The 144,179-nt window shown below is 42.0% G+C and overlaps 4 protein-coding genes and 2 long non-coding RNA genes across 8 annotated transcripts in view; 3 read left to right on the top strand and 3 right to left on the bottom strand.

Annotated features, from left to right (window-relative positions):
• LOC106583869 (dual specificity protein phosphatase 3) overlaps positions 1-1,269 on the bottom strand; it is a 6,050-nt gene extending 4,781 nt beyond the window's left edge. The window contains exon 1 of the mRNA XM_014168486.3: positions 1,148-1,269. Coding sequence (XP_014023961.1) covers positions 1,148-1,269 — 122 coding nt within the window. The remainder of the gene's footprint in view (positions 1-1,147) is intronic.
• A 1,302-nt stretch (positions 1,270-2,571) lies between these two features.
• LOC106583868 (prolactin-2-like) lies at positions 2,572-4,720 on the bottom strand. Its single transcript, XM_082967836.1, has 4 exons — positions 4,681-4,720; positions 4,476-4,588; positions 3,291-3,398; positions 2,572-2,758 (listed from the first exon to the last, which is right to left on the bottom strand). Exons 1-4 carry the CDS (start codon positions 4,718-4,720, stop codon positions 2,600-2,602), a joined length of 420 nt encoding a protein of 139 aa, XP_082823962.1. The 3' UTR covers positions 2,572-2,599.
• A 21,256-nt stretch (positions 4,721-25,976) lies between these two features.
• On the top strand, positions 25,977-33,060 carry LOC106583878 (uncharacterized). The gene is made up of 3 exons (XR_001323639.3): positions 25,977-26,145; positions 32,377-32,478; positions 32,759-33,060. It is a non-coding gene; the product is annotated as an uncharacterized LOC106583878 (long non-coding RNA).
• Positions 33,061-39,800: 6,740 nt separating this feature from the next.
• On the top strand, positions 39,801-65,975 carry LOC106583876 (serine/threonine-protein kinase BRSK2). 2 transcript variants are annotated; one of them, XM_014168497.3, is made up of 19 exons: positions 39,801-41,233; positions 42,551-42,645; positions 43,222-43,307; positions 46,349-46,489; positions 48,208-48,324; positions 48,433-48,466; positions 48,604-48,672; positions 48,754-48,900; positions 49,187-49,218; positions 49,684-49,848; positions 50,517-50,614; positions 50,937-51,090; positions 55,185-55,245; positions 56,230-56,512; positions 58,912-58,960; positions 59,201-59,324; positions 59,589-59,799; positions 61,390-61,479; positions 61,567-65,975. In XM_014168497.3, the coding sequence occupies exons 1-19, from the start codon at positions 41,146-41,148 to the stop codon at positions 61,773-61,775; spliced, it is 2,253 nt and encodes a 750-aa protein (XP_014023972.1). In that variant the 5' UTR covers positions 39,801-41,145; the 3' UTR covers positions 61,776-65,975. The 2 variants fall into 2 exon arrangements, with proteins under 2 accessions (XP_014023972.1, XP_014023971.1); XM_014168496.3 differs by having other exon boundaries at positions 50,928-51,090.
• A 324-nt stretch (positions 65,976-66,299) lies between these two features.
• Positions 66,300-107,631, top strand: LOC106583874 (carnitine O-palmitoyltransferase 1, liver isoform). Of its 2 annotated transcripts, none has more exons than XM_082967859.1 (5): positions 66,300-66,452; positions 70,895-71,081; positions 105,304-105,417; positions 106,262-106,354; positions 106,698-107,631. In XM_082967859.1, exons 3-5 carry the CDS (start codon positions 105,370-105,372, stop codon positions 106,806-106,808), a joined length of 252 nt encoding a protein of 83 aa, XP_082823985.1. In that variant the 5' UTR covers positions 66,300-66,452; positions 70,895-71,081; positions 105,304-105,369; the 3' UTR covers positions 106,809-107,631. The 2 variants fall into 2 exon arrangements, with proteins under 2 accessions (XP_082823985.1, XP_045561842.2); XM_045705886.2 differs by lacking the exons at positions 66,300-66,452; positions 70,895-71,081 and adding exons at positions 94,570-94,797; positions 96,379-96,537.
• On the bottom strand, positions 87,545-118,886 carry LOC106583873 (uncharacterized). Its single transcript, XR_014382272.1, has 7 exons — positions 118,801-118,886; positions 118,450-118,503; positions 117,933-118,032; positions 93,782-93,927; positions 93,460-93,589; positions 93,130-93,342; positions 87,545-93,030 (listed from the first exon to the last, which is right to left on the bottom strand). It is a non-coding gene; the product is annotated as an uncharacterized LOC106583873 (long non-coding RNA).
• Positions 118,887-144,179: the final 25,293 nt, after the last annotated feature.

Raw genomic sequence — 144,179 nt, 5'->3', positions numbered from 1 at the left:
CCGACCATCACCCCTGGTGAGACAAAACTGCGACTCGTCAGTGAAGAGCACTTTTTTCCAGTACTGTCTGGTCCAGTGACGGTGGGTTTGCGCCCATAGGCGACATTGTTGCCGGTAATAACGTTTCAATCGGGGACATCACTCGCTTTGAGACCTTGAAGTAGTTGTTCCCCTTGCTCTGCAAGGGCCGCGGCTTTTGTGGAGCGATGGGTATCGATGCTTCGAGGGTGGCTGTTGTCTGTGTGCAGAGGGTCCCTGGTTCGAGCCCAGGTAGGGGCGAGGAGAGGGACGGAAGCTATACTGTTACATAATCAGTTTTGTTTCAGTATGGCTTTTGTCAATAAATGTTTAATTTAAAAATCAGGATGATAAAAGCAAACAAATAAAATGAAAACAAGTTATTTTCACAACATAGGCTGCTGTAGTCCTATTGGCTATCAGATGTAACTACACTGAGTGTACAAAACATTAGGAACACCTTTCTAATATTGAGTTGCTCCACCTTTTGCCCTCAGAACAGCCTCAATTCGTTGGGGCAAAGGTGTCGAAAGTGTTCCACAGGGATGCTGACCCATGTTTACTCCAATGCTTCCCACTGTGGTGTCAAGTTGGCTATTCAGTATGTCATTTGGGTGTGTCATTTGGGTGGTGGACCATTCTTGATACACACGGTAAACTGTCAAGCGTGAAAAACCCAGCAGCATTGCAGTTCTTGACACACAAACCGGTGCGCCTGGCACCTACTACCATAACCCGTTCAAAGGTACTTCAATCCTTTGTCTTGCCCATTCACCCTCTGAATGGCACACATACACAATCAATGTCTCAATTGTCTCAAGGCTTAAAAATCATTATTTGGGGATTTAACAAGTGACATCAATAAGGGATCATAGACTGACCAGGTTAATCCAGGTGAAGGCTATGTCATGGAAAGAGCAGGTGTTCCTAATGTTTTGTACAATCAGTGTATATGACTCAGTGGATGCACTTAGGCTATACTCCGTTTTAATATCATAATACTGCTACCTCATATTTAGCTTCAGATAAGTGTTGCCAAGACCAAAGTTGATCGAATAGCCTTATACCTGTCTATAAAGTTTAGAATGAACATTTCATTGACACATTAACTCAAGCAAATGAAACTCACGCATTTCCAACATATATCCTGGGGAACACTTCGTCGACATGGTGTGTTGGCATGCTGTAGTAACCGTCACCGTTGGCACACAGATCATTGAGCTGCTGCACTGACACTTCATAGTCTGACATGTCAACTCACGCTGACACGGTAGGCTGCTTGGTTGCGCTCTGATTTTGCTTCATCCCCTTCTTGACTAGAGCAGAGCTGTTAAATATGTCGAGCAGGTGTCAGTTTACAGAGCGACCAGGAGAGGAGTCAGGTTTTCACCCGGCTGTTGCATTGCTCTCTCATGGAAAGAGCCTCTGAGGGTCTATGTGTTTTGAAAGCCTGCTTGCGCACGGCCCTCTCTCTCTCTATATATATATATATATATATATATATATATATATATATATATATAGTACCTACAATATGTTACCATACAGTAATAACAACGTAATTGAGTACACACACAGTGCCTGCAGAAGGTTTGAACCCGGTTTCACATTTTAAAGTGATCTACAGTTCTGGTTGGACTGCAAGAATTCATGTTTTATAATGCAATAAAGATTTTATTTGGTATTTAGTGAAACAGTACATTGTGTATAGTATAAAGGAAGTTCTATAAGTGACTTGAGAAATCGTGTTCTAATGTGCAAATGTTATCATGATGGTCATTGGTCAACTATCAACATAGCCCTCTGTATCTATTAAGAATGACTTGGAGGGATGCTTTGTGTTATCTATATAAATCATTGAAGATGATTATTCAATGATTATAAGTGCCAATATTAGGTTGAATATTGTTGATGAAATACATTACAGAACATAAACCTCTTGAGTGTATATTACACTGGTAAAATGTGGGTCAGATGACAGGTGTTGAATATAATGTATAGTCTATGAATAGTCTAAAGGTAATGTAGATGACAGAGAGCATTAGTCATGATGTCACAAAATCAAACTTAACAAACCAATCCCCTGAATTCTCCTCCAAACGGCTACCCCATTTTGGCTCTGTCTGTATCAGTTTGAAAATAGAACAATCCCGAACCAAAATGGCTGATATTTTCTCCTAACATGTTTCTGGTCGCATTTTGGTAGCCCGGCATCTAAGGACCTTGAGGAAACTGTCGATTTTGCGGGAGTCCCTGCGGAAGCAGGACATAAGGAAGTGGAAGTTGATGAGGCGGGAGGTCTTGTCATTGCTGAGGTCTCCACCCTTGAAGGGGATTGAAGAAATGTACTGGGAGGAGGGGCCCATATATATATATATATATATATATAGATAGATAGATAGATAGATAGATAGATAGATTTTTTTTTAAAGCAGAAGAGAGTGCAAAAAGGTTGTCACCTTGCACACAGTGTTCAATTGCTGAACTAAAACCACTAGTACATGTACAGTTTGGAATGATTCACATGAAAACACACATACAGATAAACAGCATCAGTCACCCACCTTGTTGACCAGCATGTCTAGTCCGTCTCCCAGGCTCTTGGAGTAGTCCTGCTGATCTTACTGCTGATGTCACCATTGGAGGGGTGTGACAGAGTGGGCGCCTCAGAGGAGAGCAGCAGCAGGTGATCATTCCAGGCCAGCAGGAGGGAGCGAGCCAGGGAGATCAGCTCATTCTCCTGAGGAACACAATGGATAACGTCATGAAGGAAAGGTTGATCGATCCTGCACACTGTAGAATGCTCCTGCAGTTTTACTGAGTGCAATGCTCCAACCCAAAGGTCCAAATCAGGCGTGACAAAAGGGGAGTAGGGATTGGGGGTTTTGTCATCGAAGGCCTTGTGCAGGTTGTTAAATGCACTGCTTTTTTTAGAACGGGGAAAATACTAACATATATATACCACAGGGAGGAGACAAACCCAGAGAGAGAGGAGAGGAAGGGTACATCTGAGTTAGGGGGCTTCCTCTCCTTGTCTTCTTTCCTTCATCTCCAAGACTCCACTAATCTAAGACTGCTGGATGCATATTGCTCACAGCTCTCCAATCCTCTCAGATCTGTGCCTAAGGGCTAGAGGTTGTTGCAGGACAGGGCTGTAGATTTGATCAATGAAGTGCTCACGCAGGTAGACTGGGAAAAGAGAGAAGGGGGAGAGTTTATAACTAATAGTGAGATGAAAGAGATGAGTGAGGAGAGCACAGAGCTTTACTGACCGATACTCTGAGCGCTTGCTCTTTGTCCTTGGGTGTCTGGAGTGAGGAGGTGTGACACATAGACGGACGTGGCATCATCACTCGTCCCATTGGTGGGAAGTGAGAGTCCTGAGAGAGAGAGGTGGAACAGCACAAAAGTGGTTAAAATAAGGTTAACTCAAGTTGAACATACTCTGACACATAATACTCTGAACATATTCATTTAACAAACAATACATACATCTTGAACACAAACAGACCAGGTATACACACAGATACACATACGCACACAGACCCACGTGGTTGTCCTATGGTTATTAACCTTCCTACAACTTTCTGGGAATGGTGCAGGATAGTTGTTTGGCTTTGGAACATTCTCAGCACATTTATGGAACAGAATGTTTCCTAAAAGTTCCAACATGGTTACATTTAATAAAATGTTTTGTAATGTTCTATCATTCTTCAACCGGTTTGGCATTGAGAATATTCTCAAATAGTTCAGAGAATGTTAATTTCAGTTCTTCAGTATAACGTTTCCTACAGGTTTCCTCATGGTTCTATTTAAAATCATGTTCAGGTGGGTTGGCTGCATGCACTAATTGGCCACACCGGATCTTAATGAGTGCTTGTTTCCTTTAGAAATGGACTCCGTTTGAATAGAAAAAATGAACAGCTTTGTATGTGTAAAAAAAACAAAAAACATGGCATATTAGCTCCATCCTGGTGGCGCAGTGGACTAATTCCATGGATAGAGGACGGAAGGTTATAGGTTTGAACCGCACTGATACCATGTCAAATAAATAAATAAAAAATGTTGCATGATGAATGCCAAAGGAAATGCATTTCCATCTGTGCTTAGAGTTCAATAAAGTTTACCCAAAATAATCTGAAAGTGTTATTGAAATATTCAGTGAAAGTTAAGGAAGTTATTCAAAAACCTCCAAATAACATATCATTTCCGTTCTTAGAGCTTTAATAAAACCTCAGAGGAAAACGTTCAATAAACCAGAGTAAAATATTCTAAAGATAAACATTCCCAGAACAGGCAACATTTTCACTTCTGTTCTCAGAACGTTTAAAAAAACGCTCAGTTTTACCAGTCAGGACACACATGGCTTCGTTCCCACAAACAATGTGAAACCAAAAACATACATTCCCACAACTTCCAAGCAACCAAATGTGCTAGCTGGGATGGTTGTTACTGACCAGGTCCTTGTTGAGGGAAGTGCTGAGTGAGTGAAGCTTGTCTGATCGCTGGGAAGCTCTCTCCATTAGGTCACTAAGGCCAATGGCATGACAGGACACAACTAGACACAGAACTAGAGGTGAGAGAGAGAGAGGTTTGGCTTTAGTCAACTTGCCTCCATCAAAAACTCTCACACATGGACTAAACACACACGTTTCATCTCACCTGCTAAGTGGAGTTTGGTACCCTGGGATCGGTGAGCCATCTTTCTTTCTTTTCTCTTCTCTCCTTATCTTCTTGTCCTTCCTCTCCTGCTTTTTGGCTGTCGTTCCTTCTCGTCCCCCTTATATAGTGCCCTTGTCTTTTTCATTTGTGAATACATAAGTCTGGTGACTTGTGACTTGTTCAGAACTAGTTTTCTCCTGATCACTAATGAGAAACATTTGGGATGTCTGTCCCTTAGGTATGTACTCATCAATACCCATGGTATTTCTTAAGGTGAGATAGTGAGGTGGACAAAAGCTGTCGGAAAAAAGAGAGGGGCGCTGGGGGGTGGTTGAATGGCAATTAGATTCCATTAATATGATTTTTGAATGAAATCATTTATTCGTCCTACAAGGTGGGATCTACAGTACACTATGGAAGTTTAGTTACTAATTGTTTCTGTCAAAAATTCTGTACAGCCTCTTTAACTGTCATGTGTTATTCCCAGATTTGAGCGAACACCATGTCTTGTCTTTTTCCTGTTGTTAGATGTTTATTTGATAGTGTTGTTAGTGTGCTGTTGGCTCTTTCTTCCTTTTAGTTTGGCCACTGTGACCAATGTTCACAGCATTTGCTAAATGACCATCTTTCTTATCATACCATTATTACACTGTACCATTCTCTCTCACTTAATCCACTTTCAATGGGCTTCTCGAGTGGCGTAGTGGTCTAAAGCGCAGTGCTTGAGGCGTCACTACAGACCCGGGTTTGATCCCAAGCTGTGTCACAACCGGCCGTGACCGGGAGTCCTACTGTATAGGGTGGCGCACAATTGGCCCGGGTTAGGGGAGGGTTTACTTGGCTCATTGCGCTCTAGCGACATCTTGGGGAGGGGCGGGCTCCTGCAGGCTGACTTTGAACGGTGTTCCTCTGACACATTAGTGCAGCTGGCTTCCGGGTTAAGCGGACGGGTGTTAAGGAGCGTGGTTTAGCGGGTCATGTTTCGAAGGACACATGACTCGACCTTTGCCTCTCCCGAGCCCGTTGGGGAGTTGCAGTAATGAGACAAGATCGTAATTGGATCGCAATTGGATATAACGAAATTGGGGAGAAAAAGGGGGTAAAATACAAACCAAAAAATTATAATAAAAAAAATACAAAATTAAACACTTTCAATGAGCCTTGGGTAGGCCACACTGCCACCCAGTTGGTATTCCACACAAGTCATCTTTCCACATGGCCTGGACTGAGGAATGGAAAGAAAAACTTCCCACAACTTCCAAGGATCCAAATGTGCTAGCTGGGACTGTAACTGAAACCATACACCACCTATCACCATCTATGTGTACCAGTGCAGAATCCTAACTGGAGGACCTTGCGTGTGTCTAGAATCTTCATCCCAATCACTCATTGACATCAATACATTATCTTCATACATCATCTACATGTGGCCTGAGCTGGTCTAGCGATTCGGGCTGCTGCCTTCAACGCACACATATACTGTGTTGTGTGGGTTCGAATCCGACCTACTGGCACAAATTCTATTTCTTTTTTTCTCTTTCCCTGAAAAAAATATGTCAAAAGAAGTCAGAATGCGGCCACATGCATTGGGCTTGAGTTATTCAGGACTGTTATACCTTGTTGAGCCAACAGAGGCTGCTCTTCTCTCCAGATAGAGAGCGAACCAGGCTAGAATTTAAATGTTTGATATTAGGCCTACAATTCACCTAAGGGCTCCTGTATCCTCAAGAAATGGTCTCTTGTCTCCCTGGGTAACCATAGCACTGCCTTTATTGGGGAATAAATGAGAACTCCTAGAAAGCCGGCAAGCCAGAGTGTTGCTCCTTATGAATCTGTAGCAGTGTGTGTGCATGTGTGTGTGTGTGTTTGAATGAGTGTTTTGTGTGTGTGTGTGTGTGTGTGTGTGTGTGTGTGTGTGTGTGTGTGTGTGTGTGTGTGTGTGTGTGTGTGTGTGTGTGTGTGTGTGTGTGTGTGTGTGCGTGCGCAGGTGTCTATATGGTGTGCGTGGAGTTTAGACTATTCAGTGTATCATTTACATGTTGGTCACACACACACACACGCACACATGAAACACTCCTCCTATCCCCCCTCGTATTACCTATACATCTGACTTTAAATGTAAGTTCCTTCCCTTTAGAGGTGCCACTGGAGTCTAGCAACTCCCACTGGCTCTCTCTCCTTACCAACCCTTTCTTTACCAACCCCTACTTGAACACAGAACTACTCCCAAACGTTTCTCTCTCTGTCTTTCTCTTTCTTATCACTCTTAACAAACCTTTCCTTACCAACTGCTGTAACACAAAATACAAAACCTCCAAATCTCTCTCTCTCTCTTTCTATCTCTCTTGTCTTTTTCTCTCCAAATGTTCCACTGCTTACTGCTACAAAAACAAGAATTGTAGTGGCTATATTTGTGCTGTGCTGGCTTGATGTGATTTGCAGTAGAGGAATGGGGATGTGGCTATGGATGATAGACTCAGGTACAGTAGATGTGATCTCTGTAGGAGCCTGAGGAATAGTTGGTCTGCCTGATCTTTTGCAAACCAGTGATGAAACCTCAAATATGACAAAAACAAAAGGAGAAGAGGGAGTGAAGAGACAACAAAGAGAGAGAGTGAGGGGTAGAGAGAGAAAGAACAATGAGGCAACAAAAAATTCTGGCCCTTTTAGACAACTTCCTGGACAAAACATTTCACTGTAATAACTTGGCAGTAGAAAACCAAAATAGTATATTTGACCTCTCAGCTTCCCTATCAAATAAAAAAAATTCAAGCAGAAAACCTAAGAAAATTAACAACAATGACAAATGGTTTGATGAAGAATGTAAAAACCTAAGAAAGAAATTGAGAAACCTATCCAACCAAAGACATAGAGACCCAGAAAACCTGAGCATACGCCTTCACTATGGTCAATCACTAAAACAATACAGAAATACACTACGGACAAAGAATGAACAGGAAGTCAGAAATCAGCTCAATGTAATTAAAGAATTCATAGACTCTAACCACTTTTGGGAAAATTGGAAAACACTAAACAAACAACAACACGAAGAGTTATCTATCCAAAATGGAGATGTATGGATAAACCACTTCTCTAATCTTTTTGGCCCTATAACAAAGAACAGACAGCAAAAACATATACATGATCAAATACAAATCTTAGAATCAACTATTAAAGACTACCAGAAGCCACTGGATTCTCCAAGTACATTGAATGAACTACAGCACAAAATACAAACTCTCCAACCCAAAAAGGCCTGTGGTGTTGATGGTATCCTAAATGAAATGATACAATTATACAGACCAAAAATTCCAATAGGCTATACTTAAATTCTTTAACATCATCCTTAGCTCTGGCATCTTTCCCAATATTTGGAACCAAGGACTGATCAACCCAATCCACAAAAGTGGAGACAAATTTGACCCCAATAACTACCGTGGGATATGTGTCAACAGCAACCTTGGGAAAATCCTCTGCATTATCATTAACAACAGACACGTACATTTCCCTGTTTAGGTTTTCAGTGAAACAATGTACTGAGCCAATGTCAAATTGGCTTATTACAAAATTACCGTACAACAGACCACGTATTCATCCTGCACAACCTAATTGACAAAGAAACAGACCAAAACAAAGGCAAAGTCTTCTCATGCTTTGTTGACTTCAAAAAAGCTTTTGACTCAATTTGGCATTAGGGTCTGCTATACAAATTGATGGAAAAACATACAACATTGTCAAATCCATGTACACAAACAACAAGTGTGTGGTTAAAATTGGCAAAAAACACATATTTATTTCCACAGGGCTGTTGGGTGAGACTTGGAAACAGCTTAAGCCCCACCCTCTTCAACATATATATCAACAAATTGGCGAGAGCACTAGAACAGCACCCGGTCTCACCCTACTAGAATCTGAAGTCAAATGTCTACTGTTTGCTGATGATCTGGTGCTTCTGTCCCCAACCAAGGAGAGACTACAGCAGCATCTAGATCTTTTGCACAGATTCTGTCTCTCCCTCCTTTTCTTTCTCAAAGACTTGTCTATAGTATGCTTTTTTTCTTCTCCCTTGCTATTCACTCATTTCCCCCAACTCTCTCTTACCTAAAATGGTTGGCAGAGCCTCTATCAATTCAATTTCAATTTATGGGCTTTATTGGCAAGGAAAATGTATGTTTACATTGCCAAAGCAATGCCAAAGCAATGTAAACATCTCCCTCCTCTGCTCTCTCCCACTCTTTCTAAAAGGGGTTGGTGTAACCTCTCTCTCTCTCCAGTGAAAGGGGTTGGCTCTGCTAAGTTTGTGTAAAGGCAATTCCACTACCTCCTTTATGGCACTCTACACGTTCTGTAGTGCGCGTGCGCGTGCGCACACACACACACACACACACACACACACACACACACACACACACACACACACACACACACACACACACACACACACACACACACACACACACACACACACACACACACACACAAACAGAGAGAGACTCAAACGCAACACACACCCCTCTGTCCATCACATTCACTATAACTTTAGGAAACCTTTGAACGTTTTTGGAGGCCTCAGCATAGTGATTCCTCTACACACTCACTTGGATATAATACTTTATATTTGGAATAAAGCTGTTCTGGGGTCAGTTTTAGCACAATGGATACTTTTATTGTGTGCCACAATGATCTCTTTGTCTCTGGCCTATATCATGCTTTTGCTATGTTGCTCATTGTGGCATGCAGAAGGCTTTTGATGTATAGATGAAGTTCATTATAGGGAAACATGAGATAGAATAGTTATAGCCTGATGCAAAAGAAAAGATGCCCTGGGCATACACTTTAACAGCCATGTGCTAACTCTACCAAGTTTTTGTATATTGATTCAAACATAGGCTATGTACATGTAACGCTCATGTCAAGAGGGTCTGGCACGAATACTGCTGCTATGTGTAGTGTAAGCCTAATGCTTTTTGTACATTTGTGTTCCAGTTATGAATTGAACAGAAGTCCCAGTTCATTCCGGTGAAATCCAGTCCCACTGCAGGACAGCGTAATTGGGTGGCATTTAATGGTAATTTAATTAGAACTAGAGTTAAGCCTCTCGTGGTGTTTTCTCATGAATGTGAATCTATAGGAGCTATTAATGGACATCTGATGCTTCTCTAGGGGAGACAGAGGGAAGGGGGTTGGGTGAAGGGGGCATTGGCAAAGATGGTATAAGAACACTGGTGGGCTATCTCACAAAGGTTGTAAGGTTTTCTCTTCAGTATCCCACTTTTTTGCATGTATGCATCATCACTTATTGGGAGTTTGGACTTAAATGTCCATGCTTTCTTGAAAAGTACGAAACATGGTATAGTAGTAGGCCTATGGCTGTAGGCCATGTCCAAAAGACTACGTTTACCAGACTCGAGTCATAGACCCCTTGTAATACGGTTGGGAAATGTTTGGGTTTTGAGCTGCTTTACTGAAATATGCACAAGTAGGCCCTAAAGATTTATTCGGCATTCCTCTTTTTTGAGTCGCGAATGTTTCGCATTTCTGACTATATTCGGTTTAAAAAATGCTGTTAAATGGGCTGTTGCAAAAATAGTTACCTGTGCTGCACGTGGGCCTATTCATTTATCCATATTCCACATTCCTGTGATTAGTCTTTTGTTTGATGTGACCAGTCGCAATGACAGCTGGCAAAATGCCAATGCTTGACAGTAAATGTATTAAATATGCGTTTCGAATTGAGTAGTAGCCTACATGGAGCCAATGCAATTAGCCTGTGTATTGTTAAAACGATTGTGGTTTTGGCTAAGCAGAATGTGCACGCACATCCCGTGTAAAAATGGTCTTTCTAGCTGTATTTCCTCCTTAGTGTAACATTTAAGTAGCGTGTTTGAATTATTTGCCTTCGAGCCACAGTTTTATTAAACAAAGTCTACTACCGAGTTTGAACACAAATGGAATTTCCATCACCCCCCCACATATGTAGTCTACTTTGATATAGGCTACTCATCTGGATTTATTGCGCAACCTTGGCCAGGCTCGAGTAGTATTAAATAAGTGTTCGTAACCGTTTATGGTTAGGGAGATAATGGCTTGGTTACTTTACTGTACTATAAAAAAAATATTGTTACTGAACGTTTGTTATTAAACTATGGCAATGACTTCTGCCGGTAGCCTTTGAAGGTAATGACTTTTGTATGTCCACAGAGGTAAGTTGGTTTTATATTCACACATTCGGACATTCAACAGACATTCAACAGACATTCGCCAAAAGCCATTTAAAAATGTAAAAATCAATAACTAATTCACTGTTTCTCACAGAATCATCAAACTAGATATGATTTATTCTATAAATGTCTAGCATACTTTTACAACCTTTGTTTTGAGTATAAATTCCAGTTTTGACTTGATAGAAATACATACAATCAATAAAATGCCATTTAAAGCGGTATAAATCAATAACCAATTCACCGTTTGTCACAGAAACATCAAACTAGGTATGATCTATTCTATAAATGTCTAGCATACTTTTACAAGCCTGTTTTGAGGACAAATTCCAGTTTTGATTTTATAGAAATACATCAAATCTATAAAATGAGATTTAAAGCAAAACACCAGTCTCAACGTCAACAGTGAAGAGGCGACTCCGGGATGCTGGCCTTCTAGGCAGAGTTGCAAAGAAAAAGCCATATCTCAGACTGGCCAATAAAAAGAAAAGATTAAGATGGGCCAAAGAACACGGACACTGGACAGAGGAACTCTGCCTAGAAGGCCAGCATCCCGGAGTCGCCTCTTCACTGTTGACGTTGAGACTGGTGTTTGCGGTAACTATTTAATGAAGCTGCCAGTTGTGGACATGTGAGGCGTCTGTTTCTCAAACTAGACACTCTAATGTACTTGTCCTCTTGCTCAGTTGTGCACCAGGGCCGTGTCCAGCTACTATTGTCATTTACAACATTAACAATGTCTACAATGTGTTTCGGATCAAATTGATGTTATTTTAAAGGACAAAAATTTGCTTTTCTTCAAAGACAAGGACATTTCTAAGTGACCCCAAACTTTTGAACGATAGTGTACGAATATACTGCTCAAAAAAATAAAGGGAACACTTAAACAACACAATGTAACTCCAAGTCAATCACACTTCTGTGAAATCAAACTGTCCACTTAGGAAGCAACACTGATTGACAATAAACTTCACATGCTGTTGTGCAAATGGAATAGACAACAGGTGGAAATTATAGGCAATTAGCAAGACACCCCCAATAAAGGAGTGGTTCTGCAGGTGGTGACCACAGACCACTTCTCAGTTCCTATGCTTCCTGGCTGATGTTTAGGTCACTTTTGAATGCTGGCGGTGCTTTCACGCTAGTGGTTGCATGAGACGGAGTCTACAACCCACACAAGTGGCTCAGGTAGTGCAGCTCATCCAGGATGGCACATCAATGCGAGCTGTGGCAAGAAGGTTTGCTGTGTCTGTCAGCGTAGTGTCCAGAGCATGGAGGCGCTACCAGGAGACAGGCCAGTACACCAGGAGACGTGGAGGAAGCCGTAGGAGGGCAACAACCCAGCAGCAGGACCGCTACTTCCGCCTTTGTGCAAGGAGGAGCAGGAGGAGCACTGCCAGAGCCCTGCAAAATGACCTCCAGCAGGCCACAAATGTGCATGTGTCTGCTCAAATGGTCAGAAACAGACTCCATGAGGGTGGTATGAGGGCCCGACGTCCACAGGTGGGGGTTGTGCTTACAGCCCAACACCATGCAGGACGTTTGGCATTTGCCAGAGAACACCAAGATTGGCAAATTCACCACTGGCGCCCTGTGCTATGAAAGCAGGTTCACACTGAGCACATGTGACAGACGTGACAGAGTCTGGAGACGCCGTGGAGAATGTTTTGCTGCCTGCAACATCCTCCAGCATGACCGGTTTGGCGGTGGGTCAGTCATGGTGTGGGGTGGCATTTCTTTGGGGGGCCGCACAGCCCTCCATGTGCTCGCCAGAGGTAGCCTGACTGCCATTAGGTACCGAGATGAGATCCTCAGACCCCTTGTGAGACCATATGCTGGTGCGGTTGGCCCTGGGTTCCTCCTAATGCAAGACAATGCTAGACCTCATGTGGCTGGAGTGTGTCAGCAGTTCCTGCAAGAGGAAGGCATTGATGCTATGGACTGCCCCGCCCGTTCCCCAGACCTGAATCCAATTGAGCACATCTGGGACATCATGTCTCGCTCCATCCACCAACGCCACGTTGCACCACAGACTGTCCAGGAGTTGGCGGATGCTTTAGTCCAGGTCTGGGAGGAGATCCCTCAGGTGACCATCCGCCACCTCATCAGGAGCATGCCCAGGCGTTGTAGGGAGGTCATACAGGCACGTGGAGGCCTCGAGTTTTGACTTGTTTTAAGGACATTACATCAAAGTTGGATTAGCCTGTAGTGTGGTTTTCCACTTTTATTTTGAGTGTGACTCCAAATCCAGACCTCCATGGGTTGATAAATTGGATTTGCATTGATTATTTTTGTGTGATTTTGTTGTCAGCACATTCAACTATGTAAAGAAAAAAGTATTTAATAAGATTATTTCATTCATTCAGATCTGGGATGTGTTGTTTAAGTGTTCCCTTTATTTTTTTGAGCAGTATATATATAGCATGGGTATTGAAAGATACCAGAGGGTAGATAACAAAAAAGCACTAATATAAGAAGTAGACGGTACATGTTTGGTTTTTGGGCTAAATGTATACATTATGATTTGCCTCTGAACTGTATGTGAACCCCTTTGCAATCTACTGGCACTGACCATTAAAAACTAGGACTTCAACCAGGCTGTCCCTATGCAATTTGCTCTCTTTCTTTCTTAAACTGCTAGCACAAAGCCTACGTGAAAATGTGTTTTTTCACAAAAGATAATGAAAAAAATAATATCACCTGGCTCAAATCAGCTATACATAATTTAGCAGGGAGGTGTGCAACTACCACACATTATACACACATTTTTACCACCAACTCTATATATCCAAGTGAGCCTATGAGGACCTTGGGGGATCAGATTTACCATTACACCCATTGATCAAACGTATAACAGACAGACACTGCTCAAAAGGAGTTGTTTGTAATATCTACACTCAGTTGCCACTTTATTAGGTTCACCACCCTATTCACGAAAATAAATTGCTCCTACATACACCAAGTCCAGTGGTCTTGGCTTGCTAGACACTAAAGTATGCAGAGAAGTATTCAGGTATTCTGTTACTGTTTGTTTGAACTTTAGAATGTGCAAAATGACAGCACAGTCTGTGATGGTCTTTCATAACTCAGAAAAGTTCCAAAACTGTTTTTTTACTAATTCCAACACTCAGCTGGTACTTACTGTAATAAACTCCAACTGGACTTAAACATTTGAACAGTCTATCTCCTTTCCCAGTTTCATCAACTGTTTTGAATTCACGCTGTTCCAGATGCAAAGGGGGTTGTACCTAATAAAGTGACCACTGTATCTATAGACTTTCCTGAATGTGTTCTGGGAATACCCGGTGTATTAATAAACATTTGGCTGTAAGTGTTGAACAGTTGAATCTATTACCTCAGGAAGAAAGCCTGAAAAAGGAAATACTGATACTGGAAAATACGTTTTGGGAGGTTTAATGTACTTTGATGTAAACTCATCAAAAAAAGAAAGAACCCAGGGCCAACCGCACCAGCATATGGTCTCACAAGGGGTCTGAGGATCTCATCTCGGTACCTAATGGCAGTCAGGCTACCTCTGGCGAGCACATGGAGGGCTGTGCGGCCCCCCAAAGAAATGCCACCCCACACCATGACTGACCCACCGCCAAACCGGTCAGGCTGGAGGATGTTGCAGGCAGCAGAACTTTCTCCACGGCGTCTCCAGACTCTGTCACGTCTGTCACATGTGCTCAGTGTGAACCTGCTTTCATCTGTGAAGAGCACATGTCTTTCAAAGATAATTCGTAAAAATCCAATGTGTACTTTGCATCATCCAGAGAAAACTGAAGCTCATCTGACCAACTGGGTTTGTCTTTGTGTCATATAACAGTAGGCTATGAAAACTTATGTAGCTTCATCCTTCAAGACATTTAGAAATATGAAACTTTGTCTTGAAACGTTTTTATCAGGGTTGTCCTTGTGTTATTGCTAGGGTTGAACATTTTGGGGAATATTCAGAGGTGGAAACTTTCCGTGGGAATTATTGGGAATATATGGGAATTAACAGGAATATATGGAAATTAATGGAAATAAATGCAAATTAATATTAATACCATTTAAATGTAGATGTTTTTTGCATTGGATATATTTACCATAGCATATGGAGACAGAAACATAAACCTTTTACCTTATCATAAGTAGACAAATTGCAAATTATAAAATCCTTCCAATAGAAAGAAAAACATTTTTTCTTACGAATTGAACTTTAATTCAATTAGTTGACTGTTCACATGGGATGATTTCACTGAACAACAAAAGAAAGGGAATATTGAATGATCCCCAATGATCCATCGCATCTCCCAAAAACGTTTTCAACATACATCTGTAAAATTATAGACTAGAAACTAAAGCTTTGGTTGTCTTCCTCTCAGGCTTCCATGTCTTCTCCCTGTACCTCCTCAATGTACACCTCTGGAGCATCTGATTCTGAGGCCTCATCTTCACTGTCACTTTCCAACCTTGTTGAGGATGGCTTGTTGTCAGGCTCAAAAAGCCTCAAATTGACCTGGATGGCCACCAATAATTCAACCCTTGTATTGGTCAACCTGTTGCGTGCTTTGGTGTGTGTTCCCAGACAAAGACCAGTTGCACTCTGAGGTGGCTGATGTTGGTGGGATTTGGAGGATGATGGAGGCAACAGGGGAAAGAGCCTCAGATCCACAAAGTCCCTTCCACCAGGTGGCTGATGAGATATGTTGGCACGACTGCCATATTGCATCTCCATCCCAAAGCCCTTGCTTGGAAGTGTACTTCGCCAGACTGCCAAGAACCTTGCCCTCATCCAGGCCAAGGTGGCGAGACATGGTAGTGATAACACTATAGGCCTTGTTGATCTCTGCACCAGACAGGATGCTCTTGCCAACATACTTGGTGTCCAACATGTATACTGCGGCATGTATGGGCTACAGGCAGAAGTCTTCACGCTTTTTGATGTATTTCAGAACTGCAGTTTCCTCTGATTGGAGCAACAGTGAAGTGGGCAGGGCAGTACAGATTTCTTCTCTTACATCTGTAAGCAGAGTCTGAACACCAGACAGGATGCCATTGTCTCCCTCAATCCGTGCAATGGCTACTGCTATAGGTTTCAGGAGTTTCAGGCTGCTTACCACTCTCTCCCAAAATACATCATCCAGGAGGATCCTCTTGATGGGGCTGTCCATATAAGCAGACTGATATGGCCATTTCTTGGAGAGACTCCTTCCCCTCCAGGAGACTGTCAAACATGATGACAACACCACCACCACGGGTGTTGCTGGGCGTCTTCAATGTGGTGCTCTTATTCTTCTCACTTTGCTTGGTGAGGTAGATTGCTGCTATTACTTGATTACCCTTCACATACCTAACCATTTCCTTGGCTCTCTTGTAGAGTGTTTCCATTGTTTTCAGTGTCATGATGTCCTTGAGAAACAGATTCAATGCATGAGCAGCACAGCCAATGGGTATGATTTGAGGCTAGGATTCCTCCACTTTTGACCAAGCAGCCTTCAGGTTTGCAGCATTGTCTGTCACCAGTGCAAATACCTTCTATGGTCCAAGGTCATTGATGACTACCTTCAGCTCATCTGCAATGTAGAGACCGGTGTGTCTGTCCCTGATGTCTGTGCTCTTGTAGAATACTGGTCGAGAGGTGGAGATGATGTACTTAATTATTCCTTGCCCACGAACATTCGACCACCCATCAGAGATGATTGCAATACAGTCTGCTTGGCCTTCACTTGAACTCTGTTGAACTCTGCATCCAACAAATGAGTAGATAAAGCATGTCTGGTTGGAGGGGTCTACGCTGGGCGAAAAACATTCAGAAATCTCTTCCAATACACATTGCCTGTGAGCATCAGAGGTGAACTAGTTGCATACACAGCTCGAGCAAGACATTCATCAGCATTTCTCTGACTACGTTCCTCCGTTGAGTAAAAAAAAAACTGATTCCAGGAGGACCATGAACTGTTGCTATCGATAAGGTGTCTGATTCATAATTTTCACCTTGAATAGAAGTAGATGGACTTTTGTCAGAGGTTGCTTGTTGTGAGCGCTGAGGGAACTTTATGCACTTGGCCAGATGATTCTGCATCTTTGTTGCATTCTTCACATATGATTTGGCACAGTATTTGCAAATGTACACAGCTTTTCTTTCTACATAGCTGCAGTGAAATGTCTCCACACATCAGATAGTGCCTGTGGCACTTTCCTGTAAAGATTCGAAAAAATTATTAAAAATACAAAATACAATTCAATATACAGATAAATAGTTAAGCAGATAGATTAAACAACTCGTTTGTAAGATAAATGTTTTGAAATGAAATATGTACGGAAACAGGTGAATTAACCCTTCTCAGTTAACAGGCTCAAGCAAGCTAACCCCCACATTGGAACAAAAACCAACTAGCAGAAATTGATGGCAAGTTAGAAATGATTTAAACACACTTTGGTGTAGGCTACTATTTACTAGTTAACAAAAAATCATGTATGTCATATAAAATATATTCACCCCACCCAGTATTGTAATCAAAACTCACCAGAAAGCATGTAGTCCTTAGCTCAAACAGTGTAGTTGTGTGGGCCCAATAGCATCTCATTAGTGTGCAAGATTTTGAGAATCAGCTGTAATTGTGATGGAAGAATGTACTGTGCATGCAGAGGATTGCAATTCCATTGAATTGGGGATAGTTTGGGGTGGCAGGGTAGCCTAGTGGTTAGAGCGTTGGGCTAGTAACCGAAAGGTTGCAAGTTCAAATCCCCGAGCTGACAAGGTACAAATCTGTCGTTCTGCCCTTGTTCCTAGGCCGTCATTGAAAATTAGAATTTGTTCATAACTGACTTGCCTAGTTAAATAAAGGTAAAATAAAAATAGTTTAACCAAAATATGCCCCAAGACCTCGAATTGCCTTATGTGTATCCCACAAAAAAAAGCAAACTTTTTAAAAATGAATTTAAGCTAAATTTCACAAATTCCGGGCTTAACTTCCCATGGAAATTTTCCGGAATAATTCCAGCCCTTCGCAACCCTAGTTATTGCTCTAATGTTCTAAAATCATTTGTCTATTTTATTATTCTACTATGAGATACTAGAGATACTAGAGATACTAGATACATACTATGACAGCAATTCACTGTAATAGGTACACACGTTATATCTGGCACAAGTGACAATAAAACTGATTTGGATTTCAAAGACTGCCATTATTGTAATGTTAGATATTACAACATTGATGTGTGATGCCTTTTATATCAATGCATATGTTTTTTTGCAAATGTATGCCTTTATTACAATATGATTTATATTGCCTGAATACTCAACGATGATTAACACCAGAGTTATGTGTGCTTCAATTTAGCAATTGAACAACAATCCCAATTCAATTTAAAAATGTTTCTAATTGCAAAAGCATGCAACAGAATTTGGGTTTTCCAGGGGCCTGTTGCACAAAAGTAGAATTAAGACATCCGGGATAAATGACTCAGCTGAGCTCAATGAAGCCAAAACATGTGCGTCCAGGCTTAATTGGTTGCACAAAGACCAAGCCAGGATGAGCAGACACGGATTCATTAAGCCAGGTGAAACCAATCCTGGATAGGTGCGCGCTCACGGCTCACTCAAATAGACCCCGCCACAGATCACAGATTAACTGATTTACCATGGCAACTAGAGCCGCGTACTTTTCCCCGTCGGAAGCACAAATCCTCATGGAGGCATACGAGGAGGTAAAATATATAATTAAGAAGAAAGGCAACACCGCCACAGTGATAAAGCAAAGAGAAAAAGCGTGGCAAAGTATTGCAGACCGCCTGAATGCGTAAGTAGTGCACAATTACACAGTCACCGCTCCGCTGAAACATCACAATTACAATTCAAATATTTAATTCACATCTCCAAAAATGCAGTTGTACTGTAATTATGAAACGGTTAAATTTTTAATTGAAATGCACTGCAGATATGAGTGAAATTGTGTAAAGTAACTCCATCACACTGTATAAAGCTATGATAGATTTTTTGATATTTTTACTGAAAACAAGACAAAAATACCAAGTAATTTTTTGCAGTGTGACTCCATTAAATGTGTGTGTGTGTGTGTGTGTAGATTAAACATGAACGGGCCAAAACGGACATGGCAGCAGGTCAAAATCAAATACAAGAACATTCTGCAGAATGGTATGGTCCCTGACTAATATTTAACAAAGCACAAGCATATATTGTACCCAGAAGGTGCCTGCTCACACATTGTCTGTACTGTTTTAGCAGTGAAAAAGAATACCCACAGACAAGGCACGGGTGGTGGGTCACCAAAGGCTGACCTTACCCCAGCAGAGGACATGGCCTTGGAGCTAAGTAAAGGCAGGCCCGTCTTAGAGGGGATCCCTGGGGGGAAAGAGACGAGCATAGGTTCCTCCCAAGATGCCACCCGCTTCATTCAAGGTATGTCCTTCCATCTCTACATGGGATACAACCACATTCATATTGAATCAATTTGGACTGTCTGACTTTGGTTTACCTATTGCCTTGCAGTGTCTGGCAGCACTGTGTTCCTGTTAGAGCCACCAGCACAAGCACCAGACGATGCTGATCCAGTGAGTACTCCATCAAAGGCATACTGTAGGCCTGGCATGTCTTGTCTACTAGCTTCAATATGAATCCGATTAAATGTGATAGGGTGAAGGCCCCAGTGCAGCAGCAACAGCACATGATGGAGACGATGATGAGGAGGAGACCATCTCTCTGGATTCCAGAAGGCATGAGGTATCATGTTAAGACTGTGAAAGTACTATTTACTCTACAATGGTGAGGAGTCCTCATCAAAATCAAAAAATCTAATTTCTTTTACAGGACCCAGATGCTATACAGTGGGAAAACCAGCCTGGCAACATAGTGCGTATTAATAAAAGGACACCACATCCTGCCAAATTCCAGCTGCGCTAATTGTATTGTGTTCACAGAGCTCACAAGCTATCAGAAAGTTGTATGGCAACCACCTCCGGCGCCAAATAGAACTGGCAGACATAGACATTCAGTACAAGAAGAAAAAGATGGAAAATCTTGCACTGGAGTCCGAAATAAAAAAGAGGACAATTAGGAAACTGGACCTTGAAATAAAAAAACTTGAGAGGGAGGTGAGATATGCCTTCAATGTACACTGTATGCTAACTGTAACACAAATGTATTAATCATTATTTTTCTTTCCTCCCCCAGCTCCAAGAAGATGACACAGCTCAAAATAAAAATTAGGTATATTCTCGTAAAGTCAAGTGAGCCATGACATATGAGCTCTTATTGTGAGCACACAGGACGGTGGCATCTTTCTAAGGTTTTTTTTATTTTCCCAGCAATCAGTACAACCAAGTCATCGTTATAAGGCATCGCCCTCTTTTGCCCACCCCCCCAGCACCAGGTGTGGCCACTAGCCTATATGAAGGCCCAAAATTGTGTGTTCCTTTCTGCTCTGACAATGGCATGCCCATTCGTGCGAGATGTGGTGGATGAAGAAGCACTTGTGCTGAGGAGAGCCTTCAGGCGAGAAAGGGTCTTCAGGGACCGGTTGGACCCACTGGCCTTCCCTGATGACCATCTATATGAAAGATACAGGTTTTCTGCAGATGGCATCAGGTATCTATGCAGACTACTGGGTCCCAGGATTAAGCACCGCACTGCACGGAGCCATGCACTGAGTGTGGAGCAAATGGTTTGTGTGGCCTTGCGCTTTTTTTCTAGTGGAGCCTTCCTGTACTCAGTGGGGGATGCAGAACAGCTGAACAAGGCCACAATTTGCCGCACAATAAGGAGTGTGTGTCTGGCTATCAAAGCATTAGCAGATGTCTTCATCTCCTTCCCTGGCCACAGAAGACTCTGTGACATCAAAGAGGAGTTCTATAGGATTGCAGGTAAGAGGATCTACAAATTACAGGACAACTGTTAACACATAGTAGGATACTCATTACTTTGTGTGACAGGTTTCCCCAATGTCATTGGTGCAGTGGACTGCACACACATAAGGATAAAAGCCCCCTCAGGTGCCCATGAGGCCGATTTTGTGAATAGGAAATCCTTTCACAGCATTAATGTTCAGGTGAACATAACTTTTTGATATTGTCCATTGACGAACACTCTGCATTGCCAGTGATGTGCATTGATTGGTGTAATATTCCTCATCTTATGATTTCAGATGGTCTGCAATGCTGACTGTGTGATCAGCAATGTTGTGGCAAAATGGCCTGGCTCAGTCCATGACTCCAGAATCTTTCGGGCCTCTGAAATCTATCAGTGCCTATCACAAGGTAAGCCACACAACCCCTATTTATAACCATCATGGCTGTGTCAAGAATATCACTGTGTTTATGAGGTAGTAATGATGAGATTTTGTGTTGACAGGTGAATTCTCTGGTGTGCTGCTGGGAGACAGGGGGTATGGCTGCCAGCCTTTTCTCCTGACACCTTTCACAGACCCCCAGGAAGCACAGCAGGCCTACAACCATGCCCATGCCAGGACCAGGGCCAGAGTTGAAATGACCTTTGGCCTCCTGAAGGCACGCTTTCACTGCCTTCACAAATTAAGGGTCAGCCCTGTTAGGGCATGTGATATTACTGTGGCTTGTGCTGTCCTCCACAATGTGGCCTGCCTGAGGAAGGAGAGGGCCCCCAGAGTGCCACCAGCCATGGACTGGGACAATCCGGCAATCTTCCCTGATGACGACAGTGGTCGGCTGCTGAGGGACCAATATGTGTTGAATTATTTTAGTTAGTATGTGTGCTTTCAATTTTGGTTAAATATGTCCTGCGGTGGCAGAGGAATTGGGTTTTTTTGGGGTTCGTTTTTTTACGAATTTGGCCTCTTATGATGTTTGTGCGGTATACTGTGTGTAATACAAGGCTGCAGGGAGGCTACTGCATCCGTTCATTTGTCTGTTCAGTTGATGTGTATGGATTTGTCCTGCATTTATTTTAGTGTGCAGACATGCAGGGTGTGTTATATACAGACCTTTGAATGTGTATGTATCATTTTGTATAATATGCTTGGATTCTGTGCTTTCCATCTTGTAGTCACTGTGACTTCAGTTTCGAAAGGAGCTGATGGTTTACCTGCTTTGTTTTGTCCTTATTCAATAAAGGAACATAATGTTACACATTGTGTTTTTATATTCATATGGAATGTGTATTTGTTTATATGACAGAGTACTAGGGCCACACTGAAGAAAAAGGATAAAGTCATAAATTTATGAGGCTGGTTCTTTCTGCAGAAAAGCTACATATTGTTTTTACAGTTTTGATACTTATGACAATGTGATACTTAATATTCTGGCACATCAGCATGTCTTTGTTTATGAAACCATACTGAAGTACAATTTCACGAAATGCCCCACATCTGTCATTTTAACAACTGTCCTCCTTTAAAACAACCGGTTACAATATTATTACTTGTGTTTTTTTCCCCTCTGTGGCCCTAATATTCTATCATTTTATATATAGCCTTATAGTCTATGGGAAACTGTAAATTATCTAATGATAGCAACATAATCTAAAAATTATTTTTTATCCAAAATCATTGAAATTAATGATCACAAACGTTTAAATAATGACAGTGGGTCTAGTTATGTGATAACAATGTATAGTGAGCAGTGAAATAACTATTGGTTTCCATTTGTGGTGACTGCTGACTGACATTAGGGATGAGATTAAATAGATCCTGGAATTTAGCCTGGTCTGGAGCAGGCTAGCTCCACAGAATAAATCTCCATGGTAATTTATACCATAACATATCCTCCTGCCCCCTATCCATCTTTAGTGCAACCGGATTACGGATCAATTGAGCCAGGATCACCAAGATATCCTGGCTTAATCCCTTATCCTAGTTTTGTGCAACAGGCCCCAGAACTGTAATTTACATGTAAATAAACATAACCCTGTTTTATGTTTTTAATACTGAAGATAGAATGCTCTGTGTGCCAGAGATGGTACCATTCAGCTTGTCTGGGGATGACAAAGAAGGACTTCAACAAAGCCAAAATAGAAAATGATTGTGTTACGGATACAGGTATCCTGTGTATGTATCCGGTGTGTGCTTCTTTTCTCTCCTTCTCCTCCTCACAGGTGACAATCATCACTCCCCAATCAGTCATCAATCAGTCCCCAATCAGAAGACACCTGTTCCTTTTCCCTCAACCTATCACAGCCCCTTTCCCTTGGTTTAAAAACCCAGTCAGTTGTTTTCTCCCCAGATCAATCTTTGTGTTCATTCTCTCAATCTCTCTCTCTCTCTCTCTCTCTCTCTCTCTCTCTCTCTCTCTCTCTCTCTCTCTCTCTCTCTCTCTCCTCTCTCTCTCTCTCTCTCTCTCTCTCTCTCTCTCTCTCTCTCTCTCTCTCTCTCTCTCTCTCTCCTCTCTCTCTCTCTCTCTCTCTCTCTCTCTCTCTCTCTCTCTCTCGGTGGCACCATCTCTGTATTGATCTCTTTTGTTTTTGCAACTACATGTCATATTTGTCCAGTAATCCTGTGAGTATTGTTTTGTTGTTTGATGGTTTGTTTGTTTGGTGGGAAAAGGGGGTACCAAGACAAGTCGCCAATGGGCATACATTACCCGTAGGAATACTGTGTTTAAGTACCCTAGTTAGAACTGGGCGGACCACCCTCTGTATTTTTGGTTAGTTAGTTAGCTAGCTGTTGTGGAAATAGGCTAGTCTAGCTTAGGGGTGTTTTTGGCTTATTGTTTCTTTGCTTGGGTCCAGCTCAGCCCCTTTTCTCACACCCCTTTACCGTGTGTTTTAAAATAAACCTTTTGAGTTTGATGGTAGATTTCAGTTGTCTGTGGTTTTTGGTTCTCACTGTTCTTTATCACTTATAATTTGCATGATTTATGTTACGGGTCTCGTGTCCATTCCCCCCCCCCCCCCCCCCCCCCCCTAGACTGCTGGGCCAAAGGGATTCGTAACAGATTGGAAGGGGCCTCTTAGCTGTTAAATTAGAAACGTAGAAATAAATGACTGTGCCTTGTAACCACTTTAAAATGTGGAACTGTTGCACAAAAAATGCAAACATTGATTTGGCGTACAATTTAATATTGTAAACATTGTACAACTTCATAAAGAAGAAATTGCACTTGAAACTAACATTTCTTTAAAGTTATTGCAAATAAATGCATATTTTCTCTTTCTGAGACAATCACTGAATTAGATTTCAAATGCAATATTTGAGATTTTATATATTTCTATCAACTGGAATTTCTACTCAAAGCAAAGGTTGTAAAAGTATTCTAGACATTTATAGAATAAATCATACCCGGTTTGATGTTTCTGTGGCAAACTGTATTAGTTATAGATTTACACTGCTTTAAATGGCATTTTATAGATTTGATGTATTTCTATAAAATCGACACTGAAATTTTTCCTCAAAACAATTGTGGTAAAAGTATGCTAGGCATTTTATAGAATAAATCATACCTAGTTTGATGTTTATTTGACAAACAGCGAATTAGTTATTGATTTATACCGCTTTAAATGGCATTTTATAGATTTTATGTATTTCTATCAAGTCAAAACTGGAATTTCTAGTCAACAAAGGTTGTAAAAGTATGCTAGACATTTATAGATAAATCATATCTAGTTTGATGATTCTGTGACAAATGGTTAATTAGTTATTGATTTTGGGGAATGTCTGAATGTCCGACTGTGAATATAAAACCAACTTCGCCTTGGTTGTATGTCCATGCCCTTGAGAATCCTATATTTCTGTTCATGCAAGGGTGCTTAAGGGACCTCACTGACTCCTGCCTTTGCCGAGTAAATGGGCGTGTTCGAGAGGATCGCTTTTGTCTGGTCTGGGACCATAGTTGGTCACTGCCTTTAAGTGCGTTGCATTATGGGGTTAAAATATTTCCGATTTGCGCCTACATGTGGACTGAATAAAATACATAAATCATGTGATCAAAGGTCATGAAGATTTAAGTGCATGTTTTTGCAGTTGCTCTTGCAATCTTCATCCTGCAGCCATCGACTGCATTGTGGGATGCTCTATTTTCAACCAATCATTAGGATGTTTGTTTGACCAATGCAAATGTGACCAAAGACATGACTGAAACAGGAGCCAACTTCATGTAGGCTATACAGTTGATAGCCTATATACAAATTGTGATATTTTAGGCTTTCTGTCTGTCATTGATTGTACAAGGACCACGCATATGAGTTTAGTTTGAGTGTGTGTGATATGTGGGTTGGAGCCATGTTAATTTTGACATTATAAAGAAAAACTTATAAACAATGGCAAAACTGGCATGTTGATCTGAGCCTTGCTGTTCGAAAACCACATTGGTGTCTGACTTTCGGATGCACCTCCCCCGACTTCACTCCTCGACTTTCGTCTACGGTAGGTTGCTTTCGCCTTACCAGTCAAACACTCCCATTATGTTCCATAGACTAAACACGCTTCTGGTGTTTAACACCTGTATGGCCTACTGAATAGTAGTTAAAATATACTTGTTTTGTAATAATTGCTTTAAGTTTATCTATTGGCTAGTTGTAGGACTCGTGCTTTGCTTTCCAACTGATGCATGCGTATTCCGTCATTATTTGGGGCAATTAATAATGACGGCAATTAATAATGACAGTGGATGCGTGCGTCATTTCTTGAACAGGCCGGTAGGTGGCACTCGTCCATAGGGGTGCGGGGATCCTTTTGCTTTGCTGGCTTGACAATTGTTATTTTTTTTGTTTTTTTTTCAGCGCTCAGTGCTCCATCTTCATGTGTGCGCACGGGCCCCGACACGTGCACATCTATAGCGAAGTGAGTGTAAAAATTAGTTTTGCATAGTTGCTTGTATAGACGGTTGTTGGTATGGGTTGACACATTCAGTTGGTGAATGAGTTGTAGGCCTACATGAACATTAAGGGTATCCATCTGGCTTTTCATGGTATTTGAAGTGTAATTTTTTGTCTTCTCCACTCTACTTCATCTTTCCACTTGATTTATTTTCCCACTGAACTTTGTCTGGGTCACTGAGCTGACCCTTATTTTCACATGTGTTCTGCCCTGTCACATTTTCTCCCCTCCCTCCCCTCATGTGTGTTCACTTGCCCCTCCCACTAACACGCTCCTCTGCACTCTTCTCACGCTCTTCCTCTCTCTGGCACACGCAACCCATAGGCGTACAGAGGAGAAACTGACACACACAGCAACTCTACAGACATGTCGGACTCTGAGACCGCCGTTCCTACTGAGGCCCCCGTCCCTGCCACATGTGCAAGCATCAAGGCAGACCTGGACAAATGGTGAGTGTCTGTACGGACGGATGTGGTTTTCTCTGTTTTTGTCCGCCATTGCCACCGGGACCAACGTCTCCAGGATGCCCATCCATGGCTTCCAACTCATTGGATGGACATGGCAAAGCCGCAGTGCTTCTAGTGCTTTTCACTTGGAAGTTCCCAGTGTCTCCAAGTGGATTTCAGTGTTGTGTTTTAATTGAAGCGACTACCCTCCCCCCGTCGCTTGGAGGAAGGCTATAACAGTGCATGATGAGTTGATGTTGTTTGGAATCCTTGGGTTGCGCCATGATAAAATGGTGGAGCAGTTGAGTAGGGCAGTGTATGATGATACAATAATCCAAATTCCAATTTTCTAAATGTAACTGAATATAAACTGTCTTGGCAGGTTGTGGGGGGTTACTATTGTAGTGTATTGGGGGTACGCACGTAGGGGTCTTCGGGTCAAAGCACGGCAGTCTCTCGCACACGCCTGATCGAAGGCAGGGAATTTGCCTACATCATGTTCTCTCCTACTTGCTCCTCACCCCCCCACAACCACCCACCCCTGTCCCCACTCAGCTTTTCTGGCCTTGCTGTGTCGACAGCGCTGAGTGAGCGTTAGCCAGCGCTAAGTCGCTAACTCACTGCTTCATTGTCCTGATCTATGTGCACCTTTCCCCCCCCTCTGTCCTCCCTCTGCAAAATTAGTGCAGAGTGAGATTGTTGTGGGTTTTATCTCTAGAAATGCGTAGAAACAGGAAACCAGGATGGTTGTGTGTGTGTGAGGGCTCAATGACAGTCAAAGCCCGGTTCAATGGCTGATGTAACGCGTCTACTTGAGCCGTAGACAGAGTTGAAAACCGCCTATCTTCATTGACATTTCACCAAAACCTAGATGCATGTTGACCCTTGGTGCTGTATTTTGATGTGTTGTTGCAGGGTTTGGAGCTAGGCTAGGGCCTGGAGTGTCCCAGGCTGTATAGGTCAGATAAGTCCAGACGGGTGTGAGGGATGAGATAAGGATGCCGGGTTTAGGGGGTGGTAGGTTGCAGGGCATGCTAGGGATGGGCTAGGTTGGCTGCTGGTTGTAAAGTTTTTAGTAAAATTCAGGGTGCCTATAGCGGTCTTGAGCCATGGTGAATTGAATGTCATCGAATTGTTGTATGCCACCTTTTAATGAATGGACTGTAGTGTTGATACTCGTTGTAGGCCTCTTATAGTTCACTTTGCATTAGATGCCCTTTACCTCAGTATTTATACTTTTAGAATTTGTCAATGTTGCATTAGAAACTAGATGAAGGCTTTCTCAACATTTGGGTCAAGCACAATTGTTTTGTACAATGTACAGCTCTTTGGTCTATGCCACAGTAAATAACATCTACTTTGAGGTTTAGTCAAGGGCCTTGTGCTGTTATGGTGAAACTTTTCAGGACACTTTTAACCTTACAGTCAAGGGTTGTACCGTTAACCCTCAGGCCAGGGTTCTACTGTTAACCTCATGGTTCTTGGGGTTTGTCATTGATGGGCCCAAATGATACTGTATCCTGTAACATGGTCCACGTGACGGCAGTGGACTTGCTGAAGGCAGCGTAGCTAGCTGTACCAGAGGGCTGACTGAGTAATGTATACCAGGACGATGTATTTATAGCTCCACTCTTGAATCCTAAATAGTCATGCATGGGTTGGTGTGTAAACGTCCAGGATACCATGTCCTGTCCCATGGCTATAGTTCATGATCATGTTTTTGACTTGCCGTTGAACCTGAAAAGGTATATATTTTTAAACGGCCTTACACGATGCACAGCTGACTGCACTGCGGCCATCTTGGCTGGCTTGGCCTGCCCTAACATGTCACCTAGAAATACATGGATTAGTTGGAGTCACCACCTTGACGCCTTCAAACGCAAACACATTTCATATTGTTAATTACACCTGTCTTATCCTCGGATATCCACAAGTACACATGCCTTAGGGTCTAGGGGTCATTTTGGTAATGGGCCAAACAACTCCTCTGGAAAGTACTTTGAGCTTGTGGACCTGGCCTAAACATTCTAGAACATGCGTTGACTGACATTTGAACCTGTGACAAGGTGTTTGTGTGTGCTTTGTAGGTGCCTTACAGATGCCCCTGTTATCTGCAGTGCGTAGCGTATCCCCTAGTCAGGACATTGAGACGAATAGATTATACATGCCAATGTATGACTTGGATACCTAACTGCCGCTTTAAATATTATTATTATTAACCATGTTACAGATGTCTACTACCTGTGGGTCCTGCTGTGTACTTTGAAATTTGGTTCTGTAGTAACTTTGGTAGTCTAACTTGTAAGCCAACACCCTAGCCTTCCACACAGGCCCTGGCCCCTGGCTTGTATGTAGACGTGTGTGCTTGCTCTGCTTGACTGACAATGTGGTTAACTTGGATGGAATGCAGTGTTACTGCAATTTGAGACCCCTTAGCTACAACAGGGCTCCAACTGGAAACCAACCAAGTCATTCGCAGTAATTTTCTTTATTTTTATCATAGCTTTGATCTTCTCCTCCTGCTCCATAGATAATTATTCTGTCACAAATTACACACTATTCCCTATTTGGTGCACTTCTTTTGACCAGAGCCCAGTGAGCACACAATATAGGGAATCAGGGTGCCATTTGAGACTCAGACAATGTTTGTATTGGTCCTAGAACGATATCCCTATCATTGTAGGCCTGCCCTTAGTTCCCTCTATAGTTCACTCGCAGGTGTCCCAATGCCATTGAACTCTTCAGCGTAGTGACTTTAGGTCGCTCTTAGTTCCCTACTCAGACAGGCCCAGTAACCAACTTCAAAGCTGTTCACAAGCTAGATGATATTGGCTCCGTGTCCTTACTCTCTTTTCTTTAGTATACTGGTCTGGATGGTTCCCCCCTCTTTGGTGCCCTTTTCTAAGGATCCCTTATTTTCCATTAGGACAGCCTAGTTATACACATTCTATACAGTTTGCACTCACTATTGAAGCTCAATTCAGATTATACTGTTGACCATATTATATTTAATACTCCAAACCAATGCTTTCTTTTAGTCTGAGTTTTGCAAACTTTATTGATAGTCAGAATTGAGCAGGAGTTCCTTTTAAGGCACTGACAAGGGAAAGATTTGGTGAAGTGGTAAAAGCGGATGCTGTTTGATTGTGAGGCGCTATATAAATTTGACAGTCATAAGATGGGGACTTCAAATAGGCCTATGGCATGTCAAGGGAACTGAAGCCTACTGTTCAGATGGGTTAAATGGAAACTGAAATCTGGACTATAACCTCTCTCATAGCCTTAATATTAACTCATGCAGAATTAAGCATTTCTTGCAGTAAAATGATACACCAAATGTAGTCAACATTTTGACTCGGGTACAGGAGTGGAGAAATATGGTTTATTTATTTTAGCATCTTGAGAGAATGTGTTAGATACCGTCTGTAGAGATGCTGTCTTTATCAGCATCATAAAAGCTGATTTAGTACTTCAAACACAAAATATGCATCCAAGCCAAACTGAAATCTTATCAGAAACATGTTGGGTTGTTTTCACATCTTTCTACACTGAACAAAAATACAAACACAACATGTAAATTGTTGGTGTTGGTACCAAGAAGCTGATTTAAACAGCATGATCAGGTGCAGGTGCACCATGCGCTGGGGACAATAAAAGGCCACTCTAAAATGTGCAGTTTTGTCACACAATGACAGATGTCTCAAGTTTTGAGGGAGCGTGCAATTGGTATACTGACTGCAGAAATGTCCACCAATGTCCTACCATAATCCCCCTTCAACTACGTTTTTGTGAATTTGGCAGTACGTCCACCACAGCGAGTGGTTTGCTGATGTCAACATTGTGAACAGAGTGCCCCATGGTGGCGGTGGGGTTATGGTATGGGCAGGCATAAGCTGCAGACAACTAACACAATTTGCATTTTATCGATTGGCAATTTGAATGCACAAAAATACCACAATGAGATCCTGAGGCCTGTTGTGAGGCCCATTTAAAAAATAAATAAATTGGTATCTGTAACCAACAGATGCATATCTGTATTCCCAGTCATGTGAAATCCATAAATTAGGGCCTAATGGATTTCAATTGACTGATTTCCTCATATGAACTGTAATTCTGTAAAATCTTTGAAGTTGTTGCGTTTATATTTTGGTTCAGTATATTTCCTTGAAACCAATCAAACTGTGGTTATGGCATGTTCTTCCCACTCCCTAAACGTATTTGCTCTGCAAAAGATGCAGAGATTACAGAACTTTACCAATGTCAACTAGAGTGAAGCATTCATTTTATTGATTTATGACATTCTGGTGAGCAAGGATTTATTTAGTCTTCTAGGGCAGCATATAATGACAGAAGAGAAGCTGCATGTATCTAATTACAGGCAAGTTGACTAACAAATAGCCTACCAAAATGTTGGAAATTATAAGCAGAAACGTATCTAAATCGGGCAAAAACAAATGTTCACTTTATCACATAGTTGGGCGGTTACAGGTGGGTTATTAGCAATTGTGGTTAAACAAACCACTGACCTGTGCACAACTAGTGGCCGGCCGACAGCCCTAAATAATTCACATCTTAATTTCCTGATTGTAAAGGCAGTGTTTCCACCAGTCCAACCACCCAATCGGTCATCCTCCTCCCATACAAACCCAACACTTGCCACCCTACCCTCTTTCATTTGCTCTGTGATGTGCCCTAAAGTGGTCGTGGCCCATTGCCATGCCAACATGGTGGTGGTGCTGTAACGTGACTGATGCCCCCCACCCCCTGGGTGATGTCACCAGTTCGCTGCCCCTGCAACCTCTGACATCCAGAGGTAACACTCTGCAGCAGATTGCAGCAGATTACTCTTGTATGTTGATCACTCAATCCTAATATGTTAACTTGACACTAATATTTCTTATGTACAGTATATTCAAACCCCCAAAGTTCTCCCCTTGGTTCATTCACAAAGGATTCCCCCGTTTGTGTGGAGCTGAAGATGGAGAGACAGGGGAGTTCTGTTCTGTTCTGTTCAGGCAGCATTACATAACGAAGCCTAATTGGTTTGGTTGGTTGACGAGGCCCCGGGCTACAGTTGTGGGGCACCCAGACCCAGTGTCGCTCTTATAGTGGCAGAATGAATGTGTTTCTATCCATCCCTCTTTCCCTTCCCTCCCTCCATTACAGTTCAATGTAATTTGATTATTAAAATGGCTGTCTGTTTTGGGTTTATCTCCCCTGCTTCTCATAGTAGGTTTGGTCCAGTCTTTAAGCACTTTCTCTCAGTGGTAAAGCAGGGGATGTTTATGGTGGATGGATTATCTGGCCACACAGCCTCAGGGCCAGGTCCTCTGTGCTGCTTTTGGGCATCTCTGCTGCCTCGCATCACTGCCCCACCACCCTCTCCATGCCTCTTCCTACCATACACACGTACACTCTTATGCGTTTCAGTGACTCACTCGACACACACTACACAAATGACCCTTCTTCAAACCTGTAGCAATCGGCTGCATAAACCTTTTTAATCTGCAGAGACCAGCTGTGAGTTACATCATAGAGATCAGCCCAGCGACAAGGGGATGTGGGGGGAAGAGGCGCGGAACCAATGGGAGAATGGTGAGGTAGTGTGGAGTTGCAGACAGTCATGTCAGTCAAGCCATCCCCTCCTGCCGTCTCTGACCATCACCCTCCTACCCGGCCTTTTCGTCATCTGTTTTGCGTTGTCATGCAATCGCTCTCCCTGATGCCCACCTTCCCTCACAGATGGGTTTATCCCCATCCCTCTCTCCCCGCCGTCCTCTCTTCCCTCGCTCCCTTTCGCCGTATCACCCTAATGCGTTGTGTCAGTGTCTGCCCGCTGTTTGGTGCCGAGTTCCTGAAATAATCTCCCTCAACACTCTCCCTGTCCTCTCTAGTGACCAGTCTGCCAACACTTTCTACCTATGTAACCAGTTCACTCCTTTAGTGAGGGCAGTGTCTGTCTGTAGGACCAGTCTGACTTGGTTCAATCTGAGGAATGCCAACATTGTTTAGAAAAGCTCATACTAAGACAGGGTAAGCCTAGGACACTTCCAGGCTGACAGCTTGACACCAAAACATCTTTAGTTGAGTTGACCAGGATCATTTGGTGCTGAGCTCGATGGCCAACCTATCTAAAGGCTTCAAAGATCACTATTTGCTCCATGACTGTCAAACTGTTGGAGAGGATCCAAGGTCCCTCCCTCAGAGGTCCTAACCATGTTGTTCTCTCTACAGTGTGAAGGAGGGGGGTGACTGTAAGGATCTGATGGAGGCATTTGCAGCCTGTCTGAAGAGTGCAGCGGAGGCGCCGTGAGGAGAGCTAGACTCACACAAAATGTAAGTTCACATGCAGGGGCGATGTGTTCTGATAAGGCTCCTAACTACTAAAGCCAACATTTCTTTGTCCAGTAATGGACTCTCTGTAATGCCAAAGGAAATGCTTAGCTGACTATTGGGGCTCAATCATGGAATGTGAATTGAATAGCCTGCAGGATCTGGCTTATGGTGTAAACAACCCAATGTTGTGCCAGTCTATCCACTCTAGCCAGGGAGGCAGATGTTAAGCCAATACGACCGAAACTAATTCTGCACACTTTCTCTTGTTCACTCTCTCCAGGTCCAATGCACAGGGTCCTCCATGTTTCCCAGCATTCCCTTCTGCACATCAAGCACTGGGCTGAATGATACTGGTGGTGTTCAGCGCCTGGCAGAAACCATCCACCTCTTTACCTCCCTCCCCAACCCACCTTGAAGCTTAAATGGTGTCTTCTGATTTATACCCCTGCGCTGCTCCCACCGTGGCTGAGTACATCCAATTGGTAGACAATTCTGGAGAGCCTATGGGTTTTATGCAAATTGTCCACTTGAGATGCATACATTTAAATGGAATAATAAAGTCTAAAAGAAATTGGTATAACATTTTGCCTCTTGCTTTGCTTCTCTTTTTGAATGTGATGTGAAATGTCATTCTTGGCTCTTTGAACAGTTTTGTAACCTTAATAGACGGGTTGGTTGTTTAGCAACAAAACCAACGCGTGCGAAACTATGGGGCAAAACAGACTGGGTTGGCATAGAATGTTCACAACATGTAAACACTTTCATCTCATGTTTATTGAAAACATAAATGTGCACTTGTATCAAATATATTGTTACAATTGTTGGTTAGCTAGCAAGCAAATTCTTGCAATATTAGCATAGATGTGAAATCAGTTAACTCCTCAAAACAAGACCATGGTATCAAGAACTAGCTGAAACGAGCCCCTGACGATTCTCCACATGGAAGCTTATTGTCATAGTTATTGGCTATCTGACCATCCAGTGTCACAACCCACAGACTTCTGCCCCATTGAAGCGTGCTCATTGTTTTCCTGACGTTGTCAGCTAGCCCATCTCTACAGTTTCATATTCTGAATTGGGTTATGGCTTTGGGTTTTTACATCTGTGATACTTTAATGACCTGTTGCAGACCAGGACCCCTATTTTTAAAGCTCAGGAGTGCTGATCTAGGATTAGTTTAGCGTTTTAGAGCCTAATGAATGAGATTGGGGGGACATGATGCTACATCAGAACTCCTACTCTGAGGTGCTTTATGAATACGGGCTCAGACCATCAAAAGCTGGTGAATGTGTCTAATTTTATGATGTCTTTGCACTTTTTAAGATTCAACTCATTAATCCAAAAGCGTTTGAACCTGGGACTATTCTGTCTCTTTGTAATAGGTTTAAAGGACCAGGAGATGGGATATAAACCCTTAATTTGACTAATGCAGTTAACCCTTAATCTGTAAAATGCAACTGATACACTTAATTCTGACTGATTCCATGAACGCAGTCTGAATTAGGCACTGGACACAGCCTGCATCCCCATTTTCCACCCTTCTACCAAACTGTACCCTTGCTCTTTCTCATATGGATTGAACAATGGTGTAAACTGACTCCAGCTAATGCTTACACCAATCATATGCTTTTAAAAACATGATGGGAAAAGTGCAAGTACACTTCTGGAAAAGGGTGTAGAACTAAGTGGGGTTCAGGGAGGTATGACACACCCACTTTCTACGGTGTGAGTAGACTCCAAGGCCAATCAGGATGCCTGAGTACATGAAAGTTTCAATCTACCTCCTGGGGCTCTGGAATCAGACAGCTGACGGGAGAGAGAGAGATGGGACTGCATGCAAGGACAATGTGTGCATGTAAGGAGGTTATGTGTGTGAAGGGGGCTGGGCAGTGGGACATAGCAAATCAAAGTTTATTTGTCACATACGCCGAATACAACAGGTTGTAGACCTTACAGTGAAATGCTTACTTACAGGCTCTAACCAACAGTGCAATTGTTAAGTAAAAAAAAAAAGGTATTAGGTGAACAATAGATAAGTAAAGAAATAAAAACAGTAAAAAAAGTCAGTGAAAAATAACAGTAGCGAGGCTATATACAGGCACCGGTTAGTCGGGCTGATTGAGGTAGTATGTACATGTAGGTATGGTTAAGGTGACTATGCATATATGATAAACAGAGAGTAGCAGTAGCGTAAAACATAACAGAACTAGGAGTGGCACATAAGTGGACGCCAGCCCATGAAGTCTTACGCTTCAAACACACCAACAGCGTCATTGCATTTTGATACACCAGAATTACATTCATTTCCAATGAAACACTGCGTTTGCCTTGTAGCATTGCGTTGCAGAGGCAGTTGCAGTGTGTTCGGTGTGGTGCATACATTGGATTTATCAAACGTATGCATCAAACTGTATGGGTCGACGGCTTGACAGAAATGGTAGCAGATGTTGAATGTTGAACTTTTGTTGCATACATATCCAGATGATGCTGAGTATTATTGTGCGCAAGGACGCTGTCGGTGTGTTCGAAACGTTAGCCTACCTCTTGTAGTTGATTTGATATTTGTAAATGTGAGTTAAATGCTTTGTGAACTGAGTGTGTGAGAGAGGAGATACACTAACTATGCATTATGGTCAGTATGCGTGTGTGAACTGTGAATGAGAGAGCAAATGGCGAGAGGAGATCCCACGGGGGGCCAGCACAGGAAAAAAAAATGTATGAAATGTATGCATTCACTACTGTAAGTCGCTCTGGATAAGAGCGTCTGCTAAATGACTAAAATGTAAATGTAAATGTAAAATGAGATATGGCAATATAGGTGGTGGTACTGTACATGCATGTGGGAGATAGAGGGTGTGTGTGCATGTGTGTACGTGTGTGTGCGTAACAACTGTGGCCTGCTCTCACTGTGTTCCCAGGAATGTTCCATGTGAAAGAACATACCTTTATCCCATCCTCCCCACCCTTCTCCTGACACACAAACCACTCACCAGAGGGGTATCCTACAAAGCAGGTTTAAGGAGTTAGCGAGGCAACATTGGTCAACTTGGGATAACCGGTCATACAAAAGTGGCTCACCTTTTAAGCACATCAAAGTTAGCATTAATGATTGTCACGCCCTGACCGTGGCGAGCCCTCGGGGTTCTCTGTGGTGTAATAGGTCAGAGTGTGACTAGGGGGGTTTCTAGATAGTATATTTCTATGTTGGTGTATGTGTATGGTTCCCAATTGGAGGCAGCTGATAATCATTGCCTCTAATTGGGGATCATACTTAGTGTGCTCCTTTTCCCACCTGCGATGTGGGATATTGTTTTGTATGTGTGCTTATGTGCGTGACGTATTTCACATTGTTATATCTTTGTTGTTTTGAGAAGTTTCACTATTATTAAAATGTGGAACTCTACTCACGCTGCGCCTTGGTCCAATTATTTATATGACGATCGTGACAATGATAAGTAATAAAATAAAGATGGCACTAATAAAAGCATATTTCTCACCATAGCTTGCTGAATTTGCTAGAAAACTTTTCTTTCATTTTAATTAAGGCACAAATTAAAATGTGGCACTGACTCGCCTATGAATTGATGTTTTAGCATTGTCTCAATGAAGAGTTCGGCGCGCAATATACACCGTCGTAGTACAGATGAAGCCTGAACTGGAATGTGAAGCTAACTGAAGCTGGTTAGCTTTAGAAAACCCTGAGTAGATCTAGCTTGCTTCGTATACCCCGCAGGACAGTGCTCATTCCAGACATATTTACTCTAACTTCACTGTACCCCTGGTTGGACCCCTGGATCTTCAGTGGGACTCCTACGCCTGAGTTGAATTTTGCTGAGGGAGGAGATATTTCGGTTCATCCCAGAGTTATGTGTCAGGGGGATAAGGACGAGGGGCGGGACGTTACTGTGAGGCATATGGAAAGGGGGTGTTGAGAAGGGGTGGGGTAGTCTTTGTGGAGGGTTGGATGGGGGTACATACCGTTTTAAACTGCCCGCTGGTAAACTTTCACACGGGACTTTAAAAAGGATAGAGGATGGTATTAGGGTAAATAGTAGTACACCAGACTAGTACACCTGCTTGACTTGACTAGGGATAAAGACGAGGAGCGCCCACGTTACTGGGAGGCATATGGAAAGGGAGTGGTGAGAAGGGGAGGGGGTAGTGTACTAAATGTGGAGGGGCGGGGGTACATACAATTTAAACCCCCACTGGTCTATTAGGGCACATAGGGTATTAGGGTACATAGTAGTACAACATAGTACTATACCTGTTTGACCTGACTGGTGAAGAGTCTAAACTCTATCTGTTGTTGAGAAGGATTACTAGTAAAGACACTAACAGGATTGACTTTACTGTCTGTGGGTACACACGGGATAAAAAGACTTCAATCAATTACCCCAGTGGTCACCAACCTTTTCTGAGTAAAGATTACTTTCGCAGTCAAAAAGCAAGCCAAGCTCTACCACTCAGATTTTTTTTTAAAACATGTCTTACATTTTTTTAAACATTATCCTAATAAAAACAGTTCTGTAGGAATGAGGTTTGTGCAGTAGACCTATTACATTAACACAGCATACTGGCTATATATACCAGCGATATTGTTCTTCTCAGACCATATTATATTTCAAACACAAGCTTTGATAATAAAATATATAATTTGGTGAAGCTAGCACTTGCGAGGCACAGCTGAGCATAAATTGAAATAATTGCTTTTTTATTTTACTGGACTGATGTACCTTGCATCATGGTCATGGTGCTTTCAAGACAACTGGGAACTCTGTAGAAAAACGAGGTCAAATCATGACATCAGTGATATTCAGGTCGGAAAGTCAGAGCTCTAGAAAAGATGCCTGAGTTTCCGACTTGAATTTCCGAGTTGAATGACCATTCAAAACTATTTCTTCCCAGTCTGATCTGTTTTTTTCCCCGAGTTCCCAGGTGTCTTGAACGCACTTAAGTCGGATGTATGAGATTTACGAGTTCCCAGTTTTGAACACGACATTAGTTTCAGTGGAGGTAGGGTCTCTGCTCTCTCCTACCTTTCCTCCGGTGAGACTGACCATAGAGAGGGTACACCATCTTCACCTGATGGCGAAACTTGAGCCGCACCTCATCTGCCTCAAGCACAAATTCATGTTGTTCCTATGACCAGAGAAAGTTAAATATTCCTCGATATTAAAATAGACGCAACGAGCTGCTAATAATAATAAAAATGCAAGGCTATCAATACACTTGGCTACTCATTCATTGCAACTGCAGTGCGAGTGGACGTAGGGAGAAGCCGTTTTATATTTTGTAATAGTGTTGAATAAAAACAGTGTTGACAGTGCTGAATCAAAAGTTGCTCATAAAAACAGCAGCTATTTGCTGTATTCTTTGACAGTCTCTCTCTGGTCATGGTTTTAAAAGTCATGAAATCTCAAATTGGCTAATATCAAACTTTGCCGGGTCTTCGAAGCTGTTGGCACGGTGATTTGAGCTATCCGATTGGCCAGCATAGTAGGCACACTCGGTCGCAGATCTCCACAGATCTCCTGGTCCGCTGGAGTTTGTGTTTTCAGACAAATTAAATGGTTCCAAAAGATACACTTTGTCTACCTGGTGAGCAGGGATCACGATCAACCGGTTGGTAACCATGAATTACACCTTCATGTCATCTGCCTGTTCATATAGTCTGACCCCTGGTGGTTATGAAGAGAACTGCAGTAAAAAACATGTTTGCGCCTACTGCCCAGACACTCAAATGTATACAGGCCCTAGTCTAGGAAGGCATTTTAAGAAGTCAGTCCGCGTCTTTCTTTTTCCCAACGCAGTTAAGCCAAAACCACGTCCCGTTATTCAGAGGGGCGTTCTACAACGCTTTGAGTGCTCTCCAAGTCTCCAAATCCGGAAGTGAATATCACGTAGCACGAAATTTCAGTCACTGATTAATAACATTTGCCCTTGTTTTTTAAGATTGAAAAATATAATAACATAACGTCGTGGACCGAGCTAGCCATTAATGTGCCTTAACGCTCAAAGACAGATTCAATGGCTGTAGCATAGCGTATTTGACTGAATGATTAGCTAATAAATATTTGAGAAATTATTAATAATAAGCATATGCTTTTACCTGATAATTGACTACTAATGATAATATAACAACTTCAAATACCGAGCTAATAATGATAAGTAGCCTAGGTTAACTTAGCTCACCTTCAATTTGAGGGAATTCAGCAGAGTTCTCTGAGACAATTTTACAACTCACTGAAACTCTGAAAATAAATACATGGGCAAATGTTACCAAACATGATAATAATAGGCCTGCATTACGGTAGGCAGCTAATTGTTAAATTACACTTTCCATCCTTACTTTGGAAGGTCACTGTCTCTGTGCTGATCGCCAGTGAGTGAGACAACGCTAGCTAGCCAATGGGAGCGTAGTAGAGCGCCCCTCTCTGAATAACGGGGTGTGGTTTTGGCTTAACTGCCTCGGGAAAAAGGAAGACGCAGGCAGTCCATGTAATGTATTTCACGCAAAGTACCATTATATTCACACACTGTAAACGATACACTGAATAAGCTTAGTGTCGAAAATAAGCCCATATATGGACTGGGCATCTGGATGACGCAAGACACTGTAATAATAAATCCATCATATCAAATAATAATAATTGTCCCAATAAATCAATCAAAAATAATCTAATTAAATCATGCAATTAAATTCATGTTGTATGTTACTTTCTGCCAAGTCAGGACCATGAACAAGTACTGCCGCCCTTTGTACAAGTGCGGAACTGCATGATGGTGTGACAACATGCTAGGCCTATTATTAATGGATACTGGTATCCATCCATTCGCTACGACTGTTGTTGCATCTAATGAGAGAAACTAGACACGTCATAGAAATGACGTGAGATTAATAATATCTGTCTGATTTTACCAATCAATAGGCTAGCTCAAGGGAAACATACTTTTAGTTAAACACTTGTAAAGGCGTGTATTATATGTTGTGTTGCCTGGGATGAAATAAGAAAGACGTGGAAATGGATCAAAGATGGACGTACAAATACTATTAAAAGGAAGTAAATTAATCGGTTTGTTATTCTATACTATACTATTCTATTCTACAAGAACATTCAACATCAAGTGTATCTTCTTTTCTTTATACCATTAGATGATGGAAAGGGCATTTTCATGCGTTTACCCCTCAGCCCTTCAAAAGTTGGTATGTTTGAAAAGAGAAGTAGGTGAGCGGATAGGAGGCGACGGAGAGAATATTTTAAGGAGAGGCAGACAGGGAAAGGATGGGGTGGAGGAGAGAGCGGGGGGCGGAACCCGGATGCTGATGCTGCCGTATCGGATGAGGAGAGGAAGAGGGGAGAGAGAAAAAATAAAACGGGTTTGCGGCCAGAAGGGAGGCTATCCCGTGACGGATTGTGGATGCAAAGAACTTCGACAGACAAGCAGATATTTTTCGAATTGCTTCTGAAGCTACATCTTTCTGCACAAGGACGCAGGTGAAGGATGAATCTTGAAACCAGCGGCGGCAGGAGCGCGAGCGGGGATGCTGTGATATGTCCATAGACGGCGAGGGAGGGAGAGAGCAAGGGGAAGGAGAGGGAGGGAGGAGAGTACTATACCAGCTAAAGATTGTTATTTTTTGTAGAACCACGATTTATTACAGCCATCCAATCGAGCATTTTACATAATAGAGAAAACGATTATTTCTCGAAAGAAAAATATTATTTTGATCTGAACAGAAACGCAAGGTGAAATTGTTGACAGACGTTGACTGGAGAATACAGAATGAAGGAAGTGTAGCCTAGACCGAACGGGTGCGGATAGCAGGGTGGCTGTTTTGACGTTCTGTTCACCTCTATTTCCTGATACCAGGCCCTGGGATAATCCGAAGAGTGCACCGGATATTGGGAAAACCATCCCTCTGAGGCTATAACGGAATATTACTATTCATATAGCCTAAAGGACGGAGCAGAGATAGTCTACATACCAAAATGGGACAACAAGAGGTGGAGGGAGACTAAAATATGTTACGATAATACGATTCTTTACAAATGCCATTAGTATGTTATTATAAGGATCACTGATGACAGTAACGGATGTAGGCTATGAGGTGCAGAATTGTGTGCAATCTAGCCGTTACATGGAGCCTATCTGATTCAATCATTTTTGATAGGCTATTCCAGCTCCTTACATCTATCTGCCTGTACTAATATTAACAATAGGACACATTTATTCGTATATTGTTAATAATAATTGTAATTCATAATAACTGCCATCATTTTGGACTTCTCAAATATGCACCTGTCAAATTCTCCCTACGAATTTCTCTCTTCCACTTTCTAACATCCCATTATTTCATTCCTGCTTAGTTAATTCACGGTCGTTGATAATAAACTGGAGTTTACCGAATTTATATAACGGTAACCGCATAGAAAAAGGCAAGTGCATGGGAGTAGCCTAGCCGAGACGATAGGCCACGAAATAGTCATCACGACTACAACCGCTCTCTCCATTCCTCCCTGTGACAATATCGCTAGGCGTCTGTAATGCTATTACCGTGGAGCCGTTCAACCCCGAGGACCGATAGCTATAAATTCCTATTGAAAACAACAGTGATTTGATCTCCTTATCATCATATAATTTCGCCTTAAACGCACGGACATCATGACAAGCAAGGAGCTGTCCGTAAGCCAGTCGGCCCAATACGTCGGGCCTTACCGGTTGGAGAAAACCCTTGGGAAGGGGCAGACAGGTAAGCATACTTGCACCGCTCCCTTTAAACGCATCATCACGCGAAAAAGCTGCTAATATTAGTGCATGGTAGATGAAAATAGTCATATCTATAACTATTTATGTATATTAGGCCGAGAAATACAATTGGTCATCTGAAGAGTCCACTCTTTGTGCACCTGGACATTAGGTCCTCAGTATTGATATTTGTGTGTATTTGATTGTATGTCCCAGTAGTGGTAGCAACTGACATGAATGGGCCAATATGTCCAATATTATTGATATTGACAAATATCTGTGATCAGTAATGTGAAGCATGCTGTCACAGGTTTTACATGTGTATAATTTTGCATGTAATATTATTGTGGGAGTAGTTGTATGTATGTGTCTGCTTGTTTGTGTATGTGTGTATGTCCTTTATGAATGAATGAATCCATGTGTTCTGAGGTGTGGATCTCATTGACAATACAGTACAGTTGTGGACACAGTCAGGCAGATCTTGTTATCTTTCATCTCCTGGTGCTCTGAAGTCTAACTAACTCCAACATAAAGGGTGGTTTCCCGGTCCAGATTAAGGCTAGTCCAGGGCTTCATTCTCTATTGAAAGGGCTTTTTATTCCAGGATTAGGTTTAATTTGTGTCTGGGAAACCGGACCTTTATATTGGAGTTAAATGACCCTCCACCATAGTAAAGTAGGCTACTAGACTGTGGCGACTGGACTAGCAGATTGAACTGATCTATTAAGGGCCGATGTACCAGTCCCAGATTGTCTATTCTCTATTCCTGCACTAAACAATACTTTCTCCATTGAGCATGCTTTTTAATCTAGGAGTAGACTTAATCCTGGTCTGGGAGTCTGGCCCTCGGTAGACTTTTTTAGACCTGTGTAATGTGACCAGCTTACTTGAATTTAAATCGATAGAGAAGACTGAAATTGCTTGGTTTATTATAGAGGTTTTGGTGAGTAAGTGGTAGACTTGTCGTATCAGATGTCAGTGCTGGAAACAGGCTGGTGTAGCCTTAGTGGATTGAACTGGTTGAACTGTAAACAGATTGATGTAGACTGCAGTCGCTGAATTAGGCTATTAGGTTCTGCATAGTCAAGTCAATATGGTATGGGTGAGGTCATGCTCCACCTGTGTCTCCTGTATGGTCTGGTTCTGGTTCACTTGTTATGAATGAGAATTGAGCTGTGTTGAAAATAAAGGTAACTAAAACAAACAAGACAAACTCAAAGCTTTTCTTTCTTTCTGCTCTATTTCGCTCTCTCTATCTCGGTCTTTGTCTCTCTCTATTTCTCTCACTCTCCCCCCATCTCCTCCACCCTCTCTCTCCTAGGTTTGGTGAAGCTGGGAGTCCACTGTATTACGGGACAGAAGGTGGCCATAAAGATTGTGAACCGAGAGAAGCTGTCTGAGTCTGTCCTTATGAAGGTATGAACCCAGAGAAGCTGCCTGCGTCCCAAATGGCACCCTATTCCCTACATCATATGTTACTTCTGACCAGAGCATGGGCGCTTGTCAAAAGTAGTGCACTTTATAGGGAGTAAGGTGCCAATTGGGACTCAGACGCTCTCTGAGTCTGTCCTTCTGAAGGTCCAGTAGCCTACAGAGAGAGCCATGAGCCTGCTAATATGCATTTGTAGAAGCACATTATATAGACAGCCAGCGTGCTGTCGTTAATAATTAAGGTATTGATATACAATATATCATCAGCTTTTACTTCCTCTTTGGTTCTTCTTTGTATTCTACTTTTGGGTTATTTGAGGTGTATAGGCTGTGCACCGTGTGTATACAAACTCTCTCTCACATTTGCTCACTGACACACTCTCGCTCGCTCTCTCTCTCCCTCACTCTCCCTCTCTCTATCTCTTGCTCTCTCACTCTCTCTTCCCCTCTTGCTCCTGCTATCTTTATCTCCTCGCTCTCTCTCTCTACCTCCTCTCTGTTCATACCTCCTCTCTCTCTCTCCCTCTCTCTCTATCTCTTGCTCTCTTTCTCTATCGCCAGGTGGAGAGGGAGATAGCTATTCTAAAACTAATAGAGCACCCTCATGTGCTGAAGCTGCATGATGTTTATGAGAATAACAAATACCTGTAAGTATATTATCCTCTTTTCTCACTCACACTCTTTCTCCCTCTCTTTCTGCCTGTCTCTTGTACTGTACTAAAACTCAATAATATACTGTGTGTATGTCTGTGTGTGTATGTGCGTAAGTGCGTGCTTGCATGTACAGTTGAAGTCGGAAGTTTACATACACTTAGGTTGAAGTCATTAAAACTCGTTTTTCAACCACTCCACAAATTTCTTGTTAACAAACTATAGTTTTGGCAAGTCGGTTAGGACATCTACTTTGTGCATGACACAAGTAATTTTACCAACAATTGTTTACAGACAGATTATTTCACTTATAATTCACTGTATCACAATTCCAGTGGTCAGAAGTTTACAGACACTAAGTTGACTGTGCCTTTAAACAGCTTGGAAAATTCCAGAAAAATATGTCATGGCTTTAGAAGCTTCTGATAGGCTAATTGACATCATTTGAGTCAATTGGAGGTGTACCTGTGGATATATTTCAAGGCCTACCTTCAAACTCAGTGCCTCTGCCTCTTTGCTTGACATCATGGGAAAATCAAAAGAAATCAGCCAAGACGTCAGAAAAAAAATTATAGACCTCCACAAGTCTGGTTCATCCTTGGGAGCAATTTCCAAACGCCTGAAGGTACCACGTTCATCTGTACAAACAATAGTACGCAAGTATAAACACCATGGGACCAAGCAGCCGTCATACTGCTCAGGAAGGAGACGCGTTCGGTCTCCTAGAGATTAACGTACTTTGGTGTGAAAAGTGCAAATCAATCCCAGAACAACAGCAAAGGACCTTGTGAAGATGCTGGAGGAAACGGGTACAAAGGTATCTACATACACAGTAAAACAAGTCCTATATCGACATAACCTCAAAGGCTGCTCAGCAAGAAAGAAGCCACTGCTCCAAAACCGCCATAAAAAAGCCAGACTACGGTTTGCAACTGCACATGGGGACAAAGACTGTACTTTTTGGAGAAATGTCCTCTGGTTTGATGAAACAAAAAAAGAACTGTTTGGCCATAATGACCATCGTTATGTTTGGAGGAAAAAGGGGGAGGCTTGCAAGCCAAAGAACACCATCCCAACCGTGAAGCACAGGGGGTGGCAGCATCATGTTGTGGGGGTGCTTTGCTGCAGGAGGGACTGGTGCATTTCACAAACTAGATGGCATCATGTGGAAGGAAAATGATGTGGATATATTGAAGCAACACCTCAAGGCATCAGTCAGGAAGTTAAAGCTTGGTCGCAAATGGGTCTTCCAAATGGACAATGACCCCTAGCATACTTCCAAAGTTGTAGCAAAATGGCTTAAGGTCAACAAAGTCAAGGTATTGGAGTGACCATCACAAAGCCATGACCTCAATCCTATAGAACATTTGTGGGCAGAACTGAAAAGGCATGTGCGAGCAAGGAGGCCTACAAACCTGACTCAGTTACACCAGCTCGGTCAGGAGGAATGAGCCAAAATTCCCCCAACTTATTGTGAGAAGCTTGTGGAGGCTACCCGAACCATTTGACCCTTCTTATGGCTTGGGGACAGTATTTCGACGTCTGGATGAGAAGCGTGCCCAAAGTAAACTGTCTGTTACTCAGGCCCAGAAGCTAGGATATGCATATAAAGTTTCCAAAACTGTTAAAATAATGTCTGAGTATAACAGAACTGATATGGCAGGCGAAAACCTGAGGAAAATATATCCAGGAAGTGGGATTTTTTTTTATGTGGGTATTTTCAATTGAATGCCTATCGAGTATCTAATGGGTTAGGACCCAGATTGTTGACATCTAGTGGAAGCCATAGGAACTGCAGTCTTTAAACATTGTTTCAGGTTTGTTTTCTGAAAAATGAAGAAGAATAAGACCTTTCTCTCAGTGGACTGTAGAATCATGCAGTGCTGGTTTACCTTCGTTGTTTTTCCTTTCTATTGAATACGCTATTGTCCGGAGGAAATATTATAGATTATTTTGACAATTGACAACCTGAGGATTAATTATAAACATCGTTTGACATGTTTCGACGAACTTTACCGGTACTATTAGGATGTATTCATCTGCATGTTTTGACCGCCTTTGAGCCAGTGGATTACTGAACAAAACCCGCCATCAAAACAGAATTTTTAGGATATAAAGAGGGACTTTATCGAACAAAACAAACATTTATTGTGTAGCTGGGACTCTTGTGACTGCAACCAGATGAAGATCTTCAAAGGTAAGTGATTCATTTTATTGCTATTTCTGACTTTCGTGACTCCTACTTGGTTGGAAAATGTTTCTATGCTTTTGTAAGCGGGGCGCTGTCCTCAGATAATCGCATGGTATGCTTTCGCCGTAAAGCCTTTTTGAAATTTGAACAAAGTGGCTGGATTAACAAGAAGTTAACCTTTAACCCGATGTATAACACTTGTATTTTTATGAATGTTTATTATGACTATTTCTGTATTTTGAATTTGGCGCTCTGCAATTTCACCAGGTGTTGTCGAGGTGGGTCGCTAGCGGAACGCCTGCGCTAGAAATGTTAAACAATTTAAAGGCAATGCTACCAAATACTAATTGAGTGTATGTAAACTTCTGACCCACTGGGAATGTAATAAAAGAAATACAAGCTGAAATAAATAATTCTCTCTACTATTATTCTGACATTTCACATTCTTAAAATAAAGTGGTGATCCTAACGGACCTAAGACAGGGCATTTTTTACTAGGATTAAATGTCAGGAATTGTGAAAAACTGAGTTTAAATGTATTTGGCTAAGGTGTATGTAAACATCCGACTTCAACTGTATGTGTGTGTGCGCATGAATGTGTGTGAGTGATAATTGGTGCTGTACTGAAAGTGTGAGCATATGAACAGGCCTATACAGGCCTATGTTCAAGCATGTACACATCAGAATGTGAGAGTGCATGAGTGTGCATGAGTGTATGTATGAGCATGTACAGTGGGTATATAGTTTGTTATTATTATATGCTTGAACATACAGCATTTGATCCCTCCCACTTCCTTCAATCACCCCACCCTTTTTCTATCCTCCCTCCCTATCCCCCTCTCCCAGGTATCTGGTGTTGGAGCATGTCTCAGGAGGAGAGTTATTTGACTACCTGGTGAAGAAGGGCAGACTGACACCTAAAGAGGCCAGGAAGTTCTTCAGACAGATCATCTCAGCGCTGGACTTCTGCCACAGCCACTCTATATGGTTAGACACTACAGCAATATACTGTATTCAGCAATATATCCACAGCCACTCTATATGGTCAGACACTACAGCAATATACTGTATACAGCAATATATACACAGCCACTCTATATGGTCAGACACTACAGCAATATACTGTATACAGCAATATATAAAGTCACTCTATATGGTCAGACACTACAGCAATATACTGTATACAGCAATATATACACAATCACTCGATGGTCAGACACTACAGCAATATATACACAGCCACTCGATGGTCAGACACTACAGCAATATACTGTATACAGCAATCTATACACAGCCACTCTATATGGTCACACACTACAACAATACACTGTATACAGCAATATATACACAGCCACTCTATATGGTCACACACTACAGCAATATACTGTATACAGCAATATATACACAGCCACTCGATGGTCAGACACTACAGCAATATATACATAGTGACGTTATATGGTCAGTACAAACAACAACAAAAAAATGCATGAAATGTATGCATTCACTACTGTAAGTCGCTCTGGATAAGAGCGTTTGCTAAATGACTAAAATGTAAATGTAAATGTCAGACACTACAGCAATATACTGTATACAGCAATATATACACAGCCACTCTATATGGTCAGAAACTACAGTATATACTGTATACAGCAATATATACACAGCCACTCAATGGTCAGACACTACAGCAATGCAGTATATACAGCAATATACTGTATATAGCAATTAACAAACATTAGGAACAACTTCCTAATATTGAGTTGCACCTCCCTCAGAACAGCCTCAATTCGTAGGGGCATGGACTCTGCAAGGTGTCGAAAGCGTTCAACAGGGATGCTGGCCCATGTTGACTCCAATGCTTCCCACAGTTGCGTCAAGTTGGCTGGATGTCCTTTGGGTGGTGAACCATTCATGATTCACAGGGGGAACTGTTGAGCGTGAAAACCCCAGAAAGGCTTTCCAGGTCTTGAAACACTCAAACCAGGGCGCTTGGCACCTACTACCATACCCCATTCAAAATCGCTTAAATCTTTTGTCTTGCCCATTCACCCTCTGAATGGCACACCTACACAGTCCATGTCTCAGTTGTCTTAATACTTAAAAATCCTTCTTTAACCTGTCTCCCCATCTACACTGATTTAAAGTGGGTTTAACAAGTGAGATCAATAAGGGATCATAGCTTTCACCTGGATTCAACTGATAAGTCAGTGTATACACAGCCACTCTATATGGTCAGAGCTATATATATATATATATATATATATATGTATATATGTATATGTATATGTATATGTATATGTATGCAAATATATATATATATATATGCAAGTATATATATATATATATATATATGCAAGTATAAACACCATGGGACCAAGCAGCCGTCATACTGCTCAGGAAGGAGACGCATTCGGTCTCCTAGAGATGAATGTACTTTGGTGTGAAAAGTGCAAATCAATCCCAGAACAACAGCAAAGGACCTTGTGAAGATGCTGGAGGAAACAGGTACAAAAGTATCTGTATCCACAGTAAAACGAGTCCCATATCGACATTTGGCTAAGGTGTATGTAAACCTCCGACTTCAACTGTATACACAGCCACAATTTTAAATCAATCCATTTAAAACTAGAGAGATTGAGAGGTAAAAAAATAAGTGAAAGAAGAGAACAGACCTGTTTCTCTAACGTGTGTGTGTGTGTGTGTAGTCATAGAGACCTGAAGCCTGAGAACCTGCTCCTGGATGAGAAGAACAACATCCGCATCGCTGACTTTGGCATGGCCTCCCTACAGGTGGGGGACAGCCTGCTAGAGACCAGCTGTGGGTGAGTACTGTGTGGGCGTGCATGGAGAGGCGGGTGTCCTTAGTGATGTACAGTATGAATGTTTATGAATGTTAAGAACTTTATTTTCTTTCTTCTGAATGATTACAGATCTCCTCACTATGCATGTCCAGAAGTTATCAGGGTAAGTTCCCTTTCTCTCTGTATGTCTGTGGTTGTCAAGGTGCATGCACCTACAATATGTGTGTGTATATACTGTATGATTGAACAGTGAATATATTTTATTCTAAGTGAGTGTAGTGCCGTCTTCTTGTATTGCAGGGGGAGAAGTATGATGGTCGCAGGGCAGATGTATGGAGCTGTGGCGTTATCCTCTTTGCACTGCTGGTGGTAAGAGCCTCTTCCTCTCTCTCTCTCTTCTTCCCCTCTGTCTCTGCTCTGTAACTCCCCTCTCTCCTCTCCTGTGTGTAGGGAGCTCTACCCTTTGACCATGACAACCTGCGCCAGCTCCTTGAGAAGGTGAAGAGTGGGGTGTTCCACATGCCCCACTTCATCCCCCCAGACTGCCAGGCCCTGCTCAAAGGAATGATTGAGGTCAACCCTGACAAGAGACTCACGGTATGGGGGAGGAGAGGGGGATAGAGGGGGAGGATGGTGGAAGGGAGAGAGGAGAGGGAAGGGGATTATGGAGAGAGGGAGAATGATGATGGGGCGAAGGAGAGCCAGGCCCTGTTCAAAGGCATGATCGAGGTCAACCCTGACAGGAGACTCACGGTACAGGGGAGGAGAGGAGAGGGGGGGAAAAAAGGGTGGGGGAGAGAGATTCACGGTACTGATTAGATGTAGGAGTACTCTGTTCTGTTTAGGTAACTAACTAACTGACTGTGTCTGTGTTCTCTTACAGCTAGAAGCAATACAAAAACACTCCTGGTATCTGTAAGTACACTCATCCCATTCTACTCTATTTTCTCTACTTTCTCACCCACAGCTGGTTTTCTCTGCCACTAGGCAGGTAGCCTAGTGGTTAGCGCGTTGGGCCAGTAACCGCAAGGTTGCTAGATCAAATCCCTGAGCTGACAAGGTAAAAATCGGTTGTTCTGCCCCTGAACAAGGTGGATAACCCACTGTTCCTAGGCCGTCATTGTAAATACGAATTTGTTCTTAACTGACTTGCCTAGTTAAATAAAGGTTCAATTTAAAAAACGTATCATTTGTCTTCTCTCTGAATAGAAGAATAAAAGAAACAGTCAGTTGAGTTGCTTGTGTATGTGACCTTGTTCACGGAACTCTTCACTCATCTATACTCTTTCCCCTCCATTTGTCTTTCTATCTCGATCTCTGTCTCTCTCTTTTCACACTCACACGATCTCTTTCCCCCTTTCCATATTTCTCCCTTGTCAGTGGTGGTCGTAACGAGCCGTGTCCTGAGCAGCCTCCTCCCAGGCGTGTGTGTGTGAAGAGGATTGTGTCGCTGACAGAGCTGGACCCCGATGTACTGGACAGCATGCACTCTCTGGGCTGCTTCAGAGACCGGGGAAAACTGACTCAGGACCTGCAGTGTGAGGAGTGAGTACTGTCTGGGATGCTTTTAGACTGGGGAAAGCTGACCCGGGACCTGCGCTGAGTGTCCCTTGATGTGGCCCCTGTAGTGTCACCATTCACTGGTTGCTGTGGAAACGAACTCTTGATCTCTGTGTCTCTGGCACCTCTTTATTAGAAGTAGGAATAGGATAATTATTTTCTGTCTGCCTCTCTCGCTTTCTCTCTTTCTCTTGCTCTCTACTAGTGTTTTCCTGCCTCTCTATCCTAGTATTTTTCTCTGTCTCTCTCTGGAGAAGTAAAGGTAATCTGACCTATGGAAATAGGACTTTGTGGAGTATTTGGACAGGGTCCTTCCTCTTTCTGATCTCTCTCTCGACTGACTGACTGACTAATCTAATCTGCTTTTTTGGCACGTCAAATGTTACATCACTCTGGCAAAGCATAAACATGACCAAAGATATAAACAATGGCTCTTTCTCCTTCTACTGTTGTCCCTCCAACTCTCACATTCGAATTATGCTCTAGTTCTGAGTGAACTATTCAGGCTGTAACTATACTAAAACTGTTTCGTTATTGTTAATAAAACAATTATATTCTGGTCGGATATTAACCCCAGATATCACAACACTCTTTTTCAATCCCTGAATGTCTCTTACGATCTCTCGCTCTCTCTCTCTCTCTCGTTTTCCAAGAGACAACCAGGAGAAGATGATCTACTACCTCCTCTTGGACAGGAAAGAGCGTTACCCCAGCTGTGAGGACGAAGACCTACCGCCCAGGAACGATATAGGTTAGAAAGAAAACCTTTAGACAACATTAGAAAACCTTTAGACAACATATATTAGAAAGAAACAACATACTGATAGGTATCTGTGAAGCTAGCGACAATAAGCAACATCTGGCGATTCTGTTTCAAAATAAAAGAGCTACAATGAAACTTTTCAAAATAATTGTCCTGTGACAAAACAGTTTTTTTGGAAACATGTCCAACATGTCAGCATGTCAAAACCTCCCGACAAAGCACCAGTGCTTTAAATAACATACGTTAGAGGTGCTTTAACCTTTCTGTGTACCTCTGAGACCTGGATTCTAACCTTTCTAAGGTCTCCCAGCAGATCCCCCTAGGAAACGGGTGGACTCTCCCATGCTGACCCGTCATGGCCGGTGCCGGCCGGAGAGGAAGAGTCTGGAGGTGCTGAGTGTGACGGAGCAGGGCTCCCCCACACCCACGCGCAGGGCGCTAGACACTTCCACACACAGCCAGAGGTTAGACATAGATACACTACTGGTCAAAGTTTTAGAACACCTACTCATTCAAGGGTTTTTCTTTATTTTTTACTATTTTCTGTTGTAGAATAATAGTGAAGACATCAAAACTATTCTTCAAATAGCCACCCTTTGCCTTGATGACAGCTTTGCACATTCTTGGCATTCTCTCAACCAACTTCATGAGGAATGCATTTCAATTAAAAGGTGTGCCTTTATTAAAAGTTCATTTGTGGAATTTCTTTCCTTAATACATTTGAGCCAATCAGTTGTGTTGTGACAAGGTGTGTGGGGGGGGGGGGGGGGGGGTAAACAGAAGAGAGCCCTATTTGGTAAAATACCAAGTCCATATTATGGAAAGAACAGCTCAAATAAGCAAAGAGAAACGACAGTACATCATTACTTTAAGACATGAAGGTCAGTCGATACGGAAATTTCCAAGATCTTTCAACCTTTCTTCAAGTGAAGTCGCAAAAACCATCAAGCGCTATGACGAAACTGGCTTCCATGAGGACCGCCACAGGAATGTAAGACCCAGAGTTACCTCTGCTGCAGGGGATAAATTCATGGGTTACCTGCCTCAGAAACTGCAGCCCAAATAAATGCCTCAGAGTTCAAGTAACAGACACATCGCAACATCAACTGTTCAGAGGAGACTGTGTGAATCAAGCCTTCATGGTCAAATTGCTGCAAAGAAATCACTACTAAAGGACACCATTAAGAAGAGACTTGATGGGCCAAGAAACGCGAGCAATGGACATTAGCAACGGACCGGTGAAAATTTGTCCTTTAGTCTGGAGTCCAAATTGGAGATTTTTGGTTCCAACCGCTGTGTCTTTGTGAGATGAGGTGTGGGTGACCGGATGATCTCCGCATGTGTATTTCACACCGTAAGCATGGAGGAGGTGTTATGGTGTGGAGGTGCTTTGCCGGAAACACTGTCTGTGATTTAATTTTGAATTCAAAGCACACTTAACCAGCATGGCTACCTCAGCATTCTGCAGCGATACGCCATCCCATCTGGTTTGTGCTTAGTGGGAGTATCATTTGTTTTTCAACAGGACAATGACCCAACACAGTGTAGGAAAAGCAGCCAACAAGTGCTCAGCATAGGTGGGAACTCCTTCAAAACTGCATGAAGCTGGTTGAGAGCATGCCAAGAGTGTGCAAAGCTGTCAAAGGCAAAGGGTGGCTATTTGAAGAACCTCACATACTCACCATATATACAGTGTTGTGAAAAAACATTTGCCCCCTTCCTGATTTCTATATTTTTTTGCACATTTGTCGCACTTAAATGTTTCAGATCAAACAAATGTTAATATTACACAAAGATAACTGCATTTTGTGTTTGCTTGGGTTAAGTGATATCTTTTTTCCTTTAATAAAATTATCCGAACCTTCATGGCCCTATGTGACAAAGTAATTGCCCCCCCTTGTTAAATCACAAATTTACTGTGGTTAATCACATTTCTTGGAAAGCTGAGTTCAATTTCACTAGCCACACCCAGGCCTGATTACTACCAGACCTGTTGAATCAAGAAATCACTTCAATAGAACCTGTCTGACAAAGTGAAGTAGGCCAAAAGATCTCAAAAAGCAGGACATGCTGCGATCCAAAGAAATTCAGGAACAGATGAGAAACAAAGTAATTGACATCTATCAGTCTGGAAAGGGTTACAAAGCCATTTCTAAAGCTTTGGGACTCCAGGGAACCACGGTGAGAGCCATTATCCACAAATGGAGAAAATGGTGAACCTTCCCAGGAGTGGCCGGCCTGACAAAATTACCCCAAGAGCGCAGCGATGCCTCATCCAAGAGGTCACTTAAGAATCCACAACATCTAAAGAACTGCAGGCCTCACTTGCCTCAGTTAAGGTCAGTGTTCATGATTCAACCATAAGAAAGAGACTGGGCAAAAATGGCATCCATGGCAGAGTTCCAAGGCGAAAACCACTGCTGACCAAAAAGAACAAAGGCTCGTCTCACTTTTGGCAAAAAACATCTTGATGATCCCCAAGACTTTTGGAAAAATATTCTGTGGACTGACGAGACAAATGTTGAACTTTTTGGAAGGTGTGCGTTCGTTACATCTGGCGTAAAAGTAACACAGCATTTCAGAAAAAGAACATCATACCAACAGTCAAATGTGGTGGTGGTAGTGTGAATGTCTGGGGCTGCTTCAGGACCTGGATGACTTTCTTTGATAGAACCATGAATTCTGCTCTCTACCAAAAAATCCTGAATGAGAATGTCCGGCCATCAGTTCGTGACCTTAAGCTGAAGTGCACTTGGGTTCTGCAGCAGGACAATGATCCAAAACACACCAGCAAATCCACCTCTGAATGGCTTTAAAAAAAACAAAATGACGGTTTTGGAGTGGCCTAGTCAATGTCTGGACTTGAATCCGATTGAGATGCTGTGGCGTGACCTTAAAGGCGGTTCATGCTCAAACCCTCCAATGTGGCTGAATGAAAACAATTCTGCAAAGAAGAGTGGGCCAAAATTCCTCCACAGCGATGTGAAAGGCTCATTGCCAGTTATCGCAAACGCTTGATTGCAGTTGTTGCTGCTGAGGGTGGCACAACCAGTTATTAGGTTTTGGGGGCAATTACTTTTTCACATAGGGCCATGAAGGTTCGGATAGCGTTTTCCCTTAATAAATAAAATCATCACTTAACTGCATTTTCTGTTTACTTGGGTTATCTTTGTGTAATATTTAAACTTGTTTGATCTGAAACATTTAAGTGTGACAAATGTGCAAAGAAATCAGGAAGGGGGCAAATACTTTTTCACAGCTGTGTGTGTGTGTGTGTGTGTGTGTGTATATGCTTTGTGTTGTACTAGTGTAGTCAGGGGAAAAACATCATTTCACATGTGGAAAATCACATCCTTTCATATGTGAAAGTTCCACATGTTTTGCACCTGCAAAATTCTATTTCACATGTGAAACCATGTGGTTTTGGAACACTTCACGTGGTGATATCTCACGAAGTTTCACATGTGGATTTTCATGTGATCATATAACCTTTCACATGATGACCTGCAAACAAAGTTAATAGGATGTCACAAAATTGCTGCAGTGGTTTCCACACTTGATTACATTGTGTATGGTTATTTATAGAGTAATTATTTTTCAACAGGTCCTCAACTGGGATTTGTACTCCCGTGGGTCACAGTATTACAATCTTCCTGTTACACCACCATGTCTGTGTCAATGACTGATTTCACATGTATTCCTACACTTTGGACTTAAAAGTAAATCTCAGCTTTGCATAATACAGTCAAGAAAAACGATTATATTCAGGAGTAACATTAAAACAGAATAATATACCCACCAACATTAGACAACTATACAGACCCTCAAATTGCTGAAAAAAGTAAATTATATCAATGATGAGAGAATAATCAACTGATAACTAAAATAGCAGTGCAGATGACACTCGTTTTCTATGTGCAGAAATGTATTATAGGTAATGAATGTGTATGTGACTTCTTAGACTGTGGTGCAGCAGCAAGATCAGTGTAATCAAGAGGTTGTGAGTTCAAATCCAATCTGGGGTCATATTGAAAAGTCAGTACTAAGTGAATATGTCAAATGTAAGCATATTGTCATTGAAAGATTTGTACACCTTTTTTTTTATTACACATTTTAGCTCAACAGCGTACCACTTACCTTAAAACCCCCATACCATTTATTTACTTCCCTTTAAAAAAAAATGTGAAGCTGACATTTTTACATGGATAAAATAAGAGGCACATTAGGTCAGTTCTTCACATGTATTCAATATAGAGTTCACATGCTAACACCACCCTTTCACATGTGAGAAGAGTAAAATGTTTGCACTTTCATATGTAAACAGTGTTCACTTCTGAAAATCAAACTCTCATATGTGGAATTGCATTTTCACATGTGAAAATCGAATTTGCACTTTCACATGTGGAAAACTTTGAAATGTTGTGACGTGTAGTTTCATTTTATCACGTTGCCACATGTTATCACATTAACTTCACATAAGATCACGTGAAATTCATGTGGCTTTCCATAAGGGAGACTATGCTATGTGTTGTCTGATACTAGGATTTTTGTCCTTCAGGTCTCGTTCAGTCAGTGGCGCTTCAACAGGGCTCTCATCAAGTCCTCTCAGCAGTCCCAGGGTAAGTCACGCTTGGCCAACTCTTATCTTACCATGCTTGACCAACTCTTTTACAAATGGACACACTTACACTACCTGATTATTATTGAGGTGGTTCTACTGAAGAATTTATAAAATACCATACCTGTAATATCAGTATATTTTTGTACAGACTACCTTTTGTTCATGGTGAAATATGCTACTGCACATCTACACTACTGTGATTTGATTGTGTTTCTCTGTACTGAAGTGTAACTGTTCTTCTGAGACTGTCCGTCACCCTCATAATGTCCCATTCTGAGCCATTACCCATAACATAGACACTCACACACACCAATAGTAAGGGCCTAGAGGAACACTAGAGACACACACACACACACACACACATACACATTCCAAATAGAGGCACACAAGAGAAGAGGCACACACCGATAAGATCATATATTAGCCCTCAAATTGAAAGGGTCTCTGCACCTTTATTCAAAATGGACGCTAATAAATTTACATAATAAGATGAATAACAGAATATTCATTTGATAAATCCCTACAATTAGAAATGTAAGTACAATCAGAAGTCTTTAGTATATTCATAAATCATAACTCATGACCATTGCTCTCTTCATCTTTCCTTCTCTCCTTCCTTCCTCTCCATCCCTCTGTCCTTTCTCTTCCCACGCATCAGAGCCCAGTTTTCACTTTCAGCCAATCAGAAGTCACCTCCGCCTCCACCACCCACTCCAAAGACCCCAAACCAGGAAGTGCCACCACTCCCCGGCCGTCACAACGGACGACCGTGCCTGACCCCAAAACCCAGACTCTGCCCTCCAAAGGGCTCCCCGATCGCACTCACCTCCAGTCCATGAAGTCACTACCTCTCCAAGCTCCCCCCTCTCCGTCCCCCTCACCCATCCTCTCCCCCATCCCTCACTTCTTCTTTTTCCCCGCCCCCTCCGTCTTTAAGTCGGTCACTAAGAACGTCTATCCTAACTCTGCCCCTGTGCCACAGGTCACCCCTCAGGGGTCTCCACTCCCCACCCCCCTGGGCACCCCCGTCCACCACCCCCAGCACCCCCCGCCCACCCCTCCCTCGTCGTCGTCATCGTCCTCCTCCTCGCGGGCGGAGGGAGGCGGTGTGGGTGGAGGCGGATCCCTCTCCCTAACCCCACCCTCCAGCCCTGGAGGCAGCGGGGGGCTGGCCGCCAGTAGCTCCGCCCACTGGAGGACACGCCTCAACTCCTTTAAGAACAACCTGCTGGGATCGCCACGCTTCCACCGACGCAAACTGCAGGGTGAGAGAGAGGGGGGGGAAGTGTGTGCAAGCTGTAGTATGAGAGTGGGACGGATTATTGGCAAACGGCAGGGGGAGAGGGGTCAATTCTATTTCAATTCAGGAATTTGGCAATTCAATGTATTTCATTTCATTTGTAGTCAAAACAGATTTGGGCCAAACCTTGCTGTTTGGATATCTAAAGTAAATGATATGATATAAACAATTATATGCATTGTGATTCATATTTTCAATTAGTTAGTGCAGTATACCTAACAATACACACAAATCCCAAAAATAAAATCAGACATTTAGAACGAGCAATGAATATAAATATTTAAGTATATAATGGTGTTCTTCGAGCTCTGTCCAATTAATTGTTGATCATTGCTAGACAACCATTTTCAAGTCTTGCCATAGATTTTCAAGCAGATTTAAGTCAAAACTGTAACTCGCCCACTCAAGTACATTCACTGTCTTTTTGGTAAGCAACTCCAGTTTAGATTTGGCCTTGGGTTTTATGTTATTGTCCTTCTGAAAGGTGAATTCATCTCCCAGTGTCTGGTGGAAAGCAGACTGAACTAGGTTTTCACCTGTGCTTAGCGCCATTCCGTTTCTTTTTTTTATCCTGAAACTCTCCAGTCCTTAACGATTACAAGCATACCCATAACATGATGCAGCCACCACTATGCTTGAAAAAAATAGCGTGATACTCAGTAATGTGTTATATTGTATTTGCCCCAAACACTTTTTGTAGTATTACAAAAAGTTCCTTGTTGCAAATGTTTTGAAATATTTTTTTTAATTCTGTACAGGCTTCAATTAGGTTAGTATTGTGTAGTAACTACAACGTTGTTCATCCATCTCCAGTTTTCTCCTATCACAGCCATTAAACTGTAACTGTTTTAAAGTCACCATTGGCCTCATGGTGAAATCCCCTAAGCGATTTCCTTCATATCCGGCAATTGAGTAAGGAAGGATGCCTGTATCTTTGTAGTCAATCGGTGTATTGATACACCATCCAAAGTGTAATAACTTCACCATGCTCAAAGGGATATTCAATGTCTGCTTTTTTTTTAACCCATCTACCAATAGGTGCCCTTCTTTGCAAGGCTTTGGAAAACATCCCTGGTCTTTGTGGTTAAATCTGTGTTTGAAATTCACTGCTCGACTGAAGGACCTTACAATTATCTGTATGTGTAGGGTACAGAGATGAGGTAGTCATTCAAAAATCATGTTAAACACTATTGTTGCACACAGTGAGTCCATGCAACTTATGTGAGTTAAGCACATTTTTACTCCTGAACTTATTTATAACAGGTATGAAGGTGAGACCCAGATGCAGACAACGTCGAATTAACAATGGTTTAATAATCCAACAGGGGCAGGCAATAGACAGGTCAAGGCTGGCAGGGGTCAGTAAACCAGAGGTGGGGCAACGGTACCGGACGGCAGACAGGCTCAGGGTAGGCAGATCCAGAGGTGGGGCAAAGGTGCAGGCAGGCTCAGGGGCAGGCAAAGTGGTCAGGCAGGCGGGCTCAGAGTCAGGACAGGCAAGGGTCAAAACCAGGATGGTGAGAAAGAGAGACTGGGAAAAACAGGAGCTGAGAACAAACGCACTGGTTGACTTGACAAACAAGATGAACTGGCAACAGACAAACACAGGTATAAATACACAGTGGATTATGGGGAAGATGGGTGACACCTGGAGGGGGGTGGAGACAATCACAAAGACAGGTGAAACATCAGTGTGTGTGTGACAATTTAGGCTTGCCAAAACAAAGGGGTTGATTACAAGAGTCAAGACATTTCAGCTTTTAATTTTGTATTCATTTGTAAAAATGTCTAAACATAATTTCACTTTGACACTACGGGGTATTGTGTGTAGGCCAGTAAAGAAAATAGATATTTAATCCATTTTAAATTTTTTATTTTATTTTTTTATTTTTTTATTTCACCTTTATTTAACCAGGTAGGCAAGTTGAGAACAAGTTCTCATTTACAATTGCGACCTGGCCATTCAATTCAAGCTATAATACAACAAAATGTGGAAAAAGTCAAGGGGTGTGAATACTTTCTGAAAGCACTGTATATAGGATGAGCCATGACAGTAAATACACATGAATTGGGTAAAACAGTATGTAAACATTATTACCTGTATGTGCATATTCTGTTCTCAAAGTAGCCACAGTCTCTTCTACCATTGCAGAAGGACCGTAGTGTACTATACGGTGCTCAAATTAATTAGACAGATGGTAATTAAATCAATGAAACTGAACCTCATCAAGTGGTGTCATTAAGTTCTACTTCCCCCTCTCTTTCTCCTTATTTTTCTATCTTTCCCTCCATATATAACTCCCCCATCTCTCTCTTCTTTCTTTCTCTCTCTCTCTCCATCTCTCTCCTTTTGCTCTCCTGTAGTTCCAACACCGGAGGACATGTCCAGTCTAACTCCAGAATCAAGCCCAGAGTAAGTAGATAATCATAGACAGACTGTGTATCTATATCCATCAGAATGACTGTCCTGCCTGTCATGTAAAATGCTATCTGCTAGCCTGTAGCACGTTTCTATGCTGCATGTTAGGTAACACTTTAAATCAACTTCCTTGAATAAGCCATTATAAATGCTTATAAAAGCACCTCTCTTTAACATTTGAAATGTAGATTCTTAAAAAAATATTAATATATGACTGTTGCTTCTGACTGACAGGCTGGCCAAGAAGTCGTGGTTTGGGAACTTCATCAGCCTGGAAAAGGAGGAACAGATATTTGTTGTCATTAGAGACAAACCGCTTAGTTCCATCAAAGCTGATATTGTCCATGCCTTCTTGTCTGTGAGTAATCTCTGTCTATCCTCTATCATCACTCATTCTTCCCCTCTATCTCTCTCTGACAACTCTCTCCTCTTCTCTGTACCTTCCCCTACTCTCCTCTCCTCTGTACCTTCCCCTACTCTGTTTCAGTGAAAGGCCTGTACAGCCATGATACAAAGATACACAACCACATTCATAAAACATGGACACATAAACATAGATGGAAAGCTTGTAAAGCTGTTTCCAGCTCTGTTTCCAATGCTGTGTTACATTACATTTGTCCAGATCCCGTCCCTGAGTCACAGCGTCGTCTCCCAGACCAGCTTCAGAGCAGAGTATAAGTCCTCTGGTGGCCCCTCCGTCTTCCAGAAGCCTGTTAAGTTCCAGGTGGACATTGCCTTCTCTGAGGGAGAGAGGGACAGAGAAAGGGAACGAGCCGAGAGGGAAGGAAAGAGGGAAAATGGCATCTACAGTGTGACTTTCACCCTCATATCAGGTAGTGCATCCTATAATATATCCCCAACATATACCACAACTGTCAAGACAGTTAACTTCTATGGGCTACGTGGGACGCTAGCGTCCCACCTGCGGGACACACAGCCAGTGAAATATCAGGGCGGCAAATTCAAAAACAACAATGTCATAATTCAACTTTCTCAAACATACAACTATTTTACACCATTTTAAAGATACACTTCTCCTTGATGTAACCACATTGTCCGATTTCAAAAAGGCTTTACAGCGAAAGCAAAACATTAGATTATGTTAGGAGAGTACATAGACAAAAATAATCACACAGCCATTTTCCAAGCAAGGACATGTGTCAATAAAACCCAAAACACAGCTAAATGAAGCACTATCCTTTGACGATCTTCATCAGATGACACTCCTAGGACATTATGTTACACAATACATCTATGTTTTGTTCGATAAAGTTCATATTTATATCCAAAAACAGCATTTTACATTGGCGCGTGATGTTCAGAAAATGTATTCCCACCAAAACCTCCGGTGAATGTGCACATCAATTTACAAAAATACTCATCATAAACGTTGACAAAATATATAACAATTATTTAAAGAATTATAGATAGACTACTCCTGGATGCAACCGCTGTGTCAAATTTTATATTAGCTTTACAGAGAAAGCACATTTTTCAATATTCTGAGTACATAGCTCAGCCATCACAGCGAGCTATACAGACACCTGCCAAGTTCGGGGCAACCTAAACTCAGAATTAGTATTAGAAATATTGTCTTACCTTTGCTGATCTTTGTCAGAATGCACTCCGAGGACTGCTACTTCCACAAGAAATGTTGTTTTTTGTTCGAAATAATTCATATTTATGTCCAAATACCTCTGTTTTGTTCGTATGTTCAGGTCACTATCCAAAGGCATACCGCGCGGTACCAGAGACGAAAAGTCAAAATGTTCCATTAGCGTACTTAGAAGCATGTCAAACGCTGTTTAAAATAAATCTTTATGGTATTTTTAACTTACAATTGCGATAATATTCCAACCGGACAATAGCATATTCATTCAAGAAGAAAAAGAAGGAACGGCGTGCTCGCGTGACTGCGCATATCCAATCCCTTTGTCACCAGGCAGTCCACTCAGTAACTGAGCTCCTATTATCTGCCCAGTGACAGGAGAATGCTCAAACCACTTTCTGAAGGCTGTTGACAGCCAATGGAAGCCTTAGGAAGTGCAACGTCACCCCACAGACACTGTAGTTTCGATTAGAGAATCAAAAGAACTACAATTCTCAGACTTTCCACTTCCTGCTTGGATTTTTCTCAGGTTTTTGCCTGCCATATGAGTTCTGTTATACTCACAGACACCATTCAAACAGTTTTCGAAACTTCAGAGTATTTTCTATCCAAATCTACCAATAATATGCATATTCTAGTTTCTGGGCCAGAGTAGTAACCTGTTTAAATTGGGTACGTTTTTCATCCGGCTGTGAAAATACTGCCCCCTACACCCCAACAGGTTAACAGAACTCACTATACATGTAGGTAATTAATCTAAAATATTGATGCGGGGCAGTGTATACCTTGACTGAGTGTTTGTCTTTCTCCTTAGGTCCAAGTCGCAGGTTCAAGAGAGTGGTGGAAACGATTCAAGCCCAGCTACTTAGTACTCATGATCAGCCATCTGTGCAGGCACTGGCTGGTGGGTCCCCACACACACACACACACACACAATATTTATATCTCTGTCTTCATCAAACTCATGTCTTTTTTATATTTTTTTCCCCAGATGAGAAGAATGGGCAGCTGACCTCGCGTCCGCCCAGCACCCCGACCCGGCAAAACTCCCGACGTTCGGAAGGAGGTGGGGACCGGGGCGAGAGGTGTGAGCGTGGTGACGCAGGGATAGGGGGCAGTGGGAGCGTGCTTCAGAGGAGGGGCTCGGGCAAAGACAAGACCAGACTCCTTTCCTCCAACGGGACACAGTCCCAGCCCTGAGGGAACATTCTGGAAACAGACATCAACAGGATAGGACAGATGGAGAGAGATGACCTAGAGAACAACACAGACAAACCCCCTCAGACTACCACCATCACCACTACCACCGTCACATCTACCAAACCACCTGACCCAGCAATCATCACAAACCACTGCTTCAACCTGAAATGGGCCCAACAAGATAGTTGGCCACCAAGATAGAAAAGAGAGGATGAGAGGAAAATGCAGTGTCACTTAGATTTGCTTCAGAACAGAAGCCAAGATCAGAAAAATGTCTAATTGTACGTTTGAAGTACAACACATCATGTAACTGTCAACAACAATATGTAGCCAGTAAAATAAGCGGGCAGACTTATGGGGAATGGTTAAAGGCAAAAACATTTTTTTTTAAGTTATCCGGTCTACAACCAATAAGATGAAAACCTTTGTGGAAATTCCGAAATAATATCAACAATTATAAGTGTTTCCCAGTTGATGTGGCTCCACTTAAGTTTAACCTAACATCGCTTTTTGGGTCAGTGAGAGTGAAATATTACGGGTCAAGTCAATTCAGTGGATATCAAGGAAACAAACAGGTTGGGTCCTTTCACTGGATTCTCATTAACGATAAGTTACGAGAACAGAAACATGGTAGAATTTAAGATAATGATGAGGAAGACTGCATCAAAATCAGAATGAAGTATCCAAATGCATCTTTGCATCCAAGTAGCTCCAAAGATGTCAATACAGCTATTTGAACAAAATAAAGACAAATATCTGTTTTCTCTAACTAAGCACCACAATTGTATGATTCCTAAAATGCAATTGAAACAAACTTATGAAAACCATCTTGCCTTTAAATGAGGATTAAGCAACAGATATCTCTACAGATATCACCCAAGTTGAAGAAAAATAACAGACAAGGCATGGAAGAAAGTCTCAACGCCCCCACTACAACTGACATCTGGAATATGTAGAGATTTCAAACAGATAATGGAACGATATAACTAGAATCATTAGAGTAATTCTGATACTATGAATGGAACCCTCAGCAGATCCTCTGAATGATGAGCTCAGTTCACTTCAGTCCAATGGAAGATGAAGAAGATGTAGTTCACAGGAAGTTATCTTCATCAGTTGTTTATTCCAGGAGGACTGAACCAAGCACTCCACATCCATTATTGTTTTCTACAGAAAACAACCAACCCTCCCTCCCTTACATTCCCAATATAGCCGACATGGGGCACTGAATGATGCGGCTTTTGAAAAGGCCCTATACACCTAAACTGACTTGTTCTGTTAATTAAGAGAGCAGAGGGAGGTGAGGAGGTGGAAAAGCTAATTTCAAGAAACAACAAAAGAGACTTTAACTTAAGGATGACAGAGAGAAAAACATTGTAACCGCTGCACACTCATTCCCAGGAGAGGAAAGGAACAGACCATACAAAAATAATGAAATCCATTTAGTTTTTTGTTTCCTTTCTCCTTTTGTTTGTGATTTGAGCACAAATGAGTTTGATGTTTGCCGCCAACAAAATGGAGATAACGCAAACCAAGTGAATGTCAAAAACAAACACTATTGTGACAGTATTTATTTATTTTATTTATGTCATAGATTTATTTTATATTTATTTATGTATTTATTTGTTGATTTATATATTGCAAAGAGGAAATGTAGTGGAAAGGGAAGATACTGACAAAAATAGAGGGGAAAGTTCTGTTGGAATATTGGCACAGCATTGAAACTGACAAAATGGCTGCTGTAGTTGAAACCAGATTGAACCCTCTTTTCCAGAGCGAGACAGAAAACAACCTCTTGTCCATTCATTCTTCAATGTTTTAGAAACCAATGCTGCAAAAATCCTTCCAGCTCCTTTTGATGTCTTTTTTGTTGATGTCTTTGTTTGGTATAATGAAGATTTCCCATTTAAAGCAACAAAACAAATTTTAAGAAATGAACCAAGGATAGATTTGATGCTTTGGGAATTTCTGGGATGGCAAAAAATATTAATCTTCCATGAAGTAAATAAAAGATTATCTCATAGACACTTGAAAAAGCAGAGGAGAGCAGGAAAGGGTGGGGGTAGTCCTTCTCTGTCATATTCTGCTAGAATGTTGTTACTTAAGTGTACAAAGATATGGACACACCACATGAAAACACTGACTGAGGGCCCAACACCACGTGCAGAACACAAGCAGTATTCACATACACATGAACCCTCCTGTTCTTTCAGAGAAAAAAAAAACTGTTATAAACTGGACCTTAAAATTGGAATGCACTGTCCTAAAAGACACAAAACAAATAAAGTGGTTCCCTCTACCATCCCTTGGCCACTGCCTTGCCCCCCCCCCCCCCAACCCCTTCATTACGTCCCCCCTCATACTCCTATCCCCTTGCACAGAGCACCAAAAGAAAACACAGGTTTCGTTCTAGTCGCTCCCCTAGTCCCTCGCTAGTCCCTCGTAAGTCGACACCTTGTTTCATGCCACTGCCATTAAGCCCCTATTATCAGTCTCACCCTACCTCACCATTCCTTGGCTGTGACCACAGCACAGTAACTAAGACTCACCGCTGCACGTTATACCACGTCCCCATCAGCCATCATCACACTTCATATCAGTTGGAGTCAACACACGGCTACTGTAGCACACAACTGCTTGTACAGCAAACAGGGCGATTCTGTAGCCAGGAGACTTAGAACAGTAGGTTATTGTAACTCTTTATTTATCATACTGTCTATAACGGCTGTACTGTACACTTAATCGGTGTGAATCGGCCATTTACCATGAAATATGAAAAGAGTGGGTGGCAGTCTTCCTCGATTTCCTTACCTGGGGCTCATCTCGCTCCCCTTCCACACAGCAAAGAACATGATTATAGCTTGTTGACTTTAGTAGCTCACCTCTCATTGTAGCTCACACCCTTCACTCAAGGCCTTTTGGCAGGAATCATGTACCCATTTTCCTACTATCGTGTCGAACCGTACTGTGCTGTCTTGGATATTTTCCTTTCACATTGTCCTTTCCAGCATGGTTCCAGGAACTATTGTGAAGGTGTAACCAGGCTAGCCGAGCTAGTCGGCAATGAAATGCTGCATGATACTACTGGAAAGCAATGTGGCCCTGTAGGTGATGACAGTGAATGTTTTTTTACTGCATTAATATAGATGGCTTATGAATCCAGCACCGTCCTGCACAGAATAGTAGTAGTAAGAGTTTGCATAGCCAGGAATTAGTTTGAGCGCCTTAAGATGATGCGTACGGAGGGAGGTACTTGTCTGTTATATTTGCTCGACCTGTCAGTGTGTGTGTCCGGTGTCTGTGTGAGATTGTATGTGCACGACCTCTCAGAGCCCTCATCCTCCCCCCCGCCACATTCTAGGTCAGAGGTCAGGGTCATTTGAATGGGAGATAGATGTGAAACAAGACCCACGACCCCACAGTCTTTCATTTTCCATTACCTTGTGCTAAAAAACAGAGACAGTTAGTGGGAGACCGTGTTACCCTTACCTTTTGTATAGGTGGGGTAGGCCTCTCCCTGCCCAGCTCTGTTGCTTCACGTTTCAAAGAGTTTGGCTTCTATTGGTTTCAATTGGCGTTGTTGAGGCCAGAGGGCCTGGACGTTGCTGTTACTGAGAGCTTTGACGCCCCGCCTTTCCTCGCCTGAAAACAAAAACTAGGGGAAATACTGGCTGGAGACACAACTAGAGCGAAACCCTTAGACATTCTGTGTAAATAACCGTTCAAACCCCATTGTGGGTGAATCTTACAGCGAAAAGGCCGCTTCTCTCCAACCACCCCAACTCCCTCCTTGCACCCTTCCTACACCCTCATCTCTTCTTAAACCCCCCCACCCTCTCATCCAGATGAAAATACCTCAACCCAACCCCATCCTTATATAATCACACCCCTCCCCATGTCTCTGTCCATTGTATACAGTAAGTATGAAACCATATCTTGATTCTTTATTCACACTGTACTCACAATATGATTATTGTCATCATTATTGATCATTCCAAGATTGTAAAACTGTAATCCCCCCCCTTCATACACAGTAGATCAAAACAATTCTTAAATATTTAAAACAGTAATGTGGGGGGATGATTATACAACATGAGGAGGATGATTATATAAGAAATGTCTGTATTATATTTAAAAAAAAATGAAAGTGCACTATTATGATTATTATTGCCTGTGATAAATAAAGATCAATAAACTACATCAGAAGTTAAGAAACTGTGCCTCAATTCCTACTGTTCTATTAATTAGGATTACTGACCATAAATTGTGCTCAACATCAGCTGCATTTTGTTATGGTTGAACAGAATAATTATCTTTATCAAAAATAGTATTTCAAAATATACATACATCGCCAAATGTAAACTACACCGTGTAGCAAAACGACAGCTCCCGGGTCTGTTTTTTGGATGTGTAAATTGATTGATAATTTACTGTATTGACTCCATTAATAAATGCGCTCGCAAAGGGTGTTTACCGCGTGCCATGTGACAAAAAAAGAGGCGGGGTTGTGCGCGTTAAGTCTGCCATGTATGTTGCTCTCTGTTGACGCTGCCCACCTACACCAGTCTGTTTTCACTGGAAGTGAGAGGAGTGGTTGAAGGGAAAAAAAGAGATTCGGTGTTTGAATAACTTCTTATTTGGTGTGCTTTTACGACAAGACATTTCAGGATTAAACAGGTATTTCTATCAAATTTGTTGCTACTCGTTGTGGTTTTCCTTGGGCGTGGTTTTCAGTGCGCTTGGATACATGTTTTCCCATACACACATTTCATTGCTGCACCAGCAGTTGTGCTTTTGTGTGTAGCGAGCGATGAATGTGCGATATTGAATGAACCCACCATTCGTTCTAGGGACGTGGAACCAGGGTTGGGGAGTACCGGATTACTTGTAATCCGTAAAAAAAAAAAAACGGTAACTGTAATCCGTTAAATTACCAGCAAAAATATTGTAATCAGATTACAGATACTTTTGAAAAACTAGATGATTACTTTTAATTTCAGAAAGGATGTTTGCGAAACACTTCTGTTTTCTTAATGCCATTCAATTCAGCATTGAAAAAAGGCGCAAATGTAAATTTGTTCCACCTGGGCGAGTCTGGCCACAAATCAGAGACCACTATGAAACACACCAAATGTGTTTGATGGATCGTGGGAAAAGAGCAGGAATAGGCTTTTGTAGGTTACAGTCGATGTAAATCACAATGCTGCTGTCTCATTTAGTTATTTGCGCTTTACAGATTGTGATTATTGTGGATGGCTGTTCACACATCTAAATGTGTATTTGAATCAAATAATCGATGACGTCATTATGGGAAACAATTGTCAATCATAAAGGGTTCGTCCAAAATGGCACCCTATTCGCTAAATAGTCTGCTACTTTTGACCAGAGTAGGGAATAGGGTGCCATTTGGGACTCGTACTGTTACTGTATGTATCACATTCATATTGGGCGTCCATCCTGGATGAGTCAGTGGGGTAAAGGTCACAGAGAATATAGGCCATTGGAGAGGGTTATGTAAAAGAGAGAGCTCCCCATTCCAGGTGTGGTTACTTCTAGCCTGTGGCTAGTCAAACCAGATTCTGTCTAACTGTCATTTACAGCACTGTGTCAGTTTGTAGATGTGGGTGGGTGTTGTCAGAGAGGAGGAAAATCTCTGTCTCCCTCCAGCAGGTGGCGTTTTTTCATTGTTTCGCCCACCAAGTAAGGAATTTTTTTATGGAGGTCAATAAGAGTGTCGAATTTGGTCAACGAAAAAATCGTTGGCATATTTGCTACGTGCGGTTTATTAGATCTAATATGAGTTTTGGAATGATTAAGTTGTTACGAGTGTACTGATATAAGTAGGACATGTGACATCCCGGCAACTTTGAGAAAAAAATCACTTTATTCTGTATCTCGATGGCTATGCATGAGGCTAGTAGCATAACATCTCTCTCCATTGAATACAGGCGCTTGTCATCAACAACCCTCATTGAATATTCAAAAAAGGATTGCAATAATTAGATGTATCCACCAATCAAAAGAAAGGATAGACGGGAGTTAGAAAGCCCAGTGTGCCGCTTTGTGGATAACGACTCCCATTGTTCGGGTGGAGAGACATGTATCTTGTCAGTATATCCATAATCTTTGGTGTTGTTGACATCTGTGGCATGAATGCTACAGTGTCTTAACAAACTTGAGCACTGAGTTATGAGTTAGATAATAATAACAACAAATATATAAGAAGTCACGAAGAGGAAGAGAAGACGAGAAGGGTCTAAACATTTAAGGAAGAGCAAGCAAAATGGAAGTAGAGAACGAGAGGGGGAATGGAGAGATGGAAAAGAGAAATGGAGTGTGTTGGTTGAGAATGCATGGAGGGAAGGGAACTGAACTGAGGGAGAGGAAAGAGTGAGGCTAAAGGTGAGATGAAGTGAAAGAGGAGAGGAGGAACAGCAGTTAAAGGAATATAATAGAAAGAAGATGATAGAGTAGATGCTGGGGGGAAAAAAGGAATAAAGACGAGTTCGCATATAAGGACAATTCATAAAACTGTGTGTGTGTTAGATAAAACAACTAAAGCACAATCAGTTACTTCTCGGGTCAAACCCTGCTATACCTGGCCACTACTGCTCTCATTACACAAACACAACCATTATCCTAGGATAAAGTTCAATTATACTGTATGTAGTTAATGGGCTGTGTATACCAACAGAGATTTTCCGGGCTTTGATTGTAGTAAGTAGGAAAAATAATCATGAGTAGGACTCTCTCTCAAACACACTTAAATACAACACACACACACATGAAACGACTCTGTTCATGTAACAATTATTGGTACACCGTGGTACTCCTGTCTGTTTCTGTAGAACTTTACACATGGAGTAAAAACTCACATTCTTTCTTAATGATGTTGGTGTGGTTACCAGCACACCCTTCCTCTCGCCATTGTCTTTGTATCTCTAGTCAGTCTTCAGCTCGTCGTGGTGACTGCTAATAGGGTTCAGCTGTTGAGCAAGAAACAGTTACAACCACATGGTTGAATTAGTCTGATCATGGGATGTTTTATCCTGTTATTTCCCATGGGATCACTTTCACACTGCTGTTAAGTATTCTACAGTGTTCATTATCACTATACACACTGTTCTGCAGTGAGTGGGTTGCAGAAGGCAAACCTGTTCCCATATGTTCAGTAACAAAGGAGGATTCTTGTCAGTAGAGGTCGACCGATTAATCGGAATGGCCGATTAATTAGGGCTGATTTCAAGTTTACGTAACAATCAGAAATCGGTATTTTTGGACGCCGATTTTTATTTTTATTTACATTTTTTAATTTCTATTTTAATTTTGTAAAAAAAAATTGTATTATTATTTATTATTATTATTATTATTATTTATTATTATATAATTTTTTATACCTTTATTTAACTAGGCAAGTCAGTTAAGAACACATTCTTATTTTCAATGACGGCCTAGGAACGGTGGGTTAACTGCCTTGTTCAGGGGCAGAACGACAGATTTTTACCTTGTCAGCTCAGGGATTCAATCTTGCAACCTTATGGTTAACTAGTCCAACGCTCTAACCACCTGCTTTACATTGCACTCCACGAGGTTACGCGAATGCAGTAAGAAGCTAAGTAGCTAGCATTAAGCTAGCTAGCATTAAACCTATCTTGTAAAAAACAATAAATCAATCATAATCACTAGTTGATGGTTGATGATATTACTAGTTTATCTAGCCTGTCCTGCGTTGCATATAATCGCTTAGGTACACGTTGCTCCAACCATAAACATCAATGCCTTTCTTAAAATCAATACACAAGTATATATTTTTAAACCTGCATATTTAGCTAAAAGAAATCCAGGTTAGCAGGCAATATTAACCAGGTGAAATTGTGTCATTTTGCGTTCATTGCACGCAGAGTCAGTGTATATGCAACCATTTGGGTCGCCTGGCTCGTTGCGAACTAATTTGCCAGAATTGTACGTAATTATGACATAATTGTAAGTCGCTCTGGATAAGAGCGACTAAATGACTTAAATGTAAATAACATTGAAGATTGCGCAATGTGACAGGAATAACGTTTTGTTTTCGAGATGATAGTTTCCAGATTCGACCATATTAATGACCGAAGGCTAGTATTTCTGTGTGTTATAATTAAGTCTATGATTTGATAGAGCAGTCTGACTGAGCGATGGTAGGCAGCAGCAGGCTCGTAAGCATTCATTCAAAATAGCACTTTCGTGCGTTTTGCCAGCAGCTCTTCGCGATGCTTCAAGCATTGCGCTGTTTATGACTTCAAGCCTGTCAACTCCCGAGATTAGGCTGGTGTAACCGATGTGAAATGGCTAGCTAGTTAGCCGGGTGCGTGCTAATAGCGTTTCAAACGTCACTCGCTCTGAGACTTGGGAGTGGTTGTTTCCCTTCCTCTACGTGGGTAACGCTGCTTCGAGGGTGGCTGTTGTCAATGTGTTCCTGGTTCAAGCCCAGGTAGGAGCGAGGAGAGGGACGGAAGCTATACTGTTACACTGGCAAGACTAAAGTGCCTGTAAGAACATCCAATAGTCAAAGGTATATGAAATACAAATCGTATAGAGAGAAATAGTCCTATAATTCCTATAATATCTACAACCTAAAACTTCTTACCTGGGAATATTGAAGACTCATATTAAAAGGAACCACCAGCTTTCATATGTTCTCATGTTCTGAGCAAGGAACTTAAACGTTAGCTTTTTTACATGGCACATATTGCACTTTTACTTTCTTCTCCAACACTTTGTTTTTGCATTATTTCAACCAAATTGAACATGTTTCATTATTTATTTGAGGCTAAATTGATTTTATTGATGTATTATATTAAGTTAAAGTATGTGTTCATTCAGTATTGTTGTAATTGTCATTATTACAAATAAATAAATAAAATCGGCAGATTAATCGGTATCGTTTTTTTTTTTTGGGTCCCCCAATAATCGGTATCGGCGTTGAAAAATCATAATCGGTCGACCTCTACTTGTCAGTTTTGGTTGCTGTTGATATTGATGTCTTTCTGTAAGTAAGAAGTACAGTAGACTCTTGATGTCATCTTGTTGAGTATCTTTTTAAATAAAGTTTGGCGTGATTTGGATGTGTTTGGTCCCAGGGTGCCGTGGTGTACTGTAAGAAAGCAGTATTTCAGCTCAGGGGTGAACAAGTGCTCGCTGGACTGCATTGAGGGCCGCCACCTTTGTCACCCTGGACGATGAGAACCAAGGAATGATGGGAGAAGACCCAGTGGGAAACCTGAACCGCTACGCCAATTCCCTCCTCCACGGAAAATGTTATGACAGGTGTGTGACTGTGTGTGGTACATGCATATTAAGATCAGCTTTTAATTTGTAGAAATGTATTATCGTGGCAGAGCTTCCACCTTATTGCTAACACCTTACAGATCTGTGAACATTGACAGGATGGGGCAATGGGAAGGACTAGGGAGTGAATTAGGACCAGTTAATAGAGAGTGTCCAACTCTGCCTTTCCCAGTTACCATCTCACTCTTCTACAGGGGTGTCTGGTACTAGGGCTGTGTACCACATGGCACCCTATTCCTTATATACTGTAGTGCACTACTTTTGACCAGGGCCTGGGCCCATAGGGCTCTGATCAGAAGTAGTGCACCATATACGGTGCCATTTGGGATGAGGCCTAGGCACCCAGGGAAAAGCTCTTAATGAAGGACATCTCCTCTTCAACTCTATCATAGTTTACCGGTATCTAAATTGAGTTGAATTGTCAGTAATGAAGAGAGCAGGATGTCTTTGTTAACAGATGGTCTTCATCTGGTCCATTTTATCCTCTCCAAATCAAGTTCACATCTGTGTCTAAGTTCCAGTGGTTTCCTGTCTGTATGGCACTCTCATACAATACAATACAGTATTGATCTCTCAATGATCTAGTTCTCTCTCTTGACCCCCCCTTCTCTCTCTCTTGACCCCCCCTTCTCTCTCTCTTGACCCCCCCCTTCTCTCTCTCTTGACCCCCCCTTCTCTCTCTCTTGACCCCCCCTTCTCTCTCTCTCTTGACCCCCCCTTCTCTCTCTCTCTTGACCCCCCCTTCTCTCTCTCTCTTGACCCCCCCTTCTCTCTCTCTCTTGACCCCCCCTTCTCTCTCTCTCGACCCCCCCTTCTCTCTCTCTTGACCCCCCCTTCTCTCTCTTGACCCCCCCCTTCTCTCTCTTGACCCCCCTTCTCGCTCTCTCTTGAGCCCCCCTTCTCGCTCTCTCTTGACCGCCCCTTCTCTCTCTCTCTTGACCCCCCCTTCTCTCTCTCTCTTGACCCCCCCTTCTCTCTCTCTCGACCCCCCCTTCTCTCTCTCTCTTGACCCCCCCTTCTCTCTCTCTCTTGACCCCCTCCTTCACTCTCTCTCTCTCTCTCTCTCTCTCGTGACCCCCTCCTTTACTCTCTCTCTCTCTTGACCCCCTCCTTCTCTCTCTCTCTTGACCCCCTCCTTCTCTCTCTTGACCCCCCCCTTCTCTCTCTCTCTCTTGACCCCCCCCTTCTCTCTCTCTCTTGACCCCCCCCCCTTTCTCTCTTTCTTGTGTGTGGTTTGAGTCCTTCTCTGTGGTGGTGTACAAGAATGGGCTGAATGCAGAGCACTCTTGGGCCGACAGTGTTTCTGTCAAACACAGGCATAATCAAGTGGAACTTTATGAATTTGCAAGATTTCGGCACAAATGAAAATGTGGCACTGACCGTGGATTAATGTTTCATCATTGTCTCAATGAAGAGATTGGCATTCGACTAGCCACGTGTGACATGCACGCTCAGTTTTAAACCTGCTAGACTTAGCGGCAAGTTGGACAAGCAATACTCTATCTATCCACCGTTGTGGATAGATAGAGTATTGAAGCCTGTGCTGGAATGTCAAGCTAACTGAAGATGACTAGCTTTAGAAAACCCTGAGTAACTGCTTTGTAAGATACTCCTCAGGCTGCCCACACTAGAAAAAGTGTCTGAGGAAAAATATTCTTAAATATAGTCCTCAAGTGGCTGATTTCATGGGTCCTAACAAGGTTATCTATGTCCTGTAGCAGCAGTGATAAGTTACCATCGGTGACAGTTTCTCTGGACCACTAACTAACCCTGGCCATCATTAAAACTATCATACTCTAACTATTACTAGCTCTGGGGGCAAGCAAAGCGGAAGGACGTTCTGTGCTTCTTCTCAAACTCAGAGGGGGTTTCCATTATCACACAGGCACACCGCTCACGTAACAGGTTTAGGCCAGGGTGTCGTGGGTGGTTTTTGTTGAACTACTTTCTTTCCTCTTCATAAATTAACTAGGCTATTTTTTATTTAAAAGTTTCAATTTGCTACTAAGAAAAGTCAGTCGAACCCTCTCCCGCTAGGATGAACGATATGCATCTTGTACCGATCTATTGATACGTATGCTGTATCTTTAATTTGAGCCAGTTTCACACAGCAGGAAAAATAATCCTGCAGCAACAGGAAATGTGAATTGTTATGTGGATTATAATTCATACTTTTTTGTAGGCGTTGATGCATTTTTCTTTACGGCAAAACAATTCTGACATTTTAAAGTGGAAATTAGAAACTTTTTAAACCTTGAATACAGTGCAAGTTTGCATTTCCTTCTGTGCAGGAAAATTCCTGCTATAACCGGATGATTAAATTAAGATACGGCATCTGTAGGACAGGCGGCTGTCAGTTACAAAGTGAGCGATGACGGGGAACACTGCTGGTTTGACAGTTTGCTGTCTGTGCCGCCTCCCAGTATATGTGTGATTTGTGTGTGCTGAGGTTGGTTGCAGTCAAATTTCTTTACACGGAGGAGAGAGCATGATGCTTCTTCATTGTCTCTCTGATTGAATTTGCACGTCCCATGTAATGTAAGTGGTAACGATGAGTCGAAATACACTAAACAATAATTAGGCTTTCTGGCACATTCATTTATTTTCTTTTGCGTGTTTCATATTCCCAGCCATGGAGTCGTGATGCGTAGGCCATTGACTGTGCTTTAATTGATGACGAAACAGCAAGTGTTGACTAGTTTATAAAAGGTGTCGAACTGACTGAATAAAGTCGCTCTTATATCCCTTTGCCATTAATAAATCATACAACGTAGTTATACACTGAGTGTACAAAACATTAGTAACACCTGTGCTCTCCATGACATACTGACCAGGTGAATCCAGGTGAAAGCTATAATCCCTTATTGATGTCACCTGTTAAATCCACTTCAATCAGAGTAGATTTTTTATATAAATATTTTTTTACCTTCTACTTAAACCTGTTGAGGACAGACGTTCCACTAGCGGAACCCCTAGCCAACAGCCAATGGCATCGCACGGCGCGAAATACAAAACCAACTAAAATACCACAATTCAATTTTATCAAACAATCAACTATTTTACACCATTTTAAAGATAAGACTCTCGTTAATCTAACCACATTGTCCGATTTCAAAAAGGCTTTACAGCGAAAGCAGAACATTAGATTATGTTAGAGTACATAGACCCAAATAATCACACAGCCATTTTCCAAGCAAGCATATATGTCACATAAACCCAAACCACAGCTAAATGCTGCACTAACCTTTGATCTTCATCAGATGACACTCCTAGGACATTATGTTATACAATACATGCATGTTTTGTTCAATCAAGTTCATATTTATATCAAAAACCAGCTTTTTACATTAGCATGTGATGTTCAGAACTAGCATACCCACCGAAAACTTCCGGTGAATTTACTAAATTACTCATGATAAACGTTCACAAAATACATAATTATTTTACGAATTATAGATACAGAACTCCTTTATGTAATCGCTATGTCCGATTTTATAATAGCTTTTCGGTGAAAGCACATTTTGCAATATTCTGAGTACATAGCTCGGCCATCACAGGCTAGCTAATTTCACACCCACCAAGTTTGGGGCTCACTAAACTCAGAATTACTATTAGAAAAATTGGATTACCTTTCTACCTTTGTACTTCAACAACAAATGTTGTTTTGGTTCCAAATAATCCATAGTTATATTCAAATAGCTCCGTTTTGTTTGTGCGTTTAGGTAACTATCCAAAGGGTGACGCGCGAGCACATTTCGTGACCAAAAAAAATCAAAATATTCCATTACTGTACTTAGAAGCATGTCGAATGCTGTTTAAAATCAATTTTTATGCTATTTTTCTCATAAAATAGCGATAATATTCCAACCGGGCAATGTTGTATTCATTCAAAGGCTGAAAGAAAAAAATGTAGAGGTCTCGTGACCGCGCATCTCCAGTCTCACTGTCCCCAGGCTGCCCAGAGACAGCAGACACCCCATTCCACTTTCTGGCGGCTTTAGAGAGCCAATGGGAGCCTTAGAAAGTGTCACGTTACAGCACAGATGCTGTATTTTTGATAGAGATGCAACAGAAGGACAACAAATTGTCAAACAGGGCACTTCCTGTATGGAATCTTCTCAGGTTTTGGCCTGCCATATGAGTTCTGTTATACTCAGACACCATTCAAACAGTTTTAGAAACTTTAGAGTGTTTTCTATCCAAATCTACTAATTATATGCATATTCCCGTTTCTGGGCAAGAGTAGTAACCAGTTTAAATCGGGTACGTGTTTTTTATCCGGCCGTGCAAATACTGCCCCCTAGCCCCAATAGGTTAAGCAATATTTTACTCCTGAACTTATTTAGGCTTGCCATAACAAGGGGGTTGAATACTTATTGACTCAAGACATTTCAGATTTTCTTTTTTTTTTTTTATTAATTTGTAAACATTTCTAAAAACACAATTCCACTTCGACATTATGGGATATTGTGTGTAGGCCAATACCAACTTTTTTGTGTGTTTTAATAAAATACACAATTTGAAGAACAACGTCGTTGTGGCAATTCACATGTTGCGGTAATACTGTAATTAAGACTTTAATCTCAAGAGAAGACCGGTTTAATGTCTTTAAGGTTTAAAAAAGAAAAAATCCTGATCATGTGATATCCATTATAACTAACAGTAAACTGAATTTGTGGACTACAGGAAAAGGAGGGCCAAACACGCCCCCATTCACAACGATGGGGCTGTAGTGAAGCGGGTCGAGAGTTTCAAGTTCCTTGGTGTCCACATCACCAACAAACTATCATGGTCCAAACAAACCAAGAAAGTTGTGAAGAGTGTTGGACTAGCGTTGGACTAGTAACTGAAAGGTTGCAAGTTTGAATCCCCGAGCTGACAAGGTACAGATCTGTCGTTCTGCCCCTGAACAAGGCAGTTCCTAGGCCATCATTGAAAATAAGAATTTGTTCTTAACTGACTTGCCTAGTTAAATAGAGGTAAAATAAAGAGGGCACGACAATGCCTTTTCCCCCTTAGAGACTGAAAAGATTTGGCATGGGTCCCCAGATCCTCAAAAAGTTTTACAGCTGCACCATTGAGAGCATCCTAACTGGTTGCATCACCGCCTGGTATGGCAACTGCTCGGCATCCGACCGTAAGGCGCTACAGAGGTTAGTACGTACAGCCCAGTATGCACTACCCTCCCGAGTGGCGCAGCGGTCTAAGACACTGCATCTCAGTGCTAGAGGCGTCACTCCCAATTAAACCCTAACAAGCCGTTACTGGGAGTCCCATAGGGTGGCGCACAATTGGCCCAGCGTTGTCTGGGTTAGGGTTTGGCCAGGGTAGGCCGTCATAAGAATTTGTTCTTAACTGACTTGCCTAGTTTAAATAAAGGTTCAATTAAAACATCTAAAATACAATCACCTGGGGGTAAGCGTCCTGCCATCCAGGACCTATATACTAGGCATGTCAGAGGAAGCCCCAAAAAATTGACAAAGACTCCAGTCACCCAAGTCATAGACTGTTCTCTCTGCTACCGCATGGCAAGCAGTACCGGTCCGCCACGTCTAGGTCCAAAAGGCTCTGTAACAGCTTCTACCCCTAATTAATCAAATGGCCACCCGGACACTGAGGGATGGCCAATCCTCTTCTGGCTGTGCTGGGTGGAGATTCTAAGAGTACATGGCCATTAACGCCAGATCATTCTTCAAGATGTTCAAATGTTCATAAATGTCCAGCAGGGTCAAATAATAATCTGTGGTTGTAGAGGGTACAACAGGTCAGCACCTGAGGAGTGGGGATGCATACTTAATACAGGAGAATTACACCAGATAGGACAGTCTGACCCTAGCCCACCAGCACATAGACTATTGCAGCATAGATACTGTAGACTGAGACAGGAGGGGTTGGGGGACAATGTGGCCCTGTCTGACGATACCCCCAGACAGGGCCAACCAGGCAGGATATAACCCCACCCACTTTGACAAAGCACAGCCCCCACACCACTAGAGGGATATCAACAGACCAACTTACTACACTGAGACAAGGATGAGGAAAGCCCACAAAGATGTCCCCCACCGCAAGAGCTCGAGGGGGCGCAAATCGGACAGGAAGATCACGTCAGTGACTCAAACCACTCAAGTATAGCGGAAAAAATGCCTGGCATGACGTGACACACCCCTCCTAGGGATGACATGGGAGAGCACTAGTAAGCCAGTGACTCAGCACCTGTAATAGGGTCAGAGGCAGAGAATCCCAGTGGAAGGAGGGGAGCCGGCCAGGCAGAGACGGCAAGGGTGGTTCGGCACTCCAGTGCCTTGCCGTTCACCTTCGCACCCGTGGGCCAGACTACACTCAATCATAGAACATGGATAAGCAGACTGTTCCATAAAAATTGAGCTCTATAGGAGAAAGCTTTGCCACCAGCTGTTTGCTTAGAAATTGTAGGAACACTAAGGAGGCTTGCGTCTTGTGTAGGTATGTACGACAGGACCAAATCAGAGAGATGGGTAGGAGCAAGTCCATGTAATGGTTTGTAGGTTAGCACTAAAACCTTGAAATCAGCCCTAGCCTTAAACAGGAAGCCAGCACTGGAGTAATATGATCAAATTTTGGGTTGTAGTCGATAGACGTAATATAAACTAGCCTTTAGTCTGGAAATCTTTGGTTGTTTAGTACACAGTACTCACTATGTTTAGCACATGGTCTCACATATGAATCCTTAAAGAGATGGGTGGGGCTAAGGCTTAAGAGGGTGTGAACGATGGTGAATGGGTGTAGACAAAGAAGATCTCTCCAGTAGGTGTACCAAAACATTCAAGGGGCATTTTCTCAAATGTGGGGTTTCAAGTTTATCAACTTTCAAAGCAGAACTACTTTCCCATTGTTCCTCAACTGCAGTGTATGATATACCATTTTCTAGCTTTGAGTCTCTACTTTTATCCAATTTAAAAAACACCATTTCAAATTTTTCTAAATAAGACCGAATCAAGCCAGTCCCTCACATATGATACATTTTTTGGGTTCAATCCAAGCTGTATTTAGCACTAACTGAAGTTTATTTAGTGCTCTATCCAGGCAGCCTGAGAAGTCTAATCTAGAAGTGACAAAAGCATGGCTTAGATTTTCTGGATCCTCTCCATCCTCTTTCTTTCTATCTTTCTTTATCTCTCGCTGTCTTTCTTTCTCTCTTCCTCTCTCTATCTCGGTCCTCTTTGGGGGATTTACTGAGTGACATGATAATCAATTCAAATTCTGAGCGTATCACACAACTATCGAGGCGGAAAAGTGTTTATGGTACACCACGGAAATAATTCCCCCTAACCCGAGGTAGTAGGAACATATGTCCGTTCATTGTAATAGCTAGCCAGCGTAACTCTGCTATCCGTCCTGTAACATGATATGCACTGTACACTGTCTTCAAATAGAAAAAGTAAGGACACGCCATCAAAGGCAGTTGATGTCGGGGTTGTACAGAACACTATCCCAGTAAAAAGTACAAGCACAGTCTTTTCCGTATCAATGGCAATGATGCAGAACGCTACGACTATTGTAAAGCACTAGAGGAGATTGTTGAACCCATCTCTGTGGGAGATGGCTAGCCAATGGCAGTTTGAGAAAAGTGTCAAACTCTTCTTAGACGATACTACAAAAGCGGCTGTGAATTGGAAAGAATAGGCAGTTTATTTTGAGAAAGAAAATATCTATGTTGCACGAGCTAACCAAGTTCTATTTGTTGCACACAAAAACAATACTGGCCCCGGATGTAGCACACTTATGGGGACGTTCTAAGGGTTGCGCTAGATGGTGATGGACAGAGATGAGCCAATTAAAACCAGCCATTGTTTCGTCCTCTCCTGCCATAGGCTTCCAGTCAAGTCCCGTTCTGAGGCTCTTGGAAACCAGACGGTTCGACAGAGCGAGATTAACTAGGAGAGAGAATAAAGGAGACGGCATCGGTCAAAATCGTGATTTATGACCCTATGCGTCTGATTTATGACCCTATGTCCGGCTGGTTCGTACATGCCCAAATAAGGGCATCCGGTCTGGACATCCTGGCGGGAAGGTGTCACGTGGTTAGGGTCATATAGTTTTATCCTGTTCTGTCACGTGTTAGAGTGTGTGTTATATCTATATTGCATCTCTTTGAAGTTGTCATGATGATTGATGTGTAGGGCCCTCATTGAACTGGGGGGGTTGTGTTTGAACATTTCAAAGAGGATGACCCCACACCCCCCTATTTTATTGCTCTTAGGGTTGTTGTCTATGAATTAGGAATGTCCGGGGGGTTATGTGTTGGAGGCAGACGTCTTATAAATACGCCCCAGACACACATGCGGCCCCAGAACACTAAACAAGATTTTAAAAATAAACATGGATTTTGGTAAAGCAGTGATGACCGTAACAACGGAAGCAGGACCTCGGTTGAAACAGAGAAAAGACCCAGTATAAAGCAACAATATACGACGCGCCAAAAAAGCGGTTTATATGTGTGTGTAGAACCCAAATACCTCCCGCAACTGCACTGAAAGATCAAGTGATGATGTCTAATGGACAGCACTGGGGGTATCAGTTTGATTACCCGGCCCGTAGAGTGAAACTCTATACTGTAGCCGAAGGTGGAGAATATACAGACCAGACTTTAGGAGTGGACTATGGGGTTGAAGACTGGGCGGTTTTTCGCAAGGTTTTGTGTCCCGAACTGAGAGTTATCACCAAGGGGTATAGCTTGTTCACGGGCTACGAGACCCGTTGGGAAGGTACCCCAGACTCCTCAGGAAGAGTATTTCACAGGGTGAAAATACAGAGAAAGAATGGACTTCCATGTGGCTGCGTGGAGTTCTATATCAGCAACGAGGAAACCCGCAACCAAAACATTCGTGATGGTGGCCTGACTGGGGATTTCAGGTTGCGCATGCTTATTCCTTTTAAAAGTTGGGATCTAATGGAATTGAGCATGTTAGAGTTGTTGGACGTTCTTTTTGTACAGAGCCAACAGTGGCAGAGCATTGTTCGGCTAAGGAAGTGCATAATATATACGAATCCTGAGGATTATGATTCAAAGGAATCCCAAGAAGGCTCATCCTCAGAAGGGTCAGCCCCGAAGAAAACTAAGTACGCGGCTGCGTTAACCACGCCCTGACCCCACCCAAAGGCCTGGTTCTACAATAAAAGGAGGTCCGTTAAAGCCTCCACTTCTTCATTTCAGCATATACCATGGATATTCCTACAACATACCTGGACTCTGATACGTCATGGGGGCCAGACCCTAAGGACTGTATGCCTCGCAGCCAACCATTCTACTCCCCCCAGCCAAGACCCTCGACACCCCCTACATGTCCACAGCCTGAGGATGTGTTTGATGGGGTGGTCAGTACTATTTTTTTGGATACCATCAATGCCTCTGTAGCCACACTTTTAAACATGGTGATTGGAGAGTATATACGTGAAAAATGCATCGGTTGTGAGATCAATCACCCCAGCCAGCGCCGGCATCCGTGTTTATACGAGCCCCCAAAATACTACTTCTTCAACCATTTTGAGGAGCTGGTGAAAAGACTGTGGTCCTGCAGGTTTATACCTGCGCTGGTCAGAGCCCTGGAGTCTATGGGTCTTGTGCCTTCTATTCCCAGAGTTTACGGGGTAACCGAGGCTTTCCTACATGAACTGAAGGAGGCGATCTACATCCACGAGAAACTCAAAGAAATCCGACACACCCTGGTGGACGACAACAAATACCGGGAAGCTGTGGTGGAGGACGTGATGACTTTCTGGCTCAACAAAACCCCAGAGACCGAGTGACAATACCTATTGGTTATTTAGATGTAAAGCAATGGGGAACTATATACATACGTTGTTAGAGAGAATAAATACGTTTTTTCTTTTGAGAGAACTTACAAATGTGATGCATCAAATTATTGAAAATAAAGTGAACAATGTAACATTCTACACAACCCATAATACCTGGGCTAATGTAGAGCGTGTGCTAAAAATGGAGCAAATCATGAATCATGTACGACATACGGGCGAGAGTATGCAATGGACACAACTGGTCTCCTGTCTTGTGGATGATTCTGAAGAACTAGAAACAAACTTGTCTAAGATTTTTGTTTATTTGTTTGAAACACCGTTTAATTGTAACATGTATCACATGTGTTGTTTATATACTTATATATCTGATGTGTGTGTTTTCAAAATTCAGTGACAAAAGCCTGTAAATCTAAACCAAATATACAGGGTGTTGCATGCTGGGATCATTGAGAAAACGGGGACAAGTATCCTGCAACGAATCCTAAATTGTCTGTATATGTAATACATGATGTTTGCAAAAATAAAAATACAAACTTTTTTTTTTTTTAAATGAAACTGAAATGTTGTCGTTATTTGAAAGTGGCTCATTAACGTTATTGTACCTCAGAGAGGCAGGAAGGATGGCGGAGCAGATGTTGAAAAACGTGTATTACACCCCCTCTAACCCTGGGTCTTATGGGGGTAAGGAGCGTTTACAGAGAGCTTTGGCCGAGGGAACAGGTAGCCGGTTAGGCGTTGCTCAAGTGGATGATTGGTTAGCCGTGCAGGATGCTTATACTCTGCATAAACCTGTACGAAAACAATTTCCAAGAAATAGAGTTTTTTTCGACTCATGCCCTGTCCCAGTTTCAGGCGGATCTATGTGACATGCAGGCCCATGCAGATAAAAATGATGGAAATCGATACATGCTAACGGTTATAGATATTTTCTCTAAAATGGCCTTTGTAAGGGTCTTAAGAAATAAGAGTGGGGCAGAGGTGACCAGGGCCTTTGAATCTATCTTGAAGGATGGAGGAGTCCCCAAGAAAGTGCAGACTGATGGCGGAAAATAATTTTTTAATAATACTTTTCAGAAACTCATGAAGAAGCATAATATAGTACATTTTGCTACTGGCTCGGATTTGAAAGCTTCAGTTGTCGAACGCTTTAACCGCACTCTGAAGGAGCGGATGTGGAGATATTTTACAGCTCACAACACGCATAGATATATCGATATAGTTCAAGATTTAGTAAAGAGTTACAACTACAGCTACCATAAGAGTATAAGGATGAAGCCCGCAGAGGTCTCTTCTGAAAACTCTTTTCAAGTCTTTAAAAATCTGTATGGTTTGTTCCCCCTTCGCCGTAAGAAAAAAATTGATTTTAAATTCATAGTGGTGGACATGGTATGTATATCAAAGTTGAGGGGTGTTTTCGACAAGAAATATGAGCAAGGTTATAGTGACGAAGTGTTCACCGTTACCGAATGTCTACCTCGCATACCCCCTGTCTACAAATTAAAAGATTATGACGGGGAGCTTATAGAGGGATCGTTTTACGAGAAGGAGCTACAGAAGGTACAGGTGGTTAAAGACAAAGTCTTTCACGTGGAGGAAATTCTAGATCATAAGAGAGAAAGGGGCAAAAAATGGGTCTTGGTCCGTTGGAAAAACTGGCCCCAAAAGTTTAACAGTTGGGTTTTAGAGCAAGATGTGGTGGAGGCAACGGGGGGTTAACTTAAACCCTCAGGCATGATAAATACATCGTCATTCGCGTGTACACAGGAGTGCATCATGGAACATAGCGGCTTCTACCTGACCCTCCCCAGTAATGCGTCTGCACACATATATAGTAAGAACCAAAGTTCTAATTATACAACCAACTTTCCAAAGCCTATAGAGTTATCCGAGGCCTGGGAAGTAGGTCTCAGCGAGATTACATACCCCCACAGCTGGTATAATATCAAAGAGAAGGACCGGGATTTTTATTGCAAAAGGATATCGGAACCTGTGAAACTTATAAAGATTAAAAAAGGGTTCTATAGAACCGTCGACAGGATCGTCTGAGTTGAATGAACTCCTAACCCAGAACAATACGGAAATACTCTTGAGCTACAACCCTATTCATAAACGTGTACAAATCTCAGGGACTGCGGATAGGGGTATAAAGACCACCGGTAATTTAGCCTACATGTTGGGGCTGGTTCCCAATAAATGGACGTATGTGAAAGATAAATTAACCCCATTCCCTGCGGATATACATGCAGGGTTTTACAACATATTTGTGTATACCGACATCATATCATATCAGAGGGTAGGAGACAGTTGTGTGCCCCTCCTGAGAACAGTTCATATAGAGGGAAAGGATGGAGGGATAGTCACTGTCATCTACGACAAGCCACACTACGTACCTGTAAGCAAGAAATATATTGAGAACATTCTGGTTGAGCTTAAAACGGATCAGAACGAAAACATCGAATTTACTTATGGTAAAACGATTGTAAAACTCCACTTTAGGCCCTCCAAAGCCTCTCTACATATATAATATCTTATTAGTATTATATATTATAATTTTTATATAGTTTTGGAATTTTTTTTATAAACATAATACAAAATAAATTAAAAATGGTTATGGAACAAAACCACCATCTCGACCCTAACCGCTACGTCTCATACTATGTTGATCAAGTGGGTAATGGGTTACCCGGCTATCATGGATCCCCGACCATGTACGGTTCGGGGATAGGCGGTATATTTCGTAACCTCTTTAGGATGGTTTTACCGTTTTATGAAGAGAGGCCTCAGCATAGCCAAACCGCATTTAAAATCAGCGGCTAAAAATATAGTAAGTGAGGTTGTAGCCAATGCTATGAACCGAAGGGCGTCACCAGATGCCGAGCATCAAGAAGGCTCGGGGCTTATGATGTTGTCTCGAAGACCAAAAAAGAGACCTCCAGGTATAAGGCGCAGGCCTGCCCCTAAAAAGCAGAGGTTAACCGTTAAAAGAAACTCAGTAAGTCAAAGACGTGGTAAAGTGAGGAGGTCTGGACCTAAAACGACAAAAAGAATACTCGGAAGTATTTTCTAAAAGAACCAAGAAACATGGCTCTTTTACACCGCATGTCCTCTGAAGCTATAAAGACTGAGCTCGATCTTTTCACGGCCCCCTTAACCCAACATTCAATAGATAGGTCCAGTTATGTGGAGATAGCCCCACTCTCTGCCATTACTGACAACGGTCCTATAGAATTTTTCATACCAGGCCACGGTGACAACTATCTGTACCTCAACAACACCTTGGTGCATTTACGTCTAAAAGTGACCAAAAGAGATGGTACTAATATTGCAAACGATGCCAAAGTGAGTCTCATTAATTACCCCTTGGCCACCATCTTCTCCCAAGTGGATGTGACTTTGGGTGAACGTCTAATCAGTCAAAGCAGTGCCACATACCCCTATAGGGCCATCATGGAGTGTTTACTCAACTACTCCGAAGACACTCTCAAGACACAATTCAGCGCCGGGCTGTTTAGCAAGGATACTGCAGGAGTCTCTATGGAATCGATAGACCCTTCCACCGGTGCAAACAAAGGACTGGAGGCACGCGCTCGCTACTGTGTCGAATCTCGAGAGTTTCATCTGCTAGGGCCTATACACTCTGACATTTTCTTTCAAGAACGTTTACTCTTAAATTCGGTTGATTTAAGACTCAAATTAACCAGGGCCAAGGATGAGTTTTGTCTGATGTCTGCCCAAGACGGGGACTTTAGTTTAAAAGTGTTGGGTGCAACGCTTTTTATTAAAAAAGTGTCTATCTCCGGCAGTTCGTCTGGGTCACAGACAGGCTTTGATGAAAGGAAATGCCCTATACCCTCTCCAAAGAATTACCATGAAAACCTTTAGCATACCTGTGGGCAGTAGAATCTGCAGTCAGGAAAACCTTTTTCTAGGCCCTTTACCCCGCTATGTGGTTATAGGTTTGGTTGATCACGCCTCTAATACGGGCAGCTTACATAAAAACCCATTTAATTTTCAACACTTCAATGCAGAGTATGTAGCTCTCTGTCAGGACGGACGTCAGGTCCCTGCTAAGGCTTTCCAACCGCAATTTAATAACATATCTGTGCGAGAATTTTACAATCTATTCCTGGCTACCGGGAGGCATCTAAAAGATCTCTCTTTACCCATTGACAGAAATGATTGTGCAGAGGGTTACACATTGTATGCTTTCAATTTATCCCCTGATGATGACACCTCTGGAAATCTGTCTGTGGTGTCCCAAGGCAACCTCAGGCTGGAAATGCGTTTCCGTACACCTTTAGCCTGTACAGTTAGCATGATTGTTTATGCGTGCTCTGATTCAATATTGGAAGTGAATGCCCGAAGACAGGTCTTAGTGGATTATTATTAAGGACTGTTGAGCAAAGACATGAATACCCAAGAGTTGGAAGGGCTCATGACCCGCTTGATTGGAAAACTATTTTATGGAGTGTGGGCTTGTGATGAATTACCTATTGAGAAATGGCCTGAGCGGCCTGCCATGTTTATTGTCAATACCCATCCTAAACACATGCCAGGTGAACACTGGCTAGCTGTGACACTAGAAGATGAAGGAGGAAGAAAAATCTCAACTTTTTTTGATTCCTACGGCTTTCCCCCTGGTTTTTCACATTTTCCCAAATCTATTAAAGATTTTTTGACCAAAAACGGATCAAAGATCTACTACAGCATCAAACAAGTGCAAGATAACCTTTCCACTAAATGTGGTCAACACTGTGTATTCTACCTGTGCCAAAGAGCCCGTGGAGTTTCTTTTGAAGATGTTATGTCTCTTTATAATGATGATTTAAGAAGTAATGATAGCGTCGTAGATTGTTTTGTTAGAAAATATCAAAAGTGTTCAAATATGTGTCCTTTAAGACCGTGTAATCAAGGCGTATGCTCACGTCAAATGTTTCAAGAATGCCACAAATGTTAAATTGCTTAATTTTTCTAATAAAACTTTATTGAATTTAATCATAGTCGTTCAAAAGTCATTCAAAATTCATTCAAAAGTCATTCAAAATTCCTTCAAAAGTCTAACCACCCTGAGAGATCGGGATTAGGAAAAGGTCCGGAGGCATTCATGGGGCTAAATGAGTCATCATCATCCCCTTCATAGGGGGGAGGGTTTGTTGGGACATCTTTAGGGGTGCTGTAGCTCGGTGAAGGGTTTTGTTTTAAAGCTTGAATCTGTTGACGAAGCTTATGGTTAGGTACCCCCCGAGAGGGGAATGTTGAGGATTGCCAGGGCCTTAAGAAACTGAGGCCACCCTGGTGGTCTTCTGTCATCAGCAACCTTGTGGGCTGTCGTGGTACTTTTAAGCAAGTCAAACATATGTGAACCCTTGACAACAGAGCCCTGAAGGATAAACTCTCCTTTGTCATTCCAAGTAGCGGTCCCCTTTGAGTCTTTTAGCTTGTTCATAATGTATCTAGCATTTTTCCTGTTACGTGCCGGAACATGTGTCAACATGTCATGCATAACATTATCTTCAACAGGCATATGATCTTCAGCCGGTAAGATCGCAGGTACAGGCATTACCGGGGGATGGCTCTCTCTAAGCGCGTCATCTTTTAAAGGTTCAGTTAGGGAAAGCGTTAAATGGTTGGTATCTCTCTCACCTTGTTTTACCAAGGTCAAATACCTTTGCAAGAGGTTTGTGTATTTTTTTACCTTATCATAGGGGTTCAATCCTTTTCGGTTCAAAACATCCTTCATGGCCGTATCCAAATCATTTTCCGCTGTTTGTCTGATATTTTCAGGACCCTGCATTTGTTTTTTAAGTCTATCCAACTCTTGTTGAGGCACCAAGTACATTTTATTTGCCATCACACTCTGTGTTCAACCCCCACGCCTGGCAGCAATAAGGCTGGTGATGAAGGGTACTGCTATAGTTAGCAGCGGCAGAAGAAAACCCCCAGACTGTTGTAGGCTATGTCTTTTCTTTCGAAGACTGGCTCTTTTATTGGCAAAGAGTTTGATCGCGGTTTTTTGTCTCTTTAATTTTTTTTATTGGGTCAGGGTGAGTGGAATGCGCCCTTTGAGAAGATTCAAAGCAATCTCACATAGGGATAATATGAGATCTGAAGAACAGTGATCCAAGATGGCCTTCCGTTCTTTAGCTGTAGCCCCAACTAGGCTTCTCAAGAGGGGCAGGTTTCTTTTTAAACGCAGAGACATAGCGGTTACTTTTTAGGAATGTACACCGCCGGCCACTCCCACGGGAACAGGCCTGTTCGGAGCCTCAGGTGTTCTGGAGTATTTGCTTTTAAAGCCACGATTAAATAAGAAAATGGCTCTTTGGTAGCGTCCTCATAGCTATCCATAAAGTAGGATTTCCTTCCCGGGTACATCTGCTGAGCTAGAGTGTTAATTTGTAGTTTGTCTCTAGGGTTTTTGAACAAAACCATGTAATTGGCGTTCAAACTGATGGTACGGCTGGTTTTACCTTGGTGAAACACATTTTGCACCAAGTAAAGCACAGACAGGTTTCTATGATGAGTAGATTGGGTAAATGCTCGTGCAATTTCAGGATGTTCGCTACCTGCAAATAGCATATCGTCCAAAACCAGCAGATTGTTTTTATGTGGAGGTAAAAGTTCATCATCAGACAGGGATTCAGGTATTCCTTCAACAAACTTGATTTTTATTTTCTTCAACAATTCATCATACATAGGTTGATAACATGAATAACACCACACAATATTGTCAGGCTTCTGAGATAACACATGTTCAGAATTCTCTAAAATACTTTTTACAAAACAAGTTTTACCACTGTTGGAGGGGCCTGCGATTAAGGCCGAAAATGGTAGTTGCAACCGGGGGTCAAAACCTTCTACAGCAGCCATTATATCTTAAGCTTTAAGACACACTGGGGCTTGTAGCATAAGTCAGTAGCCAAAGGGCAGTGTGGTCCCGTTAGGTAAAAGCATTCTCTTGTCATAGACTACCCTGAATCTTTTAGTAAGTGGGGCATTCCTGAGATGGAAGCCCTTTTTATCCCTAACAATTTTTTTGTAGGAGCTCAAAATCTCCAAGTCACTATTCCGATCGTTTATGAACCCCTCGACCAAGCGTGTGATTGATTCCAAGTTTACACGCGGGGCATTTTCGTAGTTTTGAGTCATGCCTTTGGCTTTCAACACCACGTGATTGTCTTTAGTCCTAAAAGCATAGCTTTTGGGCCCACAGGAGGACCATTCTGTGATATGCACCAAGTCACTTGGCTCTGTCATATCCTCACATGGTCTCTCCTATCATTGCTATGCAGACGACACACAATTAATCTTCTCCTTTCCCCCTTCTGATAACCAGGCGGCGAATCGCATCTCTGCATGTCTGTCAGACATATCAGTGTGGATGACGGATCACCAGCTCAAGCTGAACCTCGGCAAGACGGAGCTGCTCTTCCTCCCGGGTAAGGACTGCCCGTTCCATGATCTCGCCATCACGGTTGACAACTCCCTTGTGTCCTCCTCCCAGAGTGCTAAGAACCTTGGCGTGATCCTGGACAACACCCTGTCGTTCTCCACTAACATCAAGGCGGTGACCCGATCCTGTAGGTTCATGCTCTACAACATTCGCAGAGTACGACCCTGCCTCACACAGGAAGCGGCGCAGGTCCTAATCCAGGCACTTGTCATCTCCCGTCTGGATTACTGCAACTCGCTGTTGGCTGGGCTCCCTGCCTGTGCCATTAAACCCCTACAACTCATCCAGAACGCCGCAGCCCGTCTGGTGTTCAACCTTCCCAAGTTCTCTCACATCACCCCGCTCCTCCGCTCTCTCCACTGGCTTCCAGTTGAAGCTCGCATCCGCTACAAGACCATGGTGATTGCCTACGGATCTGTGAAGGGAACGGCACCTCCATACCTTCAGGCTCTGATCAGGCCCTACACCCAAACAAGGGCACTGCGTTCATCCACCACTGGCCTGCTGGCCCCCCTACCTCTGAGGAAGCACAGTTCCCGCTCAGCCCAGTCAAAACTGTTCGCTGCTCTGGCACCCCAATGGTGGAACAAGCTCCCTCACGACGCCAGGACAGCGGAGTTAATCACCACCTTCCGGAGACACCTGAAACCCCACCTCTTTAAGGAATACCTAGGATAGGATAAAGTAATCCTTCTAACCCCCCCCCCTTAAAAGATTTAGATGCACTATTGTAAAGTGGTTGTTCCACTGGATATCATAAGGTGAATGCACCATTTTGTAAGTCGCTCTGGATAAGAGCGTCTGCTAAATGACTTAAATGTAAATGTAAATATGGTCGCCATATTTGAGTTCACTCGTTAAACCACCCAGATAGTTGCTAAGTGGGGGGCTCCAGTCACCCTGTTTGCTTACATAGACCACAGAGTCTGTGTCGTGGTAAAGAACCCTCCTCTGAAGCTGCTCCATGAGGGCGTACAATTCAAGTCGTCCATAGGCCGTGGTAAATGCTGCAAGAAACACATTTACATTACCTGGGGGTAGAACCCACTTTGTGTTACGTCTCCATTGCACCAGGGCAATGTCTTGACTCAAGAATGAAAAATGTGAAATTTCGTATTGGTCCGAAAAAACAAATTCCAAAAATTCTTCGGGGTCTTTAATGATCGTCGTTGTTAGCATATTGCATCTCTGCGAAAGCTTCCCCCAAAGCGAGTTTAAGTACAATTTCGACACATTTCGTTTGGTCTTGTTGACCTCTATTCTGTCAGGGTCAAGAAGAATGCCTTCTCTGTCGTGATAGTCTCGAATGTACTTGTCTTTGCTCTCTTGATCTGTGACCGATGAAGAATAGCCTGAGGCCATCTGCTTGCATCTCAAGAAGGTCTTGATGTACTCTTTAAAAAGAGTGTCTGATTTCCTGGAAAAGTTCCACACTTCAAAGATTTTGGCCACACGATATCCCTTCTCTAGAGCCTTTGTGAATTCAGGTGTAACCCAGACAGCTGTAAGGGCTCTTTCCTGATCTGAGTGATCACAAGGCTTTTCCTGGTTGTTGTTTTCACTGCAGGTGCGACATAGGGGAAAGAAAAGTTTTCCTTGAGGTCCCTTGTAAGGCAACACTGGTATAAACAAACCCCTAGGTGGGTAGACCGTTGCTTTGATCAGACCAAAATAGTTTTGGGGTAAGTCAAAGTCGCGGTGAATAATTTCAGGATGCCCCATAGGATAGCATGAGGAACTCATTACATGAGGATAAAGAGATGTAAAATCTACATAACCTATTGTCTCGTCTGGTTGCGCTACATACCGCAAGGTCAAAGCATTGGTACGGCCTCCATACAGGGCCTGTCGTGGCTCCAAGGGTTCGGGTGTGTCAAAGCTAGAAAGGAAAGCTCGAACATGAGGATCAGACTTTTTGAGTGCGGTCCACTCATGCTCCCACATAACATTCACTTTCAAACCATAAGTAGCCTGTAAAGATTCACATTTGTCTTGAAACTCTAGGTACATTTCACCAAAAGTCTTTTGGGTTAGGACACACAGGACCTGTGGCTCAAAGCAAGATTTACACCCGTGGAAGAAACAACCGTTGTACTCAAACACAGTCTCAACACCGTCAATCTGTGTGTATCCATCTAGATAAGGCCCAAACGCCTTCTCACCCCTATTCAAAGCATGTTGAATAAAAATGTCTTTATCCTGGGCCAAGTACTCCAACCACTGAATGGAGCCACTAGAGTATGACTTAAATTGGCGTCGGTAGTTGTCAGGCGAGGGGATAGCTATAGATGCAGGAGGTAGAAAGTGTGTACGATAGGTTTTCATGCATGCCGATGCAATAGTTGTACAACTCCAGGGGTCAATGCCTGCATCTTTGATGACCTCTGCTCTGAATCTGAGGCACCCCTCGCGAAGGATAACCACGTCGTTGTCACAGTATGACTCCATCTCTTTGTGGAAATCAAAAGTGCTGTGACATACTGTCTCGTACCATGTCATGAATCTCTCTCGCTCTTTGGGAGACATTTGATCACAACCGTACATTTCAGGTCTCGGATAAGATCCTATATAGTGTAAAAATGGGGAAACCAACCTTTCACAGAGTTCTCAAAACCCAAGGCCTCAGGCATTTGAGACAATCTCATGGGTAAGAAGCTTAAACTGTCAATGTATCTCTGGTTGAAAGCGGGGTCTACAAAACACAAGATTTTACTACCTTGAGCTATGACACTGGGCGCAACGCCTTGCTGTATCAGAGGGTTCAAAAGAAGGTACGAATCATATGCTCTAGAATTGTGCGCTATAAACGTAAAGTTTCTGTACTGGGGTTTTCTGAAGTGTTTTAGAAAGAGGAGTGCACAATTGGGTCCCTCAGCTGACCACTTATCCCCCTTGAAAGTCATGGTAGATACAAAAATAGGCAAATGAACCCTTGATTGTTGATTAGTCTCAAAATCATAAAAAACATATTTCTCTGAATGTTCATCTTCAGCCAAGGGTTGAATATAACACTCGTGGGGAACATCTTGAACAATTTCAGTCTCTCTGCTTTTCAAAGGCCCTTTACAGATTGGGCAATGAATGGCATGTCCTGTGACAATCGGCACAGGGTGTCAGGTTTAAGGGCTGCATCGGACATTTTTCATCCAGACATATACGGAACAGTTATAACGGCACGAGTGGCCACCCTTTCGGGTGTAGCCGGTATGACAGGCTTGACACACATATGGGGCGCCTAAAAACGCTCCGATGTTGGTAACTGTATAGTAATGGTCGTTTTGCCCATAAAAGTACAGGATCTGAGGATGAGGGGGTTGTTTTAGAATTTCAAGAGAGAAGCATTAGCTCTACTGTGGTACAAAAAAGCATTTTGAAGCTCTAGCCTTTTGCAACGCCTCTAGATCCGTACATCCTGGGTTTAGTAAATGTGCTAGGCCTATTGCAAAGCATAGCTTATTACCGTGATTGTGAACGTTTATGAGGCATGCCCTTTTATTGTTTATGATTTCTGATTGCATTAGGCTATCTAGCTTCCTTCTCTGCCCCCCACCACCCAGGGGTTGCCGTATTATTTGCACAACAAGCTCCAGCGACCTATCGGCTATGATGGATAAATTTGATTGAACAAGTCGTTCCAGCAGGGCTATAAATTGTTCAAGATCTGCTTCACCATTGGGTAAAATAAGAGATACAGTGTTTTGCATGCTATCTCCACAAATTTCCAACTGTAAGACATCACGAGGTTCGCCATAATCTCTTGCCCTCTCTAACAGTTCGTTCAGAGTATCCAAAATCATGACGTAAAAAACAGCATAATCGAGATTTTGATTCACCCATGTGAAATTGAAAAACTGTCTAATCTCTGTATTGCTGGATTTATTTCTGTACACAACCCTGACACTTCTATCAAGACCATCTCCCTCCTGATTTATTAGACCATTTTCCAATTCCTCAAAAACATCATATTCCGTTTCAGACTCTTCTGACTCGGGCATTAATAGCGGGCTGCTTGGAGGGTCTGGTGTAGAAGTTCTCAGGCTCTCGTTCATCTGGTTTATTAAAAAAACTAGGGCTGGCGGGATTTGAGATAATTGGTTTTCATATGTTGTTCCTGACTCGTTCATATGTTTAATTATTTCAATTAGGTCGGCGGGAATTTGGGAAAATAGATTTTCGTCTATCGGAATTATGTCTGATAACCCACCCTCGTTCATCCGTTCAATTAAAGCTAGTAGATCGGGGGGTATTTTCGCCAAAAGGCTTTCAACTGTCTTAATTATAGGCAGGTCCATTTCGGTAACTGGTTTTAGCGCCGGTATTTGCGTTTTAACAACCGGGGCATTGTTCGATGCCAGAAGGATATATCCTGACTGTATTGCCGCTCGAGTAAATCAACCATTCGTTGGTGTAGCAAGACATTTCTGGATTTTAGAGCCTTTGAAAAGGCCTTGATAAACTCCGCTTGGTCTATTTCAGGTTTGGGTGTTTCTACATAAGAATTGGAGGAATCAAGAAGATTGGCTGCGTTACAGAATAGCCAGTCGTCTACCTGTGAAATGTCATTTAAAACGTTGAAATCATCAGTTTTCCTTGTTTTATTGTGAATGTCAGACGCTCCGAAATCCTCCGCGGGTTTTCGGTGTGTATGTTCTTCTGTGCCGTTATACGCCGGGGAGGAGTCTGTAAAAACATTATTTGTCATTGTTTTAGCATTTTCAATCATAAAAATGTATAAATTATAATAAACTCTGTATTACTAATAACATAAGGGCTTCATACCTTGTCCGTGTAGGGCCGTTTCTTGAAGAAGTAACTTTTTGGGCCTGGGAGATTCTTCGCAATGCACTTGCGCCGATGTTTTGGGGCGGGAATATGTCGCTTGGTTCCTGGGTGGTGTTAGGGTAAACCCGTTCGAACAGAAAGGCAGAATAGCATCGATGTCCTCGTTCAGAGTACACGAAGCACCCGTGATCCTTCTTTTGGGTCTGTCCGCTGTAAACACAAAAAAATAGCTTTTAATATAGGGTTCACACTTTTTGTTTTTAATGTCTACATTTTCTTAGGGATTTTTTTTTTTTATTTTTTTATTTTTTTTACTATTGAACTTACAATATACAATAGTGTGACGGAGACTGGCTGCTTTCAGCGCTGCACGCAGTTTGATTCTGAGAATCCCTCTCTGACAAATTCGGTTCCAAATCATCTAGCCCACGGAGCATCTGCGTAAAGGATTGCGAGCCTACAGACGTTAGATAATATTAACATATATACGAAATATACACATTTTTAAAATATGAGAATACGGGCATTTGACATATTACCTTAAAATCATTGTCCATCAGTTTTAGAATAGTGATATCACATTTTTAATATCCATACAATTCCCTGAAAATACCTCTCCAAATCTAATATATTATTTTCACTAACTCACCTTCAGAAAGCTCCATTAGGACCGATTCCGAGATTATCTGTTGGCCCGGCATCTTTTCGAGGTGCTATATAGGATGTCTTAACGTCTGGCTTCACTATCCTGCAATGAGTTTACAGAGCGGGGGTGCCGTTTTTTCGGGCGTCATCCTGTATGCAAAAAAAAGGGCCATATAAAGTACTCGAATGTCTAGAGACCCAAAACCATAGGCGGGTGTCTCGACATATTCGGTCTGCCGATATTGCACTTATGCTTCATAGCACAGCGTTGGGGTGTCCGTTGTAAATTTATATCCCGGGGTGGGGGACCGTTAGTATATGCGCTGATTAGAAAATAGCATATGTTTTAAACATTAGGAGTTCGTCTAGACCTGATGTCTTATGCCTGGGCTTTTTCACTTTTTTAGCCCCCACATGTTTGAAGGTGAGATAAATACGTATTTGAAAGGGCTTGGGGGGTAATAAAATGGAAACTGCCCAGACCAATTGAAGAGAAGCCGGCAATCCTAAACAAATTTACACACACCTTTTCTGATTTCAAAAGCACCCCCCCCCATGCAGAGACACCCCCCCACACACACACAATTACCCACCCTCACACGCACACACCCCCCTGCGCACGTGCCAGTCCTAAACAAACGTACACACACACACTTTTTCTGGTTTCAAAAGCACCCCATGCAGAGACACACACCCCCTTTTTTTTTTTTTTTTTAAACACACACACACAATTACCCTCTCTCACACGCACACACCCCCCTGCGCACGCACACGTCTTTCCGGAATTCCTTTTTTCTCAAGCGCTGCCCGGGATGGCTCGAAAATCCATAGCCCCTAACTTTAAAAGGTGAGATACAGCTTTAAAACCATTTATTTAATTCATAATATTTAGTACAGACCTTTGCATAATTAATACAATACATTTTTACTGTTCCTTTCTTACGGATAACGGGCCCGGCTATAGGGTTGTCACTGAACCCCAACCGCCGTCTGTGTCCAACTCCCCAGCGTCAAGACTCGGTAAGTTTTCACCCCAGGGATATATCCTACGTCTGGCCTGTAGACTCTCGCCCGTGTGTCTTAAGGATAGACGCGGCCATCGACGTAATTGTTCACGATTTTTGAAAAGATTGTCCAGCTTATTCATCAGGGTTATGAATATAGGGTAATCCCTCCATTTAAAGCTAAACACAGGCATAAAAAAATTCACATCCTTGCAAGCTTTCGATAATACATATGAATTTACAGACTTGGTAGCATTTGTACTATCAAATTGTTCACATGCTAAAATTGTCACTTTGGAGTCGGGGCTATTGAAGAGATCCTGATGGCTTGTAAATCATAGCGACCCTCCAACCTCTCTTCCATAGCATAACCTGGCACGGCTGTACCACTCAGGGCCTGTTCAATTTGACAGAGCGCTAGCCGTATCTTAAGCCATTCTCTCATACGCAGTGCAGGAGAAAAACTCCCGGCTTTTGCATGATAAAGGGGTCTGGGGCCGCTGTCTGTATATATGTCATGTGGCCATCACTAGTATCCAAAAACTCTTTAAAACATTCTGGGGCCTCACCCCAAAGATCCTCGATGCTTTTATCATTGGGTTCGCGACAAGAGACGCATAGTACCCCGAGAATTGGCCTAGGAGTCATAATTTTCTGTTTAATGTTCAGGGTTTTTATTTTTAAAATCTTGTTTAGTGTTCTGGGGCCGCATGTGTGTCTGGGGCGTATTTATAAGACGTCTGCCTCCAACACATAACCCCCCGGACATTCCTAATTCATAGACAACAACCCTAAGAGCAATAAAATAGGGGGGTGTGGGGTCATCCTCTTTGAAATGTTCAAACACAACCCCCCCAGTTCAATGAGGGCCCTACACATCAATCATCATGACAACTTCAAAGAGATGCAATATAGATATAACACACACTCTAACACGTGACAGAACAGGATAAAACTATATGACCCTAACCACGTGACACCTTCCCGCCAGGATGTCCAGACCGGATGCCCTTATTTGGGCATGTACACACCAGCCGGACATAGGGTCATAAATCAGACGCATAGGGTCATAAATCACGATTTTGACCGATGCCGTCTCCTTTATTCTCTCTACTAGGCACTAGATCTGAAAGGATTGTCTGGTCAGTGAGTGACCAAGATATATCTAGATAAAATGTAGTTATGAAGAGGTCTTCATGAAATAAACTCATCAAAATTAACAAACTTTGAAGTGCCCCCCCTCTCTCGCCCTCTCTCTCCCTCTGTCTTTCCTCCCCTGCTCTCCATCTTTCCTCCCCTGCTCTCTCTGTCTTTCCTCCCCTGCTCTCTCTGTCTTTCCTCCCCTCCTCTCTCCATGTCTTTCCTCCCCTCCTCTCTCCATGTCTTTCCTCCCCTCCTCTCTCCATGTCTTTCCTCCCCTCCTCTCTCCATGTCTTTCCTCCCCTCCTCTCTCCATGTCTTTCCTCCCCTCCTCTCTCCATGTCTTTCCTCCACCCTCTCTCCATGTCTTTCCTCCCCTCCTCTCTCCATGTCTTTCCTCCCCTCCTCTCTCCATCACTTTCCTCCCCTCATCTCTCCATCACTTTCCTCCCCTCAGGTTCTGGAGCAGGTGTCCATCTCTCTGTCTGTGGCACAGGCCCTAGCTGAGGATGTGGACTGTCATGTCTTCAGGGACTTTGGGAAGGGACACATCAAGAAGCTGAAGATCAGCCCAGATGCCTTCATTCAGTTGGCTCTGCAGCTAGCTTACTACAGGGTTAGTTAAAGGGAATGTCCTTCATTCAGTTGGCTCTGCAGCTAGCTTCAGGGCTGTGTTCAGACCTGGTGCTCTTGGGGGAGGGGGTATTTTCTGAGATTCAAGCTTATGAAATTAGTTAGTTAAAATGTGCCATTCATTAAATTTTAAAATGAAAACAAAAAATGTAAATGAGACTTTAAATAAAATGTAAAAGTATTTCATAAATTTGAAAAATCCACCAGGCTGCAAGGGCACTTTTTCATAGGAGGGCAAAAGGGCACTGCTTGGGCACTGGTTTAGCTATATTTTTATTTTACCTTTATTTAACTAGGCAAGTCAGTTAAGAACAAATTCTTATTTTCAATGACGGCCTAGGAACAGCGGGTTATCTGCCTTGCTCAGGGGCAGAACAACAGATTTTTACCTTGTCATTTCGGGGACTCGATCTTGCAACCTTTCGGTTACTAGTCCAACGCTCTAACCACTAGGCTACCTGCATGTGCCTGGCTAGCTTACTACAGGGGGAGTTAAAGGGGATCTCCTTCATTCAGCTGGCTCTGCAGCTATCTACAGGGTAAGCAGGACATCTACAGGGTAAGCAGGACATCCCTAGAACATATCTACAGCAGGACATTCCTAGAACATATATACAACATTTAGAATACCCTCTACCCTATGGCTGCCCCTATCATAGATTCCAAGTGACGTAACACAGCGTTGCAGCGCCATCTTTAGGACTCCATCGTTCATTGCAGTCCATTGCCTAAAACACACTGAATTAATCTAAGCTAAAACAATACATCTGAAAATAATATTGATATTTTTTGATGAGGAAATCTTGGTTGTACCATTTTACATCTAAGGTGTTTTGTGCACCAATGAGCAGTATTTATGAAGTTTGACTATCACGAAAGCTAGCATGATTTGTCCAACATTAGCTAACTAGCATTAGCTAAGCTAGCTAGCTAGCTGAGCCAGCCAGTCATACTTCATATGAAACAAAAGGGATGCTGCTAACCCAGTGCATCACACACAATGTTGAATTCTTCCAACAAAAGCTAGCTAGCTTCTGTTGCTAAGTTACTATCTAGCTGACATTATGAGTTTTCACAAAAGCAGCTGCTCACGGGACGCCACTGCAGTCGTGGCAACAGGCAGCTGCTTTGTGCACAGCTGATCAAAAGTAGCAATCGTGGAGAAACATGCTGATCTACAGGCTGATTTCTTATCATTTAATTTAGGGGCAGCATGTATACATTTTTAGGGTAAATGAAAAAAACTAACCTCTCTAGGGGAGGTGGGACGAAATCGTCCCACACTATTCAACAGCCAGTGACAAATCAGAGCGCCAAATTTAAAACCACAAAATGTCATAATTCAAAGTTCTCAAACATAGGACTATTTTACACCATTTTATAGATACACTTCTCCTGAATCGAACCACGCTGTCCGATTTCCAAAAGGCTTTACAGCGAAAGCAAAACATTAGATTATGTTAGGAGAGTACATAGACACAAAAAACCACACAGCCATTTCCAAGCAACTGGCATGCATCACAAATACCCAAAACACAGCTAAATGCAGCACTAACCTTTGATGATCTTCATCAGATGACACTCCTAGGACTTTATGTTATACAATACATGCATGTTTTGTTCAATCAAGTTCATATTTATATCAAAAAACAGCTTTTTACATTAGCATGTGATGTTCAGAACTAGCATACCCACCGAAAACTTCCGGTGAATTTACTAAATTACTCATGATAAACATTGACAAAATACATAACAATTATTTTAAGAATTATAGATACAGAACTCCTTTATGCAATCGCTATGTACGATTTTAAAATACCTTTTCGGCGAAAGCACATTTTGCAATATTCTGAGTACATAGCTCGGCCATCACGGCTAGCTAATTTGACACCCACCAAGTTTAGGACAACTTAAACTCAGAATTACTATCAGAAAAATTGGATTACCTTTGCTGTTCTTCGTCAGAATGCACTCCCAGGACTTCTACTTCAACAACAAATGTTGTTTTGGTTCCAAATAATCCATAGTTATATCCAAATACCGCCGTTTTGTTCGTGCGTTCAGGTCACTATCTGAAGGGTAACGCGCGAGCGCATTTCGTGACAAAAAAATTCAAAATATTCCATTACCGTACTTAGAAGCATGTCAAACGCTGTTTAAAATCAATTTTTATGCTACTTTTCTCGTAAAATAGCGATAATATTCCAACCGGGCAACGTTGTATTCATTCAAAGACTGAAAGAAAAAAATGGAGAAGTCTCGTGACCGCGCATCTCCAGTCTCACTGTCCCCAGGCTGACCACTTACAAACTCTGCTGCTGTACTTTGCCCAGAGACAGCAGACACCCCATTCCACTTTCTGGTGGCTTTAGAGAGCCAATGGAAGCCTTAGAAAGTGTCACGTTACAGCACAGATGCTGTAATGTCCATAGAGATGCAACAGAAGGACAACAAATTGTCAGACAGGGCACTTTCTGCATGGAATCTTCTCAGGTTTTGGCCTGCCATATAAGTTCTGTTATACTCAGACACCATTCAAAACAGTTTTAGAAACTTTAGAGTGTTTTCTATCCAAATCTACTAATTATATGCATATTCTAGTTTCTGGGCAGGAGTAGTAACCAGATTAAATCAGGTACGTTTTTTATCCGGCCGTGAAAATACTGCCCCCTATACCACAACAGGCTAAGCAGGCTGTTTATGTCGGAAAAGGTAGCGTTAGCTGGCTTAGTAGTAGCTAGTAGCTATGTCAGTAATGTCACACTGTTAGCTAGCTGCATCTATGGTATGGGTGGAGTGTTTTTTTTGTTGCTGATTTAAGTGCCAGGAGCAAGATCACAACCGAGTATTTCAATCTTGTCAAGATATCTTTTCCAGGCGCAGTTTGTTGGACGATCTTGGTGTTACTTGCCGTCTTTGTGACCACAATAGTTGCGCCAGAATGCTCGGTCCTAAAGACATTTAAAAAAACACCTTGTTACCTTGTTAGTTACTTTTGATGTTGAGTCGTTATACACAAATATTCCACATGAGGGCGGTATTGAAGCCATGGAACATTTTCTGCTGCAACGTGACCCTAATGAGCTACCTTCCAGTGCCTGCATTGTAACATTGGCTGAAATAGTACTCACACATAACTACTTCATGTTTCTAAATGATTTCTTTATTCAGACGAAGGGTACTGCTATGGGATCCCCCATGGCTCCTAACTATGCTAATTTGTATGTGGGTTACATGGAGAAACAATCCATTTTCAACCCTCTCAAAAATGTTTTCTTGCCTAACATCATTATTTGGAAACGGTATATTGACGATATTTTTGTTCTATGGAGGGGTGATGCAGAACTGCTCCAGGCGTTTTATGCTTTTCTTAACTCCTGTTCTGAACATTTGAGATTTACTATGCAATCTGATACACGTCAAATCAGTTTTCTTGATCTTCTGATCGTGTGTGAAGATAATGTTTTATACACTGATCTTTACAGGAAACCTACTGATCGTAACAGTTTGTTGAGGGCTGATAGTTGTCACCCACTGCCCTTGAAAAATAGTTTGCCCTACAGCCAATTCTGTCGAATCAAAAGAATTTGTATTAAACAATCAGATTTCGACAGAAATATGGCTGAGACTCAGGATAAGTTCAAGGAGAGGGGGTACAACAATGATCAGATTAATATTGCCATTGAGAAAATTCAAAACAAAACGAGACATGACCTTTTTCAAGGTCAGTCTCGCAAAAAGACGCATTCTTGCGTTCTCACTACCCGCTATTCAAAGTGCTCTGAACAAATTAAAGGAATCGTTCACAAACATTGGCACATTCTGAAATATGATGATAGTCTCGTTAATGTGTTTTCTGATCTTCCCCTGGTCGTATTCTCGCGGGGAAGAAATCTCAGAGACCAATTGGTACACTCTGATTTACCACCCCAAGATATTCCTGAACAACGTCTATTTGCGCCCATACTGGATGGAAATTACAAGTGTAATGGCTGTGCTCAATGCAATGGCACTTATAAATGTAGATCCTTCAAACACCCCCAAACAGGGAAATCTATCCCAATTAAAGGTGTTATTACGTGTTCCACTAAGGCAGTTATTTATCTTATAACTTGTCCTTGTGGTAAAAATTATGTGGGTAAAACAAAGCGTGAATTAAAAGTACGTATCTCAGAGCATCGTAGCACCATTAGGTGCAAAAACTTAACTTACCCAGTTGCGGCCCACTTTTTGGAAGCAAACCATCCGATTTCGTCTCTGCGTTATATTGGTATCGAACATGTCACCCTCCCGAGGAGAGGGGGTGACCTTGATAATTTATTGTTGAAACGAGAGGCTGCCTGGATCTTTAATTTAAAGACCCTTGCTCCCTTCGGTCTCAACATAGACTTTGATCTGAAGCCATTCTTGTGATAATTGTGATTTTGCCATTGTAATTGTTTGTTAGATACATTTTAGACTACAAATGCTATGATCGTATGCTATCCATTTGTTTGTCTTTTTGTATGTTCTTTGTATGCCATTTTTTTTAAATATTTGAGTTAACCAATGATATTAGGCCATACTTGGCCATGATTACAAACACCTGTGTGTGTCTTGACACTATATAAATGACTCATCTCGCAGTGTTTGATGATACCCTGATGAAGACAGCTTCGCTGTCGAAACGTTGGTGATTAAATTTTTGCATCTGAGCTCTTAGAGTGTGCGGCTTTCCTTTATTTTCTAGAGTCACCATTCCTAACAGAGGTAGGTGCTACTGTAACATGGCTAACATGCTAGCAAGAACAGTATCCCCATTTTCTGTAAACAAATCGTCGCACAAAGATGCAATTCGTTAACTTCAGTAGCAGTGCGTGGGTACATTTATTGTTGAAGAAAATAAATAAATACCCTTTATTATAAAGCCCTAATTGGCATTTTTAGAATTTCCACACATGGGGAAATGTTTTTAGCAGGGTCCACAAAAGAAATTAGCCTATGATAAACACATTTCATGCCATTCTACATAATTTACATGACAGAAGACATTATTAGCAGAATCTTTTTTTAATACCACACAAATTACCAAAATGAGTGGCTACTCTGACACTGACAAAATGAGATCAATACAAATGACCTGGTCTTGAATGCAAACAATAGCCCAGGCCAGGCCAATGAAGAGACACACCGATTGTACAATATCAGGATATATATATACATACACACACACAGTGTATTTGGAAAGTATTCAGACCCCTTGACTTTTTTCACATTTTGCTATGTTAGTCTTATTCTAAAATGGATTCAATTCTTTTTTTTCCCTCATCCAGAATACACACACAACCCCATAATGACAAAGCAAAAACATTTTTATTTAAATGTTTGCAAATGTATTAAAAGTACAAAACTTTATCACAAGTATTCAGACCCTTTACTCGGTACTTTGTTGAAGCACCTTTGGCAGCGATTACAGCCTTACAGCGTCATACCCAAGAAGACTCTTCTTGGGTATGACGCTACAAGCTTGGCACACCTGTATTTGGCGAGTTTCTCCCATTTTCTTCTTTGCAGATCCTCTCAAGCTCTGTCAGGTTGGATGGGGAGCGTCGCTGCACAGCCATTTTCAGGTCTCTCCAGAGATGTTACAGTAGATTGGGTTCAAGTCCGGGCTCTGGCTGGGCCACTCAAGGACATTGAGACTTGTCCCGAAGCCACTCCTGCGTTGTCTTGGCTGTGTGCTTAGGGTCGTTGTTCTGTTGGAAGGTGAACCTTCACCCCAGTCTGAGTTCCTGAGCACTCTGGAGCAGGTTTTCATCAAGGATCTCTCTGTACTTTGCTCCGTTTATCTGCAGAAATGTTTTGGTACCCTTCTCCAGATCTGTTCCTCAACACAATCCTCTCTCTGAGCTCTACGAACAATTCCTTCAACCTCATGGCTTGGTTTTTGCTCTGACATGCACTGCCAACTATGGGACCTTTATATAGACAGGTGTGTGCCTTTCCATACGCACATACATACACACGAATAGTAGGTGGGATGTATGCCTCCCCAGAGTCCTCACCACTGTTTATCACTACCCTGCGCTGTCTGTTCCATTCCCTCGAGATTAGAGGAACCTTGAGAAGTACTCCCTGTCCTATATGTTTCTCAGAGTTCTAGCTAGGTCGGGTCAACCACAGTTGAAATGTTCTCGGTATTTTCTTAGACATACACACATTTTTATCCCCCACATCTCTACCAAACCTTATTGGACTTACATTTAGTACTTTTAATCATTCATTATACGTGCTACATAAACTAATAATCACTAATAGTTAGGTTTCAGGGTGGAATTATTTAATCATTATCTTTAAACATATAGATTCCCTTATCACTAGGCTACTCACCGATGATGGCCTTTGCGCTCGTCGTGGCAATAGCCTATCTCAAGATAAGCTACTTTGAAAAATAATGCTTCTATTTGCTCAAAATTGGAAGTTGTTGAGAAAAAAAACAATTTCTATTGATTCTACAGACAAATTAATCTTCTCTTTTCAGCAGTAGGCATTTACTTTCCAAACTGTACGTTTTTCCCACGGTTGTATTTGCAAGTTTGAGAAAGGCAAACTTGACAGCTGCAAACAACCATAGAAATATAATCCATAGATGGCAGTTCCCATTCAAGTCAGTACTGGCAGTCATTGCTAGTGTACCCATGAGCTTAACGGTCAAATTGCGAAGTAAAGAGGTTCCAAAACTTCAGCCCCTGCATTAATTGGGCCCGTGTGTGTGTGTGTGTGTGTGTCAGGTTCTGTCAAGAGCCTGTAGTGTCTAATAAGATAGTGGGTTCGATTCCCGGACCACCCATACTTAGAAAAAAAATGTATACACGCATGACTTCGCTTTGGTTAAAAGTGTCTGCTAAATCAAATCAAATTTATTTATATAGCCCTTCTTACATCAGCTGATATCACAAAGTGCTGTACAGAAACCCAGCCTAAAACCCCAAACAGCAAGCAATATAGGTGTAGAAGCATGGTGGCAAGGAAAAACTCCCTAGAAAGGCCAAAACCTAGGAAGAAACCTAGAGAAGAACCAGGCTATAAATGGCATATATATATATACACTGCTCAAAAAAATAAAGGGAACACTTAAACAACACAATGTAACTCCAAGTCAATCACACTTCTGTGAAATCAAACTGTCCACTTAGGAAGCAACACTGATTGACAATAAATGTCACATGCTGTTGTGCAAATGGAATAGACAACAGGTGGAAATTATAGGCAATTAGCAAGACACCCCCAATAAAGGAGTGGTTCTGCAGGTGGGGACCACAGACCACTTCTCAGTTCCTATGCTTCCTGGCTGATGTTTTGGTCACTTTTGAATGCTGGCGGTGCTTTCACTCTAGTGGTAGCATGAGACGGAGTCTACAACCCACACAAGTGGCTCAGGTAGTGCAGCTCATCCAGGATGGCACATCAATGCGAGCTGTGGCAAGAAGGTTTGCTGTGTCTGTCAGCGTAGTGTCCAGAGCATGGAGGCGCTACCAGGAGACAGGCCAGTACATCAGGAGACGTGGAGGAGGCCGTAGGAGGGCAACAACCCAGCAGCAGGACCGCTACTTCCGCCTTTGTGCAAGGAGGAGCAGGAGGAGCACTGCCAGAGCCCTGCAAAATGACCTCCAGCAGGCCACAAATGTGCATGTGTCTGCTCAAACGGTCAGAAACAGACTCCATGAGGGTGGTATGAGGGCCCGACGTCCACAGGTGGGGGTTGTGCTTACAGCCCAACACCGTGCAGGACGTTTTGCATTTGCCAGAGAACACCAAGATTGGCAAATTCGCCACTGGCGCCCTGTGCTCTTCACAGATGAAAGCAGGTTCACACTGAGCACATGTGACAGACGTGACAGAGTCTGGAGACGCCGTGGAGAACGTTCTGCTGCCTGCAACATCCTCCAGCATGACCGGTTTGGTGGTGGGTCAGTCATGGTGTGGGGTGGCATTTCTTTGGGGGGCCGCACAGCCCTCCATGTGCTCGCCAGAGGTAGCCTGACTGCCATTAGGTACAGAGATGAGATCCTCAGACCCTTGTGAGACCATATGCTGGTGCGGTTGGCCCTGGGTTCCTCCTAATGCAAGACAATGCTAGACCTCATGTGGCTGGAGTGTGTCAGCAGTTCCTGCAAGAGGAAGGCATTGATGCTATGGACTGGCCCGCCCGTTCCCCAGACCTGAATCCAATTGAGCACATCTGGGACATCATGTCTCGCTCCATCCACCAACGCCACGTTGCACCACAGACTGTCCAGGAGTTGGCAGATGCTTTAGTCCAGGTCTGGGAGGAGATCCCTCAGGAGACCATCCCCCACCTCATCAGGAGCATACCCAGGCGTTGTAGGGAGGTCATACAGGCACGTGGAGGCCACACACACTACTGAGCCTCATTTTGACTTGTTTTAAGGACATTACATCAAAGTTGGATCAGCCTGTAGTGTGGTTTTCCACTTTAATTTTGAGTGTGACTCCAAATCCAGACCTCCATGGGTTGATAAATTGGATTTGCATTGATTATTTTTGTGTGATTTTGTTGTCAGCACATTCAACTATGTAAAGAAAAAAGTATTTCATAAGATTATTTCTTTTATTCAGATCTAGGATGTGTTGTTTAAGTGTTCCCTTTATTTTTTTGAGCAGTATATATATATATATATATCTCAGTAATACTAGAGGTGTAGTGTTGAGTTGTCTAACTGATCCTTCTGTGTGTCTGTCCATCTAGGTGTTGTCGGAGCCCTGGCGTCTCTCCACCTGTCAGATTCCGGTTCAGCAGTTGGAGCTGTTTGACATGAAGAACCACCCAGACTTTATATCCCTGGGTGGAGGTTTCAGCCCTGTGAGTAAACAAACACCTTGACCCAGACACACACACACACACACACACACACACACCTCTACCCAGACTTCAGCTACCTGGGGGAGGCTTTGGCCCTGTGAGTACACACACACACACACACCCCTATGCAGACAGACAAAGTGCTACTTTTCCCACTTACCGTAAATTCCGGACTATAAGCCGCAACTTTTTTCTCACACTTTGAACCTCGCGGCTTAAACAATGACGCGGCTAATATATGGATTTTTCCCGCTTTAACATTTTTTTTTTCTTCAAAAAAACACATTCTGTGACGTGCTCAGTTTTTTGGCGGCATGAAGCTTTCATTAGACCAATGAAATTGCCGAACAGGTTAAGGTCAAACAACTTTTTTGTTTACTGTTTAGATTAAATCGAGCGCTCTCAAACTAATTACGGTAGTCATTTTGTCACCCTCATCATGGCAAAGACACGGAGAAATGCATATGATGCAGCTTTCAAGTTGAAGGCGATTGATCTGGCTGTTGGAAAAGGAAATAGAGCTGCTGCACGGGAGCTTGGTCTTAATGAGTCGATGATAAGACGTTGGAAACAGCAGCGTGAGGAATTGACTCAGTGCAAAAAGACAACTAAAGCTTACTGCTAATTTTTTATTTTTTGTTACAAGCCGTGTTTCGTTAAAGCCTATTTATTTTTGTTACAAGCCGTGTTTCGTTAAGCCTGTGTAAAGTTAATTTGTTTCAATGTACCGGTAGGCATGTGCAGCTTATTTACGTTCAAAATAATATTTTTTTTTTAATTCAGTGGGTGCGGCTTATATTCAGGTGCGCTTAATAGTCCGGAAACTACGGTTACTCTGTTCCAGGTGGCAGACGATGGCTACGGAGTGTCGTACATTATCATAGGAGAGGACATGATCAACTACCATGTATCCTGCAAGCACTCTTTCTCTGAGACGGTTAGTGTGTATTATACACTCGCATGTATTGGTGACAGATGTTAACGTGAATATAGCAAATGGAAACTTTGACAAGTGGTACATTTAAACGGACACAAATCATGCATGCTGAACATTATGAATGCGCCTTTACAAAGAACCCCCCACTCTCACATCTCCCTTTCTCTATCTACTGTATCCATCCCCATCTCCCTCCCTACCTTCTATCTGTACAAGTCTTTAACCCCCACCCCCCCAAATAAGTCAAATCAAAATCTGTCTCTCTTCCTCTCTCTCTCCATCTTTTTAACTCTTCAGAAATAAACCAAGTCAAATCATTGTATCTCCTCTTTCTCTCTCTCAGGACTCACACTGGTTCGGGGCACAGATCAGTCGTGCTCTACTGGACCTCCTCTCTGTGCTTACCCCAGCTAAGACCAAGAACCCACAGGCCCAGGACAAGAAACGGCAGTGAACACTTACAGGGAGGAAGGGACCATAGGGCTAAGGGGTCGCTTTGTTTTTTCATAGTAGGATAATATTCTATTGAGCGTGGTTGTGTATAAAGAAAGCCCTAAGAGATTCAGTGTGATGGAATGATGAATTCTGAAAATGATATGTTCCCTCCTGCTCAGCGATGGAGGGGTGGATGGAGGGAGAGAGAGGTGAAGAGGTGGAGAAGTGCAATAGGGAGCAAGGGAACTAACAAGGGTGAGGCAGAGAGCAAGGGAAGGAGGGATGAGAAAGTGAGGGATAAATCTCCACAAAAAGAGAAGAGAAGGAGTGGAGGTTACCCCCATAGAGAGAACATAGGTCAGAGGTAGGCAATAACTTTTCTTGTTTTTCTTTTATGAACCCAACATTATGGCTTTTCTTTTTTATCATTTTGAATGTGAACTACTGTTGGAAAGAGTCATGTTTATTATTGTAATATTTTATTGAAAAGTCCTTTAAGTTTGCCTCAAAAAGACTTCCCTAGTTAAAAAATAAAGCTATAGGAGCAGCAGTGGAAGTTTAAAGAACTTGTAATTTTGGTTGAATTATTCTCGAGTCAATGTAGCTCTCTAACTGAATGGGTCGGCTGCAGTGAACATCATTAGGATGTGATATCAGGAGCAGGGTTGGGGTCAATTCCAATTCAGTCAATTCAGGAAGTAAATAAATATTCCAATTCAGTGATTAAAAGCAATTGCATTAGATTTTTCAATGATTTCTCAATACATAAGAGAAGAAGAAGAATGTTATTTAATTACATTTTCTCTTTTTGTATTTTAATAAATAAATCACTTTTGAATTGATCCAAACCCTGTCCAGGATATCTTATTATTATTTGGATTGGGATCATCTCCAGGCTCGTATTCATTAAGCATTTCAGATTAGTAGTGTTGATCTAGGGACAGTTTTGCCTTTTAGATCATAATTAATAAGAGTATATGGACATGGATGTACATGATCCTAGATCAGCACAACTACTCTTGATTACAGGCGAGGTTAATTTTTGTTCTTAAATACCTTCACCAGTAGAAATCCACTTTTTCGAGTTCAAATGGCCAGCGCTTACCCATGATGTTACACAACAATTTAAGTCAACAAGTCATCGTTATAGTCAAAGCATTATATATTTGGGCTTGAAGTGACAAATCTGAACTGTCCACTTCATGCAAATCCATGTAAATGCAATGTTTTTCCTATGATATAACATACTAATTATTTTCAGCCTACGTTTCATTTCAGGGCTGGGTTTTATTTAAATGTTATCACCCACCAGCATGGCATTGTTTATTCATCAGAACCCGCTGCAAAGTTATTCCTCTTCGTGACTGAGATGAGCCAAACAGCCTTGTGTCCACTTCGCCGCCTGATGAAGCAAATTAAAATGGGGGGTGCAAATGTATGTTTTTGTTTACCAGAAAATTATAATCGGATTGGATAATTTGTAAATGTTTACTTGTTTTTGTAGCTAGTCTGTATTTAAAATATATATTTGACCATTTTGTAAATGGTATAAATGCGTGATATGATGGCATTTTGCAAACCCGCTCCCCCCGTTTCTGAATGGTTTTGACCACTAAAGTTATGCTTTACTACACAGCTCCACTGCTTTGATTGGTGTAACGTTAGCTAGAAACCACAAGTGTCTATCCAGATAATGAAAAGGCACCAGCGAAAGAAAATTCAAGGAACTTACAGTTACATGTAATTTGTGGCGTACATGATCATAAGCAAAGTCATTGTAGCCTATCATTGCAATTCCCCTGTGAGAACCATAAGTATGTACTGACTTGGTTTTGCTGTACCCCTGCCAATACCTGCCAGCATCCTACCTACTGTACCAAAGGTTGCACTGTGTCCATTACAATGTAAAAAAATGCATATCAGCTATCTTTAAATAGTTATACATATTACCGTAACTTCATATTGTTCTCTGTAACTGTTTTTATGGCGGATTCTTGGCCGCAATTTGTGGAAGATGCCAAGACTTGAGGTAACGATAGATGGCGGTGTCAAAGATCAGTGGCGGAGTTTTCCCTAAATTAATGCTCATGACAAATCCAGCTCCAGCCATAAAGCTACAGTAACTGACTACTGGTGTAGTACAACAACAAAAAACAGCAACAGATAACATTAACTAGATAGATAAGGTTAGCAAGATAGCTAGCTGAATAATGTTAGCATGCTAGCTAGCTACAACAACTGCTGCTGTTCTTGCCCTAGCACTAACACACCTGATTCAACAAATCACTTGATGATTCGTTGAGTCCAGTGTGTCAGTGCTAGGGCAAAGAAACTAATCACCAGGAACAGGAATGGGAAACACTGGTAGCCTATGTGTTGCTCAGATCCTAGGTGGATGGAACGTAATCCATGTTTTTTGTTTGTTCTATGTATAGTAAGTAGGATGCTCATATTGTCTGTCATTTTGCATATTAAGAATTATTTAAATGTAAACGTGACTGTGAAAATGCCTTTAACCAATGGTAATGGTAGTATGAATTAAATACTTTTCATGGCCTAGTAGGTACTGTTTGTGACAAAGTTGACTGCTGTCTTGGCTGCTGATTTAAGAAAATCCAGAAATGATTGGTTGGGAGGCAATTTCAGCTCAGAAGAAGGGCTGAGTTTCAAGTCTTGGATTGGAGCAATGCCCTATCAGGGCTATTCAATGTTGTTCCTGGAGGGCCAAATCACTTCTGGGTTTCATCTTCTCCTTCTAATCGGGGACTGATTCAGACCTGGGACACCAGGTGAGTGCAATTAAAAACCAGAAGCATTTTGGCCCTCCTGGACCGGAATTGAACAGCCCAGTGGTCTAGTTGAATGACAGGTCTACATTTACCAACCAGATATAGGCCTGAATCAATTCCCTTGAATTGACAGCACTCACTGGTGGTGGTATTGTTAAGGGGGAATTGACCCTAAACTTTGCAGGTAAAAAAGAACGAGAACCTAGAGCCAGTTGCTGGTTTTGGCAGTAGCAATGGTGTATCCAAAAACACACTGCAGGAACATGCAGGCATTACATTTTTTTTTTTAATCTATGAATCAACATGTTGCCATCCTGCCTATAAACAAAAATGCAACAAATTAATTGGTTCTGTGTTGTGATTTTCCCTGTGAGTATGATTCTGTGTGTATATCATTCCTTGAGCGTGCATGAGCTGCCGTGGACACACAGCTGCTCCAAACTAAGATGATTTCGAAGTGATTGGGGTAGATGTTGTGATATCAAAAAGCACCCATGCATCTCCACTCCATATCTTCCTCTAGTATGAAGATATTTGTTAACTTTTGTCACCAGAGAAGTTGCTCCCCAGACAGATGTCATAATCAGTGGCGCCTCACAAGTCCTCAACTGGCAGCTTCATTAAATAGTACCCGCAAAACACCAGTCTCAACGTCAACAGTGAAGAGGCGACTCCGGGATGCTGGTCTTCTAGGCAGAGTTTCTCTGTCCAGTGTCTGTTCTTTTGCCCATCTTAATCTTTTCTTTTTATTGTCCACTTTGAGATATGGCTTTTTCTTTGCAACTCTGCCAAGAAAGCCAGCATCCCGGAGTCGCCACTTCACTGTTGATGTTGAGACTGGTGTTTTGTGGGTACTATTTAATGAAGCTGCCAGTTGAGGACTTAAGAGGTGTTTGTTTCTCAAACTAGACACTAATGTACTTGTCCTTTTGCTCAGTTGTGCACCGGGGCCACCCACTCCTCTTTCTTTTCTGGTTAGAGACAGTTTGCGCTGTTCTGTGAAGGGAGTAGTACACAGCATTGTACCAGATCTTCAGATTCTTGGCAATTTCTTGCATGGAATAGCCTTCATTTGTCAGAACAAGAATAGACTGAGTTTCAGAAGAAAGTTATTTGTTTCTGGCCATTTTGAGCCTGTAATTGAACCCACAAATGCTGGTGCTCCAGATACTCAACTATTTTATTTATTTAGTTATTTTACCAGGTAAGTTGACTGAGAACACACTCTCATTTACAGCAATGACCTGGGGAATAGTTTCAGGGGAGAGGAGGGGGATGAATGAGCCAATTGTAAGCTGGGGATGATTAGGTGGCCGTGATGGTATGAGGGCCAGATTGGGAATTTAGCCAGGACACCGAGGTTAACACCCCTACTCTTATGTTAAGTGCAATGGGATCTTTAATGACCTCAGAGAGTCAGGACACCCGTTTAACGTCCCATCCGAAAGACGGCACCCTACAACTAGTAGTAGAAGGCCAGTTTTATTGCTTCTATAATTTGTACAACAGTTTTCAGTTGTGCTAACATAATTGCAAATAATTTCTAATGATCAATTAGCCTTTTAAGATGATAAACTTGGATTAGCTAACACAACATGCCATTGGAACACAGGAGTGATGGTAGCTGATAATGGGCCTCTGTACGCCTCTATAGATATTCCATTCAAAATCAGCCGTTTCCAGCTACAATAGTCCTTTACAACGTTAACAATGTCTACACTGTATTTCTGATCAGTTTTATGTTATTTTAATATACTTTTTTTGTTGTTGCTTTTTTTCAAAAACAAGGACATTTCTAAGTGACCCCAAACTTTTGAATGGTAGTGTATATATATATTTTTTTTACATTGTTTGCAAACTGATATGTGACACGTATTAAATGCCAAAATAACATGCAAAATAACATTCAGAGACATTCAAAATAATAACATTGAAAGATTTCATAATTCCGTGTGGTTTTCATGCATTATTGACCCTTGCGGAAACTTACTAATGCTATCGAGGCCACCACGTGTAGCTTTTTCAGCTCTGAATTTACAGCCCCCTGCACGGACAGCAAAAGACCTGAACTGCGATTCTGCGAATGGCATTTAAGCAGGCGTCTTTAGCCGATTATTTTCACTAGTTGATATATTAGCGGGGAGGTTAGCAATGTCTACTTCGGTTTATAACGCTGGATTTGAACTCCAATAACATCATATTCCGTCTGCGATATGTGAATGTAGCCTAGTGGAGCTATTAGAGTCTGAGGTTTCAATGCAGACTGTCCGGGGGACATCATAAGTCCCTAGAATGTCCAAGTGGGACATTTAGGGGGAAGAGGAGGGCCGGGGCGGCAGCACAGGCTACAAAAACGCTGTAGTCTACAAAAGTGAAAGTAAGGTCAAAATGCGCGCTTGTACGACATCTAGATCAGACACAAAAAGGTAAGGTGTTGCTGATATTCGATCTATTTCTGTTTTTCCATGCCAATATCTGTGTAATTGTTATAGGCTAGTTAATAATATCATTTTCCACATATCATAAATGTAATTGTCTATTATACCAGGGGTAGGCTTTTATGTAACTAGATTAACGCGCAGATCGGTTTTTGTTGGAGCGAATGGTCGGGGGGCTGGAACCTAATTATAATAATGTGTAGGTAGGTCTACATTGCAAACTGACCAACCACATCTAAGCCCCCGATTGTATTAGAAAATAAAAATGTCATACCTTGATTACATTGAGACACAATGGCGTCTCTTTTCATTCATGGGAATACTTGAGAACAGATTTCCTAAATTAAACACATTTTTTTAGCTGAATTCCTGAATTCCTAGCTTTTTTGGGGGTCAAAATAATTACTTGCAGGACGGTTTTGGCCTGTAGGCCGCATGTTTTTTTGCAGGGGTTAAATTCCCATGTACAGAATAAAAAACAAAACTCTACTGATGTGAAAATGTTGCTTTAGATATCAAATGTATCCACTCTGGGATTGGCACATGCACTTCTAGCCTGTTTGGGACAGGGAGCAGTATTTTCACGTTCGGATGAAAAGCGTGCCCAGAGTAAACTGCCTGCTACTCAGGCCCAGAAGCTAATATATGCATATTATTAGTAGATTTGGATAGAAAACACTCTGAAGTTTCTAAAACTATTTGAATGATGTCTGTGAGTGTAACAGAACTCATATGGCAGGCAAAAACCTGAGAAGAAATCCAACCAGGAAGTGGGAAATCTGAGGTTTGTAGTTATTCAAGTGATTGCCTATCCAATATACAGTGTCTATTGCACTTTCTAAGGCTTCCACTAGATGTCAACAGTCTTTAAAACATTGTTTCAGGCGTCTACTGTGAATGGGGAGCGAATAAGGGCTATTGGAATCAGGTGTCTGGAAAAATGCAATGAACTCAGTCATACGCGCTGCCGTGAGAGTGAGCTGAGTTCCTTTTCATTTCTAAAGACAAAGGAATTGTCCGGTTTGAATATTATTGAAGATTTATGATAAAAACATGCTAAAGATTGATTCTATACATCGTTTGACATGTTTCTACGATCTATAATATAACTTTTTACTTTTCGTCTGCAAAATGTGTACTTTACAAGCAACACACCATTACCTAATTTAAAAGTGAAACAAATATGGTAATAGTTTACCGGTCCATTGCTCTCTTCACCCGGTCTGGGATGCCTTTCCCACCCAGCTTTGATATCTGAGATATCTGTGCATTACAATGCATTACAATATAATGTAACTTAACTCATACCAAGGAAACATTTAATTTCTCACCATGTATTTTCGAAAATCATTCTCCATAAACTGCTGTTCCATCTTTGAATGTATATTTTTGTCTCATGCTTTGTTTTCTCTTTTCCATATTATGTCTATCTCTGATAAGCTACCCAGGAAATAGCCCATATTCATATATGTAGCCTTAGAAATAAGGATTATGAAATAAATAACTTGCTAACATCAGATAACATGAATATCTTAGCCATTTCTGAGACTCACTTAGATAGTTCATTTGATGATACAGCAGTAGCAATACAATGATAAAACATCTATAGAAGAGACAGGAATGCTTATGGGGGCGGTATTGCTGTATACAGTGCATTCTGAAAGTATTCATACCCCTTGACCTTTTCCACATTTTGTTACATTACAGCCTTATTCTAAAATAGATTAAATAAAAAAAATGGTCATCAATCTACACATAATACCCCATAATGACAAAGTGAAAACAGGTTTGTTGAAATGTTTGTAAATGTATTAAAAATAAAAATAAAATAACTTATGTAAATAACTATTCAGACCCTTTGCTATGAGACTCGAAATTGAGCTCAGGTACATCCTTTCTCCATTGATCATCCTTGAGATGTTTCTACAACTTGATTGGAGTCCACCTGAGGTAAATTAAATTGATTGGTAATGATTTGGAAAGGCACACACCTGTCTATATAAGGTCCCAGAGTTGACAGTGCATGTCAAAGAAAAAAAGCAAGCCATGAGGTCAAAGGAATTGTCCGTAGAGCTCCGGGACAGATCTGGGGAAGGGTACCAAAACATTTCTGCAGCTTTGAAGGTCCCCAAGAACACTGTGGCCTCCATCATTCTTAAATGGAAAAAGTTTGGAACCACTAAGACTCTTCCTAGAGCTGGCTGCCCGGTCAAACTAAGCAATCGGGGGAGAAGGGCCTTGGTTAGGGAGGTGACCAAGAACCCGATGGTCACTCTGACAGAGCTCCAGAGTTCCTCTGTGGAGATGGGAGAATCTTCCAGAAGGACAACCATCTCTGCAGCATGCCACAAATCAGGCCTTTATGGTAGAGTGGCCAGACGGAAGCCACTCCTCAGTAAAAGGCACATGTTATCCCGCTTGGAGTCTGCCAAGCGGCACCTAAAGGACTCTCAGACCATGAGAAACAAGATTCTCTGGTCTGATGAAACCAAGATTGAACTCTTTGGCCTGAATACCAAGCGTCATGTCTGGAGGAAACCTGGCACCATCCCTACAGTGAAGCATGGTGGTGGCAGCATCATGTTGTGGGGATGTTTTTCAGCGGTAGGGACTGGGAGACGAGTCAGGACCGTGGGAAAGATGAACGGAGCAAGGTACAGAGAGATCCTTGATGAAAACCTGCTCCAGAGTGCTCATGTTCTCAGACTGGGGAGAAGGTTCACCTTCCAACAGGACATTGACCCAAAGCATACAACCAAGATAACGCAGGAGTGGCTTTGGGACAAGTGTCTGAATATCCTTGAGTGGCCCAGCCAGAGCCCGGACTTGAACCCGATCAAACATCTCTGGTGAGACCTGAAAATAGCTGTGCAGCAACGCTCCCCATCCAACCTGACAGAACTTGAGAGGATCTGCAGAGAAGAATGGGAGAAACTCCCTAGATACAGGTGTGCCAAGCTTGTAGCATCATACCCAAGAACACTCGAGGCTGTAATCGCTGCCAAAGGTGCTTCAACAAAGTACTGAGTAAAGGGTCTGAATGCTACTGAGGATGGTAGCTGACTCTATAGCCAGTCCTATCTGTCATATCTTTAATCTGAGCCTAGAGGAAAATCTTTTTCCTCAGGCCTTGAGGGAAGCCAAAGTTTTTCCGCAACCCAAGAGTGGTAAAGCGGCCTTTACTGATTCTAACATCAGACCTATCAGCTTGCTGCCAGCTCTTAGCAAACTGTTGGAAAAAACAGTGTTTGACTAAATACAATGCTATTTCTTTGTAAACAAATTAACAACAGACTTTCAGCATGCTTATAGAGAAGGGCACTCAACATGTACTGCACTGGCACAAATGTCTGATTATTGGTTGAAAGAAATTGTTAATATGAAGATTGTGGGAGCTGTACTGTTTGACTTCAGTGCTGCCTTTGAAATTATTGACCATAACCTGTTGTTCAGAAAACATATGTGTTATGGCTTTTCAACCTCTGCCATATCATGGATTCAGAGCTATCTATTAGAACTCAGAGTTTTCTTTAATGGAAGCTTCTCTAATGTCAAACATGTCAAGTGTGGTGTACCGCAGTGCAGCTCTCTAAGCCCTCTACTCTTTTCTATTTTTACCAATAACCTGCCACTGGCATTAAACAAAGCACGTGTGTCCATGTATGCTGATGATTCAACCATATACCCATCAGCAACCACAGCTAATGAAGTCATTGAAACCCTTAAAGAGTTGCAGTCTGTTTTGGAATGGGTGGCCATCACTAAAACTAAGAGCATTGTATTTGGTACAAATCATTCCATATGTTTTAGAACTCTTCTGAATCTGGTAATGATTGGTGTGGCTGTTGAATAAGTTGAGGAGACTAAATTACTTGGTGTTACATTAAATTGTAAACTGGCATGGTCAAAACATATAGATTCAATGGTTGCAAAGATGGGGAGAGGTCTGTCCGTAATAAAGAGATGCTCTGCTTTTATGACACCACTCTCGAAAAAGCCTACTGGCTCTAGCTTTGTCTTATCTTGAAGTATCTAGTTAAGCTGCAGCTGGCCCAGAACAGAGCGGCATGTCTTGCTCTTCATTGTAAATCAAATCTAATTTTATTGGTCACGTTCATTGGTTGCGTTAGCAGATGTTAATGCGAGTGTAGCGAAATGCTTGTGCTTCTAGTTCCGACCGTGCAGTAATATCTAACAAGTAGTCTAACAATCAGAGGGATAATGTAAATACTATGCATGTCAGTCTCTCTTGGCTAAGAGTTGAGGAGAGACTGACTGCATCACTTCTTCTTTTTATAATAAACATGAATGTGTTGAAAATTCTTAATTGTTTGCATAGTCAACTTACACACACACACAAACACACTTACCCCACCAGACATGCCACCAGGGGTCTTTTCACAGTCTACCAAATCCAGAACAAATTCAAGAAAGCGTACTGTATTACTTAGAGCCATTATTGCATGGAACTCCCTTCCAGTTCATATTGCTCAAATGAATAGCAAACCTGGTTTAAAAAACAAACAGATAAAGCAACACCTCACGGCACAACTCCTCTCCCCTATTTGAGCTATTTTTGTCTATTAATATTCCGCATTATGTCATGTTTCATGTTTTTGTGTGGACCCCAGTAAGAATAGCTGCTGCTTTCGTAACAGCTAATGGGGATCCTAATAAAATACCAAGTGCTTAGTACATCTTCCTCCATCTCGTTCAGGTTGAAGTCAAATTCCTCAACCAAACTAGAGTGACTGTACTTTAAAAGGTCACAGATCTCACAAAGGAGATCAAAATACTGTATATAGTTTTACATTTGTTCACTTCCAAATATAACAATTTAATTTCAATAGCATTAAAATAATTTTAAAAGAATGTGTCATACTTGCTTCCTGCAGAGGTAAAGGGTCTGAGCCTTTGCAGCACTTTGATGAGGGGGATCTCTCATCTGAAGATTCAGAAGAAGACCTCAGTCTCCCACATTACCTATCCCTGGAGCATGAAGGCTCAAGATTCTTTGCAGTAAAATATTGGACTACATTATGGCAATTCTTGATACAATTAGAAAACCTTTCCCAAATACATTGATCAAGAATGAGAATAAGGGGTTGCTTGGCTTATGTTGTGGAGGGTCCTCCTCACTATAATCACTTGGTGGCTTGCGCAGCATTTAGCATTTCTTAGTGGCACTGGCACAGGTTTTCTGGCGCCTCGGAGCAGATTTTAGTGGGGGCTTGCATAGGCTTACAAAATAACACATTCAAGTGTAAAATAACATCCAGCATTTTTCTTTACATTTGTAAGGCAACCTAAACACAATCACATTTTTACCAAACTATAAACGATAATTCTAAATGGAGAGTTTCATACTTCCGTCTGTTTGCAGCAATTTGGTGTGGGGAATCCCTCAATTAAGAAGGCAAAAGGAGACCTCGAGCCCTCATGCTCCAGGTGTCACGCCCTGACCTTAGAGACGTTTATTTTCCTCTAGTTTGGTTAGGTCAGGGTGTGATGTGGGGTGGGCAATCTAGTTTTTCTATTTCTTTGTTTTGGCTGAGTATGGTTTCCAATCAGAGGCAGCTGTCCATCGTTGTCTCTGATTGGGAACCATACTTAGGCAGCCCTTTTTCCCTCCTTGAGTTGTGGGATCTTGTTTATGTGTAGGTGCAGGTTATGCACTCCATGACTTCACGTTTCGTTTGTTCTGTATTGTTTTGGTGAGTTTCCTTTATTAAACATGTGGAACTCTACGCACGCTGCGCCTTGGTCTCCTCATTCTTACGACAAGCGTGACACCAGGGTTTAAGCCATATGAGAGACCAAGATGATTATTGCAATAAAAGATTGCCAATGCCAATTGTTTTTATAATTAGAATACCTTTCTAAAATACAATGATCAAGAATAAGTAGTTGGCTTACGCTGTGAAGGGTCGTCCTCACCGTCATTATTTGGTGGCTTGTGCTGCATTTTAGCCATTTGTTTCTTGGTAGCATTGGCCCAGGTTTTCTGGTCCTTTGCCTGAAAATAAACATGGAAGTGTAAAATAAGATCCAGCCTTTTTCTACTCACATTTGTCATGCGTTTAAGTTTTCTTGGTGTGGAAAAAGACAACCTAAACACATTACCAAACATTAAACTAAAATTCTACAACATGCCATAGTTAACCTCCCTAGCCCTAGCCTGGAAATCAATACTTATTTCAGCTCAGTTTCACGTTTGTTTCACTATTCTAACAATGGCGCAACATGGAGGGATTCTGTCTGGATTGAGGCTATCTTCCCATTACCCACACTCTTGTAGATTTGAAAGGATCAGTTAAAGTAATACGGTAATATGTCCTCCCAGTCTATCAAAAGACAAGGTGGTTGTTCAGTGGCTAGCGTTTAGGTACAAGGGGTCGATTTAATAATCAGCATTGCAGGTTAATATACTTACATAACTTGGAGGCAGTAGTGGCTGGAGGTGGCAGATTACATTCCTCATGCGATTCTAAACACACAACAATATACAGATTAAATACCATGCCAAGTAAATTGAATGTACACAAACTGTCAATGTGGGTTTAAACATACCAGTTGTAAATTATTTCGGTTTCTCTTGGAAATCTCCTCCACTCCTCAAAACAGCAATGTGAAGAAGTCAAAATCACGGAAAGGGCTTCCGTGATTTCGACGTCTTCACATTGCTGTTTTGATTCTGAATGGTGGGGTGAGGGTTTTAACAATTTAACAGTAATTTTAACAACCAGCAGTTGTTTTTACAAATTATAATGTATCTGCTATTTACCTGATGTCAGTTTGATTCTCAGAAGCTGAAATGACTTCAGAGTGGGTGTTGACCAATCCTTTATTGCGTTGTAATATTTATTTGGGAGCCACCACACAGTTTGATCTTTGATCCAGTGTTCTGGAATAACACCTACTTCCTTGTCATTTTCCATCCACACAACTCTGGCCCACATCCTCTGACATTAAAACCTGGGGAAATAGACATTATTAGACAGCATAATATAATCCATAATTGCAAACAAAACTATTCCAATAGATCTGATCTTACTTGGCAAAACTATACAACAGAGGGATCACTATGTAGCCTATGTTAGGGCAGACACAGCTTTGCTGATGAGGTCCTCGGGATAAATCAGTTTTATTTAGCATTTGTGGATATTTCAGCTACTTGCGATGTTGAGGTCTTTGGAGGCACATGGAAGAATAAAGAAGTTGTCAGTTTGAGTATGGCGAATGACATCACAGACAAGGGTTCCATCGTCTCTTATTTATTAGACAAATGCATATTTGTCCTGGAGGAGGAAGCAGCCATCTCACATGCTATTCTTGATATATGATTGGATGTTCTTGGAAGTATGTTTCACTTGGCTTTATTAAGACCGTCACATCGTGGGCTTTTGCTGGCACGTTTAAGCTGTCAGCAAGACAAAGGGTGGCTACTTTGAAGAATCTCAAATAGAAAATATATTTTGATTTGTTTAACACTTTTTTGGTTACTACATAATTCAATATGTGTTATTTCGTAGATGGGATGTCTTCACTATTATTCTACAATGTAGAAAATAGTGAAAATAAAGAAAACCCTTGAATGAGTAGGTGTGTCCAAGATTTTGACTGGTTTATCAACCAATGGTTTAACTTCAGATACATTACTTTACCCTCTCTTGAGTAAAACAGGTAAGAACATAAGTCAATTGATCTGACAAGGAATAACCAAGTGACTTCTGACAGTAATGTACAGCAGAAGCGTAGCCTAGTGGTTAGAGCATTGGACTAGTAACCGAAAGGTTGCAAGTTCGAATCCCTGAGCTGACAGGGATTCGAACCAAATCTGTCATTCTTCCCCTGAACAAGGCAGTTCAGGCCGTCATTTAAAATAAGAATTTCTTCTTAACTGACTTGCCTACTTAAATAAAGGTACAAAAAAATAATAATATGATCCTGAGTTTGGTCTTCAAGACAACTTTGTCATGCATGAATACACATTATGTTCAGTTGGTAAAATATTAACTGCTTGGTTTCACATTTAAAGTGAGAGAAATCCATGCCTACTGTTATGCCACTAGTAGGCCTATCCTATCATGAAATATCAAGAAATATCTACAGTATGATAATGACCAATACAACCTAGAAAATGTGCCTAACCTGACTTCCGGTTTGGAGCGAGCAGTCGCACCACGCTTCGCTCCACAGGTAATATTCCACTTCGCTACATTACAACGGCTTGATTTGTTTGATCTGAGCAATTCTTCTTAGCTAGCTACATAGCCGTCTTTGTATCAAAGATAATTGTGTAGTTTAGAGTAACTGAGTAATTATCGAGGCTAGCTATCTTCGTCCTCCTAACGTAGTCAACACTGCTAGCTGCTAGCTAGCTAGTCATCACTGTTAGCTAGCCAACTTCTACCGACTAGCAGCACCGCAGAAACTATTACATTACAACGCAACGACTTGATTAGTGTGGTGTTAGTGCTAGTTAGCCAGCTACATAGTTGTCTGTGCTGTCTCTGTATCTAAGATAATTGTGTAGTTTGAGTTTGAGTATTATCGAGGTGTGCTAGCCAGCCGCGACGCGGCGCCAGACTTACTCAACACACCTAGTCATCATTAACCCACTGCCAGCTAGCCATCCGTTACCGACTAGCAGCGCTGTAGTTACTAATACTAAACAACGGAACGATTTGACTAGTGCAGTGTTACCTAGCTAGCTACCTAGTTGTCTTTGTCATAACTTGATAATTGTTAATTGATAATTGTTAGCTAGCCAGCCATCGAGGTTAGCTAGCCAGCTATTTCCGTCCCCCGCGACGCCATTTTTCCTAACCTAGCCAACTATTACCGAAGAGCAGCATTGTTGAAACTAAATACACTACAAGGAACGTCTTGATTAGTGTTATGTTAGCTAGCTAGCTACAAAGTTGCTTTGTATCATGACAAGGTGTAGTACTGAAACTACCGAGGTTACTTAGCCAGCTACACGTTCAAAGTCAACAACGCAGCCACTGCTAGCTAGCCTACTCCACCAGCCAGCAGTACTGTATCATTTTAGTCAATAACATTTTTGCAACGTAAGCTTAACTTCCTGAACATTCGAGACGTGTAGTCCACTTGTCACTCCAATCTCATTTGCATTAGCGTAGCCTCTTCTGTAGCTTGTCTACTATGTGTCTGCCTATCCCTGTTCTCTCTCCTCTGCACAGGCCATACAAACGCTCCACACCGCGTGGCCGCTGCCACTCTAACCTGGTGGTCCCAGCGCGCACGACCCACGTGGAGTTCCAGGTCTCCGGCAGCCTCTGGAACTGCCGGTCTGCGGCCAACAAGGCTGAGTTCATCTCAGCCTATGCTACCCTCCAGTCCCTAGACTTCCTGGCGCTGACGGAAACATGGATCACCACAGATAACACTGCTACTCCTACTGCTCTCTCCTCGTCTGACTACGTGTTCTCGCATACCCCTAGAGCATCGAGCCAGCGGGGTGGTGGCACTGGAATCCTCATCTCTCCCAAGTGGACATTCTCTCTTTCTCCCCTGACCCATCTGTCTATCTCCTCATTTGAATTCCATGCTGTCACAGTTACCAGCCCTTTCAAGCTTAACATCCTTATCATTTATCGCCCTCCAGGTTCCCTTGGAGAGTTCATCAATGAGCTTGACGCCTTGATAAGTTCCTTTCCTGAGGATGGCTCACCTCTCACAGTTCTGGGTGACTTTAACCTCCCCACGTCTACCTTCGACTCATTCCTCTCTGCCTCCTTCTTTCCACTCCTCTCCTCTTTCGACCTCACCCTCTCACCTTCCCCCCCTACTCACAAGGCAGGCAATACGCTTGACCTCATCTTTACTAGATGCTGTTCTTCCACTAATCTCATTGCAACTCCCCTCCAAGTCTCCGACCACTACCTTGTATCCTTTTCCCTCTCGCTCTCATCCAACACTTCTCACTCTCCCCCTACTCGGATGGTATTGCGCCGTCCCAACCTTCGCTCTCTCTCTCCCGCTACTCTCTCCTCTTCCATCCTATCATCTCTTCCCTCTGCTCAAACCTTCTCCAACCTATCTCCTGATTCTGCCTCCTCAACCCTCCTCTCCTCCCTCTCTGCATCCTTTGATTTCCTCTGTCCCCTATCCTCCAGGCCGGCTCGGTCCTCCCCTCCTGCTCCGTGGCTCGACGACTCACTGCGAGCTCACAGAACAGGGCTCCGGGCAGCCGAGCGGAAATGGAGGAAAACTCGCCTCCCTGCGGACCTGGCATCCTTTCACTCCCTCCTCTCTACATTTTCCTCTTCTGTCTCTGCTGCTAAAGCCACTTTCTACCACTCTAAACTCCAAGCATCTGCCTCTAACCCTAGGAAGCTCTTTGCTACCTTCTCCTCCCTCCTGAATCCTCCTCCCCCTCCCCCCCCCTCCTCCCTCTCTGCGGATGACTTCGTCAACCATTTTGAAAAGAAGGTTGACGACATCCGATCCTCGTTTGCTAAGTCAAACGACACTGCTGGTCCTGCTCACACTGCCCTACCCTGTGCTTTGACCTCTTTCTCCCCTCTCTCTCCAGATGAAATCTCGCGTCTTGTGACGGCCGGCCGCCCAACAACCTGCCCACTTGACCCTATCCCCTCCTCTCTTCTCCAGACCATTTCCGGAGACCTTCTCCCCTACCTCACCTCGCTCATCAACGCATCCTTGACCGCTGGCTACGTCCCTTCCGTCTTCAAGAGAGCGAGAGTTGCACCCCTTCTGAAAAAACCTACACTCGATCCCTCCGATGTCAACAACTACAGGCCAGTATCCCTTCTTTCCTTTCTCTCCAAAACTCTTGAACGCGCCGTGCTTGGCCAGCTCTCTTGCTATCTCTCTCAGAATGACCTTCTTGATCCTAATCAGTCAGGTTTCAAGACTGGGCATTCAACTGAGACTGCTCTTCTCTGTGTCACGGAGGCTCTCCGCACTGCTAAAGCTAACTCTCTCTCCTCTGCTCTCATCCTTCTAGACCTATCTGCTGCCTTTGATACCGTGAACCATCAGATCCTCCTCTCCATCCTCTCCGAGCTGGGCATCTCTGGCACCGCGCACGCTTGGATTGCGTCCTACCTGACAGGTCGCTCCTACCAGGTGGCGTGGCGAGAATCTGTCTCCGCACCACGTGCTCTCACCACTGGTGTCCCCCAGGGCTCTGTTCTTGGCCCACTCCTATTCTCGCTATACACCAAGTCACTTGGCTCTGTCATATCCTCACATGGTCTCTCATATCATTGCTATGCAGATGACACACAATTAATCTTCTCCTTTCCCCCTTCTGACAACCAGGTGGCGAATCGCATCTCTGCATGTCTGGCAGACATATCAGTGTGGATGACGGATCACCACCTCAAGCTGAACCTCGGCAAGACGGAGCTGCTCTTCCTCCCGGGGAAGGACTGCCCGTTCCATGATCTCGCCATCACGGTTGACAACTCCCTTGTGTCCTCCTCCCAGAGTGCTAAGAGCCTTGGCGTGACCCTGGACAACACCCTGTCGTTCTCCACCAACATCAAGGCGGTGACCCGATCCTGTAGGTTCATGCTCTACAACATTCGCAGAGTACGACCCTGCCTCACACAGGAAGCGGCGCAGGTCCTAATCCAGGCACTTGTCATCTCCCGTCTGGATTACTGCAACTCGCTGTTGGCTGGGCTCCCTGCCTGTGCCATTAAACCCCTACAACTCATCCAGAACGCCGCAGCCCGTCTGGTGTTCAACCTTCCCAAGTTCTCTCACGTCACCCCGCTCCTCCGCTCTCTCCACTGGCTTCCAGTCGAAGCTCGCATCCGCTACAAGACCATGGTGCTTGCCTACGGAGCTGTGAGGGGAACGGCACCTCCGTACCTTCAGGCTCTGATCAGGCCCTACACCCAAACAAGGGCACTCCGTTCATCCACCTCTGGCCTGCTCGCCTCCCTACCTCTGAGGAAGCACAGTTCCCGCTCAGCCCAGTCAAAACTGTTCGCTGCTCTGGCATCCCAATGGTGGAACAAGCTCCCTCACGACGCCAGGACAGCGGAGTCAATCACCACCTTCCGGAGACACCTGAAACCCCACCTCTTCAAGGAATACCTGGGATAGGATAAGGTAATCCTTCTAACCCCCCCCCTTAAAAGATTTAGATGCACTATTGTAAAGTGGTTGTTCCACTGGATATTATAGGTGAATGCACCAATTTGTAAGTCGCTCTGGATAAGAGCGTCTGCTAAATGACTAAAATGTAAAATGTAAAATGTAGACAACCACACTGATGACACACAGTAAGAATGGAGGAAATAAAATGTTATTTTATTCGGTGACACTTCAAAAACATTCTTTCCCTCAAATGGCAGTCAGGCAGTTACAATAAATTGTCTGTCATTAATGTTTCTGTCAGGATGAACCAGTACTTTGCCCTCAAACTAAAAGTTGAGGAAGTTTTGCAGGGAGAACTGTCAGTGTGGTATTTTCCTTTATCTTAAGGTTGAGGAAGGAAAAATATTTCTCTCTCATCTTAAAGTTGAAGGTAGAATATTTATTTCTCTCTCTTTCTCTCTCTCTTTCTGTCCAGGGGAAATCCTGATGGTTACCAAGGCAACATGACAAGTGGCTTGGCATGGATTATCAGAGCTTGTCTCTGTGAGTTCTAGAATCTATGCTGCCTCATCATCTCTCACTGATACTATTCAAGCTGTCACAGCACTGACAGTCAAACCTGTAGCTGGAGATATCATTACCCATCTGGATTTCGCTCAAATGTTATCATAAAAACGGTGGACCATGAATCTTTGATACCCTGAATTGACTCGATAAAGTTTCACCGCAACCCTGAAACACATACAGCACATACTACTTATGTGCAAGTTGTTTAGCTATATATGAATGAAATAAAGTTTGAATTCTATATGATGTGATTGTAGTGTAATTGCATATAATTGTTTCAGTAACAACATAAATTAGGTATTCATTATTATGTAATGATTATTTAAACATGCACGTTGCACTCTTCAGGTTTATTACAGATAGTATACTTGACTGATTCTTTCCTCTCCTTCCATCCTCTACACTCTCTCTCTCCTTTCCCTCCACAGCAGGTGTGCCTGTGGAGAGCTTGTCTGTGTGAAGAGCCTGTCTGCATGTACAACGAATTTTTGACAGAAATGGTAAATGATAGTCAGTAGTTTTACTCATCACAATGTTTCTCACTTTTGTGTGCATTTTCATACGTAATATGATGTTGAACCTTAATATGATGTTGAACTGGTTGCATTTTTACCTTCAAGGTAGAAAGTCTGCCAAGGGACTATTTGTTCAGAGTGAACAAAAGTGAGGTATGGGTTCCATTCCATTTCTGTACATTCTATCTGTAAAGCCTGACTCCTAACTTGAAATCTGCAAGTGTAAATTGATCTTAAATCCATTGACATACATGCAAAATGTTATGAAAAGGTCAATTTTATGCAAGCTTATCTCAAGCTATGATTTGGCCCTAAAGGATTAGAAACTTAATTTCTGTCAATTCCACGTTATTACAGGAAACGTTTGAAAGTGTTGCAAAAGCCCTTAGCAGGTTCTACAGGGAGAACTGTAAGAAGGACTTCAAATGCAAAGATTACACTGAAGACAAAAGAAATTCAGCAGTATGTTACTTACTGGAATGTCTGGATGGGGAGGTAGGTCTGTGTGTGTGTGTGTGTGTGTGTGTGTGTGTGTGTGTGTGTGTGTGTGTGTGTGTGTGTGTGTGTGTGTGTGTGTGTGTGTGTGTGTGTGTGTGTGTGTGTGTTCCTCCAGTACTGAGCCTCTTCTTTCTCCTCCCCCTCTATAACAGGAACCTGAGTGTGTCTCCAATGTCAGATACAGTCTAGCTGAGGTAGAGTTGGTCAGTTTGAAAGGCTTCAAGTGTCTGGTTAAAGATGCATTCAATCACAAATATAATTCATTACAACAAGTCAGAGAACAAGATAAAGGTATGTTTAAAATACCTTTGGTTCCATGACCTCTAGTGCATAAAATAATAATATTACATAAAGTACAGTGCCTTCGGAAAGTATTCAGACCCCATACATTTTTCCACATTTTGTTACGTTACAGCCTTATTCTAAAATGTATTAAATGAATAAAAATTCTCAGCGATCTACAAACAATACCCCATAATGTCAAAGCAAAAACAGGTTTCGATTTTTTGTCGCACATTTATAAATAATAAAAAACAGAAATACCTTATTTACATAAATATTCTGACCCAGACCCTTTGCTATGAGACTCAACATTGTTTCTACAACTTGATTGGAGTCAACCTTTGGTAAATTCAATTGATTGGACATGATTTGGAAAGGCACACATCTGTCTATATAAGGTCCCACAATTGACATTGCATTTAAGAGCAAAAACCAAGCCATGAGGTTGAAGGAATTGTCTGTAGAGCTCTGAGACAGGATTGTATCGAGGCACAGATCTGGGGAAGGGTACCAAAACATTTCTGCAGCATTGAAGGTCCCCAAGAACATAGTGGCCTCCATAATTCTTAAATGGAAGAAGTTTGGAACCACCAAACGGGCCAAACTGAGCAATCGGGGGAGGAGGGCCTTGGTCAGGGAGGTGACCAAGAACCCGATGGTCACTCTGACAGAGCTCTAGAGTTCCTCTGTGGATATGGGAGAACCTTCCAGAAGGACAACCATCTCTTCAGCACTCCACCAATCAGGCTTTTATGGTAGAGTGGTCAGACGGAAGCCACTCCTCAGTAAAAGGCATATGACAGCCCACTTGGAGTTTGCCAAAAGGCACCTAAAGACTCTCAGACCATGAGAAACAAGATTCTCTGGTCTGATGAAACCAAGATTGAACTCTGGCCTGAATGCCAAGCATCACGTCTGGAGGAAACCTGGCATCATCCCTACGGGGAAGCATGGTGGTGGCAGCATCATGCTGTGGGGATGTTTTTAAGCGGCAGGGACTGGGAGACTAGTCAGGGTTGAGGCAAAGAGGAACGGAGAAAAGTACAGAGAGATCCTTGATGAAAACTTGCTCCAGAGTGCTCAGGACCTCAGACTGGGTCGAAGGTTCACCTTCCAACAGGACAACAACCTTAAGCACACAGCCAAGACAAAGCAGGAGTGGCTTCAGGACAAGTCTCTGAATGGCCAGCCAGAGCCCGGACTTGAACCCGATTGAACATCTCTGGAGAGACCAGAAAATAACTGTGCAGCAACTCTCCCCATCCAACCTGACAGAGCTTGGGAGGATCTGCAGTGAAGAATGGGAGAAACTCCCCAAAAACAGGTGTGCTAAGCTTCTAGCGTCATGCCCAAGAAGACTCGAAGCTGTAATCGCTGCCGAAGGTGCTTCAACAAAGTATTGAGTAAAGGGACTCCATACTTATATAATTGTGTTTTTTTTTAACGTTTTGTTAAATATACGCTACCAGTCAAAAGTTTTAGAACACCTACTCATTCAAGGGTTTTTCTTTATTATTACTATTTTCTACATTGTAGAATAATAGTGAAGACATCAAAACTATGAAATAACAAATATGGAATCATGTAGTAACCAAAAAAGTCTTAAACAAATACAAATATATTTGAGTTTTGAGATTCTTCAAATAGCCACCCTTTGCCTTGATGACAGCTTTGCACACTCTTGGCATTCTCTCAACCAGCTTCACCTGGAATGCTTTTCCAACAGTCTTGAAGGAGGGTCCACATATGCTGCTTTTCCTTCACTCTGCGGTCCGATTCATCCCAAACCATCTCAATTTGGTTGAGGTCGGGGGATTATGGAGGCCAGGTAATCTGATGCAGCACTCCATCACTCTCCTTCTTGATAAAATAGCCCCTACACCGCCTGGAGGTGTGTTGGGTCATTGTCCTGTTGAAAAACAAATGATAGTCCCACTAAGCCCAAACCAGATGGGATGGCATATCGCTGCAGAATGCTGTGGTAGCCATGCTGGTTAACCTGTTGGGTCTAGGGGGCAGCATTTGCACGTCTGGATAAAAAAAATGTACCCGATTTAATCTGGTTACTAATCCTACCCAGTAACTAGAATATGCATATACTTATTATATATGGATAGAAAACACTCTAAAGTTTCCAAAACTGTTTGAATGGTGTCTGTGAGTATAACAGAACTCATTTGGCAGGCAAAACCCTGAGACATTTTCTGACAGGAAGTGGATACCTGATGTGTTGTATTGACTTTAAACCTATCCCATTGAAAAACACAGGGGTTTAGGAATATTTTGGCACTTCCTATTGCTTCCACTAGATGTCACCAGCCTTTACAAAGTGTTTTGAGTCTTCTGGAGGGAGATCTGACCGAACAAGAGCCATGGAACGGTGATGTCCCATTAGACACCTGGCGCGCTACTTCATGTTGGGTACCCTCGTTCCAATACGTTATAAAAGACTATGCATTCGTCCACCTTGAATATTATTCATGTTCTGGTTAAAAAAGGCCCTAATGATTTATGCTATACAACGTTTGACATGTTTGAACGAACGGAAATATATTTTTTCCCCTCGTTCATGACGAGAAGTCCGGCTGGCTTACATCATGTGCTAACGAGACGGAGATTTTTGGACATAAATGATGAGCTTTTTTGAACAAAACTACATTCGTTATGGACCTGTGATACCTGGAAGTGACATCTGATGAAGAGAATCAAAGGTAATGGATTATTTACATAGTATTTTCGATTTTAGATCTCCCCAACATGACGTCTAGTCTGTATCGCAACGCGTATTTTTCTGGGCACAGTGCTCAGATTATTGCAAAGTGTGATTTCCCAGTAAGGTTATTTTTAAATCTGGCAAGTTGATTGCGTTCAAAAGATGTAAATCTATAATTCTTTAAATGACAATATAATATTTTACCAATGTTTTCTAATTTTAATTATTTAATTTGTGACGCTGACTTGACTGCCGGTTATTGGAGGGAAACGATTTCCTCAACATCAATGCCATAGTAAAACGCTGTTTTTGGATATAAATATCAACTTGATAGAACTAAAAATGCATGCATTGTCTAACATAATGTCCTAGGAGTGTCATCTGATGGAGATTGTAAAAGGTTAGTGTATCATTTTAGCTGGTTTTATGGTTTTGGTGACCCTGTCTTTGACTTGACAAAACATTACACACAACTCTTGTAAATGTACTGTCCTAACATACTCTAAATTTATGCTTTCGCCGTAAAACCTTTTTGAAATCGTAAAACGTGGTTAGATTAAGGAGATGTTTATCTTTCAAATGGTGTAACATAGTTGTATTTTTGAAAAATTTGAATTTTGACATTTATTTGGATTCAAATTTGCCGCTCTTGAAATGCACCTGCTGTTGATGGAGTGCACCACGGGTGGCACGCTAGCGTCCCACCTAGCCCCAAGAGGTTAAGTGTGCCTTGAATTATAAATAAATCACAGACAGTGTCACCGGCAAAGCACCCCCTACACCATAACACCTCCTCCTCCATGCTTTACGATGGGAAAAACACATGCGGAGATCATCCGTTCACCCACACTGCGTCTCACAAAGACACGGCGGTTGGAAACAGAAATTTCAAATTTGGACTCCAGACCAAGGGACAAATTTCCACCGGTCTAATGACCATTGCTCGTGTTTCTTGGCCCAAGCAAGTCTTCTTATTGGTGTCCTTTAGTAGTGGTTTCTTTGCAGCAATTCAATCATGAAGGCCTGATCCACACAGTCTCCTCTGAACAGTTGATGTGTTTGTTACTTAAACTCTGTGAAGCATTTATTTGGGCTGCAATTTCTGAGGCTGGTAACTCTAATGAACTTATCCTCTGCAGCAGAGGTAACTCTGGGTCTCCAATTCCTGTGGCGGTCCTCATGAGAGCCAGTTTCATTATAGCACTTGATGTTTTTTGAGACTGCACTTGAATAGACCCCCCCACCTTGTCACAACACAGCTGATTGGCTCAAATGCATTAAGAAGGAAAGAAATTCCACAAATGAACCTTTAAGAAGGCACACCTGTTAATTTAAATACATTCCAGGTGACTACCTCATGAATCTGGTTGAGAGAATGCGAAGAGTGTGCAAAGCTGTCATCAAGGCAAATGGTGGCTTTTTGAAGAATCTCACATTTAAAATATATTTGGATTTGTTAACCACTTTTTTGGTTTAACATGATTCCATATGTTTTATTTCATAGTTTTGATGTGTTCACTATAATTCTACAATGTAGAAAATTGTGAAAATAAAGAAAAACCCTTGAATGAGTAGGTGTTGTGTATATAACCGGTAGTGTATATAAATTAGCAACAATTTCAAAAACCCTGTTTTGCATTGTCATTATGAGGATATTCATGAGGGAAAATATATATTTAATCCATTTTAGAATAAGGCTGTAACCTACAAAATGTGGAAAAAGTCAAGGGGTCTGAATACTTTCCGAAGGCACTGCATGTTGTATATTGTCAACACATCTTCCTTCCTTACTATATGCCCTGTGTTTTTTTTTACAGAATGTGATGATGTTTTTGGTAAGTGTGTGTGTGTGTGTGTGTGTGTGTGTGTGTGTGTAATATGCTTATTAAAAATAACTAGTAGGGATGGTTTTAACCTTTCCTTCTCTATGTGATGCAGATAGATGGCCAAAATAAACTACGCCTGTTAAGTGTGTGTGTGTGTGCGTACGTACGTATGTGTGCTCTCTGTACATACTTGTCTGTGAAATATGCTTATTAACAATAACTAGCAGTTTTAACCCATTGTTCTTCACCTCTCTCTTTTCCTCTCTAGTTGATGCAGTGTGATGCCAAAAAGCAACTACACTTGGTAAGTGTGTGTGGGGTAACACTTTATTTGAATTGTCCATTTATAGATGCTCTACAGACGATCAATAACATTTCAACTGTTAGGTTCTTATTTTCGTGGCGGCAGGTAGCCTAGTGGTTAGAGCGTTGGACTAGTAACTGAAAGGTTGCAAGATCGAATCCCCGAACTGACAAGGTAAAAATCTGTTGTTCTGCCCCTGAACAAGGCAGTTAACCCACTGTTCCTTGGCTGTCATTGAAAATAAGAATTTGTTCTTAACTGACTTGCCTAGTTAAATAAAGCTAAAATAAAAAAATGTTCAGTGTAAATAACTCACGGATACTAGAGAAGCTTAACGAAGTTTAATTCTTCCCAAAGGGTCTATACAACTGTAATTCAGACAAAAACATGTTTCCACCACCTCAAGTACATATACTCCACTTTAGGCCCTCCTCCTTCTCTCCAATCCTTACGTCATATGGTTTGACAGGAAGAGGGTAGTAGGGTAATAAACCATAATTTCTCCCTTCAGGGGATCTGACCTGACCTTAACCCCTCCTTCGCCTAATCCACAGATGTCCATCCGCTTCCCCTATAGCAAAACTGTGACTTTCTCTCGTCCACCCAACACATTCCATAGCCATCTGCCTCCTACAGATAACCATTAACTTCTGATGTAAAAACCAGTCTCTTTCACTCCTTTATATACTATGCTTCTGCGTATAACAATGTTCCAAGTTTCACCCAGAATCTAACACAACTAACTATCTACTAACCCTAATCCTAGCCCCAGTGTTGGAAAAAGTACCCAATTGTCATACTTGAGTAAAAGTAATAATACGTTAATAGAAAATGACTCAAGTAAAAGTGTCACCCAGTCACCCAGTAAAATACTACTTGAGTAAAAGTCTAAAAAGTATTTGGTTTTAAATATAATTAAGTATTAAAAGTAAATGTAATTGATAAGATGTACTTAAACATTAAAAGTAAAAGTAAAATAATAAATAATTTCAAATTCCTTATATTAAGCAAACCAGAGGACACTATTTTCTTTTTTTTCTTTTTTTACGGATAGCCAGCGCACACTCCAACACTCAGACATAATTTACAAACAAAGCATTTGTGTTTAGTGAATCCGCCAGATCAGGTAGCAGGGATGACCAGGGATGTTCTTTTGATAAGTGTGTGAATTGGACCATTTTCCTGCCCTGCTAAGCATTCAAAATGTAACGAGTACTTTTGGGTGTCAGGGAAAATTAAAAATAGTAAAGTAAAGTACAGATACCAAAAACAACTACTTAAGTAGTGTGGTGGTTAATTTCTTTACTATCAAATGAGGAGAGACAAACTCATCACACAAGTCAGAGTTATACTTAAACTAAATCTTGAATCACTTATTAATAAGGGAGCAGGTCAACACACACATATAAAGTAAACCGATTGAGTGCTCTAAGATAATGATGGCTGGTCGACGAATAACGCTCAGATGATTTGTTGAGAGCCCGAGACAAAAGTACAAAGGTATTTTAAAGCCAAGACACACCCCTTTCAACCTACATGACGAACAACAGATGTATAGAATGGGTCACAAGGTTAAGATTTGTATGAAAGATAATTATAATTCACAGCAGACAGTATCTGCTGTCAACCGGTATCTTTCATTGTACAGACCAGGGTCTGGCCCTGGGGTCATCTCTCCTTGGTACCATATAGAACAGAAACATTAATTCATGCTCTGGAATGTGGTCTCTTTAGGTTTCATCACCCAAAAGACAGCATAAATCTCCTGTTAGTGTTATCTCCCAGAGGCCCATCCTCAGTAGAACACACACAGATGAGCGTTCTAACCACCCCTTATTCTGTTGCATAAAACAACCATTTGATGCAATAGTAGCATTATAACATAATCTTGCAATTTTCCACCATAGTAGTACTTGAAAGTATTTAACTTAAGTATTTACACCACTGCCTAACCCTTATCCTAAATGTAACCCTAACCTTAGCAAGCAGTTGCTTATCAACCATTAGGGCTGAGCGATTAGTGCTTTTGTTTGGTACTTTTTACCCCCTTTGTCGTGATATCCAATACAGTCTTGTCCCATCGCTGCAACTCCCGTACGGACTTGGTAGAGGCGAAGGTCGAGAGCCATGCGTCCTCCAAAACACAACCCTGCCAAGCTGCTCACTTAACCCAGAAGCCAGCTGCACCAATGTGTCTGAGGAAACACCGTACAACTGGCAACCGTGTCACAGGAGTCGCTAGAACGCGATGGGAGAGGGACATCCCGGCCGGCCAAACCGGACGACGCTGGGCCAATTGTGCACTGCCTCATTAGTCTCCCGGTCACATCCGGCTGCGACACAGCCTGGGATCGAACCAGGGTCTATAGTGACGCCTGCTAGCGGCCTTAGACCGCTGCGCCACTGGGGAGGCCCCATGATTATGGCTTTTTGAGGTCAGTTTCAGTTCGATTATTAGAAAATAATCACTTTTTTTGGTTTCGATTTTATTTTTTGACATTAAATGCACATGCATTATGTGGGTTGAATGCTGTAACAACACAGAATAAAACAATTAATACAAGTCTTATGATGGTAGTGACTACCCATTTTTGCTTATCACTTATGAACCATAATTTATTCACATTACTTTAATAAAGTATTTGATACTTTATTATTTAAATCCAAGACATCATCTCATCTCTATAGAGCTGCTGCCAATGCTGTCTGATTAAAAATCACAATTTGAATAGTTCTTTAAAGTAAATAAGGCATACTTTTATGATTGCTGAATACCAATTGTCAGTCACTTAGATCATGCATTTTCAGATAGAGATACCTTGCAAAGCACCTGCTTTCTATCCCTCTCGCACGTTCTCTCTTCTCTCCATCTCTGTTTGTAATTAATTACCAAGTTTTCTGCGCTATGTAGAATATTGGCATGTTGGAAACTACAACTCCTTAATACATCGCATAGTTTGGGCTTGATCTGATTTAACTCTACAGAAACGGAGCATCTACCTCACAGAAAAAAAACGGACGAAATGGAATGGAATTCAAATAATTGAACCGGCATCAGTCAACAACTTTTGCATTTCAAAGGTGAAACGTTTCCGAGGATGGACAGGCACATAGTAGGGTGTCCAATCAAAAATGCATCTTTTGACCAATGGGTAAAATGAAATGTCAATTGTGTAGATACCAATGTTCCAAACATCATGTCTATATCATAATCCGTTCAAAGGTTATTGGAGTTTTTACCCTTGTAGAATGGCCAAAATAATTCAATGGAGGCCAGAGAACAATACTGGTAAAACATCTGGAAATAGCATTGTGTTAGCTAGGCTGGATGCTGTTTGAAAATTAAAGCAAACTGACATGCTCACCGTTGAACTAGTCACCTTTCTTCTCAAATATGGAGGACATAAAACAATACTGGGGTAAGATATATATGACCTGTAGTATTTTCATGTTTTAGTATATGCTTTTCATATTAATGGGACATATCTCATATTTTTAGAAGATTTCTTACAAAAACAAGCTCTGTTAAGTTTCAACAGAGCACTGAGCGTATCGCAAGCTTTCTAACCTTTTACATTTAATTCAGCTCGTGTTATGTTAATTTTACTTTTTGCGACCCGTGGAAGCAACTTTGCAGACATCCAACACAACATGTAAAAAGCTCAAAAGTTGCTGCGAGAAAGCCGTGCTGTATGTCTGTATGTCAACAGAGCTCGGTGCTTATTATCGGATATATTAGGTTACGAAATCTGACTTTTGGGATATAATGTTAATGCTTTGTTAGAGAAAGACCCCACTGAACGATTCAGAACCTGTAGAATCATATTTGTCTTGGTAAAGTGAAATTGAATCACCAAAGGTGATGAGCAGAGTGGGTGGACACCCTACAGACAGCAGGTTTATATAAACCATTCATGTTGGGAATAAAATGCTAGGCTAGAATCATTAGGAAATAATGTGTTAAATAAACGTCTTATTTCTTATAACATTGGTTGCATGGTAGAGCTATGTGTTGGTCGCATGTATGTTTGTCCTTTAGCCCTTTGGAATACAGGTGTGAATCCTTAGCCCGGGCTAAGAACAATGCAGTGTGAAAAGGCCTATAGACTATACAAAAGTGTGACCGTGTGTGTGTGTGCCGCACTACAACTGAGACAAACAATGTTGATTTTCCCACATTTGAGCGCATTAGTCTGTCCAGGCGGCCCTTTCCATGATGACCGAGGGCCACACATTATCAAAGGACTGTTTTGTTAGCCATCATGACATCCTGACATCCATCCATACTGTCACATACATCTCTCTCTCTGCTCTCTCTCTCACACTCTCGCTCTCTCGCTTTCTCTCTATTTTGCTCTCTCTAACTCTCTGGTTAGTTACAGTATTGTCTTGGCTGGGCTGGGAATTCTTCACTGCTTTCGTTGCCAGAAGGCCCGCCACTATGTGTGTGTACTGTCAGTGTGTGTGTGTAACCGCTGTGTGTGTGTATGGAAGCCATGGGTGTGGAATCTGTGGACATGTGAGTGTGTAGAGGTCAATTGTTTGATATTTCCTGCTAAGTCTGATCTCAGTCTCAAAGGCAAAGGATTAGTGAATAATTATGTTAACTACACTGAACATAAATATGAATGCAACATGTAAAGTGTTGGTCCCATGTTTCATGAGCTGAAATAAAATGAGCAGTTTTGTCACACAACACAATGCCACAGATGTCTCAGGTTTTGAGGGAGCGTGCAATTGGCATGCTGACTCCAGGAATGTCCACCAGAGCTGTTGCCAGACAATTCAATGTTAATTTCTCTACCATAAGCCACTTCCAATGTCGTTTTAGAGAATTTGGCAGTATGTCCAATTGGCCTCACAACCGCAGACCACATATTTTGCGTTGTGTGGGGTTGTGGTATGGGCAGACATAAGCTACAGACAACGAACACAATTGCATTTTATCGATGGCAATTATAATGCACAAAAATACCATGATGACCAGTCATGTGAAATCTATAGATAAGGGCCTAACAAATTCATTTCAATTGACTGATTTCCTCATATGAACAGTAACTCATTAAAATCAATGAAAATTGTTACATGTTGCGTTTATATTTTTGTTCAGTATACTTACCTTTTTCTTTACATCTTTTTAGATAAAAAAACTCCAACAATATATATATAACCACGTTACCCACCATAAATTACAGTAAACATCTCTGTACATTTTGTCATACAATGATGTAACTTCTTTATTCAAAATCTGAATTCAAAATCTTGATAAGATAATATTTTAGGTGAAATCCAATATTTTTTCTGACATTTGTTTTAGAAACATCGATCCCACCCAAAATGTCATCATCAACAGCAACAACAACAACACCACCACCAGCATCATCATTAACATCGTCAACAATATCAAACAGCAGCAACATGGGTACCACACATTGTAATGTTTCCTTAATCCTTTAATGATTATTAGGACTCAGTTAGTGTGAAGAATGTCTGACATTGTGCCAGCCAAGTTAAAACCTCCTCTTACCTCTTCTCAGATGTTGAATCCAAATGAATAATGTGGTGCATCATGACATGATATTATCGCTTTCCTTTTTTTCTAGAGTCACAAAGAGCAGCGATTACAAAGTAAGCGTTTTAGCCAAGTTAATAGATACGCTACATGACCAAAAGCATGTGGACACCTGCTCGTCGAACATCCCCCCTTCGCTGCTATGGAACATTGCTGGGGGGGACTTGCTTCCATTCAGCCACATACTTTTGTATATATATATAAATATATATATAAAATAGATCAATAGAAGTGTCAAACACACAAACTTTGTGTGGGGATGGTGGAAGAACATCAAACATCATTTGATTTTCCCATTATATCATGGGAAAATCAAAAGAAATCAGCCAATCAGCCAGAATTGTAGACCTCCACAAGTCTGGTTCATTCTTGGGAGCAATTTGCTAATGCCTGAAGGTACCACGTTCATCTATACAAACAATAGTACGCAAGTATAAACACCTTGGGATCACGCAGCCGTCATACCGCTCAGGAAGGAGACGCGTTCTGTCTCCTAGAGATGAACGTACTTTGGTGCGAAAAGTGCAAATCAATCCCAGAACAACAGCAAAGGACCTTGTGAAGATGCTGGAGGAAACAGGTACAAAAGTATCTATATCCACTGTAAAACATGTCCTATATCGACATACCCTGAAAGGCCGCTCAGCAAGGAAGAAGCCACTGCTCCAAAACCGCCATAAAAAAGCCAGACTATGGTTTGCAACTGCACATGGGGACAAAGATTGTACTTTTTGGAGAAATGTCCTCTGGTCTGATGAAACAAAAATAGTACTGTTTGGCCATCGTTATGTTTGGAGAAAAAAGGGGGAGGCTTGCAAGGCGAAGAACACCATCCCAACCATGAAGCATGGGGGTGGCAGCATCATGTTGTGTCGGTGCTTTGCAGCAGGAGGGACTGGTGCACTTCACAAAATAGATGGCATCATAAGGTAGGAAAATTATGTGGATATTGTATCAAGGCATCAGTCAGGAAGTTAAAGCTTGGTCGCAAATGGGTCTTCCAAATGAACAATGACCCCAAGCATACTTCCAATGTTGTGGCAAAATGGCTTAAGGACAACTAAGTCAAGGTATTGGAGTGGCCATCACAAAGCCATGACCTCAATCCTATAGAAAATTTGTGGGCAGAACTGAAAAAGCATGTGCGAGCATGGAGGCCTACAAATCTGACTCATTTACACCAGCTCTGTCAAGAGGAATCGGCCAAAATTCACCCAACCTATTGTGGGAAGCTTGTGGAAGGCTACCCGAAACGTTTGACTGAAGTTAAACAATTTTAAGGCAACGCTACCAAATACAATGCTGCAGAAATGTTTTGGTACCCTTTCTGTCCCACTGGGAATGTGATGAAAGAAATAAAAGCTGAAAGACATAATTCTCTCAACTATTTTTCTGACATTTCACATTCTTAAAATAAAGTTGTGATCTTAACTGACCTAAGACAGGGAATTTGTACTAGGATTAAATGTCAGGAATTGTGAAAAACTGAGTTTAAATGTATTTGGCTAAGGTGTATGTAAACTTCCGACTTCAACTGTATATATAGTGTAGATAGATACTATAGATGGATACTAAGATACTATAGATAGATACTAAGATACTATAGATACAGTGCATTCGGAAAGTATTCAGACCCCTTGAATCTTTCCACATTTTGTTACGTTACAGTCTTATTCTAAAATGTATAAAATTATTTTCCTCATCAATCTACACACAATACCCCATGACAATGCAAAAACAGGTGTTTATACATTTTTGCAAATGTATTAAAAATAAAAAACCTGAAATCACATTTACATAAGTATTCAGACCATTTACTCAGTACTTTGTTGAAGCACTTTTGGCAGCAATTACAGCCTTTTGTCTTCTTGGGTATGACGCTACTAGCTTGGCACACCTGTATTTGGGGAGTTTCTCCCATTGTTCTCTGCAGATCCTCTCAAGCTCTGTCAGGTTGGATGGGGAGCGTCGCTGCACAGCTATTTTTCAGGTCTCTCCAGAGATGTTTGATCGGGTTCAAGTCCTTTGCCCCAGTCTGAGGTCCTGAGCGCTGTGGAGCAGGTTTTCATCAAGGATCTTTCTGTACTTTGCTCCGTTCATCTTTCCCTCGATCTTGACTAGTCTCCTATTCAGGCAAAAGAGTTCAATCTTGGATTCATCAGACCAGAGTATCTTATTTCTCATGGTCTGAGAGTCCTTTAAGTGCCTTTTGGCAAGCTCCAATCGGGCTGTCATGTGCCTTTTACTGAGAAGTGGCTTCCGTCTGGCCACTCTACCATAAAGGCCTGATTGGTGGAGTGCTGCAGAGATGGTTGTCCTTCTTGAAGGTTCTCCCATCTCCACAGAGGAAATCTGGAGCTCTGTCAGAGTCACCTCCCTGACCAAGGCCCTTCTCCCCCGATTGCTCATTTTGGCCAGGCGGCCAGCTCTAGGAAGAATCTTGGTGGTTTAAAACTTCTTCCATTTAAGAATGATGGAGGGCACTGTGTTCTTGGGGACCTTCAATGCTGCAGAAATGTTTTGGTACCCTTTCCCAGATCTGTGCCTCGAGACAATCCTGTCTCGGGGCTCTACGGACAATTGCTTCGACCTCATGGCTTGGTTTTTGCTCTGACATGCACTGTCATATGTGGGACTTAATATAGACAGGTGTGTGCTTTACCAAATCATGTCCAATCAATTGAATTTAGAAACATCTCAAGGATGATCAATGGAAACAGGATGCACCTGAGCTCATTTTCGAGTCTCATAGCAAAGGGTCTGAATACTTATGTAAATAAGGTATTTCAGTTTCTTATTTTTTTGCACCCAAAAAAATTAACTGTTTTCGCTCTGTCATTATGGGGTATTGTGTGTAGATTGATGAGTAAAAAAAATATTTAATACATTTTAGAATAAGGCTGTAACATAACAAAATGTGGAAAAAGTGAAGAGGTCTGAATACTTTCTGAATGCACTGTAGATACTAAGATAGATACTGTATACTCATCTCTCTCCTCTTTGCTCTTTCCTAGGGAAGGTCATATCAGTCAGTACGTTGTTAGCTATCTCTCTGATAGCTAATATCATCCTTCTCTTGGGTGTTGTCTACTTGTGGACCTGGGGGAAACGCCAGCATGAAGGCGTGGTGAGTGTGGTGTGTGTGTGTGTGTGTGTGTGTGTGTGTGTGTGTGTGCGTGCGTGCTCGTGCATGAGTGTGTGCTTTATGTGGCTAAAGTGCTTCTTGTATTTTTCAGTCCCCTGCAATTCCTGAACTGACAGTATTGAATGCAGTAGAGGTACATATTCTGATGCAGGTAATATTCTCAGAATGCCACGGCTTGGTGACTGATGACTTGGGGAACTATTCAATCAAACCCAAGAGCGTTTGGATTTGCATGTAGTCAACAATGTCTCTCTCTCTCTCTCTGTCTCTATGTCACTCTCTCTCTCTCTCTCAGAACGGCAACGGAGATGCTCTGCAGCACTGACCCCGTTCAGAGGAATAATCCATCTCTCTTCCATCTGCCGCCATTTTCCCCTCGCTTTCCCAGACAAAAATGGAGAAATATATATCCTGAGCCAGAGAAATGGAGCCAACAGTCCTACCTCTCTGTCGCTCTCTCTCTCGCACACGCTTCACACTTCCAGGGCTGAGGCCACAACTCTTCTTCTCCTGCCACTGGCATTCTGGAGATACTGTTGAATAAGAGACTTCAGAATAAAAGCATTTGGACGTCGTAATAAAAGCCTATGGACTACATAATAAAAGCTTATGGACATCATAATAAAAGCTCCCCTCCTTGTGTTTTAATGAGGAGAATGGGAGAACTAATAAATATCAGTCTGTCAAGAGTTGGATTAAGGGAACAACGGTGGTCTTGAATGACCACCCCCTGCCTTCAGCTGTCCTTTCAGGCCAAAGATAATATATTTATGTGAATTGGAAGAAAACAGTGTGATGAACAACAAGATGAACCCTTTAGGGGCGTACATTGGAACTGAGATGGTCTGAAATTGAGTGTTATTATACTTTGCTGAAGTGCAGTACTTTACGAACAAAACCTGCATCCATTCCTGACTGTGTTTGGATGATGTGGCTGTGTTACCTGTTGAAAGGGGATTGTATGATGCAGAGGGACATCAGAAAAATATCAAAGGAGTAAATCAGTGGAAAAAAGGATGAAAGAAATAAAGTGAAGACCGTTTGATGTAGAAAGTGTGTATATATACAGTACAAGTCAAACGTTTGGACACACCTACTGATTCCAGGGTTTTTCTTTATTTTTACTATTTTCAACATTGTAGAATGTAGGGAAGACATCAAAACTATGAAATAACAAATATGGAATCATGTAGCAACCAAAGAAGTGAAGATTCTTCAAAGTAGCCACCCTTTGCCTTGATGACAACTCTGCACACTCTTGGCATTCTCTCAACCAGCTTCATGAGGAATGCTTTTCCAACAGTCTTGAAGGAGATGCCACATTTGCTGAGCACTTGTTCGCTACTTTTCCTTCACTCTGCGGTCCAACACATGCCAAACCATCTCAATAGGGTTGAGGTCGGGTGATTGTGGAGGCCAGGTCATCTGATGCAATACTCCATCACTCTCCTTGGCCAAATAGCCTAGAGGTGTGTTTTGGGTCATTGTCCTGTTGAAAAACAAATGATAGTCCCACTAAGAGCAAACCAGATGGGATGGCGTATCGCTACAGAATGCTGTGGGTGCCTTGAATTCTAAATAAATCACTGACAGTGACAGCAAAGCACCATACCACCTCCTCCATGCTTCATGGTGGAAAACACACATGCGGAGATCATCCGTTCACTTACTCTGCATCTCACAAAGACACGGCGGTTGGAACCAAAAATCTCAAATTTGGACTCATCAAACCAAAAGACAGATTTCCACCGGTCTAATGTCCATTGCTCGTGTTCCTTGGCCCAAGCAAGTCTCTTTTAATTATTGGTGTCCTTTAGTAGTGTTTTTTTTGCAGCAATTCGACCATGAAGGCTTGATTCACACAGTCTCCTCTGAACAGTTGATGTTGAGATGTGTCTGTTACTTGAACTCTGTGAAGCATTTATTTGGCTGTAATTTCTGAGGCTGATAACTCTAATGAACTTATCCTCTACAGCAGAGGTAACTGGGTCTTCCTTTCCTGTGGCAGTCCTCATGAGAGCCAGTTTCATCATAGCGCTTGATGGTTTTTGCACTGCACTTGAAGAAACTTTCAAAGATCTTGAAATTTTCTGCATTGACTGACCTTCATGTCTTAAAGTAATGATTGATTGTCATTTCTCTTTGCTTATTTGAGCTGTTCTTTCCATAATATGGACTTGGTCTTTTACAAAATAGGGATATCTTCTGTATACCACCCCTACCTTGTGACAACACAACTGATTGTCTCAAACGTACTAAGAAGGAAATAAATTCCACAAATTAACTTTTAAGAAGGCACACCTTTTAATTGAAATGCATTCCAGGTGACTACCTCATGAAGCTGGTTGTGAGAGAATGCCAAGTGTGCAAAGCTGTCATCAAGGCAAAGGGTGGCTACTATGAAGAATCTCAAATATAAAATATATTTTGACTTGTTTAACACTTTTTTGGTTACTACCTGATTCCATATGTGTTATTTCATGGTTTTGATGTCTTCAGTATTTCTACAACGTATATATATATATATATATATATATACACTGCTCAAAAAAAGCAAAAAAAAGAGCCACTTGTGGGTTGTAGACTCCGTCTCATGCTACCACTAGAGTGAAAGCACCGCCAGCATTCAAAAGTGACCAAAACATCAGCCAGGAAGCATAGGAACTGAGAAGTGGTCTGCGGTCCCCACCTGCAGAACCACTCCTTTATTTGGGGTGTCTTGCTAATTGCCTATAATTTCCACCTGTTGTCTATTCCATTTGCACAACAGCATGTGAAATTTATTGTCAATCAGTGTTGCTTCCTAAGTGGACAGTTTGATTTCACAGAAGTGTGATTGACTTGGAGTTACATTGTGTTGTTTAAGTGTTCCCTTTATTTTTTTGAGCAGTGTATTTAGAGCAATATCCCTGTAATGCTTAGAGAAGATCTTTTGTCAAGTGTTGAAGAGTTGTGGTTGCAGGTTCACTTAGCACACCTAAAGCCTTTTCTTTCGGGGTGTTGCTATTAGGCCACCAAGTGCTAACAGTCAGTATCTAAATAATATGTGTAAAATGCTTGATAGTGTATGTGATGTGAACAGAGAGGTCTACTTTCTTGGGGACCTGAATATTGACTGGTTTTCATCAAGCTGTCCGCTCAAGAGTAAGCTTCTTACTGTAACCAGTGCCTGTAATCTGGTTCAGATTATTAATCAACCTACCAGGGTGTTTACAAACACTACAGGAACAAGATCATCCACATGTATCAAACACATCTTTACTAATGTTGTAGAACTTTGTTCTAAAGCTGTATCCGTACCCTTTGGATGCAGTGATCACAATATAGTGGCTATATCCAGGAAAGCCAACAGCTGGGCCTAAAATAGTGTATAAGAGATCATACAAAAGATTTTGCTGTGACTCTTATGTGGATGATGTTAAATATATTTGTTGGTCTGATGTGATTAATGAGGAGCATCTAGACGGTGCACTTGATGAATTTATGAAATTGCTTCTTCCAATTATTGATAAACGTGCACCTGTTAAGAAACTGACTGTTAGAACTGTTAAGGCTCCATGTATTGATGAGGAATTGAAAAACTGTATGGTTGAAAGAGAGGAGTGGCTAATAAGTCTCTCTGCACATCTGACTGGCTTACTGCAAATTGAGAAATTATGTGACTAAACTCAACAAAAAGAAGAAACTTTATTATGAAGCCAAGATCAATGATTTAACCTCTTGGGGCTAGGTGGGACGCTAGCGTGCCACCTGTGGTGCACTCCATCAACAGCAGGTGCATTTCAAGAGCGGCAAATTTGAATCCAAATAAATGTCAAAATTCAAATTTTTCAAAAATACAACTATGTTACACCATTTGAAAGATAAACATCTCCTTAATCTAACCACGTTTTACGATTTCAAAAAGGTTTTACGGCGAAAGCATAAATTTAGAGTATGTTAGGACAGTACATTTACAAGAGTTGTGTGTAATGTTTTGTCAAGTCAAAGACAGGGTCACCAAAACCATAAAACCAGCTAAAATGATACACTAACCTTTTACAATCTCCATCAGATGACACTCCTAGGACATTATGTTAGACAATGCATGCATTTTTAGTTCTATCAAGTTCATATTTATATACAAAAACAGCGTTTTACTATGGCATTGATGTTGAGGAAATCGTTTCCCTCCAATAACCGGCAGTCAAGTCAGCGTCACAAATTAAATAATTAAAATTAGAAAACATTGGTAAAATATTATATTGTCATTTAAAGAATTATAGATTTACATCTTTTGAACGCAATCAACTTGCCAGATTTAAAAATAACCTTACTGGGAAATCACACTTTGCAATAATCTGAGCACTGTGCCCAGAAAAATACGCGTTGCGATACAGACTAGACGTCATGTTGGGGAGATCTAAAATCGAAAATACTATGTAAATAATCCATTACCTTTGATTCTCTTCATCAGATGTCACTTCCAGGTATCACAGGTCCATAACGAATGTAGTTTTGTTCAAAAAAGCTCATCATTTATGTCCAAAAATCTCCGTCTCGTTAGCACATGATGTAAGCCAGCCGGACTTCTCGTCATGAACGAGGGGAAAAAATATATTTCCGTTCGTTCAAACATGTCAAACGTTGTATAGCATAA

This window comes from Salmo salar, chromosome 23 (assembly GCF_965601325.2).
Source record: "Salmo salar chromosome 23, fSalSal1, whole genome shotgun sequence".
Lineage (NCBI taxonomy): Eukaryota > Metazoa > Chordata > Actinopteri > Salmoniformes > Salmonidae > Salmo > Salmo salar.
This window is presented reverse-complemented; position numbering and strand designations above follow the sequence as displayed.

What these genes read in the sequence shown, in the direction of transcription:
- LOC106583874 (XM_082967859.1), top strand. Translation starts at nt 105,370, where the DNA reads ATGAAGAACCACCCAGACTTTATATCCCTGGGTGGAGGTTTCAGCCCT. An exon ending in TGGGTGGAGGTTTCAGCCCT is followed by an intron (nt 105,418 to 106,261) that starts GTGAGTAAACAA and finishes ACTCTGTTCCAG; the next exon opens with GTGGCAGACGATGGCTACGG. An exon ending in AGCACTCTTTCTCTGAGACG is followed by an intron (nt 106,355 to 106,697) that starts GTTAGTGTGTAT and finishes TCTCTCTCTCAG; the next exon opens with GACTCACACTGGTTCGGGGC.
- LOC106583876 (XM_014168496.3), top strand. Translation starts at nt 41,146, where the DNA reads ATGACAAGCAAGGAGCTGTCCGTAAGCCAGTCGGCCCAATACGTCGGG. An exon ending in CTGCTAGAGACCAGCTGTGG is followed by an intron (nt 48,325 to 48,432) that starts GTGAGTACTGTG and finishes GAATGATTACAG; the next exon opens with ATCTCCTCACTATGCATGTC. An exon ending in GTCCTCTCAGCAGTCCCAGG is followed by an intron (nt 55,246 to 56,229) that starts GTAAGTCACGCT and finishes CCTGTGCCACAG; the next exon opens with GTCACCCCTCAGGGGTCTCC.
- LOC106583868 (XM_082967836.1), bottom strand. Translation starts at nt 4,720, where the DNA reads ATGGCTCACCGATCCCAGGGTACCAAACTCCACTTAGCAG. An exon ending in TACCAAACTCCACTTAGCAG is followed by an intron (nt 4,589 to 4,680) that starts GTGAGATGAAAC and finishes TCTCACCTCTAG; the next exon opens with TTCTGTGTCTAGTTGTGTCC. An exon ending in AGCAAGCGCTCAGAGTATCG is followed by an intron (nt 2,759 to 3,290) that starts GTCAGTAAAGCT and finishes TGTGTTCCTCAG; the next exon opens with GAGAATGAGCTGATCTCCCT.